This window comes from Beta vulgaris, chromosome 2, assembly GCF_026745355.1.
Source record: "Beta vulgaris subsp. vulgaris cultivar EL10 chromosome 2, EL10.2, whole genome shotgun sequence".
Lineage (NCBI taxonomy): Eukaryota > Viridiplantae > Streptophyta > Magnoliopsida > Caryophyllales > Amaranthaceae > Beta > Beta vulgaris.
The window spans coordinates 53,788,369-53,919,288 of NC_079203.1; the positions used below are offsets into that span (position 1 = coordinate 53,788,369).

At 34.4% G+C, this 130,920-nt stretch overlaps 10 protein-coding genes across 28 annotated transcripts; 6 read left to right on the forward strand and 4 right to left on the reverse strand.

Annotated features, from left to right (window-relative positions):
* Positions 1-19,701: 19,701 nt before the first annotated feature.
* Positions 19,702-25,873, reverse strand: LOC104905043 (uncharacterized). Of its 2 annotated transcripts, XM_010693495.4 has the most exons (8): positions 25,584-25,873; positions 24,273-25,477; positions 24,113-24,178; positions 22,149-22,293; positions 21,849-22,067; positions 21,037-21,253; positions 20,275-20,470; positions 19,702-20,085 (listed from the first exon to the last, which is right to left on the reverse strand). In XM_010693495.4, exons 2-8 carry the CDS (start codon positions 25,427-25,429, stop codon positions 19,971-19,973), a joined length of 2,115 nt encoding a protein of 704 aa, XP_010691797.1. In that variant the 5' UTR covers positions 25,430-25,477; positions 25,584-25,873; the 3' UTR covers positions 19,702-19,970. The 2 variants fall into 2 exon arrangements, with proteins under 2 accessions (XP_010691797.1, XP_010691793.1); XM_010693491.4 differs by having other exon boundaries at positions 24,273-25,873.
* A 1,530-nt stretch (positions 25,874-27,403) lies between these two features.
* On the reverse strand, positions 27,404-36,277 carry LOC104905018 (guanylyl cyclase 1). 3 transcript variants are annotated; one of them, XM_048639562.2, is made up of 11 exons: positions 35,976-36,276; positions 35,097-35,273; positions 34,593-34,875; positions 34,325-34,449; positions 32,934-33,045; positions 31,522-31,596; positions 31,072-31,160; positions 30,265-30,326; positions 28,507-28,579; positions 27,937-28,012; positions 27,404-27,720 (listed from the first exon to the last, which is right to left on the reverse strand). In XM_048639562.2, exons 3-11 carry the CDS (start codon positions 34,749-34,751, stop codon positions 27,649-27,651), a joined length of 843 nt encoding a protein of 280 aa, XP_048495519.1. In that variant the 5' UTR covers positions 34,752-34,875; positions 35,097-35,273; positions 35,976-36,276; the 3' UTR covers positions 27,404-27,648. The 3 variants fall into 3 exon arrangements, with proteins under 3 accessions (XP_048495519.1, XP_048495520.1, XP_010691765.1); XM_048639563.2 differs by lacking the exon at positions 35,097-35,273 and having other exon boundaries at positions 31,522-31,590; positions 35,976-36,277; XM_010693463.4 differs by lacking the exon at positions 35,097-35,273.
* Positions 36,278-37,561: 1,284 nt separating this feature from the next.
* On the forward strand, positions 37,562-45,303 carry LOC104905005 (DEAD-box ATP-dependent RNA helicase 18). Its single transcript, XM_057392808.1, has 11 exons — positions 37,562-37,959; positions 39,545-39,781; positions 39,977-40,231; positions 41,702-41,781; positions 42,223-42,328; positions 42,454-42,567; positions 43,136-43,234; positions 43,332-43,421; positions 43,533-43,639; positions 43,750-43,893; positions 44,287-45,303. Exons 1-11 carry the CDS (start codon positions 37,684-37,686, stop codon positions 44,558-44,560), a joined length of 1,782 nt encoding a protein of 593 aa, XP_057248791.1. The 5' UTR covers positions 37,562-37,683; the 3' UTR covers positions 44,561-45,303.
* A 9,960-nt stretch (positions 45,304-55,263) lies between these two features.
* Positions 55,264-59,023, forward strand: LOC104904998 (rop guanine nucleotide exchange factor 7). Its single transcript, XM_010693441.4, has 7 exons — positions 55,264-55,948; positions 56,036-56,152; positions 56,252-56,406; positions 57,233-57,307; positions 57,408-57,698; positions 57,793-58,149; positions 58,243-59,023. The coding sequence occupies exons 1-7, from the start codon at positions 55,681-55,683 to the stop codon at positions 58,756-58,758; spliced, it is 1,779 nt and encodes a 592-aa protein (XP_010691743.1). The 5' UTR covers positions 55,264-55,680; the 3' UTR covers positions 58,759-59,023.
* Positions 59,024-60,624: 1,601 nt separating this feature from the next.
* LOC104904969 (hypothetical protein) lies at positions 60,625-72,937 on the reverse strand. Of its 2 annotated transcripts, none has more exons than XM_048639567.2 (6): positions 72,419-72,937; positions 67,258-67,312; positions 66,656-66,798; positions 66,362-66,422; positions 66,209-66,274; positions 60,625-64,743 (listed from the first exon to the last, which is right to left on the reverse strand). In XM_048639567.2, exons 1-5 carry the CDS (start codon positions 72,611-72,613, stop codon positions 66,258-66,260), a joined length of 471 nt encoding a protein of 156 aa, XP_048495524.1. In that variant the 5' UTR covers positions 72,614-72,937; the 3' UTR covers positions 60,625-64,743; positions 66,209-66,257. The 2 variants fall into 2 exon arrangements, with proteins under 2 accessions (XP_048495524.1, XP_010691710.2); XM_010693408.4 differs by lacking the exon at positions 60,625-64,743 and adding an exon at positions 65,141-65,480 and having other exon boundaries at positions 72,419-72,933.
* Positions 60,962-61,559, forward strand: LOC104904987 (hypothetical protein). The gene has a single exon (XM_010693431.4). It carries the CDS (start codon positions 60,962-60,964, stop codon positions 61,487-61,489), a length of 528 nt encoding a protein of 175 aa, XP_010691733.1. The 3' UTR covers positions 61,490-61,559.
* Positions 63,375-64,006, forward strand: LOC104904979 (hypothetical protein). Its single transcript, XM_010693420.3, has 2 exons — positions 63,375-63,714; positions 63,830-64,006. The coding sequence occupies exons 1-2, from the start codon at positions 63,375-63,377 to the stop codon at positions 63,844-63,846; spliced, it is 357 nt and encodes a 118-aa protein (XP_010691722.1). The 3' UTR covers positions 63,847-64,006.
* A 16,064-nt stretch (positions 72,938-89,001) lies between the features above and the next one.
* On the reverse strand, positions 89,002-97,148 carry LOC104904953 (uncharacterized). Of its 2 annotated transcripts, none has more exons than XM_010693397.4 (5): positions 96,800-97,148; positions 96,618-96,684; positions 91,228-91,276; positions 89,501-89,595; positions 89,002-89,306 (listed from the first exon to the last, which is right to left on the reverse strand). In XM_010693397.4, the coding sequence occupies exons 1-4, from the start codon at positions 96,992-96,994 to the stop codon at positions 89,538-89,540; spliced, it is 369 nt and encodes a 122-aa protein (XP_010691699.1). In that variant the 5' UTR covers positions 96,995-97,148; the 3' UTR covers positions 89,002-89,306; positions 89,501-89,537. The 2 variants fall into 2 exon arrangements, with proteins under 2 accessions (XP_010691699.1, XP_010691692.1); XM_010693390.4 differs by having other exon boundaries at positions 89,002-89,407; positions 89,551-89,595; positions 96,800-97,146.
* A 9,079-nt stretch (positions 97,149-106,227) lies between these two features.
* Positions 106,228-115,830, forward strand: LOC104904931 (protein N-terminal asparagine amidohydrolase). 13 transcript variants are annotated; one of them, XR_791687.4, is made up of 12 exons: positions 106,228-106,373; positions 107,369-107,439; positions 108,057-108,227; positions 109,475-109,657; positions 110,754-110,818; positions 110,909-111,008; positions 111,087-111,125; positions 111,231-111,419; positions 112,398-112,576; positions 112,759-112,878; positions 112,973-113,083; positions 113,480-113,589. XR_791687.4 is itself a non-coding variant. In XM_048639569.2 (12 exons), the coding sequence occupies exons 3-12, from the start codon at positions 108,180-108,182 to the stop codon at positions 115,550-115,552; spliced, it is 1,119 nt and encodes a 372-aa protein (XP_048495526.1). In that variant the 5' UTR covers positions 106,228-106,373; positions 107,369-107,452; positions 108,057-108,179; the 3' UTR covers positions 115,553-115,830. The 13 variants fall into 13 exon arrangements, 11 of the variants coding, with proteins under 11 accessions (XP_048495526.1, XP_048495525.1, XP_010691656.1 ...); XR_007271664.2 differs by having other exon boundaries at positions 112,973-113,034; XM_048639569.2 differs by lacking the exon at positions 112,973-113,083 and adding an exon at positions 115,506-115,830 and having other exon boundaries at positions 107,369-107,452; positions 113,480-113,628.
* Positions 115,831-117,866: 2,036 nt separating this feature from the next.
* On the forward strand, positions 117,867-127,875 carry LOC104904921 (ras-related protein Rab2BV). Of its 2 annotated transcripts, none has more exons than XM_010693343.4 (2): positions 117,867-118,499; positions 127,100-127,875. In XM_010693343.4, the coding sequence occupies exons 1-2, from the start codon at positions 118,335-118,337 to the stop codon at positions 127,580-127,582; spliced, it is 648 nt and encodes a 215-aa protein (XP_010691645.1). In that variant the 5' UTR covers positions 117,867-118,334; the 3' UTR covers positions 127,583-127,875. The 2 variants fall into 2 exon arrangements, with proteins under 2 accessions (XP_010691645.1, XP_019103775.1); XM_019248230.3 differs by lacking the exon at positions 117,867-118,499 and adding an exon at positions 126,083-126,832.
* The last annotated feature ends 3,045 nt before the right edge of the window (positions 127,876-130,920 follow it).

Sequence of the window (130,920 nt, forward strand, 5' to 3'; positions counted from 1 at the left end):
GGCCGAGAAATGTGAGGCATGGCACGAGGGAACAAGCTAGAGGCTGAGAGTTAGCCTAGGTGCATCTGGTGCGCCCGCACACACTATTTGTGCGCCCGCACCATCAACAAACATTGCAGCCCAAAACAGACGAATTGGTGCGCCCGCACCTGAGTCTGGTGCGCCCGCACCAACTATATGTGCGCCCGCACATTTTGACGTATGAATTCAAGCTGAGGCAGAAGCATTCGTGCGCCCGCACCTTCACATTCGTGCGCCCGCACCTGGGCATGGTGCGCCCGCACTCCTTATGGTGCGCCCGCACCATGCGTTCCGAAACAAAGATTTCAATCATTAAAGCCCTTTTTTCGAGAGGAGGGGGACTTACGCTTTATTCTACTTTCACACAATATTTAGGGTTTTGTATTAGAGAGAAAACACTTGAGTTTTCATTGGTAATTGAGATTAGAGATCATATGTTGTGATTCGATTTACATTCAAGGTACTTTTATTCAATTCAATTCAAAGTTTTAGTTTTTATTTCATTCTCTTGGTGTTTGTTTATGTTCTATATTATTTAAGATCTTCATTCTCTTAGTTTATAATTGTATTTCTATTAGTTTAATAATTTCTTAATCATGTTTAACCTTAGATTAGTCATAGATTTTATGTTTAATTGCTTAAACTCCATGATTAGTGAGTAGTTTCATATCTAGGGTTAGGGTGAAAGTATGAATTAGGGTTTAAATATGATGTTGATGTGATTGTGATTATTTAGAGAAATTATGCATTGATCTTGGTGTTTTGAGACCTTAGGATAGATATTGATCAACTCTATACTTGGTATTTTGATTTCAAACGTTCTAAAACCGATTTGACTCTTTTATCATCCCCAAGAATCAACTTAATTTCTATACCAAGATATTGGATGGAAATTAAGGGGATCCTTCATTAGGGGTTTTCCAAACTTCTCGAATCGCTTAATCAATTAACTAAAGACCATTCGAGAGAGGATTTAGTTGATTGATTGAATGATTACTCTTGAGGACCATTCGAGAGAGGACTCAAGTAATTTAGAGGGAAACTAAACCTTGCATAATCGTCTTTGTTGCTTCGCAATCGCATTAACAATCATCATCCGTTCTTATTCATACTAGTAACCTTAACTCTAGTGTCTTTTATTTGATATTTAAACTCTTGAGATTTGCTTGTTCTAGTTGATAGTTAGTCTTAATTGTTACAAACATCTTTCAAACCCCAAAATACCTTTCAATTAGGTAGTCTGGACTTGATAGACTTTAATCAATCCCATTTTCCCTGTGGATCGACCCTTGACTTGCCCTTACTATTCTCTTAGTAATTGCTTGTTAGGACTTATAAATATTGTTTGGAAAGCGGTTTTTAGTGCCTTAACGACACACTAAAAACCTCTTATCAAAATGGCGCCGTTGCCGGGGAAATTGTGCTATTGATTGAAGTTTTTTAGTTTAGTTTGCTTAATTGATTTTTTTTTTTTTTTTTTTTTTTTTTGCTTTTCTTATGGTTTTTTTTATCTTGTCTTTATTTTATGTGGTAAGTGTTGTTTATATGAGTCTAGGGTTTTGTACATAATTTTTTTTATAATTTTTTTAAAGAGAATTCCAAAAAATGACGAACTTCTTTTTTCCTCAATATGAGGATGAACCATTTTGGAATTATTATCAGAGATTTGAGAACACTCTTCTAACTAAGTATAGACTTGAGATTTGGGAGATGTGTGAGGTGATATATGATGGTTTGAATATGCATACAAGAGAAATTGTGGAGTCTATGTTTAATGGTGAATTTCGATTCCAACACTTTGATGAAGCATGGAGTTTCTTTGGGTGGTTGTCTAGAGATACTTATGAGTGGGACCATGGAAATACCACTTTCTCAAATTTAGAAGATGTCTCTAGCTGTGAACGCCATGTTTATTCTGAAATTCTTAATTCACTTGAAGAAAATATGGCATTATTAAAGAGATGTGATTCTATGATGGACAACATTGTCGAATCTAGCAAAATATCAATTGAAACATTGGGTCAAATTATCAATAATCAAAATCACTCTTGTATGACCATAACTAATGAAGATGATGATGATTGGGATATGGATGAGAATCCCATAGTAGAGGAATCATTTGTTGAGAAAGCTTGCACTATAAAGTCTAATGATGTTGAAAAAGTAGTTGATGAGACTTTTGTTTCTACTCGTTCTCTTCATATTCCTTTTTCAAGGAAAATCGACTTAGTTCCTTCCTTTCCCATCTTATTCCCTCGCCTCAAAGTTTCACCATTGGAAGAGCCTTTGACCTCTTTAAACCTTCACAATGCCCAAATGAAAGTCATCGAGGACATGACCAAGCTTAAAATTTGCAAGAAGGATCATCAAAGGGAGAACTCATTGTTTTCTTTCTTTTTATTGAATTTTAATGTTTGGTTCTTCATACTTTCAGGATTCTCTTGGAAATTTCATTATTTCCGGCACTCATTACTTGGAAGCATATAGACGCATTGAAATTTGTCATGCTCTTTATCTATATCATACCTATTTGATCCATTGTGAAATGTTTGCTAATGCTTATGACAAACTATTGAGAGCTTTGTCAAATTATTTAGTGGTGAGGTCTAGCTAATTATCCTAAAAGAGTTTTTTTGGCAGGTTGTTGAGACCTTTCTCCTTATTTTACTTGGTTAGGATTTTTGCTTGATTTTTGCCTTACCTCATCCTTACTTTCTCTTTGCTTGTACACTCCGAGGACGGAGTTTGTATTAAGCTTGGGGGAGTTAGCATGTGTTCTCTCCATCTCAACATTTTTTTTTTTCTCCTTTTTCATTTAGGTTCTTTTAGTGCTTTTGCATGTTAGGTTTGCATAAAAAAAAAATTTCTGCATTTAGGATAGCTTGGTTGCATGCATGATTTGTGGCTAAAGAGTTCATGACTTGATTGGAAGACCTTCCTTATATTAGACTTGATGATTTTGGAAGCCCTGTTGTGACTTTAGCGTCTTTGAAACCAATAACTTTTGGTAGAGTCTCTTTGAAATTAGGCGAGTTGGATGAATGGATTGCCTTGCCCCTTGTGCGATGAATCCCGAAGGAGGGCCAAGAACCTCGTAAGACTCACTCACAACCCTCACCATTGATCGCCTAACTTGTGACTTGCATTTTAGCTCCCCAAGATTACATAAGACGAGCCTCTAGGAGAATGATTTAGGGCGTTTCTTTTGCTAGTAATAGGAGCTACAGAGCCAAAAGCTTGAATACCGCATAATATTCGCTTCTCAACCCATCTGAGCCTTTGTATCCTATTTTTGCTTAACCCTCATAATGAGTCATGGCCAAACTTTCCCCAAAGTGGAGTACATGTGTAGTTTTTGTTGAGTTAAGTGGTTTTGATATTAAGTCTTGGTTGAAAGAGAGTTAATGTGCTTGTATGATGGTAAAAGTTGAAAAATTTTGTGAAAATGAAAGACAAAAGAAATAAAAGAAAGAAAGTTCTTACCATTTGATTTGGTTTATTATTGAAAATGAAAAGAAAGAAAGACCGAATTGATGAGAAAAAGGAAAAAGTTCACAAAGTGAAAAAGAAACAAGTGAAATTCAAGGATATGTGTGAGAGATCTTTAATTGAGAATAGTGTTAGGACTGGCTTGGGGGAGTATTTACCCCTAGTTTGTACTCCACTTACCCTTTTGCACCACATTCCTAGAATATGATCCACACCCCTAAAGCCCCGTTACAACCTTAACAAAGCCCCTTTTGACTTCTAGATTGGACTTGATCTATTTAGTAGTGGCGGGTGAGATTTTGTGCAAGTCATGATGAGGGTCATCAAAACATGGTAGAGGCGAGCAATTATGGTTGAGCATCCCTAGGGAGGAGTCAAACTTGGGTCTTGGAAGTGGAGAAGAGTGAGAAATCATTCTTGGAAAGCTTTCTTTCAAAAAGACTCGGTTGATCGGTGGATTGAGACCTTAGAGTCACTCTTGTGCTTCCTAATCATCTTCCCTCTTGTGTTTGGTTGATCTCCTAAATCTTGATATGAACTCATTTAGCTTGCATGTCATGTTTGTAACCTTGCATTTAGAGCATATAGGTTAGGTTGTTGCATGTTTCCCTTTTCTTTCTCTTTTTCTTTTTCTCTCCTTCACTCTCATTCTTGGTTTACTTGAGGACAAGCAAAACGCTAAGCTTGGGGGAGTTTGATAAGTGCGTTTCTAACGCACTTTATGACCTTCTTTTGGCTTGTTTTAGCTCCCTTTTCCTCCCTTTCTTCCTTCTTTCTCCTCACTTTTCCCTTTTACTTCATTCACTTGATCATACTTGATCATAGTGACATTTTGCTAGATTTTCGATCTATTTTGATCGATTTCTAGCACATTTGCTTTCACCATGTTTGCTCGTGTTTCTATTGCAGGTATGACCCTTTTTGGGGCCGAGAAATGTGAGGCATGGCACGAGGGAACAAGCTAGAGGCTGAGAGTTAGCCTAGGTGCATCTGGTGCGCCCGCACACACTATTTGTGCGCCCGCACCATCAACAAACATTGCAGCCCAAAACAGACGAATTGGTGCGCCCGCACCTGAGTCTGGTGCGCCCGCACATTTTGACGTATGAATTCAAGCTGAGGCAGAAGCATTCGTGCGCCCGCACCTTCACATTCGTGCGCCCGCACCTGGGCATGGTGCGCCCGCACTTCCTTATGGTGCGCCCGCACCATGCGTTCCGTAACAAAGATTTCAATCATTAAAGCCCTCTTTTCGAGAGGAGGGGGGACTTACGCTTTATTCTACCTTACACACAATATTTTAGGGTTTTGTATTAGAGAGAAAACACTTGAGTTTTCATTGGTAATTGAGATTAGAGATCATAGTTTGTGATTCGATTTACATTCAAGGTACTTTTCATTCAATTCAATTCAAAGTTTCAGTTTTTATTTCATTCTCTTGGTGTTTGTTTATGTTCTTATATTATTTAGGATCTTCATTCTCTTAGCTTGATAATTGTGATTTCTATTAGTTTAATAATTTCTTAATCATGTTTAACCTTAGATTAGTCATAGATTTTATGTTTAATTGCTTAAACTCCATGATTAGTGAGTAGTTTCATATCTAGGGTTAGGGTGAAAGTATGAATTAGGGTTTAAATATGATGTTGATGTGATTGTGATTATTTAGAGAAAATTATGCATTGATCTTGGTGTTTTGAGACCTTAGGATAGATATTGATCACATCTATACTGTGGTATTTTGATTTCAAACGTTCTTAAACCGGATTTTGAACTCTTTTATCATCCCCAAGAATCAACTTAATTTCTATACCAAGATATTGGATGGAAATTAAGGGGATCCTTCATTAGGGGTTTTCCAAACTTCTCGAATCGCTTAATCAATTAACTAAAGACCATTCGAGAGAGGATTTAGTTGATTGATTGAATGATTACTCTTGAGGACCATTCGAGAGAGGACTCAAGTAATTTAGAGGGAAACTAAACCTTGCATAATCGTCTTTGTTGCTTCGCAATCGCATTAACAATCATCATCCGTTCTTATTCATACTAGTAACCTTAACTCTAGTGTCTTTTATTTGATATTTAAACTCTTGAGATTTGCTTGTTCTAGTTGATAGTTAGTCTTAATTGTTAACAAACATCTTTCAAACCCCAAAATACCTTTCAATTAGGTAGTCTGGACTTGATAGACTTTAATCAATCCCATTTTCCCTGTGGATCGACCCTTGACTTGCCCTTACTATTCTCTTAGTAATTGCTTGTTAGGACTTATAAATATTGTTTGGAAAGCGGTTTTTAGTGCCTTAACGACACACTAAAAACCTCTTATCAGACACACAAATACTAGATCAAGACACCGTGCGAGTTGACGTTCACACATGATCCTTCTCCAGTTCTCCTCACCTATGGGGGAAAAAATAGTTGAATTGGGGTGAAATTGTCACATCTAGATATACCAATCAAGAGGTGGAGTATACTAGTCGCATCTTGTATAAGAGTAATTCACAAACACTTAACATAATGATCAAATTGTAGCATTGTGATTGGGTGGGCCTTATGCTCATTTGCTAAAAAAACAAGATTGTCGTGAGTAATGAAAGAACCCGTGAATTAGCCGGGTCAACCAACATAAAAATGGTAGGGTCCACTAAGAATCTTGAATCTTCTTTAAACACTACTAATTCCAACCCATCTTCATCCGTTAATTCCATTTGCACGTCGCCATCCAACGGTAGTCAAATTTTCGGTTACCTTGTCCCACATTCCACTGCTATAAAATTCTATCAGATTTTATTTTTTTCATATACCCTACATGTCTTTTAATTTTATTTTTCTGGAATAAAAATATATTTCCTCTGTTTTGTTTTTAATGAAATGTTTGTTTTTTATGCAATCCAACGCACTTCTTTAATCATTAATATATTTAATTATGCACAAAATATAAAAAAAGTTATAATTTGATAGTATGCATCAAGGCAAATCTAACAAGATCCCACCTGATTATGTTTTTCGTTATATAATGACGATAAATTGGAGTCAAGATTGATCAATGAATAGTGTTATTTACCCAATCATTGTTACATGGAACGCAGAACGTTCCAGAACGTGGTACGTAAACGGTAACGCAAAACGCAACCTGCCAGCCTGTAGAGTAAACATGAGGACTCCTAGACCACGTACCACGTTCCGGGACGCGTACCCACGACGTGGAACATGGTCACGTACCACGTTTCCGATATTAATGCGTCCAATATTTTGGGGTTGTTTGGCAATCGGTTGTTGGTTGGTTTAGTTGGCTTGTTTGACTGGCTGGAAGCATTGGTTGTATGTATTGGCTTTTTAAGTTGGTTGTTTAAGCCAGCTGTTTGCAAAAGTGTTTGGCAAAATTAAGTGTGGCTGTTGGCGGTTTATTAGAGAGTTTGTGGGCCAATAAGCCAAAAGCTAATCCAAAAAGCTGTTGCAAACAGCTTTTTCATTTTGGCTTAAAAGTCAGCTTTTTCAGTCAACCAAAAAGCCAATAACCAAACACTTTCTTTGGCTATTTGACCAAATTAAAAAGGCAAAAGCCAATGAAAAAGTCATTTACCAAACATGGCCTTTATTTAAAACAGAACAGAAGAAGGATTTCCCCGCGAGACAAGAAAATATATTAACCCGATAAAACAGAAATTTCATAAATTAGGATAAAAAGGAAACTGCATATGGACCCAGATCAATCAGTACATCCAACTTTATCTGCTGAAAATGACTAAACATTATAAGTCAATTTGGCGGGAAGAGCTTCTTTTTTCTGAGAATTTCTGTTGTTCTTGTTATTTGCAGAAACATGAAAAAAAAATTATTAATTTGAGTGTTCTATTATCTTGCGAAAATAAAAAATGATAGATGGATATTTTGTCTCATGGTTGGTGTAAGCCGTGTAACGTGTAAGTTGTGATTAGTTAGAAAGTTTGATGTGATATTCTCTAATATAAGTTGGAAATTGTTTGAGTTTTGAATTGTATAATCCAGTAATAGTTAAAGAACTTGATGGGTGTTTTCAAATTTTGTAAATGCATTGATGTAGATTTGAAGATTAAGCTATCAATGTTTGATTAGCCAGTTTACATCATTACATATTGATGTTGCAATATAATATAGCACAAAATTGGCTCATGTGATTTGACTTATGGATTTGTCACATATAGAGAAACATATGCCTGTTTTTGTTAATGGAGTTGTTTTCATCTTTTACTAAGTGGATTATGAACTAAGAGCATGTAAGGAATGGGGAATGGGGAATGGGGATTCTCCAATGGTTATTTAAAAGGATTTGCTAGTAATTATCTAAAATTTTAAGCAATTAGCTAAACTATTCAAGTATTTGTGTGAGTTTGGTTTTGCCAAATCAATTTGCTCTATATACTATATAGTTAATTCGCGAAGCAATTTAGTGTGGGGTCACATCAATAAATGTGTAAAGAAATAGAGGCGTTGGATGAACTACCCAAGGAAGAAGTAACATTAGCTTACTGGTGTAGGATTTGCAACTCAAAATATAGTTAGATAGAAAAATATAAGTGACACCCTTAGCCAATTTCTATTTTACTGAATCATTAAAATTACCAAGGCAAGATAAAAACTAAGAGCAAGACTAGTCTTACTATTGGGGGAAGTTGGGCTAGTAAAGAGAAGTGGCATGGCTAATAAGTTATAACTAGTGTCCCAACTCCAACCTTGGACCATGTGCAACAAGCAATAGAAGAGCAATGCATCACATTGTTGGAATATAAATTATAAAAAACATTATATAAATCAATTGTTTTAAAGAGAGAATATATGATAAGATATGATCAAAATTAAAGAGGACGTCATAAGTAAACCAACCATAATCATATCTTATGAAATTATATTGACGCTCATTAGAGATTTTTTGGTGGAAAATCCCCTATAATTATTGGATGCTCGAATATGTCATTGTTTCACTTTGAGTAATAATGACTATGTTATATTTCATAAGTACTACTTGATACTTATATAGAAACTTAGACGTGTTTGTATTTCCAAAGGCCTCGCAACACTATTCTATGAGCCTATGACCATTAGATGCTTTCAAATGATTTACTATGTTTGTATGATGTATATCATCAAGTTTTTTGGCTCGGTCCCTGAGCATGTCCAAAAACATGTATTTATTACAACCTTCGACATTTAGTTATTTTGGAACTAGTTATGGGGTTTTTGGAGAAAACAATATTTTATCTATGGTTTCTTCATGAGGATTTTAACAAGATCAACTTCGAAGGCAACCATATTTCTATTCTAAAGTATGATAAAAATTTCAAATGGTCATTGGGCCCAAGAATGCATCAATACGCAAGGTCTATTGTAGGGACCGTAAATGTCCAAAAGCATAAATTATAGCCTTCAAAATTGTGGCTATTGAGATGTTTCCAAATTATTTTGGGTCAAAAGATGTTTTTATTTCTCTAGGACTATCTTGAGGGCCTCGAGATGCTTAAGCATTATTCACGGGTGGTCGGGATCCTCTTGATTGTATCAAAAAGCCTTCCACGACTTCATTTGCACCTTTATAACTCAACCTCAAAATAGCTACAATGGTAATCATATGTCCGTTCTTCGGCATGAATATGTTTTTTTAAATGGGTTAGGATGAATTAAGGTTCCTCGAACCTTGTAGTGTTTGACAGTGTATGTTATAACCTTCAAAAATTTGTTAATTTTCGGTTGACTTATTTAAGCCTGAAAATGCTTATTGTCTAGGAATATCACATGGACATAGGAAGGCTTATTATAGACAACTTTTGTATGGGTAAGAAATTAAAGGACATCTACATTGCCTTAAAATGGTTTTTGTCTCATTTGCATAATTATAGATCAAACCCCCAAAATACCTCAAAAGACAACCATAGGGCTTTTCTTAATCATGGAAATGGTTCCAATTGTTTTCAATGACTTCAAAGATACATCCAATGGCTTTCAATGTCTAAAGCGGACTCATGAAATGTCCAAAAGTCTGTATTATGTCCTTTAGAGTTGACATCTTTTATTATATTTTTGGATTTTTTTTTCGACCTTGAAATGTTTTTTGTTAAGAACCTTCATGAGGGTCTTGATTCGTTGGTCATAATAAAAATGATCATGAAAACCTAAGATTAAAATGATTCTGCGCATATATCTAAAAAATTCCAAATTATTACAGACCACTAAATTTTCATGGTCATTTTTATCTATCGCTAACTAGCTACACATAACACCTACACCTGGACAAGTTATCTATATATAAATATATTAAAATGCGTGCATAAACAAGATATTGTGCCACGTGCCACTCTTCCTAAGGAGTTTTAGTTCATGTAATCCATACACAATTAAAAAAATGTAAAAATTGCATAATATAGGGTTTAATCTTGAGACCTCAAGTACATATACTAAAGTCTTAAGCACTAGACTAAGTTATATTTAGTGTTACTATCATAAATTATTATATTAATAAATGAAATTTGTTCTTACCCGAGACATAATTCGGACCTAATAACTAGTTTCTATATCTTAAAATGAATTATACGAGAGTACGAGACATACCTAGGATGGGAGACATATCTTGTCCATAAAAAAAATCCTCTAGTTTCGGTTTACACAATTGAACAATACCGAGTATTGTCACATTGATATTTCTTTCCTACTAAAGTTTAATTACCATCTATAGACATGACAAAATGCACTGTAGTAAAAAGCAAAATGACTTTGGAAGCTTAATTTGAAGGTATCATCATATATGAGTGATGATATGCTGAGTAGTATGGAAAGAAAAAAAGTTTGCTTGATGTTCCCGCAATAATAATTTTACAATTTTGTTTGAATTTCCCGCCGAAAGCAAATTACTGTCTATCACAATTCACATATGTCGCTGTCTTTATTCTGCTAACTTCCCCACTCAGCCACTCCATGTCATTTCGATACATTTGAATTGTCAAAATTGCAAAAATCAGCGGCCCAATTTTTACATCACAAAACGCTATACTTTACTTTTGTTTTCTTCGTGTTTAATACTATCATCTTCATCATTATCCAATCCACCAATTTATTTTTATTTATTGTGTTCTTTTAGTTAACATTCCTATTGCAGCATGTAAAATTTATACTAGTAAATTCCAAGATCGAAAAAGTATAGATCTGATCTTTCAAAAGAATTTCTTTTCACAATCTTTTTTATTATTTAGAAGTATTTGTCTTATTTTGTCATTGAAGACATTCTTCATCTTATGTTGGAGTTGTGTAATTGTGCTATAGCATGGATTTAAAAAAAAAGTAAAATTAATTACTTCCCCCGTTTCTATTTAATTATAACCCTTTTAATTTTGTCAATATTATAATCACTAGTTAATTAGCTTTTATGTTTCATATTATTAATTTTGTTGCGGATTCATTAGCCAAGCAAGGTATAGATAGAAATGATGAGTTTTTAGCTTGGGTGTAAACATGGGAAATTTTCCTATTCAGTTGTTTGAGTTTGTCTAACCAATCCCCTAATGATTGGTATTATTATGTAAGGTTGAATCACTTGAATGTTTTGATGTACATGTATTGGATTATTGCTTATTAATAAAAGGCGGATAAAGTATATATAAAAAAAATGTATGGAAAAATATAGTCAGGTGTAGACCTGTGCATGGACTCGGCCGTATCAGACTTGAAATTTCCAGATTTTGTTTGCGACCTGGCCCAGGACCACGAGCCTGCGGGCTGCGGGTCGGATCGTGCCTCATGCGGGCTGACTCGTGTTTTTTTGTTGTTTTTGAAATTTTGGCAGTTTTAGACTAAAAGACAAAGAGAATGGGCATTCGGCCCATGGACCATATAGGCGGGATCTTGTCGGGCCGAGCCTAAAAAAAATTTCTTCACTGTGGTAGGCCCACGACCCACATAGTGGATAACAGGCGAGAGAGACGCAAGGGCCAGACTAGCCCGCCCCTTTGATCATGTGTAATATTATTGGATTCGTCTTTTTATATTATTTTTTACCAAAACACAACTAAAGATATTAATTATGTAAATTGTTCATATTGTTTTCGCTCATCAAGACTAGTTTAAAGTCCCAGGCATAACTTATTATCAATTTTTGCAATCAGAACGTATCTTCATCAAAACAATCACTCTATTCCAAGGCCTATAAGGTATGATACTGTAGTATTTACTTGTCAAATTCCTGAAAACCCTAACTTTACATTGTTGATTTGTTGTTGTAAAAAAATTTCAGGTGGTAATATGTGGAATTTGCAATGCTGATAACGACTGTAATGCTGTACGCCAACTATTTTCCTAGGTTTACCATTTGATTTTGTGGACCCAAAAACAATTTTGTAATTTGATAGCATAATATAATCATGCTCATACCCCACGCAGTGGTTAAGTTATGTTTGGGATACAGCTGAAGAATGAACCAATGAAGCTACAACTTACCAACCTTTAACAATTTAATTTACACACATCAGAAGATTTCATTATTCTGTCTTTTGAATTTTGGTTCCCTCTTCCCCTCCTTTTTCCTTTCAAATTTTGAAAATGCGTCGTAGGTCCCGTTATCACATGCATCATTGATCATACTGGGTTTTAAAGGCTTGTATAGTTATACAGTTACTACTACTTATAAATTTGACGTTGCAATATCAAAACACTAACATATTGGAGGTACAAATTTCATTTCATTTCATTTACCCTTTTGTCATTTTTAGATAGGATTTCAATTATGCACCAAATCAGATCAGTGCATAGTAGCGCGCAAAGAGCACAATATTTACTAGTGGGTTTCTGAATTCTTAAGAGTGTTACAAATTAGTCGAAGGATAAATTACTTTTATGCATTTTCTCGACTGGTTTGATGGGTTGGTTTAAGGTTGAATATAGTTCACAGGCCGGTTCAAGGCTAAGATTGAGCCGATTTACTCACTTATCAATTTGGCCCACGAGAACCCGTTTGGTTCTCTAGTTCCATCTGGCGGTCCGAGCCGGTATTCTTTTGGGTCGGTTCAGGACTAGGACTGATTAGGCCCATCCAATGGCCACTTGATGTATTGTGTTGTGCAATAATATAAGCTAAGGTCCGGTTTAGGGTTAAGGCTGAGCTGATTTACTCACTCGTCAATTTGGCTCACGAGAACCCGTTTGGTTCTCTAGTTCCATCTGATGGTCCGAGGCGGTCTTCTTTTGGGTCGGTTCAGGACTAGGACCAGGCCCATTCAATGGCCACTAGATCTACTGTGTAGAGCAAAAATACAAGGTCCAATTCAGGGTTGAGTACAGTTCACAACCCGATTCAGGACTAAGGTTGAGCCGATTTACTCACCATCAATTTGGCCCACGAGAACCCGTTTGGTTCTCTAGTTCCATCTGGTGGTCCAAGCCGGTCTTTTTTTAGGTCGGTTCAAGATTAGGATCGATTAGTCCCATCCAATGGCCACTAGATGTACTGTGTAGTGCAAAAATACAAGTTCCGTATATATTTAAAAAATGAAAGGAATTGTAGCAATTTTGCTGCTGTTAGTGTACTTGTGATTTGTAAAGTTCAGATTCTCGCCTGGTCATAATAATCAAGATTGAATGAATCTTCATGAATCAAATTGCTTTATAATTTATATTCTTTTTTCTTCTACTATGATATCGAAAGACAACCTTGAGTAGCAAGTGATTCCGATCCTACCAAGTCTTGGTATGGGTCCTGGAAAATCATGGAAAAGGATTGAGATCCTTGTTTTTCAAGGGATTTGAATTGCTTTTTTTTATTATTTATGATTATGCGTTTTATGTATGTAGTAATACTATTGTGATCTTGATTATCCTAATCTAGTGTTTGGCATATAAAGTTAGTGCATTTTCATAAAGGATACTAAGAGATCTTAGGATTATTATTGTTATCTCCTTTCTCTTCCTTTTTCTCATATGGAAATAGTACAAAGATTAGTTGGAGAGAGATTTAAAACCCAACTTTTAACTAGACATGTAAATCAAAAAAAATGTCGAGATACGATTACAATGGATCTAAAGTATATCTATTTCTACTTTTTTTTTCTTCTTCAATTTGTTACATTTGAATTTTCATGCTTTAATAATTAACAAAAAGTATGTAAAGTAAATATATTGAAAATGTTCAGTGTTAATTACTATCAATGTGTGAAGTGTCAACTTTTGGTTTAAAGGTTTTAACTAATATTTGGGCATGGGCGTTGTCTAGAGGTGGGCATGGGCCGGGCCTGTTCACGGGCTTGAGTAAATGGCGGGCCGAGCTTGAAATTTTAAAAAACTGTCCATGGCCCGGCCCAGGCCCACGAGCCGGCCCATATTTTATGTTGTATTTTCGTATATTTGACAGTTTTAGGGTAAAAAAACAAAGGAAAGGAGCGTTCATCCCTTGTGCCGGTGCGAGCCGGAAATAAAATTTCTTGACCATGACAGGCCCGCGGCCCACGTAGCGGACAACGGGCCGGGCCGGACCCAAATCGTGCCGGCCCGGCCCATGCCCACCTCTAGCGTTTCCCCGGGTTGGTCTTGTGTTTTGGAAATTGATATTTTTTTCCATTCCCACTTAAATATAGTATTAAGGAAAACTCAACATTTAAAAGGCACAAATATAATAACGTGGATACTTAAAACATGATTAAAAGTTGGTTGCGATGGTAATTTGTCATGTATAATAGCAAGAGGTCACGGGTTCAAGTTTTGTTGCAAGCTAATTTTACTTTTGTCAATTGACATGAGTTATGTGCACATTGGACAATTCTAGTGGTGTAACAAAGGTGCCACGTGGCGTGTATACATTGTCACGCACGCATTCTAATATATTTGTATAGATTAGAAAGTCGTTTGATACGAGCTCTATTACAAACTTAAAATGTGGAGAGCATAAAAAGTACTACCCTAAACCCTAAAACTGACAACTGAAAATTGGTTGATATTAAAAATAGTACTTTTTATGTTCTCCACATTTTTATATTTTATTAAAAAAACTATGAATTGAAATAAAACAATGAATAGGCTAATAGATGATAATGTGTTGTTTGATTAAGAAAGAAAAGATGTATTGTATTTGAGATTTTCGAGGTGGTGTTGTTTGGTTGATACAAACTTAAAAACTATAGAAGTAATGGAGGAATTTGCTTACCTATGTTCCTTTTAGTAAGTGGAAATTCTTATAGAAATGAAGTGAAAATTCCTATGATCAATCAAACAAGATAATACATTTTTTAGGATTAGGATATATAATATCATGAAAACCAACCATCCAGCAAACGAACTACTTTCAATATTGTACCAAACAACCAGTCAAATATGTTTTTTTTCTATAAAATTCATAATTTTCCGGTCAAACCTAATATACTGGGGGAGGTATATACTTTATATCCAAGTCCTCTAGAACGATTAAACATGGCGATACTATTAAGTATATACTTTTATGGTATGGCGTAATCTTTGATTCGTATATCTTTGCCATGTTTGTGTAATAGGTTACCACTTTAAGAAGAAGTCTTTATGAACTTGCATAAACTTAGCAACGAAATGTAGAAGGGAATCCTCCTCCATAACATAAATGCACTCACCCAATTTATATCATCAATCGTTATCTTATTTTGCGATTTTGTAATAAAAGTGTTCGCTCATTTTCTTAAATGAGTAGAAATGCTTGCTCAGTATTTTGCTCATTTGCTCATTTGGAGAAAATAGTCTTGGGTGTACCATCAGCATGGTACATCCAGGTGTACTATAAATATTCTCGCATATGTGACTGCCTATAAATTGTCGCCCCAAAGATTCAACATAGGAAGATATCAGATATGTATCAAGGTCTTTCTAGTGCTCCAAAGAGCGTCTAGAGGCTTGAACTAGGTACTCCCTCTTACATTTTCCGTCCACTTTATATTTGCACATTTTATATTTTGCTTATATGTGAGAAATATGTTGTATTATTTCATATATACTTTGATGATTTTTTTAAAGATCGAATTGAACTAAATCGATCTTTGCTAAATTGAACTGATTTTTGCATTTATGATAACGTTAAATTTTAAAATTTTGACTCCAAAACACGATTTCAAGAGAATAACCTGAACATGTTGAATTAGTATAAATAAATTTTTATGAAAAGTGTGTAAACGACTTCTATTGTTGAGAGCTCATTTTCAAGTCTAATCTAATTGATGTTCCATCGAATAAATATATAGAGTACATGCTAGCATGAGTGATTCACAACTTGATTGTGCAATTACTAGAAGCAAAAGTAGGAGAACTTGTATTCCCGATATCCTACTTCATGAAAGATGATCTTTTCATATTGGTTATTAGGCCTTAGGGTAGTCGATATAAATGACTGGTACATATGTGATTAAAATGGATATTTGACATATATATAGTTAATATCAATAAGTGTTTTTGACTTTATATTAGCTAGTAAAGAGGCCATCCAAGCTTAATTAGAGGTCACAAGTTCGAGCCTTAATGCAAACTTATTGGGAGATCTTTTCACTCAATTGAAGCTAAGCCTGATCAGATTGAATTTGGATTTTCTAAAACCTAGTAGATTTTGAATTATCATATGGACAGTTATGCAGGAAAAAGTTGGAAGTATTTAAAATTGTCCCTTTGTACTTTTTCCTTTGGGGTGCTTGGTGTTCGGCTTTGGAAGGTTAGAAGAGGTTTCTCACGGCAAAGAAAAGGCTAATAACGAAGCAATAGTTTGGCCTAATGATGGTTAGCATGACCGTGCAAGAGCATGGCAAGATCATGCCATTTAGCTCGACATATCTCCACCTATCGGTGCATGTCTATAGTAGATGACGTGTTGTACAAAAAAAATTCGGTACTCTCTACTCATGAAAACTATTGGCTCTTTTTATTTATTAGATGCAACAACATTTGATGATCATTTTAATCCACTCACCAGAAAGATGCATATTGCATCTAAAATATAAAGGTATGTATTTTCTTACACAAATCTACACTAGATAATTAATTAACTGAAATATTAATAATTTTATGATGAAGCTAATAATGCTTTACAATGCAACTATGCAAGCATCCAATTATAGGTTAGTTTGTATCGTTTTTGACACACATTTTGCTTCTAATATACATCTTATATAATCTTAATTAATATTTTATTTTCGCCTCAAAATTTATTAGGGGACTATAAGTTTATTTGGAGCTAAGAGAAGACCCCATATTATCTAGTGTATACAAAACCACAAAAGACACTAATAATGTAAACGAAATTTGATCTCAGGTTTCATGAGCACCCTATAAAAATTTAACTAAATAGTTGATATTCATATGAATAAATATGATGAAAGACATCGTATAAATTAAATCAACAATATTTTTTTTAAAAAAATTGGTAAGAAGAATTCCTCTGGGCTGCGCTCGCACAGGATCCCTACCCAGAGGCGGCCCAGTTAAACCAACAAGATAACTTCCTTATACATAAGTGTCAGTGCAAGTGCCACTAAATATCATGTATGCCAATCAAGTACAGATCAATTAGATGAAAATTCTGTCTCTATAGTCTATAGACAAGATGAAGTTAAGTAACATATAGTAACCCAACATAACACACACAAGCAAGTGACAAGAACAAGCACATGAGGTATATTTTGAGAAAACTAGTTCAAAAAACTAGCTAGTTACAACTTATAACTGTATACTCTGCATGTAGAAGTGTTTACATTGTATATGGACCTACATTCCAAAATTAACACTATTTTTTTTTTTAATGTGGCAAATCCGATCAATATGAAGATGGGCATGCATGCATGGATCATGGATGTTAGTTTATGATATATGCATATTCGAGGATAAAATATCATGAGAGGAACTGTGATGCCATGCAAGCATGTCTCAACCTTTTACAGCAGGATGTTGTGTACTTCCACATCATAAAATCATGGGTTCTACCTTTTTCTTTTCTTGTTTATTTTATTTTTTTGGCACTTCTTTTGTGAATTACATTATGTTTTATTTTTAATCACTCATGGCAGACATAACACATATATAAGCATTCAATATTTTGCGCGAGGTGTGTGAATCGCCCATTTTTATAAATGTCTTACATATATCTTTGTCCCCAATTATAGCATGAAAAGTAGAATATAAATGTTATGTTCATAAGAGCCTAATAATACTATTAAGCAACTTCATATAATTTGTTGTGCTGTTATATTAACAAGACTCGTTGGAGTAATATTCACATATTTGATACTATTACTTCTGGTCTTTATTAATTTACCCCGGTTTTTTTTAAGGATGTTCCTTATTAGTTTATCCAATTTTTTTTTTTTTATTTTTGGAATGTGATCACTAACTTTTCATCACACATACATTCAACTTTAACCTAAAATAATAGTCTATCGTCTTTCCTTTTATGCTCCACAATATTGTTTTTTCTAAAATTTTGTGAAAAAAAAACGGACAAAGTAATAAAGACCGGAGGGAGTATTATGTTGACGTTATAGGTTTTTATTATTTTCAGCAACATTATGATTAGAATTATCAAAAATGTGTAATTTATGCTGTTTATTTTGATTAATTAGAGATAAGTTATTCTCAAATCTACATTGAAGGTTGAAATTTCTTGCATTTTGTTTTAATAAGGTATTGGCCATGTTTGCTAAATGACTTTCTCATTTGCTTTCGGCTTTTTAATTTGGTCAAACAACCAAAAAATGTGTATGGTTATTGACTTTTTGGTTGGCTGAAAAGCTGACTTTAAAGCCAAAATGATAAAGATGCCTAGAACAGCTTTTTGGATTGACTTTTGACTTATTGGCCTACAAACTCTCTAATAAACAACCAACAACCATAATTAATTTTGCCAAACACTTTTGCAAAAAACTGGCTTAAAAAACTAACTTAAAAAACCAATACATACATCCAATTCTTCCAACCAATCAAACAAACCAACCAAACCAGCCAAAAGCCAACAACCAACAATCGATTGCCAAACAATCCCATTGTTAATATTCAAATTTATAGTTTATTTTGTGAGATTATTGAATCTACAAGCGCACATCATGGGGCACTAGGCTAACATCCAGGTTCTCGTGTGCTCAACCAAGAAATAAGCTGTCAAAGTGTCAATTCTTCAAGAAATTCTGGATTTAAGGAAATATGTCATCCACCATTGCAACCCATATCCAATTTTTTATACACCTTACCTGCCAACCTTTTATTCCTTCATATGTCTGTCTAATTGCTCTAAGATTAATTGTCTCATTTGTAACATCATTTTGAGCAATGATGATCCCACCGAAATTAACGATTTGTCGTATATTATTATTATAGTAGTACTACATAAGACAAAAATCGAATGAACAAAATTATGTAATTATAAAAACAAAAGTGTGCAAAGTGCACGGTTCTTTGCATATCAAGCTAATTTGGTGTGCAAAAACGTTTTAATTTTAGTTATATTGATTGAAAATAATGTAATTATACGTCTTCTTATTTTGTTGAAGCTCAAAGTCATCGAAGAATTCATTCAAACTTACTTTAACTAATAACTATCCACCATTCACATATGGTTTTCAATGTTTTGTTTGGCGGAAATTCTAACTTTAAAGCATGCTGCCGTTTTTTGCTGCGCGTGGATCTAGGAAATTTTGTACATGTATAGTAACACTATCTTTGACATGAAGGCAGAGGTGTGAACTGGAATTAGGACTTGTTCTCTTCGATATAAAACAACTTATTGAACTGAGTTAAACTAAACTGAACTAAAATGAATAGTGAATATGTAAGAGTAAAAGTATCATCTACAGCTGAACTGAACTGAAAATAAACTGGAAAGAACAAATCCTTAGTTGGTATGATACTCATTCGAGAATTCGAATCTTCATTCATTTTCCTCTCTGGCCTCACCTGTTATCCTAGTTTCTGGTACTCCAACTAGATACTTCATATTTTTTTCATTTTTTTTTTCTGTTCATTATAGCAAAAAATCATCATCTTTACAATTTTTTTTAATAAAAAATAAAATACAAACATAATCGGGCTTTAAGCCCTAAGCCGAAATATCAAATCGGGTCTCAAATACTTCCTGCTGCTTGATGAAACTGTGAAAAATATGAACATCAACATTTCAATATTCCCTGACTCATTACCTGATGATTGAACTCAACTTCAGTAGTACGAGTACAACATATATCAAAGAAACAAGAAAGTACTAGTAGGTCAATATATTGCAGGAATTTCTTTTTACAAACTACAAAAATGAAGAAATAGTTTTTTGGCAATCACTCTCAATTCTCAAAAGGGTAATTTGATACAACCATTTCTTACAATTTATACATGAAGCAATGATTTGTCATTGAGTGAGATTCTTTACCCCTGGAAATTTTCAGTTACATTTGTCTACAACTTACATGACTGCAAAATCTAATTAAACTACAAAAAGGGTAAAAAACCAGAAACCACTAATCGTCGTCAGCTGCGGCCTTTTGCTTCTTCCATTTGTATGCAGCCTCCAAGATCTTCAAATTAGTAGTTTGTGTCTCTTCAGGAAACATATAATCGAAGTATTCTTCAAAGCTGTCAAATTTAGAGTTTGAGATTAGCCCATGCATTTGATATGAAGTTATGCACTCAACAGCAAGGACTTAGACGATCTGATTCATACTCAATATCAGATGAACAAAAAATGTGGACAGAATAAACAGAGTGAAATCGTCCAACATGCATGCGTGAACATAAGGGATGGCAAGAAAATGTTTCACATACCCGCCTGGACCATCATCTGTCATTATAGGCCGCTGCCTCTTGAGTTTCTTCGGCATCTTAGCTTGAACTAAACCAACATCACCAAGCTCACCAAAATCTTTCTCCATCTTCAGCCACTCATCCAAGAGCATAGCTCTTTCTTCTTTCAGTTCCGGAGCAGAAACCCTAAAATGACTGAGGGCTTTTTCGAAAATCCCTGATACATGGGATAGATAATAATACGAAATCAGCTCTGTTGATCAGTGGAAGATTACAAGTGTGGAATTTTCTAGTAAGATAAAAAAGGACTTTAACATTAAAATCCAGTTAAAAGTTTATAATGCAGGATGCTGTACAAAATGGAATTTCTTTACCATTACCACAAAAGTACCCCAATGGCCCAATGGCCCAATGCCTCTACTCATGCTCCAGTGTAACAGGTAATAATGCAATTTATTTAGTGGACCAGTACCATGTATCATTTCATTAGGAAAAGATTGTTCACTAGATTGTTCAATACTTCAATTGGCAGGAAAAATCAAATAGCTTTCAAACTATAAAGTCTAAACTAGTGACTCTCTAGCTCAAGTTCAATAGAAGCATCATTTCATTGTAACATCTAACTCAAGGTCCTTGACTCTTGTTTCTGGAGTACTTGGATACTTGTTAGGCAAAACAAATTAGCACACTGATTTCCGGGTTAGTTTCTAATGTGTCAGATATAGTGTCTACATCATATAGTATTAGTGGAAAAGACTTATTTAAATAAAATCAGATACTTACGTCTAGCAAGTTGAACACACGATCTCTTCTTTTCACGCAACAGTTCTTGAAGCTCATCCTCCGGCATGTCTGAGACCTCATTGTCCTCGACAGCAGAAGCTTCGAACTTCGCATAGCTGATCCACACCTTCAAATGCTTTGTTCTGTCAAGCAGTCTCTCATATAACGCTCTTGTATTTTCGAATTCTCCCTCTGCTATCTCAAAATCAATATATGCCTGTCATAAAACCGTGGATTAGTAAAGAATTCAGGTATGCGCGTCTCTGAACATTCAACATGATCCATCTAACACAGCAAGACACACTGAAAGACATAGACAACCTCTCAAGTCTGAACAATTCAGAGAAGTATGGTCTCCAAATGCAAGTTTATGCAGGCTTCAGGTCAACAATTCTGAGGAGACACATATGACTAAAAAGAAACAACTACGGAAACAGATAAAAGACATACATTAGACAGAGAATCGTGAACAAGACGACTCGCATAATCACTGGAAAAGGCCAGGTGCATAACCAAAAAAATGGAATTAGAAACTAACAGAAAGGCAGCATTAAATTCTATCGATATATTTTTTATACAAGAGCAGATTCTGTTATACAGAGGGAAAAAATAAAAAGGACAGAGGACATCATAGTCATGAAAAGGGGAAACAAAATCTCAGAATCTCAAATACGAACATGCAGCCTTTTAACTATCCCAAAGCTAATTTCAGACATATAAAGCCATACTATATAACCTTTTAGCAATTGGCTTTTAAGTACAAAGTTTTTTCGACTGAAAAGGGAAGAAACCCAAAGACCAAGATTACATACCTTCCACAATAGTTCTGGCATATCCAATGCAGGTTGGGCTATGGCAAGCTCATAGATACCCCTAGCTCTTTCTGTTTCACACAAAGAGCGTTCCAACTCAGCATACTTGGTCCACGCATAACAATTCTCCGGTGACCACTCCAAGTATTTCTCATATAGCTTCCTGCACCTATCTATGTTTCCCAATTGCAACTCTATCTCAATGTATTTTTTGAAAATCTGTATGGGCAAGCACAATTGTTAGAACATGAGCACACATATTTAATAGCTGTGCTGAAGTTGTTTTAAACAGAATGCTACCTTATCTTTTGGAGCCTTCCCAATGGCATTGCCCAATATCTGCCGTGCACCATTGAGATTCAACTGACGCAACTCAAATTGAGCTGCCAACAGCCAGATCTTTGCAAAGGAGAATTTGGCATGAGGAATCAGCTTGAGGCATTCCCTGAATAAAACAAGGACAACAATTAGTACTAAGTACCAAAAAAAAACCAATAGATATCCAACCAAATATGCTTAAGGCAACAACTGTGGAATGTAAGGAGCTGATCATCATCCTCTACATTCCATGAACACAAACATGACTCTGAGACCAGGTAGTGAGGATTAAGGGAGGTACATTTGTGTTATAGTACGAAAAGACTGTCAACATAAGAATACAAGCTTTTATGCAGAATTGCACATGGAACTGGTAGTTAAGATATAATAAGCACTATGATGCCATTATCTATTCCTGTAGCCTACAAAGATTAAATTTATATGAAAAAAAACCCATAGCTTCTATTACAATACTAAATTTCTTGGTTTCTCTTATATAAAAGGACATACTTCTGAAATTCCGTCTTCAACAAATTGGGTTTATCAATAATATCTTAATACAGCTATAATGAGCAAGGACTGGAATATCAGAGGCAAAGGAGGGACCTTCAGTACATAAACATTATTTTGAAAAGGGGATGATAGAAGAAAGCAACGGTGGTTGGTGGCAGACCATATAGAGTGTGGTCAACAGGTCACACCATTCTTTTATTGCTTAGCTCAGAGGCAAGCTTTTTACAAGAGGTGCTTCGCTGAAAGACAAGAACATGCATCATTAGGATAGTCCTCGCCTCTTTGGATGTTGCACATTTGTTTTTCAGATGTGTTTTCCTCAACCCCGTCTTACCCACATGATAGATGCTGGAGGCTGAAAAGGGAACTCAAGATAATTCCAACTTGAACTGACTGCTATTACTTATGTAAATATAAACTGAATGCCAATCTATGAACCCTGGCAGAGAAATGGAAGAAAATTTAATGATTGCCAGAGTGTCATAAGGATTGCATAATAAAGCAAGTGGGTGTCTGATTTGGTGATGACTTTCTCCTAAGCTTGTCCTTAATCAGGTTTGTTTCCACTTTCCAGTTCCTGTCCCATTCTTTTGGACCGTTTCCCCTGAGCTGCAGGAATTGTTCTCGTATTGTGTGGGATCTGCAGAGTAGTCTCTGTAATATGGCTGCTTTGATCCTTAGTTTTGGAGCTAGTCTGTTGTCATTCATTGGATAATGGGTTTTATAAACTCTACCACTTTTGAACCCCGTAAATATCCTATGACCAAGTCTATGTCAAACAGTGACAAAAAGATTCAGAACATATGACATTTAAGAAAAGATCAAGAAACAAAGGGCACTTGATATGCAAGTAATGCAACATCACAGCAGTTGTACATAATACGTATAGAACCCAATACATTCTTCACTAAAGGTATACATTAAGTAGAATTCACGATTAGAGCTCTATTCCTCTATTTTGCCTATTTAGTGGTACTCATGCCACATCTTAGCACAAGGTAAGCACTCAGGATTATTTTTTTCACAATATCACCAGACGAAAAAATTTGAAGTTCGCGCAGAACATTTTAATTTTCCAATCAAAATTAAACACCTTTCCCCTCATCAATGCTCATTCATGGATTCTAAAATCAATTGATTGCTCGAGAAGAAAACAAAATCATATCAAAAGCAGTCTATATGGCATTACTACAGCAATTACATATCCAGTAGCTACTAGGATGAAGTGCTTAAATTCATAACCTTCTTCCACAGACAAAACTGAAAGGAACATGCACTCCACAAGTACATTTACCCATCACTGTGCAAGGCTACTAGGATGAAGTGCTTAAATTCATATCCTTCCACAGACAAAGCTGAAAGGAACATGCACTCCACAAGTACATTTACCCATCACTGTGCAAGATACTAGTTCCAATGTAGTAGCTAATTACCTGTATACATCTCTTGCTCGATCCATATCTTGTGCATCAAGTTCTTCATATAAAGCATAATTGATCCTACGAGTTATACAGGAATTGGTCAGAATTCACTAATCTATAATATGGGAACATAAAAAAGCAATTAAGAAACCATCTAAGAATCAATGCCTACCACAGGTAGATGTAACGCTGCCAGTAGCGTTTCTCCTCAGCTGGAGGAACATTTGCTATTGCCCTCTCATATACCTCTCTCACTCTGTCTTTGACACCTACACTCTCCTCTAAACGGATGTAATCAAACCAAGTGTCATAGTTAAGTGGGTTCTTCCTAACTTCATCCTCATACTGAAACCTCCTTTTCCCCACAATTGCATCGTCAATACCCTCCTTGTCTCCATACTGCTTCTCAAAAGCAACAAACTTCTTATAAACCTCCTCTGCTCGTCCTTTAGGTATATGGTCCAATGCAAATTTATATATACATCTGGCCCGCTCTGTCTCCTTACACTTCTCCTCAAACTGTGCAAAAGCCACAAAAAGCTGCTCTGCTTCTTCATCATCTGCCAACTTATCAACAGCTCTCTCATAGCAATTCCTAGCTCGACCAATTTCCCCGTTTTTCATCTCAAACTTTGCATAACGAATCCACGCATCAACCTTTGGATGACACTGCAAATATTTCTCATGTATCCCCCTAGCTCGTTCAATCTCATTGTACCTTAATTCAAACTTAATGTACGACCTCCATCCTTGCTGATCAGGCTGCCATTGCATCCATCTCTCAAAAACCTGTCTAGCACCAGCTACATTCCCAAGCATCTCCTCCATATGTATATATTTATACCACAATTGATCAACTCTCGGAAGCAACGACACAGCACGATCCCACACATTCCGAGCATGGTTAATAAACTTATTCTTCATCTCCATGTCCGCATATTTCAACCATAAGGTATGATTCCTATAATCAACCTCCAACGCCCGCTCCCAAACCGATCGTGCACGTTTAAAGTCCTTCTGTGACTCCTCCCATTTGGCATACTTAACCCACACACTAACATTCCACCGCACTCTACGAATCAAATCCTCGAATTCCTTTCGCTTTCGAAGACGATAGTCTGCAAGCTCGCTCGAATCAGTTATCTTCTGTTTCGGCGGACGGATTTCCGATTCTTGCCGTTCACGAGCTTCCCGCAGAATCTGCTCAGCAGTTATCTGAACAGGAGCAGGAGTTTTGTTCTTCACTCTCGTTGCTCGAGGAAGCTTTACTTCTGTTTCTTTCTTCGTCAGAAACCCTAATGTAGGGTCTGACTCCTTGTATGAACCCATACTTGCTGCTTCACTTCACTCAATCCCCAAAATTTTAATTTATTCAAGCTTAATTTAACAATGGAGAAAAATAAATTTCTGGATTTCACTCAAATGTGTGTAAGATATAAATTAAGAATCTCAGAACTTAAATTGAAATTACTAATGAACAAACCTTCAAATTTTATGGAAGATCCAATATTCTGGTCTCGTCGAAAAAGTTCGATTTGCACGCAATCGATTTCTCTCAGTCTCCTTATCTGATTCTCGAATTCGGAGAAGTTAATTTGATGCTGGAAATCAGAAATTGTGTGTGATAATTTCGTCAATTTTTTGACGATAAAAAGATGGAGTGGATGATTCTAGAGAGAGATAGTTGTAAATTGTAATCGAGGGTTAGGGTTTAGGGACTACTTTTGGAGCCATATTTTTTGACGGCATTTTCTTTGGGTTTTATCCTTCTCCCTTGCCTAAAATTGTTTATGTAAAAAACAATTTTGGGCCTGGTAATCTATATAAATATAATAAAAAAATTAGAAATTACATCGTATATGATATAATCCCGTGATCTTAAGGTCATGTATATTAAAGTTTTAATCACTAGACCAAGTTGCATTTAATGTTAACATTTTAAAGTATATAATGTTAATAAAATAAATTTTTTCCTTACCCGAGACATAGTCCGAACCTGATAACTAGTTTGGTAATTGAAACAAGTTTAATAGTTACTTCACCATCTACAATTCTACATAATACAGATGAGCAATATTATTTATGTATTTTTAGATCATTAATATGTATTATAGCCTCATAGGATTGTGACCTTAAAAACATACCCTTTTATTCATGTTTTCTGGTTGATCTAATTTAAGTCATTTTATGACATATTGCGATTCAGATCATCCCCTGATCTAAGTCATGAGGTGCGACCCGCATGCAAATGTATAATCGAATTTTGCAATCAAATCTTAAAGTTACAAAGTAAAATAAAATAAAATAATTTACCAACAGTCATAATTTTCTAGGTCGATAAATAATTAAAAAAAATTTATTTTACAATATTTCAGCACACTTCTTAAATCATTTATTCTCTCTTAAATTTCATATACTTGAGTTTTTATATTATGATGATGCTATTTTTCCTCAAGCCATAAATGGAGTGTATTTGTCAAAATAAGTCAAGAAGCATGATCAACTTCTACAAAATACGAGAGAAGAATATATCTTTTTATGTTGATGGTGGCCATGCTAGAAGGGACAAATTCTTAATTTTAATCCTAAAGTTTTATTTGAATTGATAGAAAATATTCACAAGGAAAAATACAAGTGAATATTAGTTTTCTTTTATTTGATTTGATGGATAACTATAAAGAAAATAGTGATGTTAGGAAAGAGAGAATGTGGTGAAAATACTAAATGTACAATTTTGAAATCTTTTTTTACTTATTATGATAGATTACCTCCTTTTACAAAATATTATGTTTTGTAAAAAATACCATAACAAACTGCAATCATACACGCAAGTAGGCCGTGAAAGTGGGGTCCGGAGTTGAAAGAATCCCACCACCAAAAACTAGTTAGGTAATAGGTACGATCCAACAACGTCATGAGTAATTGGCTATGAGCCTATGACTATGACCATGACAGCATGTAAACTTCAAACTTTCTCCACTAGATCAAGCAGCAATTGTTAGCACTAATTTGCTTATATTAAATTTTTCTTAGGCTTGTTCTCTTCGGCATAATCAGTTGAACTGAACTGAATAGAATTGGACTGAAATTAATAGTGATATGTGAGAGTAAAAGTATTGTCCAGAGCGGAACTGAACTGAAAATAAGTTGGGGAGAACAGACCCTTGATCGTTTGCTGATGAGAGCTATCAGATATTACAAAGACATGAGACCATATACATAATTTAAGATTACTCGATTTATTATTTAGAGATTCTAACTAGAAGCTTCAGCAGCATTTTATCGTCCCTTTTTTTTTCAGTCTTAACAATTCAATCGCTTTATCCTGGATTCATTTATCAAAGATAAAATGAAGGTACTTAAAGAGATCAACAAAAGAATAATTATAACCACTCTACAGGTGATTATTTACATATGGCGATCTAAGCTAAGTATTCAAACCTCGTTTATGGGTTTTGATAATTGAGTTGGGGATCATACTACAATTCACAGATCTTATACACAATTCGCTGTACGTTATACACAAGTCTACAAATAGTCATGGATCTTCAATCTTCATTAACATGATCTGCTGGGATTAGCGGAAATTCATCGTTTTTATATCTCTGATCAAGTGAAATCTGCAGCATGAAACGTTGTCAAACAGAAATCCCTTCAAAGACCCAAGTATGAGGAATAAACTTTTAGACCGACTAAAATGTACTAGCAAGATAACCGAAGCTAACTGCATTAACGAACCCTTCAGATTAAATGAAATTGCCTACCAAAAGAGTAGCTAACGCCCCGACACCTCTAGACTCTAGTTAGATCAGGTGATTAAGGAGTTGGGAAATTACCAATAGAAGATCCTCATCTGTACCAAAAGATTTGCGAGCCTCATCTAGATGCTTGGAAGAGATTTTCTGGTATTTCCTGCACATCTCCAGGTCAGATTCATTGCAATAAGGAAAAAAAAGGGCCACACAGAGAATACTTCGAGCAAAGATTTCAAAGCTAATGAGAAGACTAGACTTAGGCTAACAAAAATCTAGTGTTACAGGCTTTCAGCCATGTATGTTCTTGAGGTAAAGGAAACGAAAAAACTACAAATATCTAAATGTTAAATAAGAAAGGTGAGTCTCATTTCAAACGAGATTACATAAATGCCCCCAGAGACTCTATGTTTCCAACATTTATACATCTAGAATTCAGTCTATACAGATATCTAGCCATTCTGAAAGGAAAACTTGGTTCTCAGAGAAAGCTGTTGCGAATAACATTGCAGTACTCTGATATTACCAAACCATCCACATAAGTTAATTCCACAATGCAATTCATTTCATTCACCATCCGATCAACACACAGGTATTCAAAATATTAGACTGTAAAATGAGATGCTCAGATTAATAGACAAGAAAATGTAAAACCTTGCACTGGCAGGATCCCTGATTTCGAACTCATCTTTGTCAGTATCATATCCACAAATTACAACATAATGACCTGCAGAAAGCATCAGATTAGTTATGGTCATTTCAGCATCTAGATCATTCCAACTACTTCAAACTCTTGGAAATCTATTAGCTCAAGCTGCTTGTCTATAGTTCTAGGCACTTCTAGCCCAAAATCTCACAAACATTTGGGGCCGGTTTGGCATCACTGCTAGTTTCCAAATTTGATTTTAAGATTTTAAAAGTCACATAATATAAGTTAAATAATAAACTCAAAGTAGTCTTTTTCGTGCTAATTATGTTTATCTTGAAAATTGACAACAAAAAACTGGAAACAAAGTTTGTCAGTTATCCAGTTCTTGTTTTCAATTTTCAAAAAAACTGAAAAGTAAAAAATAAAAAAAAAATGATAACAAACAGGCCAAAATTTTAAAAATTGGACCTACATGCTAATGACCTAAACTTGGATGAGTGAATGCAATGGTTTCGAAAACTTGAGCATGTAACCGGTCCAAAAATGAATAAGAATTGCTCTGCTAAAACACATTTGATCAAAAGCCAAAAACTATAGTTACAATTTCTTTGAGCAACATAGGTTGTTCAACTCGAGTTTATTGACATGTATGAAAAAAGTATCAAACTACTTATCAAACTCCAGATTAGAGTATCTTCCATTTTCATCGGGGAGAGGGAAGGGGGAAGAATAATTATAGTTCTTTTTCCCTTATATGCTGCCATTGTTATCCTTGTCCAAGATTCTTTCTTTTTCTTTTCTTCAAAACTTTGTTCTGTCCCTGAGACTTATTTTGCCAAGGAAGAATATAATTTGGACTGCAATAGTAAAGATCTCAACCACAAAATTAAGAGCTAACTAATAGCTGCATAAGCATTTGTCACAATCAATTTATGAGCACTTCCATCAAAACTCCTCAAATCTTCAAGGTTGTAATTTTCTTCTTCAAACCCAACTTCATGATCAACTAAATTATCAATAGTTTCATCATTTTTGCATTTCTTTGGATTATGGTATGACTATTTACCCTGGTGACAACAAATTTGGGGACCTGGTTAATGTTATTTTTGATGAATGAGGGTAGGAGAAGAGAAGGAAGAAAAGGGTTTCTGAATGGAGATAGAGGAGAGAGAAAGTGGGGGTCGATGATGGTGAGAATGGAAGTGAAAGAGTGAAGAACAGGGACTACGGCTTGCTCGACGGAGATGATGGCCCCATTTGATCTCCAACTCGGGCATTGATGATGATAGTGGAAGAGAAAAGAGTGAAAAAAAAGGAGGAAGAATCAATGGAAGAAGGGGGGAAGGGGAACAGGTGGAAGGGGATTTTAAGGAAAATGGGGTTAAAAGAAGAAAAAAACCAAGAATATTAGTAATAATTGGTTACCTGCCATTTGCAGGCTATTCATAGATACAAGTATACAACCCAATATAAGTGAATATAATTTAAAAAGGTGGAACCATTTCTAGATTATCGAAAAGTGGGACTATCTCGAGAAGACCGATGAAAGGGTCCATCAATTTTTCCTTTATAAAATTAAGGAACAATAGTAAATTGCTAATCTAGTGACCAAATCCACAAAAGAACTAATGATGACTACTTTGGGAAAGGATTTTCATATGGATACAGATTTCCCAATGGTCTGCATTGCAATTAAAGGACTACCAATAGCACGATTATGCGTTTGTTACAACATAAATGTTATGTATAGCACCAGTCCTTACCTGTATAACCCAGATTGCTTCCACAAAAATCAGAGACATGGATGTCCTCCAGCCATAACTGACTGCAAACAAATGACGACATTTAGGAAATTATTGGACTTAAAAATCACTACAGGACTCAGGAGGAACAACTGAAAATTCTATGAATCAGAACCAATTGGAGAGTTCCACTCCAGCAGAAAAAAAGAGGTCAGATGACAAGGAATCTTCACAATCTTGCAAAATTTACCCCAAACAACATCTATCACATTGCAATTACAAAACATAGTCACCTCCTCCATTCTTCATTTAGTTCGTTGTATGTGTATCTTCCTTTTTCATCGGAAAGAGGGAAGGGGGAAGAAGAACTTGTTATGCTGGTTATTCTGGGGTGTAAGATAAGTTGATTTTTACACTTACAAATTAATACCACAACTTTCCCTGTTTCAAGAGATGCTTCTGTATCAAAGATGTTTTAGATAGGGAAAAGGGCACAATTGCAAACTTACGATATTCTTCAAGGAGTTATCATTAGGGTGTAAAGGTACATGCTAACACTGTGCGTATTAGGTGAAATACATGAAAGTATACCAGGGAAGTTACATTTAAGAATACCAAAATATTGAGGAATTGGTGAAGATAACAAAAGGCCAATAAAGCACATCAGAAAAGTTCCCCAGAAGATAGGGTTCAAGATTATGTGGAGCACAGAATAACTGAAAACTAAAGAATAAACAAAATTATGGAAATCAATATGACTACAATGTGAACCTTAAGAGAATCGACAACGAAAGATTTAATGAGGAAGTCCGATAACCAAGTACTTACCTTAATTTGCATTGATCAACCAACACAATTGCTATATATCTTCCTGACAAGATTGAAAGAGAAACTTCTTCTTGACTAAATGATCTGCACTGCAGGAGAGAATCAGGTTGATTACAAGTCATCAACATGATATCGAGCTCATTTTGGCATACGTCCTTCATTACCTTAAAACTGAAACAGTTTGACTTTTGTACTGCTCATATACTTTGACCATATCTTTTAACTAATATACAAAAACAATTGTTATTATGTAAAATGTTAAGGCGTGCTTCAGAGCATATATATAAAATATTAACTTTTTATAATTTTTACTAATAATTAATTACAGATATTAATGGTCAAAGTTGTACATTGGCAAGCGTGCAAATCAAACTGTTGCAATTTTCAGAAAATAAAGGAAGTATAAATAGTCAAGAATAAAAGTATTCAAGACGTCAAACTTTCTTTTACCTCTATCCTGATACCAGCTTCAATTGATTTTTGAAACAACATATCTACTCGGTCCAGATCATGTGGTAACTGATCCTGCAAAAATAAATTATTATCACATCCAATAATAAAAATTATCCTTTAATCATGTGAGGGTGTAGCAAGAACATTTTTCAAACAGAAAACTAACATGAGATTAAAAAAGCATCAAAGCATGCTTGATTTTACGCAGTGTAAGTATGCTTGAAAACATGCCGCCATTTCTCCCCTTCCTTCCTTTAAGGAACAGGTAAAGAGGATGAAGCCATGATACATTACAAGTATCGATAAACAGACGAAAACCTCAATAATTCTTAAAAGGGTTAAGGAAAGACAATATACAGAGGAAAGTAAAATTGGTTTAAGCTTACACTTAAAAGAAGCAAAAACAGCGACTTTAGAAGAGAGCATTTCAGAAATTAGCCAAATGATATTTCTTATAAACAATATCAGACCATCACTAGTGGATCAGTCAATAACTTGAATTGATGAGCAAAAATTTCAAGTAAATTAAATCTAACAGAATTTCCAGTTAGGTAATCCAAAGAGACATGCATAGAAAACCCCATAGGCCTGTGTTAAGAAAAATGAAGTACAACAAAGGTTTTTGCAACTGAAACTCTTGTATTAGGAGCTTAACCCTCTCTCCACGAAATAAAAAATTATACAAGCTCTCGCATCCCAAAAGACAAAACCAAAGATATGAACTCTGTAGCCACTGGCCCACTTTGCATCTCATACAACTTCTCATGCAATGAGTCACAACAGTGTCTTCTAGAATCTAAGAAATTTCTTATTGTACCAGAGTGAATAGCCAATTCTTTTTCCTCTGGATATCACAAAACGATGGGAAGTAAGGAAATGCTCATTGATCAGCTCATGCTCCATCTCAGTTAAGACTTGTTTATGTTAGTATGAGCATCATTTTTATTTATCTTCATGGGCACATATGTTACAAACTCATTAGCTGTCCTTCCAAACCCAATCAATTAGCATACTTCATTAGAGCTTCGTCCACATCTTGGCTACATATGAGTGAAAACACAGCCATAGCTTTGTATACTGCATAATTAATAGCATATAACTAGATATCAATGTCCTTATATACATGTTATATATCATTCGACACCATAATTTCACATAGAACATATCAATCAGCTGAAACAAGTCATTTACATGCCAAATTTTAAAAGCTTTTTCTCTAAGTTAAACTACAAGTTTTTTCTCTAACATGACACATAGACATACAGCATGATCTTCTCAGTTGTTCATCTATAACAAACATAACACTGATGTCAAATACAATAGCACCTGGTTCAAAGAGATAATAGCTTGTAGAGAAAATGATAGTGAAAAAAAATAAAAATAGAAGGCATATATAGGCTGGAAGCTACCTTATAAAATGACTCCACAGAGAAGTTTGGGTTTGCTCCTAAAGTCACAGTGAAGTAGGAAAAGACGACAGAAAAACTTTGCAACAAATATGCCAGATCAACAGTCCAGATGCTGTCAAGTCAAAAAGAAAAATTGAAAAGAAAAAATCATATTCAACGAAAATTTAGTAACAATTGCAACTTGCAAGCAACGTTAACATGCAACAAGTGAGTTTAAGTTTCTAAAATCCAGATAGATTCACTTGACGCTTTCAAAGTTTCGTCAGCTGCTAGGAATGCTAATGAGCCATCCTGGTTGACATAGGTCTTGAGATTTGAGAAATACAGTATCTTAATGTTGACATGAGAAATTTTTTAAGACCCAGACCGGAAATCAGAGGCCATCCACAATTTTTAGTTGTCAAAATGCTGAGGGGCTCATCTTTCGCGTAGAACAAAATTCCAACATTTCTTTAGCAATATATATTCAACCATATATTGTATCTACTAGAGTAAAGAATCCATATATGGATGTAAAGAAGTGAGACAAGGACAATGACCACAGTCAAACTACAAGACTGAAAGGTAAGAATACTGCCAAGGAAAATATCACAAAAAGAGAAGATGTCAAACGGATCAGGATATATCAACAATCTAAAAAAGCAAAAAGTCGGAGTAAGGGGGGAGAGGAAGATGCATGTAGAAGAAAAGCCAGTAAAGGATGGAAAAAAGTAAGATGATGGATATCAAAACGAACAAGAATAATAACCACCAGAGAAGAATCTAGTTATTGATGGGGGTCCAAAGAGGCTCTGATGTATACAACTTTATCCCAAATCAACCCACGTTTAGAAGAGAACAAGAAAGCCCAAAGCTTACAGTCCATCTCATGGAGTTCAAGTAACAAAGATTGGAGTTCCTGTCCATTTTTCAAAGCCAATAAAGGTGTGTTAAAGAATAGACTCTGTAGGTACTACCTTCAAATTCGGATCCCAAGGTATAAGGCTGCTAATAATGCCAAAAATAACGCACTGCTTTATGTTAACCTGATTGCCTGCTTCGATGATGCATCACATGCACCTGGATACTTCATCCCCTACAGAATTCTCTGAAAAAAGTAGATGGTAAAGATGTCTGTACGGTGAAACAAGAAACAGCTTCTGAATGTAGAGCCTTATTACATGGAGGATAACGTGTCGTAAATCTAATTTGCATGTTATGTAACTGTACGGGAACAAAGATCTTGTATATGTTCTGTTTCTAACTTTAACAGTCTGGAACCCTTATCAACTACCATCAAAGATGGAATGGAGTACTGTGAAAGTTAATCAGGCATGAAACAAACTTTTTTCCGAGTAAGCTTTCATATACAAGGAAGATTCAAGAGATTCTATAGAGCAAGTGAGGCTCACCTCCTTGTGTCGCAGAGATCTTCCAGTGCATGCAAGCTGCAGTTGTTGATGCCAATTGTTTGTAAAACCATCAAAACACAGGCAAGACCACAATCCCAATTGGATAATTGTTTAACATGAGGAACCTAAAAGCACCAGAAACAAAGGACAGTTTGACACATTTGCACATTGGACCTGGAGAGATTCATTTTCATGTATATGCACGATGCACCAGATAGAGTAACATACAATACAAGAATGAAAAGTCAACGAGAATATTATGTTCTACCTCAATGAAACGTAAACGAGGCAAGACCACATCATGGTCAATTATATCTGTTGATGAAAACTTGAGCAAGCAGGAATCAGATAAGTCACAATCTGAAGTCTTTTGTCTAGCCTCTTCCAGGTTTAAAATTTTGTTTACAAAAACACAGAAAGACCTCATTGAATATGAACAGGTAAATTGCTTTAAAAGTTCATGGATTTACAAACAAGTTGACTAGAAAGGCTTCAGATGACTCCTTATGTTTGAACTTTGCGCATTTCAATCTGCAGTCGGCCAGCTGTAACTGCATTACAACAGAACAAAACAATGATCTCCATTGAGTATAAATATCTCAAAATCTACAACAAGAACCAGAGCACGATATAATTAATCGAAGAAAGTGTTGTCCAATGTATTGACTCAATCTCGGAAAATATGCATTTAAATTCATCAGTTGAGCTCTTTTTTGTGTCAAATGAGTAGCTTAGAGAGAGACACGCCATCTAAAAGGAGTATTATACTTACAACTGCAATGACAGACCTAAACAAAATCCTGCTTTTTGTATGAATAGAGGCATCCCTTCAAAGTATATTGTCTATCCTTGTATAGGAATTCAGTACAGCATGCCTCCACAGTCCACACCAATCCTCAAATCATCCAAGCATAGCATATTATTCATCAACCTAATGCCTCTCTAGTGCCTACGGAGGGCTAAAGAGTCAAATGAGTGCTACAACCTACATGTCCTTGTGAATTGTGATGCGACATGCGAGCAGGTACTTTACAATAGATCTTTGCGAGGTGGGGGACATTGGTTTGCCATTTCACCAACAACTAAGTATACAAAGGCATTACCCTTACCCCATGTAATCCATATTAAACATCTTTTCTCCAGAACTACATAGTATGGAGTACTTATTTTGCAATTCCAATAAGAAATCTCAAAACAACACACACATGTGAACTGCAGGCGTATTGAATTCGTTGATACTCTAGTCAAATAAACCACAACATGCACCGAAAATTCTGGACAATCATGCCAATTAACAAAAGTATTTCTCGTTCAGAATCAATCAACCATATACGATATCTGATAATACCAATGACTCATCACTCATGCCTGTAACTGTCCAATCAACAACCACATATAATTCATAGCTAGAAATTTACAAAAATTAGCTACATCAAGCACCAAACATAATAATCAAATTCCAGATAAATCGAACTCAATAGCTAAAAATCCTCGTTAATTCGACTGTAAAATTCACAAAAAAAAAAAAATTAAGCCAAAACAGCAAATAAATCATCTAATTGAAACATAAATGAACTTATTTGGACTTTAAAACAGCAAAATCTTGTGGAAATGGCGAAAAAAAAGAGAGAGAAGACAAAAACTTCGATACCTAAATTGCGCGGAATGAAGTTGAAATGAGAATTATGAACAATAGAGATGATAATAGATAGTGATGAATTTGCTAGTCAACTCCTGAATTTGTCGTCGGCCATGATTGAACATTCCTCCTGCTATTTAATAATGCTTCTTCTTCCTTTTTTTTGGGTTTCACCTGCTTTTATTCTGTGATTTTGGCATTTTCCAGAACTTATACACAGTTATTTACAGAAGAAGATTTCTCTTTCATTATTGTCAGTAAATTCGCACGAGAAAATTATCTCCCAAGTTTTTGTCTTATATCGCGTGGATTTGTTGCCCAAGTGGGAGATAAGATAGGAAAGGTAGGTAAACGAGAAGCTTCAAACTTATAGCTATTTTTTCGATTTTTTCACCAAATAATCCGAATTTTCACAAAATTTACCGGATATCCTTACACTTTTGAAAATACACCTCGTATCCCTCAGTTTTAACATAATACACTCAAGTGCCCTTAATGACTAACGACATTAACCGTCGTTAGTCATTAACCCCAAATATCTGACTTAAACCCTAATTACCTAACCACTAACCCTACTCCCTAACCCTAATCCCTAAACCTAAACCCTAACCCTCCCCCATCGGCCCACCATCCCCACCCCCACCCCTACCATCACGCAGCTCCCCCCACTCCGTCGAACCCCCCCCTCCACACACACACACTCTCCCCACCCCTGTCGACTTCAACATCCCTCCCCTCTCCCCGCCAATTATTTCCGCAGCCTACAACAGGTGGTTGTGTTTTAAAACATAACTGATTTCCACAGCGTGAGTGGAGGAAAGAGAGAATAAAGCAGCACCAGTTAACCGTTGAGGGTCGGGGGAGGGAACGAAATTCGAACGAGGGTGGGGGAGGGGAGCGAAATTCGACGGGGGTGGGAGAAATCGAGAGGGCAATGTGAGGGGGTGTGGTGAGGGGTTGCGGGGGGTGATTGTTGGGGTTGGGGCAGGGGTGGGGGAGGAGGCAAAAGTGGTGGGAGGGTGGGAGGGTGGGAGTGGGTGGTGGGAAATTGGGTTAGGCTTAGGGTTAGGTTTGGTGTTAGAGGTAGGAGTTAGTATTAGTACTAGGATTAAGAATTAATTAGGGTTAAAAGCAGAAAATTAGGGTTAATGACTAACGACGGTTAACGCGGTTAGTCATTATGGGTATTTAGGAGTATTATTGTGAAATTGAGGGGTACCCCATGTATTTTCAAAAGTGCGAGGGTACCTCATGAATAAACCGAAAACTCGGGGGTATTTGGTGAAAAACCGCTATTTTTCTTAAGCAACCCCGACGGGCAAGGGCAAAGTTAGGCTTGGTTACGGAAAGGGATGAGTTTAACAAATAAATTTAAACATAATTGTGGAGAAAGACAATTTACCAATAAAATTTTTATTTATAGCTATAAATTTATAGCTATAAATTTGAAATTCATCCGCAAATTCCGCGATATTTTCACTGATTTCTGTAATTTTTTTTTTAATTTATTTAAATTCTGTTTTGTCAATTTTTTTTTAATTTTAAAAAAATTATGTTTTGTCAATTTTTTTAAATTTACTTAAATTCCCTGAGTTTAGTTTGTTGCTAGGTGCGTTTCAATCCAAGATCACAGTGTGGATGGTGGTCTCGAGTCTACATACAAATTTGCGAGAGAAAAGGGTTTATTTGCTGGGTTTTAGAAAATAGAAACCTCCCTGCAATGGCGAAAGAAGAAGCTACGAGCAACCCAAACAAGGCACTAACAAATACCCGATTCTCCAACCTTAAACCGGAGCTATCAGAACCAGTTCTTGAAGCTTTAAACCATGGCGGTTTTGAGCACTGTACGCCGGTTCAAGCCGCCACCATCCCTTTGTTATGCAGCTATAAAGATGTCGCAGTTGATGCGGCCACTGGTTCAGGAAAAACCCTAGCTTTCATCGTCCCTCTTGTCGAAATTCTCCGACGCTCCACCTCCTCTCCTAAACCACACCAAGTTTGTTCTCTCTGTCAATCTATTCTGGAATGTGAATTTCTTTTTACATATCATTCTTTTATTGTATCTTTTTACTAATAGATAGTTGAAAAGATATTAATGGTTGGAGTTGTGCAATGTTGATAGCAAAAATATTGTAACTAACAATTATGAGAAATTACTTTTTATTGATTTATGTTGTCTGATTCTAGTTATTGATTTAGTTTATCTGTTTATGAATGTTTGTTAGAAATTTAATTGAAAGTGGTGCTAATATTGGTGGCAACTTAGCTTATTTAATTTGCTCCTGTGTTCAAATGTGTGGAAAAATTAGGAACCGAAAGAAAGGAGGAGAAAGGTTATATGTTTCCTTTGTGAGAACTGAGAAGATATGGTTGGAGGAAGTTTACTTAGTGAAGATAGGCTCTGAATGATATGATCATTTAGTGCAATATATGACCGGAGGTTTCCTGTGGTGATTCCAAAGGAGCTTGGTGTTTGGTGCTTGGTGTAGAACTTTGCTAGATGATAGTGCATGATTTTTTTTTTGAGTGAATCCGTGTGTGTGATGTGTTTTTGTCTTTTCCTGGAAGTTTGGTGGATTGTTGTCGATTCCAAGCTAATTTCTTGCATGCCTAGGGGTAAAAGGGTACTCTTGCTGGTTGCTGCTATGATTCATTGATTTGTTTGTTCAAATCTCCTCAGATTTTTTTGAATGAAGATAACACTGGTGGGTAATTTGGTACAAAGTCATGAGTTTGTGCCTAAATTTTTATATGGAATAGCCCATGTGGATGTTTATGGTAATGCACCTCCAACCCCAAGTATCTCCCTTGCCCCCCTCCCCAAGTCTCTTTATCCCTTCTGGAGGGTAATATCACAAACTTTAGGCTGGAATTGCATCGTCGTGCAAATTTACACTCAAGATGTATGTCTTTGTTTTCCTATCTGAATCTTCATTAGCGATCATCACCCACTGTAGAGATTAAATGACATACTTTTAAGGCAATGTACTGGCATGCAAAATTCACCCAGGTCATTTCTTCCAATATCACATCCAAACTCATCACATCACATGCACTGAAACATTTGATGGTACTGTTGGAGATTCCTGCAATGATTTTTAATGAACGGGGATGAACGTATGATGCATGCCAAATGACTCCATGTGCCTGAATTTGATTCATTGTTTGGGGCTGATTATTATCATTGTTGTCGAATCACTTGCGAGTTGTGACTTTGTTCTGTATTAATATTATGGATCGAGCTAATGTTGCCTATTTTTTGGCTCCAAGCTTACTGATTTTCTGTTACCGGGAGTATTCATGCTAGGAGAGGTTGCTATTTGAGATTTTTGTTCTGTTTGTTACATCCTTTTCTTGTTGCCTGTGTCAGATATTTGTCTCAATTGGAAACAAAAGCTAATGGGAAAATTGGAGCTTTTTAAGAATGGGCAGTTATTAAACTTTGGATTTAGTCATTGGCCTATACAAAAGTTGTCATACCCTCTTGCCCCTCTTTTACGTGTTCTCGTATGTTTGTGTAAACTTCTATCAGCCAACAGAATGTAGGCTTTTTATTGTGCATAACATTTATGGTCTTGCAGGTGCTGGGGATAATTATTTCACCAACTAGAGAGTTGTCATCACAAATATATAATGTTGCACTGCCTTTTATCTCAACGCTTTCAAATGTCAAGCCAATGCTATTAGTCGGAGGAGTGGAAGTAAGAGCAGATGTGAAGAAGATGGAGGAAGATGGGGCAAATGTTTTGATTGGGACACCAGGAAGGCTGTTTGACATCATGGAACGTGTAGATGTCATGGAATTTCGTGACCTCGAGGTATATATATACATGGTTACATACACAGATATCAGTGTGTTTAGGTGTCTCTCACATTGGAAAGTTGATCATCTTGATATTCTTTATAATTTTTTTTGTTGGATTGCTGGCCTTAACTGGATGGTTTCACTTGTTTTTTTAGTTTAACTTATGTCTTTTCTGAGTCTTTCTATATTTTATTGATTTCTTGCACAGGTTTTGATTCTGGATGAGGCTGACAGGCTTTTGGATATGGGATTTCAGAAGCAGATTAATTCCATAATATCGCGCTTACCAAAGATTCGTAGAACTGGTCTGTTTTCAGCTACTCAGACTGAAGCAGTTGAGGAGCTGGCTAAAGCTGGATTAAGGAATCCTGTGAGGGTTGCAGTCCGAGCAGAAACAAAATCATCAGATAATGACCCCGGAATGGCCAGCAATTCAATAACACCTTCCGGCCTGCATATTGAGGTATTCAGATTCATAAAATTTAGCATGTCTTTGTTATCTTTTTGAAGCTTTGGCGTGAATTCTACTTTCACCCATATATACCCCCCAATGTTCTTTGGTGTGTGTGTGCGCACGCGCGCTTGTTTAGCTGGTGCTCTTGAGGGCTCAGCATTCATGAAGAGTTAGTTTCTGGTGGAGTTTTTCTCTTGTTGATCATTGTCTATGTAATAAGGGTCCTTATAAACTTGCCTGATCTTTTTAGGCCTGAATTTCCTTCTTTATGCCGTCTCTTGTTTATTGTCTACTCGTTGGTAGAAATTCGTCATTAAAAGTTGCAAATGCCTTTCCTGTTCAGTTAAGAAGAATTGAGAGGGGTTTGCATAGTAAGATACTATTGTTTGAACAAGGACCTGTAATAGATATGAAATTTAGGAATATATAAATGAAGGTGAAGAAGATAATTTGGGGGAATATTGATAGTTGATCACTTGTTCGAAATCTGATGCGTTTAATCATCAAGTGGTTGTCTGCAATCCCAGGCCTTCTGGTCGCTGGACAGTCCCAACTACAAACTAACAAAAGAAAGCAAAGTAAAACTAATTCTCAAATGTCTGATTTTTCTTTCCTCTGTGATATCCTCTATATATAATACACTGACTTCCTTTTCTTCTCTCACCTCTACTAATCTCTCTCTCTCCCTCCCCCCTCCAAAGCTAACTCTAATAGACTAAATTTGCAGCCAAAAGTGCCTAGGCCAGTGTATAACAGGACTTTGTTGTACTTTAAGCAGTGTCGGACTTGGTCGGAAATCATGGAGATTAGTGAATCATTGAATTTGCAAATAAATCATTATGTGTGCATATTCAACTACTGGAATTTTTTTCATTATTATCCTTCTGAAGCAAGAAAATGGTCTTTCCTTCAGAAGCACTGTAGCTGTTCAATGTATATGTGAAAATTAGTTATGTAATTCAAACTCCGGAATGGTAGAAAATTCAATTATTTTTCATGGACACGTAAGGAATTGTTGTCAATGGCCCCTTAAAATGTAAGTGTAGTTTGCCTACTATGAGATCCGTTGTTTTTCCATGATTAATTAAATTATCATTTTTTATATATATTTTTACTAGGAAATTAAGTCAGCCCAAGGGCTAATTGTAGGAAACACCAACACATTGGCTGATAAGGCATGTATAGCATGCTAAGGAAATACCCCAGCATAATGTTGGGGGGTAAGGATCGAACCCTGACCTCAGGGGCAAGAGAGAGCGCTCTACCCACTTGAGCTAACTCCTATCCTTATTAATTAAATTATCATAATAATATGTGTTAATCTATGTTATTTTCACAAATAAAAAGCAAGTTTATTCATGTAATGTGCTAATGCCAACCAGAATATACCCACTAGCTAAGTAAAAATGTTGTTGAGCTTACTTAAATTCTTCTGATATTTTACTTCCCAGCTTGTAATCTCTCTTTCATGATTTGCAGTATCTGGAGTGCGAGGCAGACAAGAAATCATCAGAGCTTGTTGACCTTCTTGTCAAATACAAATCCAAAAAGATTATTATGTGAGTTGCACGTGCTTCAGTGTATATACTTCTTACCATGAATTTCCGTAGAGGTGGAAAACTGTTAGTTGGATACGTTTTTTTAGTTATTTGATCGTAAATATGTGCTTTGGCTAAGACAATGACATAAATGATTTAATTTGGGACAATAGAAGAAGATCAAACACAAAAGGTTTAATGTGATTGGAAAGGAGGGAGATTACAAGAAGAAATTACAAGCTACTGGAAGTGCAATATATCACAGAATTTTCTCATACTAATATTTCTTTTTTCTTGTTTTTAAAAGAAGATCTAAAACGTAAGTTACATAATCCAAAGGCCTCTTATCAATAAGGCATACTGCTCGTAAGACCCGATGAATTGCTGATAAGAAAGGCTTAATAACTCAGGATTATCAGCAAGAGAAGTTCTTTCATGTTTCTCTGTCTCTACTTTGTGCAGCTACTTTATGACTTGTGCTTGTGTTGATTACTGGGGAGTTGTTCTTCCACAGCTCGCTGTTTTGAAGGGCCATTCACTAATTTCTCTGCATGGGAAAATGAAACAAGTATGTTTTTAAGTGTCTCACTCTTAAACTACTTCTAGAGACATTCGGGTTTAGAAATTATTCTTGTAGTTTGATCAGTATGCTTACTTAGTTTCTTACTTATTGATATTTGTATATATTCTTAGAATGCTAGAGAGAAAGCTTTAGCTTCATTTACAGGTCTTTCAAGTGGGGTTCTTCTTTGTACTGATGTCGCTGCTCGTGGATTGGACATACCAGGCGTTGACTGCATTTTGCAGGTAAGAGTGATTATTGCTGTGTTAATGTTGTTTGAAATTTGATCTCTTCCTTGAAGTTGATGTCATGTTCTTTTTTTTACTGGGGATTAAGGGATCAATTGCATACCTGTTATTGCCCAATGACATAGAAAGAGTAGCTGCTGTTATAATGTTGTGTTTCTGAGGTTGAAGTTGAACGTAGAATCTGTCATATCTTATATATTCAGGCTGTCTATAGGTAGGTTTTATCTTACAGAATTTCATTTGGGGGACAGATAGACTCATAGTATGTTGAGTCAAGAAGCGAAGTTATACTTAAGTGTTGCTTCTTGTATCCACCCGTCTGTTATTTTATTCATGTGCTGAACCTTCTTTCCTCTGTTCTGAAATTCTGATATTACGATTTTGTGACGAGCTTTGTTCCTCTGTGATGAAAGTAAATATGCTATTGGATAAAATATTGAGTTGTGAATGCTGCTGTTGGAAGTAGTGGTAGGTTGGCAAGTATGGCTGAAATTTTATTTCAGGACAGATTCTATCTTTTGATTTGATCACTTAAATGACAATAATTATGTTCTTTTTTTTACAGTATGACCCACCACAAGATCCAAATGTATTCATTCATAGAGTTGGTCGGACTGCTCGGATGGGAAAACAGGGAAGTGCAGTTGTCTTTTTGTTGCCCAAGGTAATTTCGAGACTCATCTTTCATAAATTTCTAGTGTAGACTTTGGTTCCCAATGTTTTAGTATTGCTACCTTATGTAATGTACTGAAAAATTACAGGAGGAATCATATGTTGAATTTCTGCGGATAAGGAGGGTTCCTCTACAGGAGATGATGTGCTCTGATAATGCTCCTGATGTCATTCCCGAGGTGGGTATTTTTGCAGTTTGAAGTATCGTTTGATGATTTTTTTTCTCAAGTTTACAATATTGTGGAATCATATATCTTTTCCCCATTTTCTTTTATCAATCTATATCTCAGATAAGGTCTGCTGCAAAAAAGGACCGTGATGTTATGGAGAAAGGACTTAAAGCATTTGTCTCATTCATCCGTGCATATAAGGAGCATCATTGCTCTTACATCTTCAGGTCATATGTTACCCCATTTCTTTAACTTTCGCTAATATGGTTTGTGCAATTACATTTTATGACAATATGGAAAAGCTGACAAATGATTGGGAAATTCGCCTTAATTATAGGTGGAAAGGACTAGAAGTCGGGAAGTTGGCAATGGGGTTTGGGTTATTGCAGCTACCTTCAATGTCAGATGTGAAGCTCCACACCCTATCAACTGAAGGTTTTATTCCAGCTGAGGATGTGAAGTTTCAGGAGATCAAATTCAAGTAAGTTTTTTGCTCCCTCCCCTTCCCTTTTTTCAATAAGATTGAAGTGCTGAGTAACGAGTGCCCTTAGAATTAACACGATTGCTTCTGGTTCCAAAGAATGTGGATATGTGAATAGCGAAAACTGTGTGTCAGAAAGTCATGATGATATCTTTTACGCTGCAACAAAACATAGGCTAACTAAGATTAATTCTCTTCACTGATGTCTTTGCTGAACGGATCTGAATTGGACTTGTTGGAACTTGTTTTAACTTATCAAAGCTTGTTTTATATTAGAACTTGTTGTAACGCATCTGAACTTATCAGAGCTTATTGGAACTTATCTGAATTTATTAGACATGAAACTTATTTATTAAGGTGAAAAGAATGCACCCTTATTAAGCTTTGGTTTAGGGACAAATCTCGTGAGAAACAAAGGAAAAGGAAGTTACTGGAGAAACGATCAGAAGAAAAGCAAAATCCAAAACCACAAAAACACAAACCCGCTCCAGATCATAAGACTGCTGCAATGAAGAAGAAAACAGCAAAACAAAGACGTGCTGTTCAGGATAAGGAAGATGATGATGAGTTAACTCGAGAATACCGCCTTTTGAAAAAGTTGAAAAAGGGAGCTATTGGTGAGGATGAGTATGCGAGGTTGATGGGAGCTGAAGATTTGCTTGAATGAAGAAGATCTAAATTCAGCAGAAGTTGAGCATGTTCCAACTTCTAAATCCAAGGACCAGCTGCCAGGAAGCTAATTAGCTTAGAGAGAGGTCAAGTGTCAACCCCTCCCTGAGATCTCGAGACTGAGAAAGAAATATTGGCTGCTCCCGCTTTATATTGATGTTTACACCATGAGTCGCCAATGCGATTGAGAAACATCGACATGGCGGAGCAACAAAGCTTCAAGAATATTTGAAGAAAAATATCACAAAGGTAAACTAGATATATCAATCGAAATCTTGAGTTTCAAATTTTTTATTTGTATTATCCCTATTGGTTGTGTATACAAAAGAGCCCGTCGACTGGCTGGTAATTGATTCTACAGTTGAGATGCTATAAGTTAGAGATTAATTTCTTTTGTTACTGAACTGGAATAGAATGAGGGAGTCCCCATGGGGATGTTCGATAAATCGGAATGATTGGTGCAACTTATCATGCCAAAGCTTTCACTTTCAGGTATAGACATATTGCAACTTTTCCCTTGTAATGACTGGCTTGTAGTTCATGGTTGAGATGTCTAAATCTCTCTAGGGATGAATGATGATACATCTGTTAACAGCTAATAACCATTAGGATTATTCATCTAAGTTGCTTGCTTCTGAATAATGTAGTTTTCCATTTTTTGATGGGGTTTATGCTGCTGCTGCCTTCTGAGCAAGCTTCCTTATTGGATTTTGGCAAGATTAATGTACTGTTTTCTGCTTATACTTTTTGCAGTTTACTGTAGAGAATGGCTGTCTCTGATTTTGTTATTATGTTTGCTCTTGGACACCCTGGCTCTGGTCTCCTTCGCCGCTTTTAACTGGCAGATAAAACGTGACGGCAAAAGCTTATACTCCCTCCGGTTTTTAAAGATCATCCCTCTTTTCATTTAAGTGTGATTCTAAAAAATCCTCTCTTTTTTACTTCATTCCTTATTTGGCAAATTTTTCCCTTTTTTATCCTCTCATGTCCCTATCATATGGTCCATCATTACACTATTAATTCAATTCTACTCCTTTTCTCTCTCCTACTCTATCCCTTTTTATTTGTTTATTTTCCTTAATTCCTTTCTCCCTTCTACTTTACCTACCTCATACCCCACACAAATTGATCATCCTTAGTATCCGTAGTAATAGTAACAAAGAGGATTTCTCAGAACCGGAGGGAGTAACTAATTGTAATTTGTAAGTACATGTTTGATATAATTAATATTACACTAATTTTTTTTTTCTAATTGCAACATCAAAATATTTACATCTTTCTAAAGTACTTATTTTGAGCATTATTTTGGGAGTAATTTGAACATTTGATACTTCTAAATTAATTAAATCGTTATTTGATCTTAAGTCGGTGTTACAAACTTACAACTCTTAAATAACTAGATTATTAACATCAAATAAAGTGTTCACATTGAAAAGTAAAATTACATTATAAATACCAATCTATTGAATAATTATACTGAAAGCTAGATCATAATTTATAATTGTCTAAACAATTTTAAATATACGCCAACCAAAAAAACCAAGCATTGCTCGAGTATTACCTAATTCTTCATGTGTGTTTTTATTATGCCATCATTTGAATTTATGTTTGTACTATTCAGTATTCACATAATATAATCATATGAGATTCTGTTAGATTTGTTTCTATATATACTTTTGAAATATTAACTTTAATAGAGAATTTAATAATAGAATTTTGTGTTGACAAACCTGAAAGCAGAACTGTAGTAGTAAAGTTGGTGGAAAACAGGTAAATAATCTTCTCTTTGTCTACTTTGATTGGGCAACTTGCCTTCCATCCATAATGTATTGGATAGAGAACCAAGGATGTACTAATCTAGTGGTTAAAATTGAGATGCTGTGAACAATAGGTCACATGTTCGAATTTCCATTTCCTTTTTTTATACTTTATACTACCTTCGTGTTTCATATGGATAAAAAAAATAATGTACCGGATAGACACCTTACATTCCATCCAAAAAGGAATGGGCCCTCTTCAAACCTCAATAGACAACAGAGTATTATCTTTGTTCTCATGGGATATCATGTGGTCCAAAAAGGTTTGGAATAGTGATGGGCTTTTCTATTGAAACTCCCTAGTCCCAAGTTTATACTGTTTCAAAATTCGAAAAAAGGACCGTGTTTCAAAATACAACGTCAATAGTCCGTTGAGGAAAGCTAAATTGTGGATTGATATGACCCCTACAATAAACTTTTTTCTTTTTGATAATAATACTACAATAAACTTTTGTCTAGTTAGAAATTTGGGTATGAACCCTTTACTTAGGTTAAAAAAAAAAAGAAAAGGTGTTTGAATTCTTAGAAGTAGTGGTATCTCATACTTTTGTAAGAAAATTGGTGCAATTTTAAGTAATGGAATGAAATCATCAAGTCAAGTTAAGATGTAGGAACAAGCGGCAAGGATTTGCTTATAAAGGATCGTTTTAATGAATATATTAGTTTTTTTTTATCCATATGAGTCACGAAGGCAGTATAAAGTATAAAGAAGGGGAGGGGGATTCGAATCTGTAACCTATCGTTTACAACACCTCAATTTTAACCAATAGGCCAAAACATACAATAACATGATAAATATATTGACTCAGACGTGGCTCTAAGGATATGGTTACATTGGTTTAAATGGAGAGGAACAATCGGGATATAGTGCGACCGCAGTAGCATATCATTTAGGATAGTAAGAGGGAGCTGCAAATATTGAGGATAAGATGAAAGTGACCCTATACGTCGGTTTGGGTATGTGAGATGTCAACTAGATGAGCCGGTACAGGACCAGACCAAAACCGGTTGGATCAGTGGATTTTTCCGGTCCAGTTTTGGACCTATTATTGGACGGGAATCTGCATTATTTTTCTATAAAAAAATTATATAAATTTATACATATTTATAAATTAGATACATTACAATTTAATAATCGAACAATAATAACATTAAAGTTAGTAAAGAGTAGGTTTTAAACTTTCTAACTTTATAACTTTGATTTTTTTTTTAACCTTTAAACAATTTTTATTCGGAAAAACAGAAATTCCAGTCCAACCGCTCCGGACATAAATTTTCCGAGTTTGGATCGGAATGGAAACCCGAAATCCTGATTTTTGACGGACCGAGAACCGGACCGAAATCCTCGGTCTGGTCCAAATTCCAGTCCGACCTTACCTTTTGCACACCCCTAATTCTAGCAAGCAGATACTATAATCTACAAGACTACAGCCACACAAGGTTGTGTTAGTCTATGATTTTGCAACACTCTCTCTTTCTTAGCTTCACCATACAAGGGTAATTAAACTTCATATGTGTCCTCTTCTCCCATTCTATATAACAACTTTGTTTACATTTTGTAATTGTCTGAAACCATATACTTTAACCTTGTTGCCAAATCCATTTCCATATGTACCCAAAAGAAGTCCTACTCAATTCTTTATGTTCTAATTCCAAAACAAAACTTGAGTCTGGACTTCAATTTGAAACAATAAGCTAAGATATCTGATAAAGTATAAATCTATTCCTGGGACCTCAACCAAAAGCTTAAGCTGGTGGTTGAGGCCCCAAGAATAGATTTATACTCTATCAGTATCACTTCAGATTTCACTTTCTCACTTCTGCAGCTTTGGAAGCATGCAACAAGTTGTCTCTTGCATCGAGTAGTGCTTTTGGTCTTTGGGTTTAAAGTTTGTGCAAATTACTATCAGCGGTTACGTCACTTTAATTACTTTGGTTTCAAAATTATCATATGGAAAAAACCGAAAAAGGTGAATAGAAAACTTTGAGGAAAAGCGAACTTTAATTTGATTCCTACTTCATGGAAGTATGTTAGACAGTAGACACAAACCAAAACGGCTATATCGATGTTTTGCCTTAAATATGTTTGGCTCTACGTCTTTTGCTAATTGCTAGTTAACATACAAGTTTTTCAACAACAAAACATTATATCCAAAAAATAGGGAAATAATATAAGAAATATGGAATATTTTCCCTAAATATAGCTAGAAACCAAAACATCTCATTTTACCTGCTTTTGAAACATAACTTTTTGCTAATTGTTCATGTAGGCTTTGCCGCATGAATATATTTTCATTAGGAAAGGAAAATTTAGGCAAATCCTTTCAATTCAAAGGCCAGCCTAAAACATTCTTGCAGATGAGTGAATTTTTTTTTATTGATCTCCAACAATACCGTTATTTTATTATTGCTTTTTTCATAAAAAATAAGAAAATTTAGAAAAAATAAGAAAAATTCATAAAACTAGTGAAGGAAATTTAAGAAAAAGTTTAGAAAAAAAAAAGAAAATTCAAAAAAGTTTAGAGAAATAGAGAACAAACATGCTAAGGCTATGTTCTTTTGAAGTGAATTAATTAATAATCAGTTCAATTTAGTTAGCTTCCTCTTATAGTTTTAGTTCAGTTCAGTTTTGACAAATTAAGTTTAGTTCAGACTAATTAAATTCAGTTCAGACAAATTAAGTTTAGTTCAGATCAATTAAATTTAGTTTAAACAAATTAAGTTTAGTTCAATTCACTTCACTTCATAAGAATAAAGCCTAAATCAAAGATTTATTACGTGGAAAACCAATGAATCGATGATGATTCGTTTTTAACTTAATACTGCTTGTCCTTTATAAAACGGTATAATATTATATAGAGTTGACTTGTTGAACAAAACCTAAACGACAAGCTATTACCTAAACTACAGCATTTTATAGTATTGTAGCGTAGGATTTAAGAGTATAAAGCCGCTAATCTTCACCATAATCAAGGAAAGTGCTTTTACTTGATTTCAAAAACTAGTGCTTTGAAGGATAGGAGTTAGCTCAAGTGGGTAGAGCACTTCCCCTTGGCCCTCGTGGTCAGGGGTTCGATCCTTACTCCCAGCATTATGCTGGGGTATTTCTTTAGTATGCTATGCATGCGTTACCAACTAATGTGTTGGTGTTTCCTACAATCTAGTAGCTGTGTAGGGGTTAGCTATTGGGCTAACTTAATTTCCTAGTCAACAAAAAAAAAATAGTGCTTTGTCTTTTCCGGAAACTCCTTAATGGGCTGCCTTCAAAGTCCATGACTAAACATCATTGGGCTTGTTATTTTGGTTAAAGAAGAGCGCAGACTATAAATGCGGCTCACGGGCAATTCTCTCTGTGGAGCTTCGTACCACATAAATCCCATGCGTGCCAAATTATTGAACTATAGCTCCTTCCACACTTCCACATTTTCGCATGAATCACTTGTTTCATTTTTACCTTTTGCCTTGTTTGACAAATATAGTTTAGAATTTAGCGGTTAGAGCTTACAGTTTGCTATTAGAGTTTTAACTTTTTGTTCAGCAGATTTGACTGCTGATTTGACAACTTTTTTTATAAATGTCTTTGGTAAAAATTAACTGATTACTAAAAATTTATTGTCATTTGTTTGTGTAAAATGACATTTATAGACATTTTAATACATATGTGTAGTATTATTATTAGGGGTAAAAAAATCATTAAATATATTTCTACCTAATCTTCTAAAGAAAAAACTCCTAATAGGAGCTTTTTCATTTTGAGAGTTTTTATTCCAAAACTCTCTTTTACGAAATACCCCTTTTAGAGTTCTTGACTAGTCAAAACTCTAAAAGTGGTCCAAACCTCTCTTTTTGCTCCAAAACACTAATTTCCAAACACCCCCAAAGTGAATCAGTGAGTGAGGGATAGCTCGATTGATTAGAGCTTTCCTTCCGATTTCAGGTGATCCTGAAATCGATTTTCATCCCCGTTTTTGTGGCTCATTCGCACCAAAAAAAAAAAACAAAGTGAATCAGATTTGAGTCGATGTTGATGCATGTTTTATTTCAAGTTAATGATTTTAATTCTGTCATACTACTAATCGATGCTACTAATAAGAAATATGGATATGAAACTAGATTGATCTCAGATAGGGTCGGTTCTGAGGGGGTGTTGAGAGGGACAATAACCTAACGCCTAAGCTTGAAAGGACGCCAATCTTCTAGGTTCTGAAATAATAGTAGGGAAAATAATGATTTAGGGAAAAAGAGAAAAGAAAATAATGTTTTCTTCAATCTTCACGCTTAGAATTACGCTTCACTAGCGAAACTCTTTAGCTCATGATTTAGCTCATATAACTTCTATGCAGTCTAGTGAGACTATTTGGGAGGACGATTTCCTTAGTTTTGTTGTTTCGGGTGCTCGTTCCGATTTAATGAAGTAAGCTTCCTTTTGTGGGTTCCCCCAAGAAAGAATTACTCTTCACTAGCGAGAAACTCTTTAGCTCTACGCCCTCTACCCCTTCTCTCTCTCGGATCCAGAACTCTTCTTCTAATTCCCAAATTTATCACTAACCACCTTTAAAATCATAGATAATTTCAATTTTTTCCAAAAATCGAGCCCTTATTAATATTAAACCTCCTTGACTTCCTCTTAATTATGGCAAAGGAATTTTTTGCTCTACAATTTATGTTATGCGGAAGCGTTAAATAAACCAACAAGAATTCACAACAACCAAGCACACACACAAGAAAACAAGAAAGCGAATAAATGAACACACAAGATTTAACGAGGTTCACTATCAATGTGATAGCTACTCCTCAAGGCAGGGAAAAAGATTGTTTCACTATGAACGAGACGATTACAAATACAATAGGCAAGATTCAATTGAATGGATTTCCAATTGAATCTCAAAGACTCTCTCTAATCTTCTCTATTTGTTTTCTCTAATCTCTCTCTCTAGTATTTTGTGGTTAAAAGCCCTAAATATGACAAAACATATTTATATGAAGTCTAAGATACAAGCCCTAAGTCGTAAAATAAAACCGAGTGAAGAAATCGCCCTCGCGCGTCGCGGAAAAAACAGCCCAGATCGGCCCGCGACAAGCGTCGCGACTCGCGAACCCCTCGCGATGGCCTCGCGATACTCGTCGCGACTCGCGACGAGCCTCCTGCCTTGCTGCTGCTCGCTGCTCCAAAAACAGTCTCGTCGCACCTCGCGACACAGATCGCGACTCGCGACCGAGCTATTCCTTTTTTGGTTCAGCTCCTTCGCAAGTCACATCTCACAAATCTCCACCTTGACTTGCATCTACTACACAACTCCACCTCGAAACCATCAACACAGCATGTATCTCTGCAGCAGTACGCGAGATACTCCTTCCCCTTCTGCTCATGCATCTTTCACCCGATGCCAGGCTTGCCCTCATATGAGTCTCACCCAATCTCGCCAAGATCGCTGACCACTCATCATGAACGACCCGGACTCACAGCCTATGAGACCCATGTTGCGCATTCACCTGAAACCCAATTTATTACCCGTCGGAAATCAAATCGCCTTCACTGAACCGCAAACACACTAGCTCCACCTTAATCAAGACGAGCCAGTACCCTGCCAGTTGCTCCAACTAGAGCCATTTGCACTTACGTCTAAGTACCCAAAACAAATCACCCTTGGCGCAGGGGAACTTCCGTCGAAGTTCTTCTATGCTCGCGCCGGAGCACTCCACCCCGTTCTCACTGGAACGCAGGCAACTCCTCCTGGAGTTCCAATCTAGCTACCTCTTTGGACTTCTCTCAGAATCACCTCTCACCCAACACTCCCTGGCAAAGACATGTCGCTCGAGATCCCATAGCTATAAGTTGGCACACAAGTATCGATGGAACCGAACCTTATCATACCAATCTGCTGTTGAGAGACCCTTGGTTGTTCTTCTTGATGACCCTTAGTTTCAACCAGTTGTGTAGAAGTTCCCACAAACTCTACCTCACTGTTGACACTCTCATCCTCAGCCCAACTAGTACTCTCAAACCCAGTTGTTAAACTCATTCCCGTTGACTCTGACCTCTCAATCTGTGAAGAAGCCCCTATAAGCTCCACCTCACACTCAAGACCATCATTTTTCAACCCAGAATGCAGTTTCAACTCAGAATCATCTCTAGCCAGTGCCGTACCCTGTAAATCATACAAGTTACCCACACCTGACTTCACGCCACGAAGTAACTCACAAGAACCCTTCACCACACGCAAAACTCCATCCCCTCCTTGGAATCGAAAACCCTTACGGTCTAACATCCCAAGAGATATAAGATTTCTCTTAAGTTGTGGAACATGCCTCACGCCTCTAAGATCCTTAACTCTCCCATCATGCATTCTAAACCTCACAGAACCTACTCCAACCACCTCACACACCGTATTGTCACCCAAAGTAACACTACTCTTGCATAAGCTATAGGTCGAAAACATCTCCTTGTCAGAACACATATGTGAAGAACATCCACTTCAAGAACCACTTATCTTCTAAGCGTTTCTCCTCATGGACAATTAGAGCTAAATCCTCCTCAAGTCATAGTCAACCTTATTTTGTTTTGCAAAAGAAGCCGAACCATCCTTCTTAGGACATTCACTCTTCCAATGACCCGGTTCTTTACAATAATGGCAAAGATCACTACTTTTAGGGCCCTTCGACCTAGGTTTTCTCCTATCCCTACTCGAATCTCCCTTATTTTTCTCATTTGCTACCAAACCTGCAGAATAATCACGATCCTCTACCATATCACCAGTTGCTTTATGACGCAATTCCCTAGTGTAAAGTGCCGACTTTACCTCCTCTAGGGACACAGTGTCTTTTCCAACCACAAAAGACTCTACAAAATGTTCATAGCTACTTGACAATGAAACCAACAATATCAACGCAGCATCCTCATCCTCAATCTTAACATCTAAATTACGCAAGTCCAGTAAAATAGAATTCAAACGATCGAGATGATCTTTTAGGGACATACCTTCTCTCATGCGTAGGCCAAACAACCTTTGCTTCAATAGCAATTTGTTTGTGAGCGACTTTGTCATGTACAAGCTCTCCAGTTTCAACCACAAACCTGCAGCCGTGATTTCATCTGCAACCTCTGTGATGACATCGTCCGCCAAGCATAGCAAGATAGTGGAGTGTGCTCTTTCCTCCATAGATTCCAACTCAGCCTCAGTTAGACCAGTCAGATTTCCCTCTTTCGATGTCGTTGTGAAACCCTTAATCAATGGTTTCCAGATACCTTGTTGTTTCAATAAAGCTCTCATCTTTATCTGCCATAGCCCAAAACTATTCCTTCCCGTAAACTTGTCGATCTTTAAGGTTGTTGTTGCCATGTCCCAAAAGCGATTAACCCCGGTGTTAACCTGTAGCTCTTGATACCACTTGTTATGCGGAAGCGTTAAATAAACCAACAAGAATTCACAACAACCAAGCACACACACAGAAAACAAGAAAGCGAATAAATGAACACACAAGATTTAACGAGGTTCACTATCAATGTGATAGCTACGTCCTCAAGGCAGGGAAAAAGATTGTTTCACTATGAACGAGACGATTACAAATACAATAGGCAAGATTCAATTGAATGGATTTCCAATTGAATCTCAAAGACTCTCTCTAATCTTCTCTATTGTGTTTTCTCTAATCTCTCTCTCTAGTATTTTGTGGTTAAAAGCCCTAAATATGACAAAACATATTTATATGAAGTCTAAGATACAAGCCCTAAGTCGTAAAATAAAACCGAGTGAAGAAATCGCCTCGCGCGTCGCGGAAAAAACAGCCCAGATCGCGACCCGCGACAAGCGTCGCGACTCGCGAACCCCTCGCGATGGCCTCGCGATACTCGTCGCGACTCGCGACGAGCCTCCTGCCTTGCTGCTGCTCGCTGCTCCAAAAACAGTCTCGTCGCACCTCGCGACACAGATCGCGACTCGCGACCGAGCTATTCTTTTTTTGGTTCAGCTCCTTCGCAAGTCACATCTCACAATTTAAATAGGGATAAATCACATTTGAGTAATGCATTAGAAACTTTAGGAAAACATTAGAGTTAATGTTATTAGTAATGATTTTGCATCTTGGAAAACTCGTATAACTCATTTTTTATGTTTCTTTTAATATCATGTATTAGATGATGACATATGAGTTGTTTTAACAAAATATATATTTGGTAATTTTATTAATATAAATGTATTCTCGTAAACAATACATTATTTTAATAGAATTACTATCATATGTTTTTAATTTTTTTTATAATATACTTTTTTTTTTTTTTTGAAAAGCCCCAAAATTGTGAAAATTGCACAGTATAGGGGGTTTGATGTCGAGACCTCAAGTACATAAACTAAAGTCTTAACCACTAGACTAAATTGTATTTAGTATTATTATCATAAAGTATTATATTAATAAATGAACTTTTCTTACCCGGGGAATAGCCCGGGCCTAATAACTAGTTAGTTTATTATAAGAAGTCTTATTAATAATATCCTTTCAAAAAAAATATTATTAATTATATTCATCAATTAATATAAGCTTACATAATTTTTCAATGTATAGAGAGCCACAAAGACAATTGATTTGGACAAAATTTGATCCTATTTATTGGACGCTACCTCTCAAGACTTTAACCAACTAAACTAGTTGACATCAGCTAACAACATCAATATGTGCTGCATAAAAGTATTCAATATAAGCACACATAGTTAGAATCACGTCTAACTAGATTCAAAGAAACGAAATAAGCTCATATAAGTTCAAATGAGTGATATTCAGGTAAAGACATCATACCAATATAAACATACGGTGTAGATGAATCCGAATCAGTGAATCACACAATCCTATATAGCCGTTCAACATAGGGCCATATTACCATTTCACCCACTCCATATTTTATCATATTTTTGAATTTGAGAAAAAGGTGGGAAGAGAGAGAATATAGTGAGATAGACGTTGGAAGTTCTTATATCTTAACACTTAACAGCAAACCAGCATTTTTGACTGTTTCCCCTGTATCTTCAAATCAAATTTCACAACTGCAAACAGAATATTAAGGGATCATTCTTTTAATACACACTTTCTTTTTCACTGAGTATCATTCCTTTCTTTCTTTCTTTAAAACTTAGAAAAAAAATTCAGCTTAAAAAAGCTTCCAACAACTGTACACTCTTCTCATTCAAAAGCTCAAATGCTTCTTCTTCTACATTCAAATTTTGATACCCAGAATTCAAAATCTTCTTAAAATCAAAACCCTAATTTTTCTTGGTTGATTTGAGGGAGAAAGATTGAATCTTTTTGAATTATGGGTACATCTTTTAGGAAAGAAGATGGTTTAAACTTAACTGAGCCAACTGGGTTGGTGACTGAGTCACTCACCGAGTTAGGTACTGAACGTAGAAGAAGTATGGAGAGTGGTTCTGATATTCTTTCAGGGAAGAAATCTTCATCTTCTCCACCACTTTTGGGTTGGCCAATTAAAGCTGCAATTCCCAAATCTGTTGTTTCTGGGTCACAAAAACCAGTTTTAAATGATGATTCTGAGCTCAAAAAGCATAATTTGAACATTTCTGGTAATTTTGGAAACTTTAAGTTTCTGGGTTTTTGAAAATTTTGTGGTTTAATTGGATGAATGTTAAGTGTTTGTTATAATGTCACAGAGATGGAGATGATGAAAGAGAGGTTTGCAAAGTTACTACTTGGAGAGGACATGTCAGGAAGTGGGAAAGGGGTTTCTACTGCTCTAGCTATTTCTAATGCTATCACTAATTTATGTGGTAAATCACTAAATTGTCTCTCTTTATGTTTTTTTCTAGTGTTTGGGTTGTAATAAGTGTGGTTTTATGCTTAATTTAGTTTGATTTTTGATGGTTTAGCTACGATTTTCGGGCAATTATGGAGGTTAGAGCCATTGGCTAGAGAGAAGAAATCGATGTGGCGAAGAGAGATGGAGTGGTTGCTTTGTGTTGGTGATCACATTGTTGAGTTAATACCAACTTGGCAGACATTCCCTGATGGAAAGAAACTAGAGGTAGTGCATTCTTCCTGAGTTTCCAACAATTTTCTGTTGGTTAAAAAACATGTATTGAGCATGAGAGTTTTGGGGAAAGGGTATGGAATTACGATTTTCTTATACACTATAATCATTTTTGAAATGACATTGACACATTGTCCTAGAGCTTGTTAATTGTCATACATAATTGACATTGTCTACTAGAAATTTCATTTTGCATAATTTTCTGTTCTTACATGGGTACTCTGCACCTATGTTCAGACTCGGGTAGTCAGTCGCACGTAGGTATGTGTCCAAGTGTCTGATTCGACATATTGGAGTGTCCATGATTTTGGCCTCGAATGAAGTGTCCATACCTATGTCGGAGTGTAGAGGATCCAATGGAAAGATATGTGTACTTCAAATCTTTCTTAAGTGGCCTTGTTGGAGGCCTTGATTGAGGCATTATAATTGAATGATAATGGCGATGGTGATGGCAATAGTATCAACTATGGGGGGAATGTGGAAGCTAATTTTCAGAAAATCAAAGACTTCATTTAAAAATACAGAGAAATCATCCTAAGATAAGATCCATGTACATAATATTAGTTCAGAGACTTGGTATTCTTGATCAACTGTGTGTGGGAATGTGGAAGCTAATTGGCACAAAATCAAAGCTTTTTTGCAAGTTTATAGAAGAGGGATGTATCTAAGATCTAGCTGAAAAATGTCATAAATTTGAGGAACATACAACTCCTTGTTCCTAAAGCCTAAAGTTGTAACATTCCATGAAATTCTGAAGTATCATTTATTCATTAAAATCTAGCTTTAACAGACCTTTCAATATTGTGCTGCACATTTTCAGGTTATGACTTGCAGACCTCGGACAGATATTTTCATTAATCTTCCAGCTCTTCGCAAGCTAGACAACATGCTCATTGTAAGATTTCAGTTCTCTGCTTTCTCAGTTGTATCCTAGTTAGTGGCTTGGTTCTGTGACTTCGTCTAACACAACTACTACATCTTTTTCGTGTCATCAGGATATACTCGATAGTTTCATCAAAACCGAGTTTTGGTATGTTGATCAAGGAATAGTAGCCTCAGATTGTGATGGTTCATCCTCGTTCAGGAAAACTTTACACAGGCAAGAGGAGAAGTGGTGGCTACCAGTACCTCGAGTTCCTGCAGGTGGCCTCCAAGAGAGTTCTAGGAAGCAGCTGGATCACAAGCGTGAATGCACCCACCAAATACTCAAAGCAGCCATGTCTATTAACAGCATGGTTTTAGCTGAAATGGATGTTCCTGACTCCTATTTGGAAACGCTTCCAAAGGTCTAAAATCTTACAAGTATAAATGTTTATTACTCCTATGATTTATTATTGCTTAAAGCTGATGTTGGTAAACAAAAAACGTTAATATTTTCAGAATGGAAGAGCATGCCTTGGGGACATGATGTACCGGTACATCACATCAGACCACTTCTCTCCGGAATGCTTGCTTGATTGCCTAGACCTATCATCTGAGCACGTTGCTCTCGAGATAGCAAATCGAGTAGAAGCATCAATATATGTCTGGAGGAGGAGACTCCATCCAAAACCTGCAACAAATCCCCCGAGATCCACTACAAAATCATCATGGGGAATGGTCAAAGATCTAATGGTTGATGGAGATAAAAGAGAGCTCCTTGCTGAAAGAGCTGATAGATTGCTCCTATGCTTAAAGCAGCGCTTCCCTGGCCTCACTCAAACTACATTAGACACCACTAAAATTCAATGCAACAAGGTTAAAATTTAATGATTTTGTGTTCTTTCACATACATACTGCAGTTTTTTATCCTTCTGTTGCTACCAAACTAAATTTTCTTCTATATTACAGGATATAGGAAGATCCATCCTAGAAAGCTACTCAAGAGTTTTAGAGAGCTTGGCATTCAACATTGTTGCTCGCATAGATGATCTACTATATGTTGATGATATAACCAAACACACTGATAAGTTAACCTCTGCGCCTAATGTCAGTGTTATGGCTCATAAGAAGGTCTCAAAACTAACCTCAGTGCCACCCTCGTGCACACCTTATGGATCAGCTTTCAGCACTCCAAGCTTCTCACCTGCTCCACTAGTTAGTCCAGCTAGGGGATTAGACCGAACTCCTTTTGTCAATCGCGAGATTGGTAAGCCTCCTAAGCGCGGTCTTGGTGTTAAGAGAGTGCTTACTAACTACCTAGGTGGTGGTGAATTAAAGGCCAAAAATTGTTCAAATCTCATTGAAGGTCCTCCTGTAACAACAAAGTCAAGTGTTGGCTCGCCTGCATCATCAAGGGATGATGCAGAGAACATGGATCCTCAAAGAAACTCGATTTCCCACCAAAGGACTAGTAGATTTAGATGAAAGTCTTGCTAGTGTATATTTAGCATTCAGCTAATAAGGTGGTGAAACAAGAGAAAAGGTTCATCTCTAACTGATATAGTGATGATTTGATGAGAATGTACAATGTTCCAGGATTTTTTTATTTATTTGGATTGGTAGGATCTAGGACACTGTTATGCTGTGTTGTTCTTGGTTTGTTTATTTGAACTATTATATTTGTCCAGAATATATGTATTTTATGTAGAGTTTATATTGATGAGAATCTAAAGATCATTTGCATGTTTAATGTTTAAATTTGTGCTTTGTTATTGGAAGGTTTTATAGAAAGAATAAAAAGCTAAAGTGGGCATCTCGAGAGTTGAACTTGGGACCTTAAGGCCTAAGTGAGAGACTCAATGCAACCGTTTCACCGACCTCCACCCAAAGTAATTTATTATTATTATTATTATATATTATTATTATAATTTATTTTTATAATTATTGTATTATTATTATAATTATTGTATTATTATTATAATTATTTATTATTATTAGATATTATTATTATTATTTATTTATTATTATTATGTTAATTATTAATATTTTTATTAATATTTATTATTCCCCTCAAAAAAATATATTAATATTTATTATTATTATTATTATTATTATTTATTATTATTATTATTAAATAATAATAATAATTTTCCATTTTCTTTGATGTTTCTAACCAAATAACATTTTTCATCAAAAGAAAACCCTTTCCATTTCTCTTATAACCCGTTCTTATACCCTTTCCTTTTCCTTTCAACGAACCAAACGCCCTTAAACTACTAGTTCCTCGTAAAAAATAAATTACTAGCCACCACTATAAGTTCAAATGCTTCTAATCAATCCATTCAAAGGCAATTAGGAATATTTAAATTTAATTCATAATAACAATTAAGCTTTAATAGTATTATAGGTAGAGTGTTTTACATATAAGTATTATATACACTTCATTAAGCCGTTCTTACTCATGATAAGTGAAAATATTTCTTAAAAAAGATAGTATTCTTAATTTTTTATATCTTTTAATATCGGTGATCTATTATCTTGAAAGCAAACATCAAACCAAACCTCTACAAAGACAAATTATAAAATCTGATAAAAAAAGGAAGAATAAGCTTGACTATGTATATCTTTTTTTATCACAATAAAAAATGCAAGACATAAAACTTTAAGTACCTATCTATGAAGATAAGAGGAACAAACAACAATTATAAGCTACACCCTTGTCTTGTACTCCCTCCGTTTCCTAAAGATCTTCCCTCTTTCCGTTTAAGGGTGTTTCCAAAAGATCTTCCCACTTTTGCTTTATTCCTTATTTGGCAAAACAAATTTCCATATTTACCCTCTCATGTCACTATCATATGGTCCACCATTACATTATTAATTCAATTTTACTCCATTTCTCTCTCCTACTTTAACCCCTTTTTATTTGTTTATTTATCTTAACCCCTTTCTCTCTCCTACTTTACTCACAACATGCCCCACACAACTTGATTTTCCTTGGTATCTGTAGGAACAGTAAGTGGGAAGATCTTTAGGAAACGGAGGGAGTAACATTAAATAATGATGATATTGTACTATATATATCGAATTAATATGTTATAATATCATAATCACGTACCATATATCATCCACAAAAGTGCCTAAAGTGGTGGTGGCAAAAATGTTGCTCAGATCTAGTTCAATCAGGTCATATTCAAGTAATGAGTTATTCAAATTGGTCTGAGATTTATTAAGATCCATCATTTTTTTTTAATTAGGAAAGATAATTGGTTCATAGATCAACCTCAGCTAAACTAAACTACTAGCCTGCAGGGTATATCAGCTCAGAGGTTGGGTACAAGATTAAACAATCCAGAATTAAACATCCAACATATTATTGAGATGAAAATTCGAACCCTGGGCAATTGCTCTGGAATTTTCGAGATGGTACTCGACTAAACTACCACCTCTCCCTCAGTTCCATCATCAATTAACTTATTACATTTTTTAATAGAAAGATCAATCAACTTATTGTAATATTTCAATCAAAATTAAGCTACTAGCTTAACAACACGTGTAACTGCACAAGTTAGATCAAGTCAGTTCAGATCAGATTATGTAATACCTAGTTCCTTATTGAGTGTTCATTTGATTCACTTTCCTTTCGTGATTTCTCTTAGTGAGACTTTCCCCTCCACCACCTCCACCAACCATGTCTCACCTCCACGAGAAACCCTTAGGAACCACCATCCACATCAGCGCACTCGACGGCATAATCCACGTAAACTCCATCTTCACCTTAGCAGTTTTCTTAGGCCTTTCATGGAACCCAAATGATCCATCAAACACACTCATCACTGACCCATCTTGTTCTTCACTCAACACCTCCATTGCTGAAAACATAGTAGCTTTCCACGTCTACTCTTTCTCCTCTTTCCTCTTCTCTAGCCTCGTTGCTTTGGGCCTTAAACAGGCCTTCCGTATTCCGGCCCATTACGACTCTTATCGGGCTTTGATCCATACATCGGGCCTTCGTTTTGGCATGCTTGTCTCTGCTATTGGATCTGTTTCTGGGTGTGCTTTTCTGATGTTGGCTTTGGTTAATGTAGTTCAGATTAAGTTGGGTAGTTTGTCTTGTGGGAGTTCTCATGCTATTGCTGCTATTGTTCCTCTTGTTATTTTGGTTCCTTCTGCTCTTTTGATTTATATTGTTTTTGTTCTTTATGCTTTTACTCGTTAATTGTAATAATGATACTCTCATTTGTTTGAGTAACGCAGAACTTATTAGACCTTATTAGACCTTATGAGTATACGGGATTGGAACTGATCGATGTCGAGTTAAGACACCTTTCAGGTGAAGAGAACGCAACCTAATTGGATTTGATTGATTGTAACTTGAATTGTGTATTGTGTGTGAATATAATGCTTACTAAGTATGAAGCATATATTAGTGTTGTAAGAATTCTGTATATTTGGTATCTCAATTGCAACTTTTGAGACATCAAAAAACTGTTCAGGATTTTGGAATCCATTAGATTGATAATCATCTTTAACATGGCCTCTTTATGGTTAAGAATTTCGCATTTCGAAATAGATATTGGTTTGATTCTGTTTATTGAATTACTAAGCTGAAAGGATTTATGGATTCTATTGTAGTGTGTAAGTTTAAAGTTTGCATTCTAGCAATGTGCTCTTTTAGCATGAAATTGTTGTGTGTTGTTTACACTTTGGAAGTTGTATATAGCTCAGAATATGCAAATCATGGATTTCACCATAGCAAGTTGTAAATTCCCTCCATTTTGATAACTGGGCATTTATTAGGCTAGCTGCATTATCTTCACGTGAACTTGCTCAACTCAACATTTTGCAAAACCTACACCATAAACCCGGGTGTATCGTGTACCGAATATTATGTTTTTTTGCTCATTGCTCTTTTGAAGCTCTCCAAAATTGAGCAATGAGCAAATAAATTACCTTAGGATGTACTCCCTCTGTTTTTTTTATCATTCTCACTTTCCTGTGCGCGTCTTCTAATGCACGTTTTAAAACTTAAATATCTTTCATTATATATTAGTAAAAATTATAACGATTGAATATTAACAAAGTACTAATTGAGACGAATCAAACAAGACCCCACATGACTATGTTTTTTCTTATAAATTGAGAACATTTGGGAAGATTCTCTCTATGTATGAATAGTGTCAAGATTCCAAGTGAGAAAGATAAAAAAAAACAGAGGGAGTATGATACACCCAAGTGTATGGTATAAAATGCAAAGATTTTGGACCTGTTTAACTTCTAGCTTAATTAAGAGTGTATTTAGGGTATGTTTAATAGACGATAATAAGGGGAGGTAATGTTTAATAAGTGTCGGGCAACTACTTTACCCTTCCCATAAAATTACTGTTTTACAAAAAGCCAACAAGTTTGCTGCATACGCCTTTGCATTAGATTCCAACACCTCTTACAAAGACTCAGGCCTGTTCTTCCCAGTTTATTTTCAGTTCAATTCAGTTCAATTCAGTTCAGATCAATTCAGTTCAGTTCAGCTCCGGACAATACTTTTATTCTCACATATCACTATTCATTTCAGTTCAATTTAGTTCAGTTCAGTTCACTTCAATTCAGTTCAATTCAATTCAGTTCAGCTGTTTTATGCCGAAGAGAACAAACCCTCAGTAACTATTCTTATCAATTAGAACAAGTTTTCGCGAAAGTAAGTCAAGTTCAACACAAATAAGTTAAGCTCAATAATCCGCATCTGTTAGTGTCTTTGTTTTCTTTTGTTCTTTCTTGTGGGGACTGGGAGTCGGTAAGATCATCTACAATGTGGTGAATGCAGTAGTGAAAACCACTATGGTAGCATTAGCATTTGATTTACCTAATTAATCCTGTTAGTATGAGCCAGATCACCAATGAAATGATTTTTGGAGCCGAAAGTGCTTTCTTTCTATCCTAGATTACTTCCTGTACTCTTCTAATGCTTCCTCCACTAAATAATGGAGCACATTATTATAGTTCTCTTCGCATCAATCAATAGCTCCTCCTTCCTCTATATATAATTGCCCAAGTCCTAACAATGATCAACTAACACAAATACCTTCATCACAGTAAAAACTAAAGCAATGAAATCTTCAGTGAATCAAATTGTTCTGTTTCTGTTTGTTCTTGCTCTCTGCATTGCAGGATTTCATGGGGTAAATGCTCACGGTGAGTGTGGGAGAGCATCGCCAGAACGAGAGGCATACAAACTTGTTCCTTGTGCTGTGGCAGGACAGGATGTGAATGCCCCAGTTTCAGATGCTTGCTGTGCTAAGATTAAACAGTTAGGCCAGAACCCGAGCTGCCTCTGCGCAGTGATGCTCTCTAACACCGCCAAAAGTTCCGGAGTTAAGCCTGAGGTTGCTGTTACTATTCCTAAGCGATGCAACTTAGCTGATCGCCCTGTTGGGTACAAGTGTGGTGGTGAGTTTCAGCATTACATACATACATACATACATATATATATAATTGTTTTGCCATCTTTAATTGTTCATACTGATTTACTGATGTCTGACCTTTCTTTTATTTGGTATTGCAGCTTACACATTGCCTTGAAGAGTGAAGAACCCATCTCATCACATCACATGTAGTACTGAACTTCCTAAGAATAGTTGGATATGGCGATAGAAGCTTGCATTTGTGCTTAGCTTTTCTAATACAGACAGATGTATTAGAACTTGGATGATATGAATAAAGTATTGTTTTCAATTTTCAATTGGTGTTTCCTAACTGGGAAGTTGACTTAAAAAACTACCCAACATTAACATTGACTTTCGTGATTTGTGAACGTTAGTTTAGTTGGTAAAGTCTTGCGTGAACCACCCAAGACCTAAATTGAATCATCTACGACAGTATACACAGATAAACAAAAGATCCTGAAAATGATAAGTCAATTCTTACAAAACCATAAACATTGAGAGTAGAGTTGATGAAGTTAGCCCAACTCGATTGGGCTGCCCGAATTCACTTTTTACACCATTTTGGTACTTGCTCCACATGTTCTTTCAGCCTGATGTGTTGGGCCCCAATGGGCTGGATTCTTTGTGGCCGGCCCATGATCATCTAATATTACTTCTAACAAGCCTAGTTATTCCCCTTGAATCCTAATAAAGTGATACGAATAAACGTGGAACAACTAAAAATTGCATAGAAATGCACAAGGATATCTCTACCATGTGAACCAACATGAACATGGCCTTGTTCAACCAGCTAGCTGCTGGAGTAATTTTCTCTTCCCACAACAATATTCAAGTTCTCTTTTCCATCTTCAAGTAACATCCTTTCTTTTCTAATTCTGAAAGTAAAGGCGAAAATGACGCGACTTTTATATAATAAAGAAACGACAACCATTAATTAGACTAACAATATGGAGCTAGTTCACCCCTGCATTATATTGTCATACGGCCGTCTTGAAGATTTTGGGGTCCTGGTTCTAACATGAAAATTTGGCCCCTAAATTTATAAAAAATAAAGGTGGAAGGTTAGAGTTTTAAAGATAGAAAGTTGAATATCTAAAGATAAATAATTGACAAATTTATTAAGGGTGGGAAACAATGGTGATTTCTTCAAATATGAAGCAAAATTTTCAAATTAATATATTTTGAGGCCTTTATAATTTTAGGGGCCCTGTGCTGTTGGGCTCCTTGCACACCCTCATCTACCCCTGTGTTAATTGTCAGTCTGTCACTTCTCTATGAGGACATCATGGGAGTTACTACTCCTCGTTTTATTTCTTAGTTACTTTGGGGTTTATTTTCCCTTCTTTTGCATTAGCTTTACCTATATATGAAAAAACACAATCACGATATTTTAAACACCAGTTATTCATACAAAAGAAACACGCGCGAAGTAAACAAAATTAACATTATAGTAGTTTATTAATAACAACAACTATGTGTACAAAGAGAAGTTGATAGTCATATACTATAAGCATAAAAACTAAGCTATATAGTATTATGTCAGACAAAGCTTGATCCTAAGAAAATAAGTAAAGCTAAGTTATTATGCCTTCCAAGAAAACTGGGACCAAAAACTAACCCCAGTAACTTAATTCAGGCCTTAGCTATTCTAAGACTAGCTAGTTATTAAAAAGCTGTTTTTGGTATAGTTCAACTTATATGGTATATTCTCTTCTGCAACATTTCATAACTTGTGAAGATAGCTATCAAGCAGCAGTCCCCCCCATATCCCTGCAACAAAAATGGTATAAAGGGGACATTATTTTCGCATTAGTAAAAGTCAAAATGCTTGGTACTAATTGATATTAACTAGAAGAATAATAAATAATGCAACAGAATATTAAAAAAGTTGAGAAAATTTGAAAATATGCAGATTCGTAATATACTACTATCATCAGTCATCACATACAAGTCTACTGAACATCTGGTATATGAATGCTATAAAGATTCTAGACAAGTTGTTATATGCTTTCCTTCTTTTGCTAACGCATTGGATTGCATCACGAAAATAATGTACTTTCTCCGTTTAGAGTAAATGAAACATTTACCATTTTAGGCGGTTTAAAATTAATAAAATGTTACTATACTTAGTACTCACTTCTTTATCTCTCTCTTTATCACGAGTTTCACTTTTTCTTTCTCTCTATTTCTCTCTTCTCCTAAATCCTCGTGTTAAGGTTTTACGTTTAATTTAAAATAAAACGGAGGAAGTATGAAAAATAGGGGTTTTCGTTGTTTTTCTACAAAATAAAGTTTCTGAAAAGAATGGTAATTATGCTATTTGAAATATAGAAGTACAATTTTTTTTTGAAATACGATTAGTTTCATATTGATAAATTAATTATTACAATAATAAAAAGAAAAAATTGCATTTCGCGATCTCAAACGCAATATCCATTAGTAGCTCAGTAAGACAAGACGGTATTAGTTGTCGCGGTATAAAATAAATACAAAAGTACCTTGGTTTCCATAGGGGGTAGGCTACACCCGTTTAAGTCGCATCTTGGACTAATAATAAAGTGACCCTGAAAAATATTTTTTAACAGTTAAGTACATCAATGAACAAAACTCACAAAACCAAAGGCAGTAGTATGTGAAAAGACAATTCAAACCTTGCCACCAATTTCCTCTTGAAGCACTATTAGGGTCATCCTCCTGCTCATCTTTCTTGAACTGAAACAATATAAATTAAGATCTTTATAGTAAATATATATAGAGTATGGTGTAATATTATCCATTATGTAGCCTTAGAAAAGAGACATGTAGATCATATGAAATACTTCGTCATTTTCTATAAGTGACATATTTGTCACGTAAAACTGTCTTATATAAAAGAGAGAAGTGTTTCACTTAAAGAAAGAAACGCAGGAAGTATAACAAAGTAGAAGATGTAGTACTACACTCACATGAGATTCAGTGGAACGCGTAGTTGGAGAATAAACTTCTTGGCCACCATAGTAGATGGAAGAGGTAAAATAGCAAGGTTGATCGACTGTTTGTTGCTGATAATAAGAATTATTGCTATTTTCTCCTTTGCTTACAGGTGCGCCTGCAAGGTTGTAAGAGTTAAAACATGCAAATATTATTCAACCAATTATCTATAGTTTATTTGAATAATAACTTCATACTTGGAGAAAACGAATGTGTAATAAAAGTTTTAATCTTTTTATTAATTTTGCATGATGATAATAGTTTAATTTAGTATAAAGAGTAGTATTTCATCCTTTTCTTTTTAATCTACACAATTTTCTTTTTAGTTCGCTTCTTTTAATCGTATACATATTGCTTTTTCTATTTTTGGTAACATATCACATCAACTTTCTCCTTCTTTTCCCATGTCATTCACTTTTTAATAATTTAAACCACTCTTTTGTTTCTGTCTTTCACTTTTCAGTTTCCCTCTCCACCTTTTCAGTTTTTCTCTCATACTTTTATACTTTCTCCTTGGTTCTCCCCCAAAATGAAGTGAGTAAATTAAAATGAAACGGATGGAGTATATATTACGTACCAGGAACACCATGTCTGTAATTTCCCACTTGGTTTGTAGAGTCTCTTCCTCTCCCCTATATTAAAATTGATTGATATTTGATCATAATCAAATAAAATATCTTAAAAAAGGAAAGATATAAAATAAACTCGGGGAAAAACATAAATATGGAGGGAATAGAGCGAGCATACTTAATGGTGAGTAGTTAATAATTACTCTCTAAGGTTTTGATTAAATTAAAGAATCTAAAATTTAAAAAATATAAGTGAAAAGGTGGAATAAAACTTGGTTTATCTAGTGGATACTCCCTCTGTTTCAAAATATAAGTCGTTTAAGGTTTTTGCACACAGATTAAGAATTTAATTAATTTTAGTTAGATTTGCATGGGTAACAAAAATTGACATTAAATATTGTATTGATAATACAAAATAACCTATAAGATCATCTTGATAATATAAAGTTGCATTTAATCTTACATTGGTATTGTAGAATGCCTTATATTTTGAAACAAATTCTTTTAGCTAAAATGCCTTATAATTTGAAACAGAGGGAGTAGTACTTTACCACTACTAATCGAATTTAATGTATTGTGAAATTCAACTAACCGTAATAAAATATCTTTAATGATCTATTAAAAGCGGGAAACTTACATTTTTAATATTTCCTCTGTTACGTTTTAAATGCAACAAAGAGTAATATTTGTGAGATATAAAATATTCTTTTGTTGCATTTAAAACGAAATGAAGGAAGTATAAGTTTTCCAAAAGGTCCACGCGTTGTCTAAAGAAATTTAGTCAACTATATTATACTTAGCTGGACATCTTCAACTATAACTATTTATCTTAAGAGTCTTAATTTGCTGGATAAAAAGAAGCTTTAGGAATATGCGTGTATTATTCTAGGGATAGGGTTGTTAAGTAAATAATTAACTAGATAATGTATGAAAAAGTACCTAATAAGAGTTAGTCTCACATAAATTAAGAATATATTTTTAGAAAAGAAGCAAACATTTTATAGAATCGAATACGCCAAAATTGATAGATAAGCTGTTATACATCTATCCTTTTCTTGAATCTCCTAAAACATGTTATGAAGTGACTAATCTTTTGACAACATGAAATATCGACCATTAAAAAGATTATCGTTGCGGGGTCATTGTCAATTCATGTGGTCTAGGAGAACAGGCATCTAAGTAAGAATCCATCTTTTGTACTTGGTTTCGGATGTCAATGAGAACTTCTTAAGAGAGACATTTTAAGAGTACTTTTTCCATCCTAAAGATGATATTCTGTTGAAGCTATGATGTATAGCGCATACTATATATAAGAGTCCATATTAATTAAATAAGAGATAGTTTCACTTTATAACGCAAAGAGACTATTTCCCTTATTATCAAATGGTTTTAAAGTGGAACCTCATTTGTCTTGTGAAGTTGGCTCCTCACATGTAAGGAGGAGTGTGGAAGTTGTAAAGTTCACTCTCTTTTCGTGTAATGGGTGCGGCCCAGGTCCATATTTAACATACTCCTTTCGTTTTTTTAGTTGATATATTGTAAAATGACAAATTTATTAGAAAATACATATAAGGGAGGTTGAAAAAACTATTATTTGACAGGTAGATGACAAACAAAAGAGTAAAATAAATCAGAATGATATAGGTAAAAAAAGAAGGTAAAATAATGGAAGGACTATAGTAAAAGAACAAAAATCATAGCAACTAAATTGAGACACTTATATAGCATATCTTTAGTAACTAAAAAGAGACAAATGTAGAAAGAAATGTTTTTATGAGAGTAATTTTTCAATGTTTCAGTGTAAATTACATAAAACTTGCTTAAAATGACAAATAAGATATTTAGGACGCAAAATCAAAACAATAACCTAGCCGTCCCTGCTCTCTCTTTTCTCTCTAAAAACCTAGCCTCCTTTACCCTTCTTCAACAGTTTAGGGGATGCTATGGATGTTTTCATCCATGGTAAGCCCCTTTTCCCTTTTTATTTTCAGTTTTTAGTTCCTTTTCTTGTTTTGTTGAATAAATTAATATCTATTTATGAGATCTCTTCAAACCTTGTTATAGGTTTTAAGTCTATGTTATGAAGATCTCCTTCTCTCCTGTTTATTTTTAAGTATGAGAAATTGTTCTCATTGGCTGAAGTTCGAGACTCAACATAAAGGTATTGGAATCTCGGATGCGGTTAACATGGCTCGATCAAGAATGTTTTTCCAAAACTATATCAGAATGATAGACTTTCTCATCGATAACTGCTTGATTCAGCTTAATACAAGGAGATTGCACTGTATTGTTCGATATAATTTATTATAGTTTTTTCGAAGACAAGTTTGATTTAACCCTGTTTAATTATATTTTGTTTTTCTTTAAAATCTATTATAGATGCTGTTTAACCTTCGATCAATGAAATTTCTATTTAAAAAAAAAAACAAAAAAAGATATCTAAAACGCTATATCATTAATTGATGGTGCAACGTGGGCTATTTAATCATAAATAGGGTTACCAATAATACATACACGAGGTTACTGATAAAAATTAACAAGGTTGTAATAAGATTACAAATATAACGTTAATTATGAAAATTCACCACTATTAGACGCATGACATCAACATGAAAGACATACTGATTATTTTAAGTAGTTCCTTAATCTTTACCACCGAAACTAGAAAGGAGAAAAAGATTAGGTTAAAGGGGAAAGAAAAAAAAAAACTCAATTTTCATATGGAAGATAACAGTTTGAAGATAAACTTTCAAAAAAGGTCGGCAACTTTTTGATGTAGCGCAATAAAAGTAACAAAACTTAAAGCTCTAAATCAAGCAAATTTTGGACACTATACATTAGTTACTAGTTCACGTCTCTTAGCACCTTAGGCAAAGGTGCCAAAAAGAGGCATCATTGAAGATATGAACAAGCCCCTTTGAAATTGCACCAAAAGACAAAATTTACAAGAAATACCAACAAAATATTGTGAGATCATAAAGACATGCAAATAAGTCAAAAGAATAGTTAAAACAAGATAGTAGAAAATTGTAAAAGAATAAGGCAAATAAAAATAACAGAAGCCAATATTAAGCAGAATTGTTGCATTGAGAAACAGAAATTCGCAAATTATGGAAGCCAACTGAATGTGAATGAAATTATTGCTGGTGTAATTCACTATATGCATGCTTTCATTGTTTGAAACTGTTAATAACTTTGCATAAGAGCATGAATTAATAACCCTTTTCTAACGAACATATATACCTGAAATTTATGTGTTACTAATAATATACAATTCCTATTACAAGGCTGCATTAAACAACGATGTGAAAGACGAGGTTTTATTAAATGTTTGATCTACTTAAAGATCGTGGTTATACTAACATTATATTTTTTTCAATTTGATATATAATTGTTAGTTTTTAATCTTTATTATAGATGTTGTATGACTTTAAATAAACTAATGATCTTTCACGTTAAAAAAATGCAATCCCTGTGTCAAGACAAATAAATGACATGTTGTCATATATACTCTCTCTTTTCCCCACACAATCAAATAAGACATTAAGCAAGAAAAATGTGTGTTTCAAGACTCAAACCCATGATCTCTTATTTGATATGCTGAAACACTAACCAACTACGCTACAATACTCATGTTGGTATTTGCGAGGGAAAAAAATCTTTTAAAGACAAGATACTATGTTCATTTTTGAAGACTTCAAATGCACATTGATAAATAATCCGGGGAGTATCGTCCGGGACAAGAACTAATTTTAATCCCAAATCCCTAGCTCCTTGTGTCAGCATATCTAGCATTGTCTCTCATGCGCAATTTCTTCCTTTGCACCACTCTCGCATACGATTGTCACTTCACAGGACCACAACACACACAAAAATTACCTTGCTGGTATAGACTAAAGAGGGAGTGACGGAATCAACTAGCACAATACATAGTCCTAGGAGCTGACCCCTCGGGTGCGGATCACGAGTATAGCCGTCGATCCCCTGTGGTGGATGGGCGGGGCGGCGGGGGAGGGGGGCTTGGTGCTGACCGGTAATGAGAATCGATCCCTTTTATACTAAGCTATCAAATATAGCATGCTCGTGAATATCACGCCTAAGCTTACAAAAGATATCTAACAAACAACTTTTTTAACTGTAACATTATTGTTGTTTGTGATACATCATCTGTAGTTGAAATCTAAATAGAAGGAGATAAAATGAACAAATTAAAGTTCTAATGTTTGATTCATAATATCCACATGAAATTTAAAGTTCTTAGTAGTGATTCTAAAAATATTTGACATTTTTGGTAAGATTCCTAGGCAGTGTTTAACTTTAAAAAAAGAATAGAATAAGGTCTTTGAGAAACACAAATCATCATTTTGCTTAACTCAACTCTTTTTCGATGCATACACGAAATATGTTAAGTAAAATTCTTTTAAAACCCTAAAACGACGATTAGTCGTGTTAGAAAATAGAGGAAGCAGAACCAACTCAAGACGATATAAATCAACCAGGGTAATTTTTTTAACCTTTCTAATACCAACTTCTTAATTCCATTGTTTATTTCATTAGGAGTGATTAGTGAAGACTAGGTTAAACTCAAATAATAGGTCAACCTATGACATCCATAGGAAATTCACATATAAATAGTGTGAAAACCAATAAATGGAAGACTTCAGTAGGAATGAGTCTTAGTGGGTATGATTACACATTTGCACAAAAACCTTTAAGCGAGATTCTCTCCATTTCTTATATCAAAAGTCACGATTGCATAAAGAGGGGAAAAAAAAAGAGTTTTTTACGGAATTTATTGTTTCCTAATTCAGGTGTCACACTCTAGAAATGGAAGAAAATAAATGAAAATGATCTTAATTTCCTAAATTTTCAGGCATTTATATAACTTAAAAAAAAAAAAAAGCATGCACAAAAAGGTAAAATCAAACAAAATTGTAACTTGGGTTCAAGAACATCAATATGTTTTTCTTCATGCCGGAGAGCCACAAAGACAATTGATATAGACCGAATTTGATCCCAGTTATTTGACGCTACTTCTGAAGACTTTAACCAACTAAACTAGTTGACATCAGCTAACGACATCCTAACAACATCAATATGTACTTTATAAATGCTTCAATATAAAAAGATACAATAAAAACAAAGATGAAGATAAAGAGAAGTGGGTACCATTGATGTAGGACCAAACACAGAGCCAAATATGCTGGAGGAAGAAGATGAAGGCTTAGGACCAAAAAGGTCAGCAATGGTGGAACTAGAAGTAGCACCAGCAGAATTATTATTATTATAATTATCATTAATAAAAGAAGAAGAAGATGATGAAGAAGAAGAGGAGGTGACTTTTTTGGATGAATTCTTCGACATAATTTATGTGATGTTTAATTAAAGATTTGATGAAGAAATCTTAACTATAAAAACTACTATCACCGACAAGAATTTGCTATAATAAGTAGATGAAACAGGGGGAAGAAGAATGTAGACAGAAGATAGAAGAAGAAGAAGTTGAAATGGGTGAGAATTAAGGGAAGTTTAATGGAAGAGAAAGATCGAACACGTGAAGCTTGCAGATGAGAGGGGAAGAAAACTGTAACGGCCTCCTTCCTATTTATAAGCCAACCGAAATTGATTTATTTCCCTATTTGCCCCATTTATCATATATCTCCCATGTGCCCTCATTTAATATTTTGTAGACTCATATGCAATCCCCAAAAAGAATTTGTATAGAAGGTTGTTTTTTAAGGATGGGAATCGGGCGGGGCGTATGCGGATATACCTTCCCTCGTATATAGTTTAGGGATGAATAATATAATCGGGTGTATGAGGTTGAAAAAAATAAGGATGTTAGTTTCTGGCTGGTGTAAAGAAAGGAAAGTAGTTCTCTAGTTTCTGTAATCGTAAAAATGGTTGGATGTCGGATAATGCGATGCTATTATTTGCTGTGTCATAAGATTCTCTTTCTGTTTTTGGCTTTTCTACGAGTTAAGTTAAATAATACTAGGAAAAATGGTTGGCTAATAGTATGATTTACGGATTTTCAGAATGATTAGTCACCTAAAACATGTTATTTTCCTATAAATATAAAACAAGGGTTGTATTTTCTTATGAGATTATATTGGTATATATTAAGGTTTTATGATTGAACCTTTGAGAGAATTATGGTTAATTCCCCTCAATACAATTATGCTAATGTATGTAGTGAAATATGAGTGCACATTTTTTTGAGAAGGAAGCAAAATAAAAAGAGAAAAAGGATATATTAATAAGAAAACTAAATATTTAACATTATTGTAGGAAGAATATTTATTTTAATTAATTGTTATGTTTAAAAGTTAGGTCTTAATTTTTACAGTAGGTGTATAGGTTAGAAAAGTCGATTTAGGTTAAAAATAGCTAAAATGAACACAGCCTTAGTGTATTTAGACCATTTAATTGAAACAATTTCTCAAGTAGATATGCTGACTAATAAACATTTGATTTTTTTTTATGCAGACTATAACAAACATTTGGTAAGACCAAATTTTAATTAATTTAACTTTTGATGTTCTTTATGTGACTGAGTTCTCAAGTAGATATGCTAACTATAAACATTTGTTAGGAAATCGGTGTTGTAGTTTGATTAATGCGGAACAGAAAATCAATGAAATAATGAAGGTGAGAAAACTATAAAGATGAACAAACAAATAACACAAGGATTTAAGTGGTTCAGTCAAATTTGACCTACATCCACAGGTGGGGGATTAGAGCTTCTTCACTATAATGGAGAAAATCAGACAGAATAATACAATATCGAAAAAACGCGTTCAGCGAACTAAACCGCACACCGCCTGATTGGGTCGGGCGAAATCCGCCCGATCGGGCCCGGGACGAAACAACTTCGTCAGTTTTCCGTAAAACAGTCATAACTTTCTCATCGAAATTGGGCATATGACCTATCGTTGGAAAGCTCTTTGAACAAGCTATCACCTCCAATTTGAATCACATCAAAATAATTTATAGATTGAGAGATATGTGCATTCAAAGTTAGCCTTATGCCATTTACAAGATTTCAAGTCATTAACAACATTTAATTTTTTTGATGCGGACTAAACATTTGGTAAGACCAAATACTAATTAATTTAAATTTTGATGTTATTTATGTGACTGATTTGATTAGATATATTTGGTCAAATCATCTTACATACAAGTTTAAGACATACAAATTTCGCAAAAGACATTATTTGAGGGAGGATCAATAGAGCGGCGTGTTTGATTGATGTCCATTAACATACATGGACAACAAAATAGAGAAGAAGGTACGAGTAAAGAAGATGTATAAGACATCTAAAATCTAAATTGCTTGGTTTAGTCAACATAAGCCTATTGTACCCCACCGGTAAGAAGTAACATAATTTTCTTATTAGCTTTGATGAAGGGACAAAGAAGAGAATCACAATAATGGAGTACACGTTGAGTTTGTCTTATAAAGGTGCATTCTGTTCAACTTAAAAAATTAAGTTTCAGGTCCAATAAGTTCAGATAAGTTCAGATAAGTTCAGATAAGTTGCAATAAGGTCTAATAAGTGCAATAAGTTCCAATAAGGTCTAATAAGGTCCAATAAGTTCCAATCAGGTGCAATAAGTTCCAATCAGGTCTAATAAGGTCCAATAAGTTCCAATCAGGTCCAAATAGTCAATGTTTAATAAACATTTGTATTATTGTCCACTATTTTGTTACTCATAATTTCATATCACTATTAGCGGATTATATTATTATTAAAATTTTAATTAAAGTACCACAATGATTATATAGTATTATACTTGTATTAGTGTCTATTATTTTATTATTTATTTGTATATATCTATTATTTTATTTTTTATTTGTATTATGTCTATTATTTTATTATTCATATTACTATTAGCTGATTATGTTATTATTAGAATTTTTTATTAAAGTACCACAATGTATAGTATTATACTTGTATTATTGTCTATTATTTGATTATTCATATTGCTATTGAATAATATTATAATCATGGTCAAATAATTAAGGTTAACAATAATAATAATAATAATAATAATAATAATAATAATAATTAAGGTTAACAATAATAATAATGGTTATTAATTTTTTGATTTTCTACTAGTGTTTTATAAAATTAAAACAACACTATTAGATATATTAGTGATGAAAGTTATGTATAGGCAAATATATAAATAGTAATTTTTTTGTTAAATTAATTATCATAAGAGATAATTAATAATCATTATTTTTTAAAGGACGAATTATAATAATTATTATTCCATAAAAAATTTTGAGGGGTAGTATTTACGTTAGTGGTAATATTTATGTTATTCATGGTCAATGTTTTTGTCTAATAAGGTCAAATAAGTTTCAATCAGGTTCAATAAGGTCTAATAAGTTTCAATCAGGTCCAATAAGGTCTAATAAGTTTCAATCAGGGTCAATAAGTTCCAATAAGGTCAAATAAGGTCAATCAGGTTCAATCAGGTCCAATAAGTTCCAATCAGGTTCAATCAGGTTCAATAAGTTGAATCAGGTCCAATCAGGTCTAATCAGGTTTAATAAGTTCCAATAAGTTCAGTTCAGGTTCAATAAGTTCAGTTCAGATAAGTTCCAATAAGTTCAGGTCCAATAAGTTGAATAGAACGCACCCTAAGAGACCGCCAATTTTTAAATTAAAATTAAGTAATAATAAGCTTAATATTTAAAACAAAATTAGCCCAATAGTAACTAAGTTAATTTCTTTCGGTAACTAATTTAATCCATTTAATAACTAGGTCTATTTATACATTAAAATTAAACCGTTTCTTTTAATAATTTTTGCAAAGAGTTTTAGTGAATGCTACATGAAAGTTTATAGAGGAGAGAATAATAAATAGCCTAAAATGCTTTCTATTTATATAAGATATCAGAATCCTAAACATTCTTAAAAAGAACTCCAAATTTAATCCACAAGAATATCCGTTATGAAAGTTAACAAACTAATAATTTCTTATCAGAGTTTCATGAGCGTAAAATTTTAGTATTCAGTTAAACAAATTATTAAAAGAGATGGTCTAATTTTAATATAAAAGTAGACTTATTTACTAAATGGATTAAAATAGTCATTGAAAGAAATTAAACTAGTCACTTTTGAGCTAATTTTCTTTTTAATATTGGGCTTATCATTGCCTAATTTTAATTTAAAAGTAGGCGGTCTCTTACAAGACAAACTCAGTTAAATTCTCAACTCTCGCGATCTCGATTTTTGGTTGATTTGAACTTTGAAGACGCATATAACAACTTATTACTTATATCAATAATTATATAATTGTAATCCAAACCATTATACTTGAATGGTGGTGATTCAAAGTGATAATTGTAGCAAAAATAATAGAATTTTTTCCATGAATAATGTCAAAGGGAGTATTAATTCCTCCTATGTGCTGAACTTAAAATCATTTCCATGAATACCGTCCACGTAGGACAGCATGCGCGAAATTTTATTTACGGCAAAGCAAACCGCTACTTAGAATAGCAGTTAACTTTAAGTTAAGCCGCTACTCAAGGTAGCGGTTTACGAGGTAAATCCCTTACTCAGAGTAGCTATTAATTACAAAAACGAACCAACATAAGAGAAAGAATACAAAGCGTGCCACACAAGTTTAGTACGTCTCGCGCACAAGCCTTGCGTGGAGCGCAACAAGCTTGCGCCCAGCACAAGCCTACTGCCCGCCGCGCAAGGCTTTTGCGCGGGACGCACCAAGCTTGTGTGGCACGCTTTGTATTCTTTCTCTTGTGTTGATTCATTCTTGTAATAAACCGCTAGTACTCCGTAGCGGTTTACATGCGTGTCTTATAACTTGTGTTAAGGACACAATATAACCACTATTTGAAGTAGCGGTCAACTTCGAGGTAACGTTATTGGTATTAACCGCTACTTCGAGTAGCAGTTTTATCAAAAAAATCAAAATTCTGACGTGTTATCCTACGTGGACGGTATCCATGGAATTAATTTAAAGTTCATTGCATAGGAGAAATTAATTTGAAGTTCAGCGCATAGAAGAAATTAATACTCCTTTTAACATTATTTATAGAAAAAATTCAAAATAATATGAAGGAGTTAAAGGAGCTATTTCTCTTGATATTTCTAATATTATTATTGAAAGAGACAACTTAGCTGTCATTAATTCTATGAAGAATTGTTGGCGTATTTCATGGGAAATTTCTAACATTGTGAAAGATGCTGGTGTGGCTACAAGGTGGTTTCAGGATTGTCGTTTCCGTCATTGCTTTCGTGAAGCAAACAAGGTTGTTGACTTCATGGCTAGGAAGACGCATGCCCACCCCTCCGTACTATACTGGTCCCCCCGTACTATTTGGATTTTCCCCTTATCATCCGAAAGGATGTTTTAAGCTGGTCTCAAATTAGGGGATTAGCCTAAATTTGTTCTCCTTATTGAAAAAAATAAATACTTAGCGGTGAACTAGGTCACACTTCATTAGTACATGTGGGTTGATGGTGTTTAGCCAAGTGGACATATTACCCAAGTCCAAAATCTGGTTTGTCCATGTGTCTAGTGAAGAACAATGAACATGTTCTAAGATATATATCTCTGACTGTGTTATGGTCCCTCCTCAATATAATGTCCTCATTTAGTGATGTTCGAGACAAGGAAAGAGAAAAAGAAAAGAGAGGCGAAGCAGCAGGATTGTATACATTGATGAAGACGCAGACCCATAAATGTTTTGGATAAGGTTAGTTACCCCCACTTGTCAATTTTGTTTATTCGGACATCTTAATTCTTAGGCATATATACACCCAAAATATAAAACATTAAACAGTTGACTAGAAAATATATTCCTATGTTTCTCTTGGCTCAACTTAATGCCCTTAGGAATTGAAGCTTATGTCCTTCACATACAATGCAAGATATTTATGGTCTTCTCATTATTGCCCTTTTGTACTTTTAACCATTTTTAATGGAGAATACAGGATTATGGAACGAGAATAAAGAGAACATATACTATTTTTTAGTATGAATTTTCGAATTTCAGTTTCTCCGATTTTTATTAATTTACTCATAAGTGTTTTTTTATTTACAATCTTTACAACTTTTTTCTTTTATTCTTTTTGTTTTTTTCATTTTACTTTATGCGATTTCTTTTGCTTTTGCTTTTGCTTTCCTTTTTGTTTGCACTTTGATATTTTCTTTTCTTTTACTTTTGTCGTCAGTTGGGTTCAGAATGTTGTGAGACAATTTAATACATATCTGGTGTAGGCGTGTTATAGAACATTGAGAGGACCTTTCCTTAGTAATACGAAATGACTAAGAAGGACGCACCTTTGGTGTACCAACTATAGTTCCCATGGTAAACGCTAGCTAGCCAAGTGCGGAGCGGATTTGACTATTTTTATATAGTGAGGTTTGCACATAAGTTTTGGTGGTTTAGAGTATTGGAAGGTTTGAAGGATATTTATTGGACGTTAATTTTGAAAGATTATTTAGCTAAGGATCATAGAGGATGATAGCTGAGTTCAATGGATTTTTTTATTTTGGGTTGCATGGAGATAATTTATGGATGATGGTTTTTTGGAATGATGAAGGAAAGAGAAAAGTAACTCTTAATCTAAAGTATGTCCTTCTTCATTTTTTGTTAATCAAGGTCACTTGATTGATTTAAATTTCATCATTGAATTCGGAGCATGAATGATGGAAGACCAATAAAAATAAAATGATATTTATGAAAATAAAAAAGCTATAATAAATAAAGTCCTAAAGTGACATAGACTTGATGTGAAAGGACAAAATTGGCTTAAGGTAAGGACTCTCTGACTCAACCTAGAAATATTTGCAATTATTCTTTAATAAGTTAAAGTTAATTAGTTATAAAAAGTTAACAAGTTCTCCCTGGTATTATTAGTGTTATATGTCAGTGTTAAAATACGATCAAAGTTAATGAACTTTGATCTTGAAAAAATAAAGGCGTAAATTAATAAAAAAAAAACCAAAAGAATTGAAATTCAAATAATTAAGTTAGAGGGTTTTGTTTCATTATTGTGTCCAATTGCATGGGCTTCAGAACTTTTCATGCATTTCTATCCTATACTTGGTTGTATGCACATTGAGGTGACCACACAAAAACACCCTATGAGCGAGGGCTCATGATGCATATTAGATTATTTAATTTAGGTCTTGTGACTTGTCTTACACAAAACAATCAAACCACAATTAGTTTGGATTTACAATTAAACCCTAAAATGAACCTCGTTAAGTCCAAAAATAATCTATAATACATTTTTCTTTTTGTAAAAAGAAACATATTACAATTTATTTCCACTTATTATATCACATAAACCTTAATATCCTTACAACCAACCACCGCCACAAGGATATAGAAGGTTCCTTCGTATTCTAGGAAACCGAACGAGTTATTTATTGAATTAATTGCTTAATAAATTTTTAACATTATAGCATAATGTTATACGATTTATTATTTGATGAAATAATTAATTAAACATGTTAGATTGAGTCACTCATACAATTATAGTGTTTGCTCCAATTGATGCTAAGTAGGGTTATATGTCTATTGATGAATAGGTCATGTTCTTTTTTTTGTTTGTTTGTAATTTACTAACTCAAGCAAGCTCATCCCTCGTGAGGTTAGGGGTACGAAGGGGATTCCAACCCATAAGAAAATTTCCAGAGACTAAAAACCGAGGATTTATACCCAAAAGTATAAATCCACACAAACACCCCAAATATGGGATTAATGAGACTCGAACTCTAGACGATAAGGATAGGAGGTGGCCGGGAGCTCGAACCATTGAACTCCCACATGATTCTCATAGGTCATGTTCCATTGTAGCCTTTGTAGGCGAACGCTTACATATTCGATTCCGTCACGACTCGGGCCATTTATAAGTTCCATTCGAATGAGCGAGTGCATTGGTGACATTGCACATATAAATCTATTTAATACATTATCCTCTTCAAAATTTAATGGTTGGCAAATGATACAAGAGCTATTTAATTATGTCTATATGCATGATCAAATTAACTCATGATTATAATCGTTTAATGATGGTACTTGGTGGATGGACCAGCAACCTCAATCCAACATATCCAACTCAGATGATTGAGACTTGAAAGAGATAAGTGAAGAAGCCATAGACGAAAAGGAACAAGCTCAAAATTAATTAATGGAACTAAAAATATTGACGAAGTATATTTAATGTGATATGTTCTCTTATCCTATAATGATGTTGCCTCATTTGATTACGCAATTAACATGTAAAGCTAAGCTAAGCAAAGAGAGACTAGTCTTAAAGAGGATAAGCTGAGTAGTGGACACAATTCTTTTTCTTTGTTTTATGTTATTTTGGAGCTTCTTTGCCTTCGTTTGTTATATTGTGATTTATGATTCATTTAGGAAATACATAATATTTTGAGGTAAAATTTTGGTTCACGTGCCAACAATAGAGTGGCAGCATATATATACAGGTGGCAACAAGCGATTGGATTGAATTAAGATGGAATTAATTGTTAAACCCCTCTCAAATTTAACCTCCCGTCAAGTATTGTGCGCAACTTAATTGTTAATCCCCTCTCCGAGCAAATTGATCCTTATGTGAAATTTTCCCTAAATACATATATAGGGTAATTTTCATGTACGCAGTGACAGATGTATGTGTAAGTGACTGGGGGTAAGTGACCCCACTTGGCAAAATAAAAAAGCATGAAGAGGTTTTGTAGTCTACCGTTTACAAAACAGCAACATGGTATCAAGTATATACGTTTGTGGGATTTCGTTAATCTTTTTTGTATTTTATTATTTATTTATTTAAGGATGACCCCACTACATATGATTTTGGATCCGCCACTGCATGTATGCCCCCCTCGGTATAATGCATCCTATTTTTATGATGCGACTCATATACAAGCTTAGCTTGGCTCACTTGGTAGAAATCCGACCTCATGACCTTAAGGTCAAGTGTTTGAATCTCATATGCCATAAGTGAGGGACATGCACTTGGAGGAGCATTTCCCTTACAACTCCCCCTCCTTCCAATTACCTGGACCTCTGAGTTGGACTCTGTGCGAGGGCGGCCCATAAGTTATTCATCTTACCTAAACAAAATTATATAGCAAAATTATTTTCTAGAGTAACTGTAATTGCACCAAAAGATGTTTTTTCTTGTCATTTACTACAAAAGTATATTTGAATAAATGAGAAAATATTCGAGTACATAAAAAGAAAAAGGGAAACCAATTATAGAGTGTCAAAATAAAAGTTAACTCTTTTATTGACTTTTTTTCCTATCAACAAAGGAATTGGTAATTGAAAAATATTCGATGACAAAAAATGGGATTTATATAAAATATATAATGGTAAAGCACATTGACTATTGTTGATGTCCTTTTCATCTGCTACCCAAAATAAAAAGAAAGTTGACCAAGTGTATAATTTATCATATTCATTTTCTATTTAGGTGGCCAAAGTTAAAAACTTTAACGGAATAATTTGGTAGAAAAAATAAATGGGAGAGCTTAAATGAGCTTTGGGGCTCGTTCGAGTTCAAGTATATGGACATGCATGCAAAGCATCTCGAATAGAATTTGAGCAAAATAGAGCACAATCGGTATATTTTAATCTTATACTCCTTTCGTTTCTAATTAATCAATAATTTTATTTGTTTACATGAATTTTGATGTATACTTTTGATCATTAATTTCCATAGTCTTGTATGAATTTTTTTTAATAAGACAAATCTAACAAGATTCGCACATTTTATGATGCATCTAAGAAGATCCACGGTCATTTTACGCATTTTGTTTTTCTACTTCCATAGATCATGCAAGGACATGGTTATAGAGATACGATTCTATAATCTAGATACAACCGAGAGAAGTTGGAATTGCGGCTGATTTACACTTCTATCTTTTATTCTAATTCTTATCAAATCCAATAGTTTAGCTTAGCTTGATATTTGGGAATCTTCAGTTTTTGCTTTTACAATATATGACAAGACCATAATTTTAATCTTTATAAGAAGGATTAGATAAACATTAACTTTTACAAGATAAGGTTCTAAATTGTCATGAAATAAAAGCAATAACAGGCATAAGCTTTATGTTTTATGTTCATTGTTTTGCCTAATTGGGCAATGCCACCTTTAACTGTTACAAAGAGATAAAGTTGAAAGTTGATACGATCTATACAGTTAAGACTTAAGAAGAAGCTAAAGGGTAATAAGTTGGTTGCCGAATCACATCAAATGTACGTGTAGATTGCTTAATGGATTTAAATCACAAATATTATTGGTGGTATATGCATATACTCTAATTAGTACCATAATTCAAGAATTTTCTTGATTGATACGTTAATGTTCCAAAGTTCCCTTTTGATAAGGTAAGATAAGAAGATTGATGCTAACAATAATTCTCCTTTCTACTGAGATTAATTTGTCAATAATCTAAGAATCATAGAGGTGATGTGGGATTAATAAGTACTGTATTAAACCATTCCAAAGTGCAATACTCATACGTGTGGTATTACACATGTAATTGCTGGCATGTACACGACTTGTCGATCAAGGATCCTTGGGTCCAATGGTACGACTTCCTATTTCCTACATGGGAGACCAAGGTTTGAATCTTGGTGGAAGCAAATTTCAATATTGTTGGGTGGGAGGTTGGGGCTTGTTGGACCTCTGGGTGAGTGGTCGTGTGTGAGGGCAACCCAGAGGTAATTCATCTTACCATGGGTCCCCGAAAGCAGGTCCAAAAAAAATGTACACGACTCGTCGGTATATAATAAGTACGTGTAATCGACATGTACATACTCCATCCGCTCTTTACTGATGTTTCTAGTTTGACTTTTCACATTTGTCGATTCACATCTTTAACTCTAAGTATCTTGTGGCTACAAATTTGTAAAAATTATATAAAAAAAAATCATATTATCAAAATACTAATTGAGATGAATTAAAGAAGATCTAGCATGATTATATTTTTTTTCTTATATATCGAAAAAAGATTAGAGATTCTTGGTTATTTCAAAACTAGAAACATCAATGAGGAACGGAAGGAGTATTATATTTGACATGTGTGATGTACATGCAAACCAAATAAACGTGATAGCCATAATAACACGATAAATTTTGCTTTAGGCTATATCATTACAAAACCTTTCTTGTTTAATTTCATTGCTTGTTCAAATTTCCATGAAGTTTATTGTTTGATTGTCATTTCTTGGCTCTCATCGTCCAACCTTAATTTGCTCTTTCTTTTTGCCTTTTGTTCAGGTTTGATGTAATTCTATCTTAGTTATAAACTAGTTGGTCTTAGCTATAATTGGTGCATGTATGTCTTGATTTTAGTTTGGTTCTAGGCTCCGTTTGGTAGGGCGTAAAACGTTTTCCCGGAAAACTGTTTTCCTCTATTTTTAGTTTTACATTGTTTGGTTGGCAAAAGAGTGTAAAACCATTTTCCCTTGGGGTAAAATTACTCTCCCAAGGATGGAAAACCATTTTCCTTTCAAAATGAAGGGAAAACTATTTTCCTTCTTTCTCTTGTACACTCCTCTCACTACCTCCTTACTTTCCCTTTCATTTTCCTTTCATTTCATCATTTTTTTACATCGAACCAAACAACGGAAAACTAAATTTGGAATTGTGTTTTCCATTGTAAATTGTTTTCCATGAAAATCATTTTACACTGAAAATATTTTACACCCTACCAAACGGAGCCCTAATGTAGAAGAGTTGGAAGACATCAAATAATCAAGTGAACAAATACAAGTTGACAAAGACGAAGGTTACCAATTACATTCATAGGATATATATTATGGGACATACATAATACTTTTTTATTATATTTCAATAAAGGATTTAGGAAAAGAGAGAAACATACTAAAGGAAAAAGAGGCTCATAATCTGTTTTCTTTAATGCAATTAGCTTTTCTTTAATTTTTGATGCAACAATTAGCTACTTTGTTGGATTATTCATTCTATCTTATGTGCCATAGGACTGAAATTTAATTGATTGTGTGAAAGGAAGGTAATAACATAATGGAAATGGAGAGTGATACTTGTTGGATATATACATTTCAAGTCCCACATCGTAAAGATGGATCCAGATTCGATCCATGCTCTTAGGGACTTAAACCCGACTCGAAACCATTGGATTTAAAATTTTTGGACCCAGACTTTTTTTAATGGGTCAAGTCCTAGCGAGTCTGGGTCGGGTTCGGAAGTCGCCTAATTTATAAGAGTTCACCTAATATGAGGTTTTTGCTAAATTGCAAGGGACCTAAATTGTCATTTCCATTCCAAGAAGAATGTGTAAATCTAGAACAACACAAATTAAACTAAATACTTCCTTTGTTCATAATACTCGCTACACTTTTCATTGTGGGATGTTTCACATTATTTGCTACACTTTTTTTTGGGCAATAAACTTTCTCTATCCCTCCCCTCTCATATATGGGTCCTTATCTTTTTATTCTCTACCCCTTTCTTCTTCAAAAATTATCTAGAAGTCCGTGAATTGAGAAGTGTGGCGATCGAGTAATATGAAACAGAGGAAATAGAACAAATATCAGAGAACCACTCATATGCGAAACCAAATTCCTGGTATATACTAGCTAGTGCATGCAATTATATGCAAAAGGAGAGGATCATATGTAAAGCAAAACGATGGAGTTGGCAACAAAGAACGTGTAAATTAAAGATGAGGGAGCATAAAGTGATTTGAGTAATGGAAGTACTTACTAGACAAGACAGTATTGGTTGTTCTTTACCGAGGTCACTCACTGAGTCAACTCATCAGTCAACACACATTTGATAACTAACGACCAAATGGTCTGCCCAGAAACGGTTATAACGGTTAATCTGACATAATTAATTAAAGATGTGAAACCAAGAAACATGTTTCAGTGTATACCAAATTAGATTCTGGGTGTTACATACGCTGTCAGACAATAAAAGACTGTAACTGTTGACTGTTGTTTGGTTTATGACAAGCATGTTCATTCATGACATGGGCACGCAAATAACGGAACAATGAATTATTAAGAACAATAATTATTACATTATGGATGTGTTCTTCATACTATACATCTTAGTATTTTTGAAGGGTCCACATCATCTGATCTTCTTGTAAATCGTTAAACTTTTGATGCTACATGGGAATGAGAGAAAAACCTGCGCAATGTAGAGCCATTGATTTGTTTTTGTTGTAAAAAGTTTGATGATAATGTGAGACATTTAATGAGTTAGGTTTTGAAAGGGAAGTATTATGTGAGTGATGTTGATTTTATTTAGCTAGCTAGCATCGTTGTAAATCATGAAGTTGATACTTCATGTAATGGTGTTTATGAAATATGGAGTATAATTTTTTGGTGAAGATAAACTTATATGTATGGTAACACAATTTGACAACGTACTCATACTTAGGGGTGATAACGAGCCTCGACAAGCTCGCGAGCAGTTCGGGCTCGGCTCAAAGCTCGGCTTGAATTTGGGCTCGACTCGAGATTTAAATGAGCCGAACTAACTCGGCTCGTAAAGCTCATGAACTGCTCGATTATTATCTTATACTAAAAAATATATTTTATATTAAAAAATATTTTATATTGAAAAAATATTTATGTATTAAAAAATTATTTATATATATTAAAAATTATATTAAGTATTTTCTTTTAAGATATTAACTAAGGTATATAATAGAAGAAAGATAAAAAGAAAATGTAAAAACAATTAAAAAGAAAACAATTTATAAACGAGCTCACGAGCCGAGCCCATGAAAAGTTAAATGAGCTCGACCCGAGCCCAGTGCTATTTGGGCTCGGCTCGCTCGATAAGCACCCCTACTCATACTCTTGTCGGCAAGCAAAGTCTTTTTTTAAAAAAAAAATAGGCGCGTAACTGAAAGACTATAAAGGTACATAAGTAATGTTGTTTTTACATTTGAAAATTCAAGTATATAACTTAAAATTAGTGCATGTAGATTAGGTTAATTAAGTCAATGATGGTAACCTTAACTTAAGTGACAGGATATGGTCATATGGATAACATTAGATTAGCTAACTTATGATATGTTTGGATTAAACCTTAGGATTAAGTAGATTAATAAAGTTTATGTTTTAGCATTTTAAACCTAGTTTATTCATTTAGAAGTTACTATGATTAAGGGTCGATTATTGATCAAATTGCACTCGTAGAAAAACTGTTATCAATATTCATTCACTCCAAATCTATTATTTTATGAAGTATATAAAAACATCATATTACATGCTTTTATAGGATAGAAAAATCAAAATAGTAATACTAATAAACTAAATAATTTTGAATATAGATTCGTTGTCTAATACACTAATCTAACCAAGAACGAATCTCACATGAACGAGAATAAACTTACTATTCAACAATGAAATTATTGACGCAATAAAGATAAAGAATCTAAGAATTTTAGTCTAACCGTTCTCGTACCACTTATTTGTCACTCTTTTTTATTGCTATCATCACACCTATAATCCAACATTAATTAATAATCCAAAATTTAAAACACATGATAATCAACCAATACGAAAAAATAGTATAATTTGGATTACATTCGAATATAACACCTTAATTTCTTTTTAAAAGCATTACTTCAACAACTAAACTTGAACTTTATTAATAGTAATTTGTACGAAAACTTTCCAAATCATACTAATTTAATTAATTAGGGTCTGTTCTCTCCAGCTTATTTTCAGTTCAGTTCAATTCAATTCAGTTCAGTTCAGTTCAATTCAGTTCAATTCAGTTCAGATCAGTTCAGATCAGACCAGTTCAGTTCAGTTCAGCTCTTGACAATAGTTTTACACTCATATATCACTATTCATTTCAGTTCAGTTCAGTTCAATTCAGTTCAGTTCAGTTCAGATCAGTTCAGTTCATATCAGTTCAGTTCAGTTCAATTCAGTTCAGCTGTTTTATACCGAAGAGAACAGACCCTTAATCATGGTTGTAAAAATCAAGTATGATTAAAGAGTTGCTCCATAATTTAGATACTATCTCCATTTAATATTATTTTGCAACGATCAGACATTTTCTATTCACACATTATATCAAATCGTTGCAAATAATATTAGACAGAAGTAGTATTAAAGTCAGCAGCTCTAGTTGTATAGGAATAAATTCAAATGCTGGGAATCAGTGGAAGCCCCACATTTAAGAGTGTAAAGAAGCCCAAAAATAAAGGCCATGAGATCGCATGTAACTCCTACAAGATTGGTAGTCAACACTGTCATTGTCAGGACTTTAACCTTGAAATTAGTCCCAACTCCCAACTGCTATGCTATCATGAACGACCCATGCAGTTGCAGTCTTTCAACTGTCAACTGTCAACTGTAACTATATAACTATTTTTTATAAGGTAGCTCAACATTAGAATAACTAAACCTTCTCATGTATATGGTAAATAATCCAACTAAAAATCAAAGTTATTGCTAATTTGCTATGGTAGTGAAGCAAGAAAATTTCACCAAAATGTGGATACTATGTCATCTTTAGATTTTTTTTTCTTTGATTTGCAAAGAGTTCTACATTCTAACTGCCAAAAATATTTAAGATCATCCAGTCTTTTAACTAAAATCAGATATATTGTTGCCATGAATCTAACTCTTATGTGTTATACTCTTGAATATGTTCCAATTTCTAGAAAATTCGACACAAAAGGCTATAAATCAATAAAATGCAAGACCACAATTGCTAGCATCTTTAAAAAGTAGTAATGTCAAAGGACTCCTTTCATGAGGCAAGGGACAATAATGTGAGGCGATAGCTTCGAGTTTTAAAAACAATAATATTCAATTTGCCGATAACTATTATTATTATTATTATTGAATGAAGGGTCGTTAAAAATGACTTATTCTCATTATAATAAAGATGTACATGTCCAATTCCTTTTATCTCGAGAATATAGAAGCCTTTTTAGGAGCTTGGCTAGGCGTCCAACCGTTTGAGTCTCTTGTTGGACTCAAACGGGGGCAATTTAGTCATTTCATGTGTTGGAAGATTACACGCGCGCGTGGCAAGAGTTTGCTTGGTACCAATACTAGGTTATAATGGTACCATTGTCCGAAAATGTTGATACCAAAGTAAGGTTTACTTGGTACCAGTCCTGATATAATTTGATACCAATGTTAGGTTATAATGGTACCATTGTGTTTTTTTTGGGTGTTTGAATCTCTTTTGGACTCCACCAGTTGGTTACCAAGTGTTTCTCCCATTTTAGAGCCATTCAATACTAATGAGTAGATATAATCTTGTTTGTGATTACCAATGACCGATGTGATTCATGTGTTTCTTTTAAAATATACAAAGATCATACACTATTCCTTCCATCTTAGAGTTAAGCTAACATATACTCCCTCTAGTTTATGTTTGGCAATTAATATTATTTAAAAGTGAATAATAATTGATATTTTAGAAATATCATGATAGATCTACAATTATCTCACATGCATGGTAAAAATTTTACTTTAACTAAAAAGGAAATGGAACAAGTAATCTTATGAAATTGTGACACACACCCATGACCCATCTGCCAATCCATCCAACTTTCTCTCTTTATTTTATGTTTCTTTAACCTGTGTGTCCTGGAACAATGTTAATCTGACTCTAGAAAGGAGAACTTGAATAATAAAAAACCACATATTGATGTACTTCCTCCGTTTCAATTTAGTATTTCAATGTGCCAATTTAATTTAGTCGATGCACAGGTTACCAAAGTGATATTATTGATCACAGAGAAACAGAAAGAATGTCCAGTTTATCACCAACAGAGTGATCTTATTACAGATCTCAGTAGGTAGATTATGTTACAAGGTACTCGTGATCAGTTAAACTCATTAAGCCAAGCAGAAGGCAAACCAAGAGCAGAGACATCAGAACAGCTGAAAATTAATCAATCGCTCGCCTCCAAAGGGAAAATGTGAAGGTCTCTCAGCATAGCGCGAAAACACCTAATCGTATTATAATGACATGCAGTTTCAGCAGAGTCGAGCAAGATGGTCCAGTTTAGGAACCTGTATGAGTTATCAAAATAATTAGATGGGCCGATTATGTGATTCAGAGGAGTCTGCTGACTGCTGAGTCCAAAGCATCAACATTCCTCTTGAGGATCTTTCTGTGGTTTGATTAAGGGAGCCAAAAGAAGCAAAGTGAAAAAAAGGGAATCCAACTAAAAGTAGCTTTCATGGAATTAGATACTTCAACATACTCAAAGTGCGAACTAAAATAGGACTTATTAGTGAATGTCAGCAAGGATACAAATGTGCTGCTAAACCATCAATGCCTTTCATCTCCTCATTCAACCTACAAGACACAAGATATGTGAGAACGACATCATAAATCAACGATCAAACTAAGTAATTAAGTTTGCACAAGGCCAGATCAGGAAACAGGACTTTTGCCAAAACCTAATCAGGAAAGTGAAGGCATAGTTGAGCAAAATCTCTGCTCACTGTTGCTAGTGAGACATAGATGAGAATAATGGGATAAAAGATTCACTGCGTATAATGCCATGAACTTGTCATAAGAACCACGGCATCTGAAAAACAAACTAGTGTGCTGCAAGGTCAAAATAAAGATAATCAGGTACGAATCTACAGGGTGGGTGAGGGGGGATGATGTGTGCCGCAAGGTTTTTTTTTTTTGAGGGGGTGCCGCAAGGTCAACGGGCACATAAGGAATCGAATGAGGCAGCATAAAAGGACAAAAGAAAAAGGTGTGGGCAACAAGGACGGAGGACACATCATGTTTATTGTGTTCATGGACATGGTCACATGGAAAATAAATAGATATATCAGTTGAGGTAATAAATAATAAGTTGAGATGTAAGTAAATGAAAAATCAGAGCCCAATGACACAATTTGTCCCGTAATCATATCCTAGGGCTAGGATAGAACAGATCTTCTCTGATAAACTGGCATCAGAGACAGCAAACACAACTGCGTTTTGAGTAATCGCACTGTGAATGCACAGCTTTAATTTTTATGGAAGGTTAAAAAATTAGAAGAGTAAACTGAAATATATTTTTTCATACATGAAGCCTAAACTACTGACCAACTAATTAAAGATGCTTAAGGGTGTAAATCAATAATCATGTTTCATCCCCCCCCCCCCCCCCCCACAAACAAAAAAAAAAAAAAATCATCAAAAGTTTAGATACTAGAATATAGAGGTATTATTGTAACTTTCTCACTAACACCACCTACTTCAAATAAAGCATCATTTGCAAGATGGCTTTGAAACTAGAGATTCAATAAAAGCAGAAGTCTTCGTCAGATTACTTCTACCATTTTTGTTTAGAGGACTACTCTGCCTTGTCCGAAATTCAGAAAGAGAAACGGGAAAGAGAGAATTGCAAGCATCAATCTATCGCGTTCTTTTCTGGTTTCCTATAAAATCATATATTACCGGTCAGCAGGTTTAGCCAAAGCTCTTATAGAGCAATAGTAGCAGGACCCATATAACAAGCATTTAATCAATCATTTGCAACTTCTTTTTCCCCTGATGGTAATTAATGCAACTTCCAGTTCTCAAAATAATTCCTCCATAAATTTCTGTTTATATATATCTGATTTTTGTGCTGAATCATACAACATTATCTTCAAACAAAATATGTTTTTCTCATCCCTATCACTAAATATGTGACTCCAGTCATTTGTAGTTTTGAGAGAAGGTGGACAGCTAGGACGGGGCTAATAACAATTAAGTGATGTAGTCAGTACCCTTGATTGAACTAGTCTTATGCCAATATCCAAAGCTTGAGTATTAAGATCTAAATCATGGAACCTTGATATGAGACCATATTAAAAAATGAAGACTCAGCTGCAGCAAAAAGGAAATCACTAATAATTTGCAGTATATAAACAAACAAGGAGTTCAAAATTAAATATTGTCCCAGATATTCTATTATATGTTAGCCTAGGCATAAGATCATACCTAATACATGAATGTATAAAACGATTCCCTCTGGTTGCTGCATCAATAGCTGCAAAGTACAAATAATGATAGTTTAGTTGGCTGATATGCACTCACAACAGGAAATCTAAAAAAATATTTTTATGGTTTTCCTTTCATGTTTTTTGGACAAATAAGTTACCACATGTATCATAGTGCATCATCTGATCAATATTCATAAAGGATCAATTCAGAAATTTACCACATACTACAATCTCACAGTTTATCTCAAACTTCTCAACCATACCCATTCTAAGATTTTTACCACATACACCCATAACGTTCAACATCAAGTCACAAACTCAATTCATAAGCCCTCATATATTCTAAGAACAGCAAGTCAACCCATAATTAGCCACTGTACCAAAGTATACCCTCTGCATGCAAAGGTGTACATGCAGAATTTGACTGATTCATTTAGCATCATGAAAACAGTGCTTGTAATATGTGAGAACTTGCAGAATCTAGATAGATGAAGAAGAGCAGAAAGCAAAAGAAAGACAACACGTAACAGCAATCCTAACTCCTGTACAGGTTCCAACCCACCCACCCCCACCCAAAAAGAAAAGGTTGAAGCGTAGATGAGCACAACCAACTAACCCCAGAATTAGCTTTGCATTAATAGAAGCTTATCATCTACAGATAAGCAATCAGTGTGGCTGATTCATTTGATCATATCATAACATATGAATTATAAGCAGTAAGGACTAGCAATCTTATAAAGACTCAACACCTCTAGGGAAGATAGTAGATTTATAAGTGTAATCAAATAAACAATTGTACAGACAGCAGTATTCAAATTTTACATATAAAAGCACTTGGTTATAAGAAAATTTTGATATACTTCAAATGTCGAACCAAGATTATTCATGACAGAACAAATGAGACAGAATGACATATATCACTCCTGGAAGCTTTTCTCCAATAAAATGATGTTCCACATAGATGTGCTTTGTGTTAGGACTGCAAGCACACATTCTGACAAGCAGTATGATAGTGTGCACTTTTGGGCCAAAGCCCGCACAGACTTGTTTTTCAGCACCTCCAAAGGGCCTCATACTAATTGAGTTAGTTGGACACTTATATTAAGCCAACTCTTCCTGTATCTTCCGATCTGGGATTTGGGTTGACACCCCAACACTTTGTCCTTCCATGAAAGACAGGTATTTTGCTATGTCACTATGTCAGTTTATTTATCTCATTGGAGAACGATTGCAGGAATGTCAAGAGCATCATTCATGAACTAATTTGAACAGGTGGTCCAACTTTGAGGTACCCCCCCCCCAATAGACCTATACACAACTTCTGCACAAGATGCTTGGAATTATAGTCTATCGAATGCTTGGATTTGCAAGAAAAGAGACTTCCTTCCATCTACAAAATACCAAGATTCCACTAACAAATTTTCTGGAAGTTGAGGACAGGAAGCCCAGCCTATATCACGGGCGGATTTACTATGGGTTCACTGGGTTCAGGTGAACCCAGTGATTTTTGGAAAAAAAATTGCCTGGTTTTTTTTTAAAAAAAATTAAAAAATATTTTAGATATTAGATATATACTATATGCGTGCGAAATAAATCATGAAAGAAGCATGTGTCCCAGTGGTTTTGTGTCTCATGGGCCGCGGGATTTGAAGTTTGAGGTTCGAAACCTCAGACAACCTTTTTTTTTTTGAACCCTTCTCATTTCTTTTCCCCCACACCCCAGCCAACATTTTCCATTCTCCTCCCAAACCAAAACCCTAACTACTAACTCCCTAGCAGCGACCCAAAGTCACATCTGCCGACTGACCAGCCGCCAGCGACGCTGCGACGACGGCCCACGGCCAGTCCCCACCGCGACGCCGACCAGCAGCCAGCAGGTAGTTCGCACTTCGCAGGAACTTTTCCGGCCGTTTGAAAGGTAAACCCGAACCCAGTTTTTCTGTTTTTCAATTTTAATTATGAATGTGGACTTTGGAGTTTGGATTGTGAAATTGTTACTTGTTAGTATTACTTATTTACTTAGCACTTAGCCACTTACTCAATATTCAATTACTCATAGAATGAATTTGTTGCTTTATATTCATTTGAGGCATTTGATACACAAAAGTTGCTTAGGCTTGCCGAGTTTTATCCAAAAGAGTTCCCATGTAATAATCTGACAACACTTCGACATGAACTTGAATATTTTTATGATGACATGAAGAAAGATGCAAGGTTTGGAGGAGTGAAGGATATTAATGAACTTTCTATGATGCTTGTTGAAACAAAAAAACATCATTCTTATAAACTAGTTTACTTGCTCATAAAACTAGTATTAATTCTTCAGGTGGCAACGGCAAGTGTGGAACGAGTCTTCTCTTCAATGACTTATGTGAAGAACAAATTGCGGAATAGTATGGGTGATCAACTATTGAATGATAGCTTAGTCACATTTATTGAGAGAGATCTTTTTGTTCAAGTTAGTGATGATGATGTATTAAAATGTTTCCAAAGTATGAAAACTCGTAGGATGCTTTTGTAATTTTTTTTATAGATGTAATGTAATGAATTAACGTTCTATTTAGCTATTGTAGTTTGATATTTGAATTAATGTATTGAACTTTGATTGAATGAATGTATTTTTTTTACCGGCTCCGAACCCATAGGGTTGGAATCCTGGATACGCCACTGGCCTATATCACAAAGGACCTAAAAACGATAGAGAGAGGATGACTTCATAAAGAGTCAGACATGAACATGTGTTGCAAAATGAGAAGCTTGTGTGAATTGACTAAGATGTTCCACTGCAAAAGCCAAATCCAGTCTAGCAAGGTTAAGGAAACTTGGTTTGCCATTCTTGCTGTGGACACTGGGATTAGGAAGTGAGTCTTGAGCATCTAGCAGACCAATAGCAAGACTCTCATCAGAGCACTCAAACTTATAGAAATCCAACACAAACTTCCTCTTGACCACAATTATTTCCAGAAGCACAGGGCGTAAATTCTAACCTCAGCAGTTATGCAAAAGAATATCATTGTATAAAGAGTTTCCAGTTCTGAATTTTTGAGGACTCTAACCAGTACCATCAACATATATAGCAACAAAGACAGCTGAAAATTGTTCATTTTTGTATAACAGTGTATAAATAGTTAAGGCTGAGAGCACATGGCATACCACTGTGACAGGCCTGTTTTAGACCATGCAAAGACACTTTCAGCTTGCCAATAGCGAATGAACTAGGGCTAGGCAAACAAGGAGGCCTTCTTAAGTCCTCTTAATAAATATTCCGTGCAGAAAGACTTATGAACATCAAGTTGGAAATGATAACAGCCATTTGCAAATGCTACAGCAACAAAACTCTTAATAGTTGTCATTTTAAGCTTTTAGAGATTAGAGAGAAGATTATGCTAAAGCCTAGTGCCTTTCGAGTACACTGACCACTACACTCCCCTTATTTGATCAAACAACGCATCAGCCTGTCTAAAAGGGCCTTTGCAACTTATACACAGCTACTAGAAGATCACTGACTCCATGTCCTCTAAAGCACTAGGACCTAATCAAGTCGTGACTTGAATAAGCCATATTGCAAATCACAGCACTGAGATAAGCTGGGGCCTAGGAACCACAGAAGCTCCTAAGAGGAGTTGAGAAACAGGTTGATGGTCCAATTATAGGTTCAAATTGTTGAAAGAAATCGTTAAGATGAAATTGAAACACATTTGTAGATTCTGATATCAGAGAAGAAGAGAGGTAGAATGTCTAGGATGAGAGATGTAACAGGACGGAAAGATATACTCAAGGAATACTTAATCTAAAACAGTGTTTCATCCGGAGAAAAACATTTTCTAGAAAAAGTGGTTTTATCAATTGTCCGGCTTGTAATGGATAAAAATTAATTTTCCCAAGGAAGGAAAGCAGTACTCTCCACAGAGAAAAACATTTCTCTTTCAAAAGAAAGTGATGGCACATTTTAATACCAATCCTTTGCCTTCCTCGTTTATCCCTCTCATCCATGTTCATCGTTTCATTCCGTATCTCTAATTCTCTCTAATTCGTCTTGTATGTTTTAAGGAACTAAACAATGGAATTCAATTCTATGATTGTGCATTTCTGGGAAAATGTTTTTTTCATCGAAAGTCATATTGCAATGAAAATGATTTCCATCCTGCCCAACAACCTAAATTTAAATGCTATAATTCTCAAACTTCCGCACCTTTTATGCTTTCTCAGACCAAAATAAAACAAGAAACACACTAGGGAGGCATTTAGGGCATGTTATCTTCGACATAAAACAACTGAACTGAACTAAATTGAACTAAATTGAATTGAATTGAACTGAAATATATAGTGATATGTGAGAGTAAAAGTATTGTCCAAAGCTGAATTGAACTGAACTGAAATGAATAGCGATATGTGAGTGTAAAAGTATTATCCAGAGGTGAACTTAACTGAATTGAACTGAACTTGAACTAAAAATAAGCTGGGGAGAACAAACCCTTATTCAAGATCTATGGATTGAGATGTAAGAAAAACTTTCAAAAGATCTTTGCTAATTGTCGTTACAAACTCTTATCAATTCTTAAGAGGCAACTTGGACTCATACAGCAGTAGCATTTCTCTAAGCGCCAATACATAAAAGTTGGCGGATCACCCCATTGGAAGATAAATGCTCCTTGACTAAAATGCTCAAGGCTTAAGCCAATCCCAGGAGCATTATGAGAAATAACAATCTCGACGTGGTGATTCAATTAAGCTCCAATCATTGCTACTAAAAACAAGATGAAAAAAAAAGTATTTCCCTCTAAGCTAAGCAAATATGTCCAGATTAATAAACTACTCCCTCCGTCTTTTTTTATTTGCTACAAGCACTTTTTCACAAAGACCAAGGAGGGAGTGGGGACCATTGACATAAATGGAATTAACAAAAAAGCAAATAGGTAAATTGTGGGACCTATGTATTATATATGGAAACATTTACAAAATCAAGAAGGGAGTGATGGCAAATTTGTAAATAAAGTGTGGGACCTATGTACTATATATGGAAATATTTGCAAATGTAGCAAATAAATTGAAACACCCCTAAATGGCAAAATGTAGCAAATAAAAAAAGACGGAGGGAGTAATAGCATCAACTAGAAGAACAAACATATCAATAGTAGGTTTTTAAGTCCTAGATCTGCATGTTTATAAGCTAAGCAAATACTATGTTGTTCACTATTCAGCCTTGCACAAATGTTGACAACAATAAGTATCATGAAATTCATCAAAAAGAAAGCGTTAAGAAAATTATTCACATAATTGACAACATTAACAAACGAAAAAATTTGATCACGGAAATCAAAAAAAAAGTTTTCAGGGTCAAAATCATAAATTAAAAATCACAAGATCAAAACAAAAAAAAAAGTTTACCTGATTCTTGAAGTTTGCCGGAAGCATTACTGAAGCATTCGATATGATCTATTGAAGTGCCGGTAACCTACTAATTGAATTCCAAAAAACCCATATGAACAAATTAGTTAATTACACAAAAACCCTATGATAATCAAACGAAAACCCAGAAAAAGGGAAGAATTTTATTTTACGGGTGTTACCTCAGATAGCGCTAATCGAAGAGAAGCAAAGAGAGATGTGTAGCTCTCAGCAATGGCGAGAGAATCTCTCTCTACAACTTCAAGAGCTTTAAGAAGGTCTTCTTGGTTGAAAGAATTTAAAGCTTCAATGACTTCTTTTTCCTCCATTGATGGATTTTTAATAGAGATTGTTTCCTCTTTCACTCCATCTTCCATATCTTTTCCTTGGTTTTTATGTGCAGTTGTTAAAAGAGGTTTGCTAATTTTGGTAGTTTGATCGGAGAAAACTTCGAGTCTTCGATAACTAAAGTAATTATAGCATTTTCAGACCTTCACTATCCGACTAATATCATTGTAATTTTGTAACTGATATGTGAATGTTACATGACCCTTAATAAAAAATAAAAAAAAAATTCAAGTACTTGATTTTTTTAAAAAAAAAAACTCTTTCATAATGTTTTTTTTATAGGTAAGAGAAATAAAATTAGGAGACCCGTCACACGAGAGGAATTCCTAATTCATCATTTACAAGGATATTTTGAAGAGTAGAGTTATTACAATCATTAATGTAGAAAACAGAATCTATGAGATGACCAACTTTAGCAATCCAATCGACAATTTGATTTGCTTCACTGAAAATGTGTCGGATGCTCCAATGATTGAATTGCATGTTGGAGGAGGGGTGTAATATCGCGGATGAGGTGAGCTATTTGGCCGGGGGGAATACCTTTGTCAACGTTAATAATGAGGAGGTTGTCACGTTCAATTTGGAGATTGGTGATGTTCTCTTGAGGTGAGAGGAGAATTCCTTGGTGAAGGGTCGTGGCTTCTGTGATGTTCAACAGCTTTGTGAATCTTGCTATGTTGGTCTCTGATTATAACCCCTGCAGGAGCGAAATGTAGTCGAACCGAGCCGTCTAAGTTGAGTTGAAATGAGAAAGATGGAGGAGGCTCCCAGGCAACAAGTTGAAAGGAATTGTTGCGACGATGAGTGGAGGAGGGATGGTGAGATTGAAGGGGGAGGCCATGAAAATGGCAGTCATCAATTTTTGTTCTAAGCGTCCACTCGAAATGCATGAACTTTGCTTTGTGAAGATTTCTGTGAATATTTAGCCTATTATTGTTAAAGATGATTAAATTTATTTCCTTCCATATATATCATATTAGAAAAATGTATTTGGTCAATAAGGACTTCTTGTTCTTAGGAGAGTCGAGCACTGTCAGTGTGTTGTGATGTACTTGTTTAAAAGGAAACCAATGTGTTAAATCATTGAGGTGCCAGAAAGAGCTGAGTTAAAGATCATGGGATGATTGAGAATTTTTTTTTTTGTATGAGACGATTGAAATTTGAAAGGATGATTTGGTGTGGGAGTGAGACCCACTACATGATCTGACTTTTTAAAATTTTTTTTGGTTTTCCTCCCAGCAAAATAATGTGTTTTGGCTGGAGTTGCAAGAGAAGCTCCAACCGAAGCTCCAACCAAAACGCATAATTTTGCTGGGCGGAAAACCAAAAAAAATTGACCGCTGACATGCGCTACTTGCAGCGTGACATTTGTCACGTCTTTCCACGTGTTGTGTTGCTATTGCTATTGGTCATTTTAAATATAGCCATTGTAAATTTTGCAACGATTATATTTTAAAAAATATAAATAAAAAAAGTAACCAACGACTCTATTTTTTCAACCTCTATAAATAGAGACCCATTTTGCTATATTTTGGGCACATTTATTTTCTCCATCTTCACTAATTCTTTCTACTTGTTCTAATTTATTTCATTAAATTTTCTTCCATTGCTTTTTTATTTTCAAATTCTTATAATTATGGATCCTAACCATCCTAATTATATAAGAAACAACCCCCAAAACCGCTCAAAAAACAAATGCCTACGCAATAAAATCATTTAAATAGCTCTAGAATCAGTCAAATTATCGTCAACACTCTCAAAATCAGTCAAATTATCGTCAATCTTCTCAGATAAATACCAATCAAAGGGGTGAAAATTCGCAATATTATTATTCTTAGTATGATGTCCTCTACTATGAATCTCCATCTAAAAATGTCAACCCGATCTTAATTATGGATTTTCTCAATACTAAGAAAATTCATCACAATAATGTTAACGATGATGGTCAATACCAAGAAGGTGATGATAGTGATGTTATTGGTCAATACCAAGAAGTTAATAGTTCTGATGGTTATGATGACTTTGTTCAGCCAAGTCAATCATTTTCACAATTAAAGTTCTGGTACGGTGATAAGAGGGGTTGGGATCATGTTGAAGATGAAAGTCTTATCTCCGTATTTATGAACACTTCTCCGGATAAGGTGATTTTGGACGAGCCAATAGAAAGGCTCTTCTGAGAAAAAGTTTGGGAAGCTTTCGAGGCGTCTTCTAAAGGTCCAAGTACAATGTCATTAACAGTTGGGATCAATTGCGGCGAAAAAATAAGAAGAAAAAAACGGATTTTACCTGCTGTAGCAGGTCATTAACCTGCTGGAATCAATTTTGGCAAAAATGATATATAGTTAGGACTGCTCATAAATAATCCTTAATCGGGACTGAAAATGGCGGAAAGCCTATAATTGAAACTGTTCCTATCAATTTTTCCAACTTTTAAACATAGTAGCTTGTAGTTTGTACCAAATCATATTAAACCAGGAATATTAACTATTTCAAATAATCAAATCACATTACGAACAATAATCAGATAAATTCTGTTAAACTAAACAAAGACATAATCCCATATCACTAAAAACCATTTCTTTGTTGGTAAGACTAGCTTTCATGATTATTTGTATGTCCTCAAAGAGGCTAGTTAGCTGCAACTTTCCTTGTTTGATCAAAATTCGATTGTTCTTCGTATGCGTAGTTGATTTTTACATCAAGTTTTCTGAAAATTTGTTGCAGTATTGAAGAATTCTTCTAATTTAGCATCAAGTTCAGTTACAGTTGAACTCTCATCAGATTCGAAATTTTGAATTGTCACTTTGTTTAAGCAATGCCGCCAACATCTAACTGGAAGAAGTTCACAATAATCACACTTCTCCAATGATTCATCATCTTTCTTGTACTTGAACTAATAATCACAAATGAAACATAATAGTATTAAATTAAAGAACAATTATTTACAGAAAGTAAAACAAACAAACGCAACAACAAATGTAAGTGGCGAAGCCAGGATTTTGTAGTTTTAGATGTTAGCTATATATAAGTTTTAGGACCAGTAATTTCGGATTCTGAATTAACAATTATTAAAGATATAAGAGATATCTGGAAAGATGGAATACTAAAGACTAGGAAAGATGGCTAAACAAACACGAGTTGTAATATATTCATCTTACCTCCTCAAATTGGAGCACGTAGATCTTAAACACCTAACTTTCAAAAAAGAAAGTCAAAATGAGTCTTGCCTAAAACATTTGTAAGAATATCTACCAACTAAATAGATGTTGGTACATACGAGGAAGCAATAAGACCTCCATGAATATCATCACAAACAAATGAGTATTAACTACAATGTTCTTATTAAGATATAGAAAAACTATTTCCTTTAAATCTCTTATATTAATTTCAACTGTCCAAAGGAGAGGTAGATTATGATTATGATTTGAGATGTCAATAAGGACATGTTCTCTCCAGCTTATTTTAAGTCCAGATCAATTCAGTTCAGCTTTGGACAATACTTCTACTCTCACATATCACTATTCAGTTCAGTTCAATTCAGTTGTTTTATGCCGAAGAGAACAGACCTAAGTCCCTTGCATAAAGGTAGGGGTCTCTTGAACAACAAGCAAAGCAGAGGAAAATAAAGAAATAAAATAATATTTTCCAACTTGTTCGGTAGAGGGAATTTGGAAAGAACCGAAACAAATTGGGAGAAATAGTTCATAATTCAATACTTGGTTCAAAAATAACATTACAAGTGATAGGAAATGAAAAAAAAATAAAACATCTTTACAGAATTTTAATTCTCCTTTTCTCCTAAAATTGGAGGAACTTGAGAGTAAAGAGAAAACTTAAACAAAATATGAAAAATTAAGGGTCTGTTTTTTGGTTTTTTGATTTTCAAAGTCATATGGTATATGTCCTATAATGAATAAAAAATTAGTCAAATTTATTAGGAACATGATAATTATGAAAATTGACAACTAAAAAGTGAAAACCATTCTTGATTATTAATTTTAAAAAAAACTGAAAACTGAAGAAAAAAACGATAACGAACGGGCCCTAAAGTTATTATTTCCTTTCTTTTCTCATCCCTTTCTTTCCTTAACAAAAAAAAAAATAAAAATCAAACAAGCTGTTAGGGAATTACTATGACAAGAACGAGCCTGGATAATGGATGCAATTATATTGCCTTAGCATCTTTAGTGTCTCACTAAAATGAAACTCCTTAAACTTGATATTGACTGTTTGCGGTCGTGGAGTAAGCCAAACTAAGCCATCAACATATTCAACAATGTCATCAAGTTCTTCCTTGTATTGAGTTTCAACTTCTTGACAACAAGGGGAGGACTTAGTCTTTTTCTTATATCCGGAGGCACTATTATGTCCTACATACACAAGCAAAATAAATGATTAAGGAGTGCATAAACGATCAATAACCAAAAAACATCTAGAAAATTCTCAACGGTAACCTTAAGTTTTTGATTTTTCACTTTGGTAACAAACTTAATGTTAACCCTGTGATTTGGTTATACTAAAGAATGTGCCAATAAAAATCATTCTTCGTTATAAACAATTGGTAAACGGATTGTTTATAGACTAATTGAGGTTTTTAAAACTAATTAAAATGACATAAATTCCCTTAAAAAAACAATTTTTCCTTTCATTGAAATCCTAGTTCATTCCTCCTCTTAGGGCATCTTCGACATAAAACAGCTGAACATAACTGAATAGTGATATGTGAGAGTAAAAATATTGTCCAAAGCTAAACTGAACTGAAAATAAGCTGTAGAGAATATGCCCTTAGTAAGAAATGAATGAAAATTAGTTTGTAAAGAGAATATATGTCTATCTAGACACTAGAAAACCTTACTTAGTTTGATAACAACTATTTTCACAATAGTAAACAACGAAAAATGTTTATTCTTTATCAGGTACAACCATAAACACAGGGTTACCATTGAGATATTAAAAAAAAAAAATCAAAACTTAACAACCATTGTGAAATAGATGCTCATCCTACACCTCGGTGTAGGATCTAATTTGCGAGTAATTAGACAAACATTTGTCAATTCTACTTCCAAACTTCTTGTAACAATGCTATTAAAAATCCCCAAAAAAGTAACTAGCTTCTGATGCTGAATACCAGCATCTCCAATGATGTTGTAGCTCTTTTGGTTCTTCAAGCACAAGTGAACTTCTGTGTTTGCTAAAACATTAGCATTGTTTAGTATGAACGATGGGATAGGAGTACCAAAGTATTCTAACCTACACAATCTAGGAGCATCAATAATCTTGAATTCCTCCAACTTACGACTTCTCATAAAAATTGTCGTCAGAGAACTGCTCGAGATCTTAACATGCGTTAAATAAGGACAATTAACCAAGCAACCAAAGTCGTTTAAGCTTGGTGAGATGCACAACATTGATGTTGTTCAACCATTCATCAGTTATCGCGGCATTATAAGATATAGCTAAAGATTCCAACCCCTTGCTCGATGCTAGACCATGGATATGTACATAGAAATTGCCTACATTATCGCCCGAAAACTTAAAAGTGTTTAAGATTTGGTGCATCTACCACAATCTTCTTTAAGGATGGTGTTGCATACTTGATGCTCAGAGTGACAAGTTTTTTAAGACATGTGGTGTTTACTGTCACAAAGTTACCCTCACAATCGACTAAACTTAAGGACTCCATGAGATCGATCGATTGCAATTAGTTGTGAAATTATCAAGCACTTCTTGTCTTAACAAGACATTTTGTAAAAACAAACACTTTAAGTTAGAAAATTTTGTTTAATTTAGCTTGTTCCCAACACCTCAAAGAATGGGAAAATATTGCCTAGTATCAGAACTCAGAAGAAACATTAAGCTTCTTTACTTTAAATCATTGACTGCACGAACAATAAAATCAGTTATGGGTGATTTAAAGAGGTTATCCATGGATATAGGATCTGGTGGGATATTGAGTTTGAGCTCTTCCAACATCTTAGTCTTATGATGATCACAATTGTACCGCATTCTATAGATTTGATCAAAAAATTGTTCAGGGAAAACATGCATTAAGTTGGTTTTGCTTAATCTTTGAGAAGAAATCCTCATCTAGATGTAAATATGGGAGGGTTAGCCATACCTCCTTCCATGAACTCGACAACACTCTTCCGTCTTTTTGTGATCTCCATATTCTATAATATCAGTAGTATTATTAGGTTTAGGGAAAGAAGCACAAGCAAGTAAACAAACATGTACTTCCTCCGTTTTTTATTAGATGTTACACTTTTCAAATCACGGACTCCTAGGTGATTTTTGGAGTGGAGAGAGATAGAAAGAATGAAAAACAAAAGGGCCCCATGTGAACATGTGATAGGAGAGAGATAGAGAGAAGTTATTACCCAAAATAAAAGTGTAACATCTAATTTAAAATTTCCTAAAATAGAAAGTGTAACATCTAAAAAAAACGGAGGAAGTATAAGGTTTTATATAGGCTTGTGGAGTTTAGGTTTAGTAGGAAGTTGTGAAGTGTAGCGTAATTAGTAATAGAAGACCTAATTAATCTATCTAGTTTCCATATTCTCTTATGTGTTATGTGTGTACTTGTTGTTGTGTTGTGGTGTTGCGGCGTTACCATTCTTCCTCCCTTCGTGAAGTAGATGTGCCACATCTTATTAAATCCCTTAATGAGATATGTTGAATATCAATGGATGATATGTAATTATAGATTTTCACATCCTCTTTTCTATTTTTTTTTATTATACCCTTCATTATATTCTCTCTCAATCTCCTTTCCATCCCATATCTTTTTATTTATTATGTATTATTTAAGAATCAATCAATGATTATTGAGTGTAAATAATTTATATGTTTGTAATTAAAAAATATTAAAAAAAATAATTTCGTTAATGTTGTACATAATTAGATATGATAATCGAGTTAATACCATCTATTCAAATATGGAATCAGAAAATATAATAATAAAAAAAATATTGCATTAAAAAATAGAAATCACACATAGATATAGAATTACATTACATATAATAATAATAAAAAAACATAGCAGCTTAATTAAACCTATGTTGCTCAAATAATGAATTGATATATAAAGTGAATTGTTCAAATCAATGCTTTTATTATTACAATAATAATGGACTAATATATATGGAGTGAGGGTAAACTATCCATTAGAAATAGATAATTTTAAAAAAATATTAATTTTGCTAAGTTTGACTTTACTGATTATTAAAACGTATCTCTAGTAAGTAGATTACCCTATGGGTAGACAAAATTTCCCCCCTTCAAAACCTATACTAAATATGTGGGTGTATGGGTACACCTCGTTTCTTTCTTCCATCCTAGTGTGAAAATAAATTTTGATGCACATGTGATTGTTGGAAGCAAGGGCGTCTTGAAAAATTTAGAGGCTCTGTTCTAAAAATAATAAAATTAATAGGTTGGACATACATATTAGGCAATAATATACAAATCTCTATTCTATATGAGAAGAGGGGTAGGACACCAAAATATTAAAAATTCTATTTTACCCTCACTACATATTTATTCTAACTACTTACTTTAATTAAAAATAAAAAATGTAAAAATAAAAAAGGAAAACACCTAATTAATTTTAAAAATAAAAAAAGGCATTACAAAAAGAAAACCATCAACAATTCAAAATCCTTAATTTATTAGATGTAATTAATAATTAATTTAATTTTCTATATCTCCTAAAAAATTAATTTTCTACGTATTTTCGCATGCATTGCATGTATATAAAACTAGTTATATAAATTGAAGGAGGTAACTATGTCTTATATAGTTAGTTTGTTTTCTATTCGCGTAACCACATGAAGTAGTTGTTAACTGTGCGGCCGCATAGAAGACTGGAAGGAGATGCTATGAATGTAATATATCGGTTCGATGTTTTCCCTTCCAAAAAAAATATGTGGGAGTATGGTGTATCGTGTACCGAATGCCATATAACCAATACTATTTACTTCCGCCGTAATAAAATAGATGTTACACTTTTCAAATCACACTTTTGAAGACAAATTTTTAAAGAGGAGAGAGATAGAGAGAAAGAAAAAAGAAGACCCATAACTTCCTTTCTTGACTTTTCATGATTTTGTTCATATCTACTTGATTAATAGAAAACGATCAAATTGGCAGAAGTAGTTCGAAATTTCTAATGGTGTTAATTGGTGGCAACTTCAGATAAGAAAATTAGAAAATTATAAGGTACCGCTTCGTGCAACTTATATGAAACACATGCATCAATATCGTCAATTCTTCACGAAACATAATAAAGGGCTTCGTGCAAGCTGCACGAAGCAGAGTCAATTACTTCGTGCAAGCTGCACGAAGCAGAGGCAATTGCTTTATGCAATCTGTACGAAGCAGCATCGATGATTTCGTGCAATCTGCACGAAACGCAATCGATGGTTTCGTGTAATCCACACGAAACGGATTAATTTGTGAAGATTGCACACCTCTAATACGAATCACTCATTACAAATTGTCCGACATATTATAATTACGAAAAAAATTCACAACTTACATCAGATTGAAATTCGATTGGGTTAAAATTGTCGTCCATTGAGTATCAAATTAAAATTTATAGATCTTCTATGAAGTTTTTTTTATCTAACAGTTAGAGAGGAGGAGAGAATATTGTTAGAGAGAGAAAGGATTTTTTAAAAAGAACATTAATTGATTCTAGCCCTTAAATTAAACTTGTTATGTTTCAAAAAGGTTATAATTGACAAAATCATATATTAAAATGTTATAAGTGACAAATTATTCTATAACATTTTATGAAAACTATTACCTCCGGTCTTTATTAGTTTATCCGTATTATTTTTGAATGTTTCTTATTAAGGGTCCGTTCGGTATTACTGTGGTTTTCTGATTTTTGGTTTTTTGATTTTCAAAGTCATATGATATATGTTCTATAATGAATAAAAAATTAGTCAAATTTATTGGGAACATGATGATTTTGAAAAATGACAACTGAAACTTTTTCTGGTTTCCAATTTTTGGTTTTTAGTTTTCAGAAAAAACTGAAAACAAAAAACGATAACGAACAAGGTCTTACCAATTTGTTTTGTTTTTATATTTTTGGGATGAGATCACTAACTTTCCATCACAGATACATTCAATTTTAACATAAAATAATAATTTATCTTTTCTTCTCTGTTCTATAATATTTTATTTCTATACATAAAAAACAGGTAAACTAATAAAGACGGAAGGGAGTCATAGACAGCTACCCTCCATTGTTCTTGTTTTAAACAGCTACCCACCGACCACCTCTTATAGTTGTTTTTGTTTCTATATTCTAAATGTATTTTAACTTAGCGCCTTGAAGATTTGCGACTGATAAATTCCACGAAGATTGGAGAAACCCTAGTTTCGGCGAATTCGATATTTGTAAGAATTCGATTGACTTTAAAATACTCTTTAATTTCTTTCTTTGTTTGTTTAATTTCTGTAAGTGCAATTTGTTCTTTCTATTTCTGTAGCTCATAGCTTTAATTGCTGGCCCTAATCTGTGTTGTTAAACGAATTTTGATCAAAGTAAATTTCGCTTTTGCGTTGTTTAAGCTTTTATAATCCAGGTTATTGGTAGTTAGCATAATTTTCTGTGTCATTATGTTGGTTTATGCTCAATGGATGAGATTGAGCTGGTTATGTTATGGCGGATGTTTGCCTTAGTTCTAAGCAATCATGTTAGTATGAACTATAATGGGGGTCCTCAGCGTTTTTGTGTGCAGGGATAAGACTGTGTTTGTATATATGATCTCGCTTATTAGACGAGAGCATTGTTCCAAAAAACGATAACGAACAAGGCCTTACCAATTTGTTTGTATATATTCTAAAAGTCATTATGTTGGTTTATGCAATTAGACGAGAGCATTGTTCAAGGCATTGGATTGGGGTAAGGAGATGGTATCATATCCTTTGCAATTTGAAGTTCCAAATTGAGGCATTACTTGTTTATTAGTCTTTTGTCATTTACAGTTCCAAATCAACTCATTAGTTAGCTAGTCCTTTTTAGTTTGAAGTTCCGGATCTAATTACTTATTCGGCTCTGCAATTAATCAATGGCAGAGGGGTTTCCTGTTTTTGTTGGTCTATGTAGTTTGAAATTCCACTATTCCAGAATATCAGATCACTCAACAAACTTTGCTCATTAGTCATTATTTATTATTAGTCGTCTTAAATATAGTGAATTACTACTTGTTAACTTGAAGTTTCAATTCATTGTGTGCCAATTATAAATTCCAAAGCGATAATTGATGTCTCCTTAAACTTGTGGATTACCTTTAACAACAATTTAATTAGGATGTAGGTATTATTTTATGATTAGGAGTAAGATGGCGTACATTTGGATTTTCAATCCCTTCTTGCTGCTTCTGTTGTAGAGGGGGTTCCAGACTCATGACATAGAAAGCAGGAGGAGAGAGAGGCAGGCACGAGAAAAGGTGGAGAGAAGGTGAGGGACTTGGGTATCTCCGAAACTTTACTGTTTATTTAAATTATCGTTTTTAGAAGTATGATATCTTGTTAAGTTAAACTAAACACCAAAGAAAAGGACTAATTAATGTCAATGTACTTGTACTAAATAACAATTGCATAACCTGAAACCATGAGGGACAAGGGAGGTACCGAGGTAGGTGAAGGAGAGATAACTAGTGTATTAATTTTGGGAGTGTTTCAATGTGAGTAGGGTGTATCTGTATGTCCATTTTCTCAGTGCAAACGGTACCCTAGAGTCTAAACTCTGATCCAAACTAATGGTATCGTAGTTGTTACTACCCCCGTTCCTATCTAATTTTCATACTTTGTTTTCATCATAACCAATGAAAATGTAAGAAGTCTGAGATATGGAGAGGAAAGGTATCATAAAGGGATGAAAAGTAACAAAGAATACATTATATGGGGGTTTCATTGGACAATAGTGAGGAGGCCCACATCCAAGAATGATTTCTAAAATAGTGTGTAGATTAAGAAAAAAAGAAATCATAATGGAAGCATCCAGATGAATACCTTTAACTTTGTCGGGTTTGTGTTCAATGTCAACTCTACAATGTTATTTGTAATTCTTTGCAGGGCCTAGGCAGTGCTTTACTGCCTCTTGCAGTGTATTGGGAGGCGTGCTCCCTAAACTATCTGCTCTCTTCTAAGCTTTCCATCTCTTGAGTTCTGCGCCAATTGATAAGCTTGTCAGCAATTATGATATTTGTTGGCGGGGTTCCATTTGAGAGAAATTCCATCTGTCAGGTATGTTCCATGTTATAATGCATGTGTAACGATCGTATACTATCGTACTTCATTCTTTTCATGATCAGAATTTAGAGCTTAGAGTTGCTAAACAGAAAGCAATATGTTTTCAGCATGTGTAACGATCGTATACTATCGTATACACATCTCTGTATATTATAGTCTACTAACTACTAAGCCCATTGCTTTTGGACTGATCTGCTTTATTCTTATCAACTGCTGCAGTTTTACCTTCTTCGTTTCCCTTTTGCCCTTTAATGGATGCTAACTGCTCCTCATTTATGAAATAAAAGGCTTGACTTGCTGAATTCTATTTGCAATGTCCTTAGTAACTTGAAATGGTCGATTGGATTATCTATTTCAGTTTGGCGGGCTTTCCACATTAGCTTTGCCGAAAATCATAATTGTAATTTTAATTTGTAATTTTTATTGCTGATGGAAGCAAATTTATTTGTATCGGCTCTTGTCTCCACCAAATCATGTAATCAATATGATAGTTAGCAAGGAAGCTCCTTTGTCATTGATTATAAAAGGAACTTATATGTATGGAAAATGAGAAGAACATCTGAAAGCTGTGCTCAGAGGAGTATAAAATTACACTAAAACCTTTTTTTTTTCTAGATATCTGAGATCGAGTAACTATAAAACTTATAAAGAAGCTTGATTGCTTTAACCTTCAAGGAAGCTAAATAACTTATCTGAAAGAGTGACCCACTAGAAGATATGTGGATTATAAGTAGGGTGTGTGGACTTCCTGAATGGCGAACTGCAGATGCAGACTTCATTTGACTGTCATGGCATAGAGGAGCGAAGAAAAGTGAAAAGAAAATCATTTTAATGGAACTTGTGCCTAAATTACACGCTAAAAGCAATTGCAGGATTTCTAGCACCTGGCCTTCCAGTTGATTTGTGTTGGGGCGGTATTGATAACTTTGTGCTCCTATAATTGGTCAGCAATGTCTCTCCCATGGGGTTCATCTTCTATTTTTCATTGTTCAAAATCATTGTAACTTGGAGGTTGAGGTCATATTTACTGTGGTTTTGCTATATAATTTTATTGAAAAATTATCTCATTCGCTTGTGTATTTACCTTTTCCCAAAAATAATGTTATCCTGTCTAGTTTCAAGAATAGAAGTATCTCATATTTGAATGCGCAGTAATTTTTGGACTTATCTTATTTGTTAGATTGCATGGCCTTTAGTATTGTTTTCTTGAAAATTGAAATTTCATCTTATCTTTTTGATAGGGGAGTTGTGACCTTGTTGCTTTGATGGAGCACCCAGCACTTGTCTCTGCTTCACTCTCTTTCAAAGCAATCCCCGAGAAGAAATTTTCTACTTCGGATGCATCTTCTGATGAATTCACAAATGGCAAGCATGTTTATTTGTTCCAACGAGAATACGCTACGGTTGACCCTGGGCTTGTGGATGTAGGTCAAGATAATCATTTATTTAAGCCATAAGTATGCATTTTCTTTAGTATGGTGACTTCACGTTTATTTGGTTTTGGTTCTTTACATGACTTGTGAGTAGATGCTGTCAGCGTCAGCTGTCATGTCAACTACATTTACATCTGTATTCTTATGGAGTATATAATTTAATGGATTCTGGAGAACCTGATATCAGTGAAGTGTTAGTGTCATAATTTTCTTAAGAGGCTTAAAACTCTAAGCAGGCTAAGTATGAGGGTAAGTCTTCACAAGGGAAATGGAACTGAAAGGTTGTAATGGCCATTTCAGATGTACAGTGTGTTTGGATAGAAGGACTTGAAACAAAGGGGAGCGAGAGAGAGGAAGAGGACCACTTTCCATTGTTTGGAGAGCAATAGGGGTGGGCTAAGGAAAGGGAGGGAAAGAGTTATCTGCGTACTGGTAGCTTCAGAAGAGTAACTGCCGAGGGAAATCAACTGCTTGGGTATATAACTTAACACATCTTGAATAACAAGCAGACCCTATTATAGAAAAAGGAGTTAGTTTTTTTTTTTTTTTTTTTTTTAACTATGAGGTCCATGTGTCATGTGTGGCTTGAGGGCTCAGGCTAATTGAGGACATGTAATCACAAGCAAAGGGTGTTTCTTCATCTTCATTGACAAGCAGAGGCCATTTCCTTCTAAAATACTTTATAAGCAACAAATTTTGTTGATTGCTTGGTGAATTGAGAGTCAATAATATGAACTACAGATAGAAATCAACCTGTTGTCCAGTGACAAGAAAAACAATCTCTTATTTTCTTCCCAATCCTCTCTATTGAAGAAGGAAATTAAATTCTTTGATCCTTGTCCTCCCTTTCTCTAGTTCAACCCCATTGTTATATTAACAATGGGAAATGGACCTCGTTGCTCCAAATCCTCCAATCCCGACACCTTCCTCTAAAGTAATTTCTCCTTCCCTGCATTCTCTTCCAGTCCAGTTCCTTCTCAAATTTTTATCCAAACGTCATTGTGCTTTCTTAACATGAGTATATTTTGAATGAAATCATTGTTTGCTTGACTAAATGTATTTATATGTGGCTGTTATTCCTCAAAAGTTAATTGGCACGGATGAAGCAACTACTTGTGTGGGCGTTGTATTTAGGAACCGAGAAAATGGAATGTAAGTTCCATTGGATTAATGGTTCAGCTAACATGAAACTCTATATATTGCTAGATTCTCTTTTTTCTCATAACTTTTGCACTTTATCAGGATATCAGTCGCCCACCTGGATTCTCCAAAAATTGTAGACCTTGGCCTCTCTCAGATGCTGTCAAGATTAGTCGATTGTAAACATGATAGCGAGATTGATGTGAGTTTTGTTTTTAATTCTACTTTTTTGTATTCTAGCTTACACATGTTGTGACTGTTTCAAGGTTATGACTTGCAGGTGCATCTAATTGGAGGTTTTGAAGATACCCCATATAAAGTTTGAGGAACCTCTTATCTGTTGTTGATTTTGATTTATTCTCTCTAACCAGTGCAATGCAGAATTCAGAATGATAACTTTTTTTTTATATTTTTTTTTGTGTAGCATACTGCGCATACTGGATCCGGAAGCAATTTGGAGCATGATGGTCATTCTTTTCCCTTGTGTGCTAAAATAATTGAAGCCTTGGGAAAGAGTGTGGTGAAGTTTCATATCCAAACTTTATTTGTCCTCAGCCACAATACCAAAACAGATGCTGCAGGGAATGCACTCCCAATGTTCAGTGGTTTGCTGGTGAGCAACAGGCCTTACAGTTTTTCTTTTTCTTTCTTTTTTAAAATAGGAAAAAGTGAGGTGTTAAAATGTTCTAGTTTACCTGCTGAATGTTTTGTGATCTCATCTCAATTTTTCAAATTGCAAATATTAAGTTTGCTATCTGCAATCACCACTACTCGAATATTCTCTTATACATCCCACAACAATATACTGATATCATTGGTATCCATATGGTCTGCTTTTAATGTCACGAATGAGGTTATTCCGCATATGAGCTTCACTTTTAATCTCATTTTCTGTTACTTGCATATAGGTGCTAATAATATGAAATTTTCAAACAACGATCATTCTTCGTGATATTATGATTAATTTTTTTTGAGAAGGGGGGGGGGGGGGAAGGGTTAATTCTATTATGTACATTAGTTACCCAATATGTATTGCATGGTTTTTTGCCCAGTGTATTACCCAGTAGGTATTGCATGGCTTTTTGCTCAGTGTGTGCTCTGTAGATATAGGTGAGGCACAACTGCAGATCCAAGTGGCACTTAAATTTTTAGACCCGGACTTTAAGTTTAGGAGTGTTTGTTTCGTCATTGGTATATGAGAGGCTCATGCAATTGTTACTAAAATTTGCTCTGTATCAGAGGATTCATTGCCCATTTCTAATGGATCCTAGTTCCGTTTGTGTTGCATCTTTGCTCTATAACTCTCTCAGTTCTTAGTTCCAAACTCATTATAACTTATTTTCGAAGTAGTTTATCTTGAAATAAGTGGAGCCTGTGGAGGTAGGTAAAGAGTTTAGAACCTTAGTGAAGATCCTGATAATCTGTTTTTATTGGTGAATTTTGATGCAAATTCGCTGTCACCTTTGCAAATTTACTTTATTTTCCATGCCTGGTAAAGTTTCAAACAAAATAAGTTGCTTAAACATCAATATTAGTACTTTAAAGAACTTAACTTTATATTGTCGCTTCTAATTATCTATATTCATCACAGGTAGAAACTAAGACAGGAACTGTCATCCCAGCTACATTTGATGGGACCACAAGATGCCCAGATGAACTTGTAAGGAGAATCCGAATTTCTGCATCCTTTGAGGACTCTCGTTGGAGAAACAAGTTACTCGAGACATATGACAGTCGAACTGACCAGTTCATCATTGCCCCTTGTTCTTGGTAAGGTTTTGGTTTAGCTGTTGTGATTGAAGCCTCTTTCTGTTGGTTTGTTACATTTGTTTTGTTTTGTTTTACGACCCTCTTAGTTTATCCTTTAGATTACCATTCATGCATTGAAATGATCAAAGGTTATTTCTGTAGATTCATTATCGTTTTTTTTAATGTGATTACCACTGGTGCAGGAGCAAACGCTTGGTAGATATGGCTTCTCTTCTACAGCAGTTTCCTGATGCAGAAGTCCTTCGTATTTGTTCTACTTCACCTTCTGCTGAGGCACCAGACTTCGTAGAGACTCATAGAAGGTTTCATTTGTCTACATATGTCTTTACCAACACTTGCTTTTAGATTTCATGTTCGAGCGTGTTTTCATACTCCCCAAGTGCCACTGATCAGCAGGTGAATAGGGGATATGAAGGTTACATTATTCGAGCTACTCATGCAGATGCATTTTTGTAGAGGTGACAGTTGCAGCTCTCTAAAGATGGGTTGATCTGTTGAAGTAGAAAAGTAAACTGATTTATTTTTGTATATTCTACTTGTCTTCAACTCTTCATTCTCTTGCTGAAATACCAAAAGTTTGCTCTAACATAGTTTTATAGTCGTCTTCTCTTCTGGTTGACGTGTTTGTTGTAAGGCCATTTACATCTAGATTTCCTAGGGGGCAGACTTCCTGTATTATTCTATTGTAGATTCTTTATGAGTGTTTGTTTATCTTAGGTCTTTTACCATTTTGGGTATCTATAACTCCTAAGCGTGCATTAACTCCCTCCCTGCCTGAGAGCTGTTAACCTGGGCCGTATCTAATTGTATCACTCTAGTGTAGGATCTTCATCTTGTGTTTGTTTCTAATTCTTCTATATAACGTCCCTGTGGTTAATTCAAGTCTCTTTATGCTACCTTCAGGCTGTGGAACTATTTGATTCAACATCCAAATTGGACAGAAACTTTTCGAATGGGAGAGCCACGTGTTTTTACAAGAACTGGCTATGGAGGATGGATAATGGTTGAGCAAGGTAGTCTCTTTCAATTACCTCAGCAACTCAAGTCGTTTTGTGAGTTAAATATGTTTTCCTTTACCTCATGTGATAGGAAAGTTTATATGCTGGAAAGAGTTTGGCTGGATTCTTTTTCACATCTGTGGTTGCATTGGGAAGAAACTATTGATGCATATAATTAGCACTTAATTTAAAAAAAAAATATGAGGCAACTAAGATGTGATTATCTTGGTGTGCTTGTTTGCGTTTAAAGCAACAATCCGTTGTATTATTTGTCCATTGGTTTGTGGCGACTCCAATTGTTGGACCGGATACTCTGGACAAAGCCAGAGCTGCCTATACACAGAGGCGGATCTTAGGGCATAGGTGGTGCATGCCCCACCAATTTTTATTAAAACAGATTATGTTTTGGGCTTTTAGTCAAACTAGTTTTTCCAAAAAAAGAAGATGATGCTGCAGTAATAACTACTGAAATAGTTGGTCCAGTGGTTCCGTGCAAGTTTCTAAGGATCAAGGAGAGGAGATCCCAAGGTCAGGGGATCGAATCTTTGCTTCTTCTTTTTTAGTTCTTTAGTTTTTCTCAAGGGGAAAAGCAAGCTAGCATTAATCTGTAGACAAGTAGTCCAAGAGTATATAAGGAGCCGGATAGTAGTTCTCCCAATTCTTTGCTCTACACCAATAGGGAACTAGCTTAGCTAATGAGGCTACAAAGTTCTCTTTTCACATGAGACCAAGAAACAAAAGAACAAGAAGCATGAGAAGATAGTATATCATGATGGATAGTATCTAGATCTGAAAGAAAGCTAGTACTCCTTGAGAGACAGTTTATCACAGATTGACAAGCCGACTCCACATAACCTCATTGACTCCATATCTTATACCCAACTCACAGATGTAGCAATAGCTTTAGCCTCCACAGTTTCTAGTGACCAAAAGGCTTTAACACGTCTCGAAGCCACAAATATAACATCTCCTGTTGAGTCAACATTGATCTTAACTTCCTATTATTTTTCTCTCTTTCTTCCTTTAAAAGAGTGTTATATTTTTCTATTTCTTTTGCTTCCATCATTTCTTCATTTAGGATAGGTCTTTTTCTTACGTTGTTAATATTTATCTTTAAGCAGCCACCTTCTTCTTTTTTTTTTTTTTAAATAAGGTCCAATTCTAATCATCTTTTTTTATTTCAAATTATATATATTCCTAACAATTATATGGAAATAATATTTTTTAAAATATTCTTTGTTATATCAATTTTAGGTTGGTTAATTTCAAATCCAAATTTTGCATTCTCCATCTTTGCGATAAAATGATTGGCAAGTTTGTGCATTAGGTATGGTGGGTAACCCTATATGATATTGGTGAGTGCATCCCGGAGACTAAAATTTTGGATTCGCCTGTGTCCATACATGGCTTGAGTTTGCAAGTATTGTGGCTCTGTTGTGAATTGTGATGCTGTCCATGGCTTTCTTTAGAAAGTACAAATTTATGTCCGAGAAAGGGAGATAATCTATTTACTACAAAGCTGACCAGGCATGATACATTACATCCCCGCAAAAGATTTCCCCACCAAAATCATATGCTAAATATTCACTATATATCAGGGCAATAAAATCGTATATAAAAAAATCTTCCTTTGAAATTCTTAGATAATCTTTATGCTAATGATCTGTTTTGTTCAAATATTGAGTTAGTTAGTTATGCAAAATTAGTATTGTAAACAAGCGGACATTTTGGTGTGGGTCTATATGCAAAAAAAAAAAAGGGGAAGTATAAAAGAATAGAGGGTGAAGAAGCTGAGATCACCATAGTTTGGAAGCTTCAATCTATGTGACTACCGATTTCCTCCTTAGAATGTAGTATTGAACTTGATCTCACTGTCCAATCTCCAGTATTTGACTTCATTTTTTTCTTTCTGTATTGAATTGTGATAATAGGTTCTCAACGGACATCCATGGATGTTGGGGAAGAGGGGAGAGAATGATGGAGGAGTTTCGGAAAAGCATGAAAATGGAGTTAGGCTGACAGAAAGCCAATTACGACATTTGCGTATATGGTAAGAACCATGAATTGATACGAAGATGATTTAAGATTGTTTGACACATTCGATTGTATAATACATTGAGTTGTATGCATGTTGTAATGAGATTGTACAAATCAAACATGTAATCGTCAAAATAACTCATTTGATTGTATATGTTGACAAATGTTGTCGACGAATTCTCATAAATGTGCAAAAAAGTTTATATTTCCCCTGTGATATGCAAAAAGAGCAAATCTTAGACATAAATTGGAAGCCTCATGAATCTGTATCTGTTACACAAGCAGAAATTTAACTCATTTGATTGTATATGTTAAATTATTTTAAATTATTCTGATGAAAATACTTTTGTAGGCAAACGGGTCAATTTTTAGTATAAATTATTAATAATTTTTAATTAGTGTTACGGAAGTAGTACTTCTGTAGACAAATTGGTCAATAACTTTATGAACTTTTTGATAAAGAAAATAACTCGCATGTTACCGGATTATACTTCATAAATCATATCCATCATCATAAATACACTACATATATATCCCGGTACCAGGAATAAAATAGGCGGTCTAATGTTGATTTATTCGCCAGTTTCTTGGGTTATTAATTTCTGTTTAATTGAGTGATAATTTGCAAATGTTTTCTTCAACTCTCAAACTTATTAGAGTATACTCAATCAGGGATCGAGTCGGATCTGGACTAGACCAGGTGGATAAGGATCTAGACTCGTTTTCAGACGTTGGAATCGGATCCAACGTGTTTGAAAATGTAGGATCCGGGTCTATCGGGTTTGAAACAAATATGTCTATAATTTACCAATCGGATTCTAATTTAACAACCATTATTCAAAAAATATACAATGTATATAACAAAATAGTACATACATAAATCAATTTAACATGTAGACTTCAACAATATTAAAAATAAGCATTACTTAGTAGAAGAAAAAAAAAACTAATTGACAGATTTACAAAATTCAAGCAAATAAAACAACTGAAAAATTATAGAAATAGACGTGGTGATGTTGACACGATGGGCGTGTGTGGTTGGTGAAGAGAAGCAAGGGAGTGTGATTGGTGTTGCCTCACAAGAGCGTGGTGAGGTGTGAAAGCTGAAGAACGGCAACTCGACCCTTTCACCGCAGTGGCTGGGAGATTATCACAAGACCTTTCTTTCCTCCTCTTTCACCGCGGTGGCTGGGAGGATGTGGCTTTGGAGTCACTGATACCGACGTCTTTGCCTTGAGAGGTGTTAAAAGCACTTGGCTAGAAAAGGCTGGAGAGAGAAGGGCTGAAGTGCTGAAGGAGTGGGAACTAGAGAGAGAATGAGAGGCGTGAAGGTTTAGAAAGAGTTTAGGGTTTTGACTTTATAAACCATTGTTACAATGTGTACGTGGCTTCCAACTAGAAGCTCAACAACTAGTTTAAAAAAATGGATTTGCGGATTCGGGTCTTGGAACATACTCGAACCTGTTAACTAACATTGGGACCCAGATCAAATGAGGTCTGAAATGTTATGATAGATCCGCAAAAAAGGATGTGGGCTAGGTCCATGATCTATTTTGATCCAAAATCTTGGATCATCAAACATTATAATACTTCATCCTTCTTATACCTCTCACGGATTCTCGGTGACTTTAGATTTTCACTTTCTCTTTCATACTTCTTATCATACCCCACCATGTATTCTCTCTGCTCAATCTCATCTCGATCCTATTTGGGATATTTTAAGAATTAATTAATAATGATTGAGTGTAAATAATTTATATATGATCTCTAGGTAATATCTCTTATAGTATTCGAATTGTACTAATTTTGTATGAATGTGGAGCAAATTGAGAGTTAGAAGGTGTATTTGAAAAACTCATATTCTGTTAGGGGAATGTTGCTTAAGTTGAGTATGATAAATCATATTTTGTGAGTTATATCCCCATATGAAAATTGTGAGGTTGTTGAAGTCTTTTAGATTTCGGAAATTTCTTTTTCTGCCCGTTTCGGGATCCATAACTAATCTTTGTTATGAGAGAATTTACGTCTATGGGGATATTTTGTACGAAACATATATTATTTTCATTAACAAAATGAGTTTAAAAATAAGATGTGGAGAAGTAGCTCAATATTGGTCTCTATTTATAGACAAAAAAAATATCAGATGTTGGTGTTTTTTTTATAAAAAAATTACCGTAGATATGGAAGATGCAAAAATTTGTAACGTTATTAATTCAATGTAATTATAGCCATTAAATTAATGAAATATGGAGTCGTTAGATTTCTGCCATGCAGCATATGTGGACTCACTGAAGGATTCCTATCCTCCCACCATGTGCCACATGGACAATGATTTACCTTTTTTTTTTGTTTGTTCATTTTAGATTTTTTTTTTTTTTTGAAAGAGAATTTGTTCATTTTAGATTGTTGCAATGATCCTATCAATGTTTTCTTTTCCTCCTTTTTTCTCTCTTATTTCTTATTATTTTTAATACCTTCTCTCCTCATTATCTATTTTTTATATCAATTAATGGCCATACTCTTAAGAATACTAAATTAGACAAGTGCAAAAGTAAGTTATGAGTTGTACAAAGTTTTATTTGCCTTTCATTTTGTTCCCCTTTCTTCTAAGACAAAATTCTTAAACATGTCTATTTGATCAAATTGGTATTTAATTTTTACCGTGAGAGGAATTAGTCATAAATTTATAATTTTTTTTTTGAAAAAATCATAATTCATACTTAATGGCTTATAAAGTTGATCATGAATATGATTATCTATTCAAGATAGTCTTAATTGGAGATTCAGGTGTTGGCAAATCCAATATTCTATCAAGGTTTACCAGAAATGAGTTTTGCTTAGAATCCAAATCTACCATCGGTGTTGAATTTGCAACTAGAACGTTACAGGTGAGTTCATTAAAATATAAATATGATGACCATAAATTCGAATCATAAATCTCGTATAATAATAGTGATCATCAAAATTAATTCTTATAAATTATAGCTATTTTGTACAATGATAACTTATGTTCCATTTAACTTGAATTTGCTGACTTATTATAAATTTTCGAGACATTTCTCAATTTTTTTTTTATTCTTCATGCAGATAAATAAAAGCTAAAACTAAGTTTTGGCACAAAACTTAGTTTTAACTTTTATTTATCTTCATAAAGAATAAAAAAAGTTGAGAAATGTCTCAAAAATTTATAAGAACCAACCATAGATGTTGTTGGGAGCACTATGTCAACATCGATTACGGTGCTTCCGATGATTGCGTGGACAAACACGGTGGTGTAGAGGAAGCATTATTGTGTGTTACACTGCGAAGAACTATTTTTATTCTTTAGGAAAAAACTCAATTACTCCCTTTGTTCCAAAATATAGTTCCCATTTCCATTTTGGGTGTCTCAAAATATAGTTCCTATTTCCATATTTAGTTCCACTTTTTTCCGTAATTTGCCTAGAAAAATCGTGTCCCATCATTTATTTGCTTCTTGAATTTTGTTTTTTCCTTTGTTTATTCAACCAAAATGTTACAATTAATGCCCTTTCACCAATTATCTCCATTCTCTCTCCTAAAATCATCTTAACATTTATTTAAATAAACAAAAAATTTTTACTATCCCAACTTGCATAAATTACCGTGAAAAAAGGGAAATGGGAACTATATTTTGGGACGGAGGGAGTATTACTTTTTTTTATTTTTTATAAGTCTTAACTATGAATTACTCCCTCCGTTTCACAATATAAGGCACGCACGATGTTCGAGGTTGAACTTTGACCGTTAATTACTCTCAATTTATGTTGATATAAAATTTTAAAAAATATTATTATTATAGTATTTTTGAAGACGAATCCAACGATATAATTTTTATAATTTTTACTTATCGTATTTAAGAGATATTTGTGGTCAAAGCAAATTTTCGTAAAGCGTGAATGCCTTATATTTTGAAACAGAGGGAGTATTCATTATAGGTCCCACATTTACTATCTTGTGATTTTCATGTGTTATCAGTGGCGTATCCAGGAATTACAGGATGGGGGTACGGATAAGAAAAAATAAAATAAAATAAAATACAATACTTGAGTTGATTTACGACTAAAAATTCAAATAAAATCAAACTACAATGCCAATATCAATTAATGATTCAAATTGCAACTAATTTAAAACGACAAAAATACATAAATTTCAAAGAAATAAAAATTACAAGTTGTTGTAACCTAAGGGAACACTCAAGAAGGGGGGGTTGAATTGAGTGACGAAATCTAATCGATTTTCACAAAAATCCTTTCACAGCTCAGTGCCAGGCTCTGAGCTGAACACTCGAAAATTGCTATTTTGCGTTTTTGCGAATAATAAACTTAAAAGATATTAGATTTGACACAAGATATAACGTGGTTCAATCTCACCTCTGAGATCTACGTCCACAAGAAACAAAAACTCTTTTATTTCTTTGAATCCTATAATATCAAACTCTTGATACAATACGATTCCCCTCACTACTAACCCTAGTAATGACTCCCCCAACACTTAACTCTAAGTGTTGGCACTCTTAATAATGTAAAAGTTACAAGAAAGAACGATCCTCAATGATGTGCTTCTTAGTCAAGCAAATAGAGGACAATTACAATTATGAAATAGTAACTTAAACCTAACCGCTCAGTGCTATGCTCAGTGCCAAGGAAATAGTTTTCAGCTTTTTACTTAGACTCGATTTTCTCTCTGAAAATTGAGATCTAAAAGTGAATTATGAATCCCTTTTATAGAGTATGGACTGGACAATATCCTTCCAAGGATATCTTCAATTTCCTTAATTCAAGGGATTTAATTCTCTTTTAGAAAATCAATCTTTATCTTTTCTTTCTTTATCTTTATTCTTAAAAAGATATGTTTTCCATAACAGATTTTCTATTCAACTCAAAAATATTTTCCAAAACAAATCTGATTTTATGAAACCTTTACAAACACGTTTTGGAAAATCTGGTTTTATTAAAAAAATCTTTTTAAACAACGTTTTAAGAAACGTGATTTTTGTAAAATCTTTTTCCTTAAAACACGTTTTTATAAAATTCTGTTTTATAAAAAATCTTTCTTTTGAAAACACGTTTTTATAAAAACTTGTTTTCTAAAATCTTTCTTAAAAACACGTTTTTATCAAAAACTGATTTTTATAAAATCTTTTTAAAAACTTTTTTTATTAAAATCCGGTTTTTATCAAAAACTTATTTTCCTAATCCCTTTTGATTTCTGATTTAGAAAACTTATTTCCTTTTTATATAGAAATATAATTTTAAATAATTATTTATTTCTTAACTCAAGAAAATAATAATTATATAATATATATATCTATATTGAGCACATTGCATATTACAATAGCATATTACATTTGAATCTAAAGTTACTATTCTAAGAAATTATAAACTAAACTTCATTCTTGATTCTTCTTGATTCTTCTTTTCTCAAAGTCTTCGTTTATCAATTTCTTTCTTCATGCATCTGTTGCAACTGTTACATACTTTCATGCTAAACATATTATATTAATTTTCATCATCAAAACATAACATGTGCATAAAACATAACATGTACATGCACAACAAATTCCCCCTTTTTGATGATGACAAACCATAATATAATATTGTTAAATAAACATTTGTTCCCCCTTAAAGTATGCATATTGACTTTTGTTCCCCCTCAAACAATGCATGGATTGATTATTACCCTTTTAGAATCTATCCGTACATCAGATTAATAGCTTCAATTATTCACTTGTCCCACATGCTCATTTATATTCAATTCACATTAGCTCAACCTAGGATATCATCAAGACACAAAGTCAATATTATATACCTTCTTTTCCCCCTTTTGTCATTCTCAAAAAGTACATAAAGACAAAAAAATCATTCACACAATCAGAAGAGTTTAAAATAATCCAATAGCTCAACTAATTAAGCTAGTGATGCTGGTGCTACAACCAACACCAATTCACAATCTCCAAAATAATCCAAAAAACATCCAAAAAGCATCAAAACAGTTTAACAAAAACCGACATGTTTTCAAAAACTACAAGGCATAGACAAAATTACATAGTAGGACTAGGATAAAAGAAAGTTTTATGGTGTAGATGCTGCAGTTGTTTCTTCATGTCATGAACTTCTTCCACCACCATTAAGCACCCCACACTAATAGTGGCGTTGTCAACCCTAACAAAAAGGCCATGTTTGGTATGGTAATTCCAAAAATCCACTAGAAGGGACCTCCAAAACTTGAGCCAATTCAGTGACAGTTAAAGTAATCACAACATCATTAACAACAGTGGATAAAACCAAATCATCACTTACCACCAAATTCTCATAAAATTGTTTAACCTCAGATTCATAAATTCCATCGTTATAACCCAGCAATTTAATCCATCCTTGAGTTCTCAATTCATCCAACAAAAACTTAAAGGCCGGTCATTTTAACCGAGTAGTCGGAAGAACACGTCCAGTCAGAATCTTGACCGGAGAAGTTTTCGGTCTCTTAGAAGGAGATTGGGGCTTACCGGAATTCGCACCTTTTCGTATGCGAGAGGAGGAGGCATCAGAAGTCGTAGCAGCGGAAGTAGTCGGAGAAGGCGGTGGGCGACAAGAAGAAGTCGTTGGCGCTGTGTTCAGGGACAATCTTGTGGTGGGTTTGTACTGGGCCGGAATGTTTGTCGGAGGGGTTTTCTTGGACGGTTTTTTCGTGGCCGGTATCTTTTTGTGGGAGTGTTCTGGGCCTCTTTTTTTTTTTTTTTTTTTGGCTGAGAATTTCGAAGCAAAGGTTTTGATGCGTTTGACGGGTTTTGAGAGATTTAGGGGAAGGGCCGGTTAATGTGTTTAGGTTTAAGTCCATTATGCCCTTTTAATGCCTTGCATATAATTTTTAAAATGAATTTTGAAAACTATTTTTTGAAAAAGTTTTATAATTTTGACAAAGCAACATCAATGGATATTTTAGAAAACATGATACTTTTGGAATTTTTCATAGAATTTTTCTAGAGCAACTTAGGTGTCAGTTATCAGGACAGCATCAATAGCCTTTTCAGGAGTCTTGGATTAAATCAAAAATCTGACTTAGTGTAGATAGAATCTTTCGAACTCTTAAGCATGTAAAGGGGGCAAATAAGCACACAAATCAACTAAGTACTAGAAATCAATCCCAAAGCTAATCTAAGTTTTTCAAATCTTTCACGAGCAAGTGGTTTAGTGAAAATATCAGCTATTTGGTCTTCAGTACAAATAAATTCAAGGGCTTCCTTTTCCTACATGATTACTTGTTTGTTTTAGGAACCCATATTTGCTTGGGTCCCTTTTTCTTACGTTGAGCATCTAGTATGTCTTTTCTAACCCAGATTTGAGTAACGTGTTTGACATTCTTTGCAATTCGATTTTTCTTTTTGTTGCAGTCGTCAATTAGGTGTCCATTATTTCCACAGAAGTTGCAAATAAGATATTCAGGAAGTCCAACATATTTTCTTTTTCGAAAGTCTCTTTCGAAGGGTCTGGCACTGAGCCTGGCACTGAGTCGCTGGTCAGAATATCCTAATCCAGTTTTGTTCATGTTGTTTGTGGTGCAAGTTAAGTAATTTAGAGCATTCATCCCATTAGTCCATTTTTCGTGCATCTTTCGAGCAATAGAAAGTTGTGATTCCAAAAATCAACTGAGGTATTTAAATCACTACTTCTTTTTCGGGAAGTCTCTAAGTCTCTTTTAACTTTATCCAACTCTTCTCTTATATTTGCATCACTAGGCAGCATTAGTGGAACAATTCTAGATTGTTGTCTTGAGTTCTTAAGATCATTCAACTCGTGATTTAATTTTTCAATTTGTTCCTCAAGACTAGATTTTTCAGCTTGGAACTCAGTGACTGGCACTGAGTTATTTACGAGATTATCAACTAGAGTCTTTTCTTGTTTTAGTGTGTTTATCTCTAAGTCTTTCTCGTCAATCCTTTTCATCAGAGTTTTATTTTCTTTAAGTAATTCCTTATATTCTGTTTCTAATCCAATTTTTAGCCTAGTCAAATTTTTTATTTCCTTTTCATGTTATCAAAATTATCATTCATGTTTTGACAATCATCAATTACGTTTTCAAGCAATATGACAAGCTTACTTTTGGAAAGAAGATGAATTGAAGGTTTTATAAAGAAGTTAGACTTACCTCACTGTCTTCTTCCTCTTCAAGAGGGTTCGAACTTTTAGCCATCAAGCATAGATGTGAGTCGTCATGGCTCAGTGCCGTCTTCAGAGTTGTCTGTACAGCATTCAGCAATAATTTGCTTCGTGGCTCTGAGCGTGGCACTGATCTTCGTCAGAATCCGAGTCTCCCCAGACTGCTGCGATCATGGCTTTCTTGTACTCCTTCTTAGACTGCTCTCGTTTTTCTCTAGGCTTTTCTTCATCCCACAGAGGGCATTCTTTAATCCTGTGATCATACTCACCACACTTGAAACAACCAGAGTTAGTAGCACTTTTCTTAGGGTTAGAAGTAGTGCCTTTACCTTTGAAGTTTCCACTTCTCCTGAAGTTGTTGCTCCTGTTCTCTTTAAAAATTTTGAAACTTTGTAGTTAGAGACGCTACTTCTTCATCACTTTCACTATCATCCGTTTCTACTTCAGTTTTTAAGGCCAACCCTTTATTCTTTGGTTCATTTGATTTAGATCTAAAACAAGTTCATGGGTCATTAAAGAACCAATTAGTTGTTCTAGTGAGAGTTTTGTTAGATCTTAGCCTCTTGAATAGCAGGATTTTGGGAAGCCATTTATTAGTCAAACTTCTTAACACTTTTCTAACTAAATCTTCAGAAGAATAGATTTTTCCTAAGATCTTAGTTCATTAGTTATTAGTGTAATCTGGTAAACATATCTTTAATAGATTCTCCTTATTCATTGTGAACAATTCATATTCTGGACTAGTAAATCTATCCTAGACTGTTTTACCTCGTTTGTACCTTCATGGGCCAATTCCAATGTGTCCCAAATTTCCTTAGCAGTGGTGCACGCCGAGATTCTTGAATATTCATCAGGTCCAATTCCAGATTGGAGAATACTCATAGCTTTGAAATTCTTTTCGCCTTTCCATAGTCAACAGAATTGTACTCATCTTCCTCCTTGTCGATCAGGTTTCCTTCATCATCTTTGTTTTGAATAGGAAGAGGTCCAGTCTTTATGATTCTCCAGCATTGAAAGTCAGAACCTTGAATGTAGATCCTCATCCTAGTCTTCCACCATCCATAATCTTTCCCTTGAAAATTGGACACTTGGAATACTTGTCACGAAAGTCATCTTGTTGTTCATGATTTCTATTCTCTAGATGTGAGTCTTACGAGAATAGCCTGCTCTGATACCACTTGTTGTAACCTAAGGGAACATTCAAGAAGGGGGGGTTGAATTGAGTGACGAATCTAATCGTTTTCCGCAAAAATCCTTTCACAGCTCAGTGCCAGGCTCTGAGCTGAACACTCGAAAATTGCATTTTGCGTTTTTGCGAATAATAAACTTAAAAGATATTAGATTTGACACAAGATATAACGTGGTTCAATCTCACCTCTGAGATCTACGTCCACAAGAAACAAAAACTCTTTTATTTCTTTGAATCCTATAATATCAAACTCTTGATACAATACGATTCCCCTCACTACTAACCCTAGTAATGACTCCCCAACACTTAACTCTAAGTGTTGGCACTCTTAATAATGTAAAATTACAAAAGAAGAACGATCCTCAATGATGTGCTTCTTAGTCAAGCAAATAGAGGACAATTACAATTATGAAATAGTAACTTAAACCTAACGCTCAGTGCTATGCTCAGTGCCAAGGAAATAGTTTTCAGCTTTTTACTTAGACTCGATTTTCTCTCTGAAAACTTGAGATCTAAAAGTGAATTATGAATCCCTTTTATAGAGTATGGACTGGACGAATATCCTTCCAAGGATATCTTCCAATTTCCTTAATTCAAGGGATTTAATTCTCTTTTAGAAAATCAATCTTTATCTTTTTCTTCTTTATCTTTATTCTTAAAAAGATATGTTTTCCATAACAGATTTTCTATTCAACTCAAAAGATATTTTCCAAAACAAAATCTGATTTTATGAAACCCTTTACAAACACGTTTTGGAAAATCTGGTTTTATAAAAAAATCTTTTTAAACAACGTTTTAAGGAAACGTGATTTTTGTAAAATCTTTTTTCCTTAAAACACGTTTTTATAAAATTCTGTTTTTATAAAAAATCTTTTCTTTGAAAACACGTTTTTATAAAAACTTGTTTTCTGAAAATCTTTTCTTAGAAAACACGTTTTTATCAAAAACTGATTTTTATAAAAATCTTTTTCAAAAACTTGTTTTATTAAAATCCGGTTTTTATCAAAAACTTATTTTCCTAATCCCTTTTGATTTCTGATTTAGAGAACTTATTTCCTTTTTATATAGAAATATAATATTAACATAATTATTTATTTCCTTAACTCTAAGAAAATAATAATTATACTAATATCATATAATCTATATTTCGACACATAGCATATCACCAAGTTTGAGCATATTACATTTTAATCTAAAGTTACTATTCTAAGAAATTATAAACTAAAACTTCATTCTTGATTCTTCTTTGATTCTTCTTTTCTTCAAAGTCTTCGTTTATCAATTTCTTTCTTCATGCATCTGTTGCAACTGTTACATACTTTCATGCTACAACATATTATATTAATTTTCATCATCAAAACATAACATGTGCATAAAACATAACATGTACATGCACAACACAAGTGCATCCACTTCTCTTCCAAAAAGATTTTAAACTTTTGGTTGTCATCTTCCAAATCTAGAACAAGTAAAGATATTATTAGATATTAATGCAAAAATTCCAACCTCCATTCAACATCCAAATCTAGATATTAAGTAAACATATATATTCTCTTAAAATCTGGGTACTCAGTGTCCACTTTTTCATTAATTTGTCCAAGCTGTGACAATGTGACCTCTCCTAACCCACCGGGCAGGCGGCCACCACAACTCCAACCTCCATTCAACATCCACCCTTTAATTTCTTACTTTTCAGTTTTCACCACCAAAAAACACACAACCACCCAGAAAAAAAAACATGCGAGTTTCAGCGGTGAAAATCCGAGCTTCTCGGCTAAAACTGATCTTGATAACCATCTTCACCATCTCCAAAATGAAACGTTATACAGAGAAGCCCAGAGGAGAGAGAAAGGAACGCGTGAGTAGCGTCTGTTAGTATTGGCAGCGTTTTTTTTTTTTGTTTTTTTTTTGCTTTTATTTCCTTCAATATTTTTTTTTGAAAATGGGGGTACAGCTGTACCCACTGTACCCCCTGTAGATCCGCCACTGTGTGTTATACACAAACAACATTTGTTACACGAAAACTTATATCTAACACATCTAACTGTTAAATGTTTATCATCCCTCAAGTCTGGATACGTGAAAAGTATCGTTAAAATTAAAGGTCTAACTAGTTAAAGTGCAGGTAGAAGGGAAAGTGGTAAAAGCACAAATTTGGGACACAGCAGGACAAGAAAGGTACAGAGCCATAACAAGTGCATATTACAGGGGAGCTGTAGGAGCCCTGTTAGTGTACGACATAACCAAAAGGCAAAGCTTTGACAACGTCCTTCGATGGCTCCATGAGTTACGTGACCATGCGGATTCAAACATTGTGATCATGTTAGTCGGAAATAAGTCCGATCTTAAGCATCTGAGGTGCGTTCCTGAAATAGAAGGACAAGTCTTAGCGGAGAAAGAAGGACTTGTTTTTCTTGAAACTTCAGCCTTAGACTCTACAAATGTTGAGAAGGCTTTTCAAACCATTCTCTTAGACATTTACCAAATTGTTAGCAAGAAAGCATTAGCTGCTCAACAAGCTGCTGCTTCTTTGCCTCAAGGCACCACAATTAGTGTTGGGAATAATGTCAACAACAATTTTAACAAGAAGCCATGTTGCTCTAATTAATATGTAAATGTTGTATCAACTTTTTCTTGTTTATGTTTTTTGTTTTTCACCTCTTGTTAAAGAGTTTTTTCAAGAGGGTTTGTTGAGTGAACATTGTTGTAAGGTAAGCAATGGAGAGGAACTTTATTAGCACCACATTTTTTTCAAAAAAAAAAAATAGTAGTGTTGTTGATAGTGATCAAATGTAAAGGGTAAGAATTAATGTATTTATTGTGAAGCAATTTGTCAATTGACTTGTCGTTTTCTTTTGTATATAGGGGGGAGAAAATTGTGTTAAAATATAATTTTGAGAATATGATATCCATGATAATACTATGTATGTATTATTCTCTTATCTTATCTATCATTATTATATATTACTATTGTCGTTTTGCAATATATACATCATTCCTGTATAATACACAAATCAAGGATGATGAGAGAGAGTTATCATTGCATTTTAAACTCGTGTGATTATGTTTTAAAGTAGGGGATGTATTGTGAAACATTTACAACAGAAAACGATGCATGTATTGTGAAATATCTAAAAGAGGAAAATAAGGTATATATTGTAAAACAGAGATAGTATATGTGTATTTCAGCTAAGTTGTTTGGAAACATGATAAACATATGGAAAAATCCTTAAAGGATGATAGCCTCATAGGATTAGCAAGAATAAATTCTTGGGGGTTTAGGATTTAGGAGCTAGGTAGATTAACTAAATAAAGATATAAAGGGGTTTAGATTCCGTTTAATAAAAAACAACTATATATTACTAATATAGTGGTTTTATCATAATCACTTACCAAGTCCACTACAATCCCATTTATGGATCCATAATTGTATCTCCATAGTAGGAGTAATTAGTTGCCTAACAAAGTAGCTTAGTCATGTATAGGAGAAAAAAAAAACAATCAATTCTCTCTATATGGCGACAAATTAATAGTCAAACCACTATTTAATTGGTGCATGACAATATATCTAATTTCAAAAGCATAATTTGGATTAAGAATCTAGGCTTAGTTTCTTAATGCGTATACTAATTACTAATTAGAACTTAGGGTTCCTCATAAGTCATAAGCTGCAGGTCTAGAAGGGAAGGGAAATGGGTGGAGGCCCTTAATTAATAATTAAGTCAGATTAATTTAATCATTTAACACTAATTTATTTGATTAGGACCATCTAGTATAAATTTGCTGACGTTTTTTATAGTGTAAAAAATTTATATGGACTTGGTGTACACTAAATTAGTGTGGACCTCTTTCAAAAAAAAAAAAAAAATTAGTGTGGACCTAATGCTATTTAACGTGATTTATGAAAAAAAAAGTTACTATATAAAAAATCATATAAAAGATGACTAGATATAGATTGTGAAGTGTGACTATGTGAAAAAAAAAGGTTACTATGTCACAAAGTAAAAATTTCATCATGATAAAATAATGTGAGAAATAGTGACTATATAGAAAAACAACCGTCACTATAATAGATATTAACAGTATAGTATAACTTAGGATTTTAAAAGGTTATTGTATGGAAAAAATGGTCACTATATTAATAAGTGTTTTTGGTCCACAATAACCAGATGCATGCAAGACTAACTCTTTAATAGTTGGGTAACTTTTATGTATTTTCGGAATTGGTATATAATTGTTGGACCACCCATACATGAGAGATGATACACATACACTCGGTGTATGTGGACCACACATGCACTGAATGTATGTTTTACTACAAAAATATATAGTTTTTATATGTGTTACTACTAAAATATATATTGTTACTAAAAAAATTACAAACTTACAATCATTTGAACCTGTTTTGTTATTCAACGACACTTGAATTTACATAATACATAGACGATTGAAATACTATATTTCGAATTGAATTTTATCACATGGTAGGGATGAAAATATAACATTATTATTCTACAAACAAATTAAATAATTGAAAACGACAGGAAAATTTAGTAGAAATTAATAGTAGAAAAATGGTGAAGATGAATGAGATGAAGCTAATATATGAATTATCTGGAAAAAAATTACAATTTTTTCTAGTTTTAAACAAAGGATTCATACAAATCTAAACAAAGAAAATTTCATAAACATTTTTTAATTAAAGATAAGAGAAAATCATTAAAAACAAAATTATTTGTCAAAACATTATAAGTTTGTAATATTTTTAGTAATAATATACAATTTTAGTAATAACACATACACAAGATATAAATTTAAGTAGTAATACATACATACACCTAGTGTATACGCGGCCCACATACACTGATACACTCAATATATGTGTAGTCTTTGCGCCCATTTATTAGATAAACACACATGTAAGAATCCTTAATACTTCTACTTCGTAAAGCATCTAGAAAATTGAACAGAATATTGCTGGTTTTTCTATCTCCAAAGGAAAAGGTAGCAAAGGAATAAAGGATTAATTAATAGAAGTATATAATATATGCTGAATGTAACATGCAAAACAAAGCAAAGGAATATGTCCCTTCTCACAGTAGGATATAATAGAGAATTGAGATTGAAAGTATTCCTTTTAAAAAAAGAGTTCCCAAAGTTTGGACCATATATACTATCATTTTAGAGCATGTTGCGAAATAAAAAATTTCTATGTATATGACTTTTAAAATTCTTCTCATCCTTTTTTCAGATCAAGGATACTTTAGTAGAGGATATGCACGAGAACGAAGATTTAACAAGTATTTGAGGAGATTGGAGAAGTAGATATGATCATATGACGATGGTAATCGAAGGAGCCCTTTTAAGTGCAAAATCTAATATGATTTTAAGTGTGTTGTCAAAAAATGACCTAATATGAAAACCCGACCTTAACTTGTAAAGATCTCTAATTGATTACCTAAAATTTTGGTAAAACAAGTCACCTTTAACCTGACTTGCTAACAGATAATTGATCTTGATACATTACTCCATGACCTAAACTCAAATTGATATCAACCCAAAAAAGACCGATAGCTGAGCTGATATGACTCGATAATAATGATTTGAACCCGATTTTACATCTGACCTGACTAGGACATGAAACCGATTATTACTCGAACACCTACTATTGTCCCGACTTATTGTGACCCGTTAACTGATTTATCCAATCCTGTCTTAACCAAGTATTTGGTTTTACCTGACATATTGCTACCTGGTTATCTGATTTTACTCAATTTGTTGTTTGTTGATAACTCGACTTGTCATTGGTTTCACCACATAGTAAGATAAATCATTAACTAACACTACTACAAAAAGGCATATATAGAGCCTTCCTAAAAACTCCTTAGAGACCATCCAAGAAGCGGTTTCTAACAAAGTGGTTTATTAGTAAACTAGATGAACTAT

Coding starts and splice junctions, on each gene's coding strand:
- LOC104905043 (XM_010693495.4), bottom strand. CDS start 25,429: ATGGGTTCATACAAGGAGTCAGACCCTACATTAGGGTTTCTGACGAAG. Junction 22,068..22,148: donor GGAAGGCTCCAAAAGATAAG/GTAGCATTCTGT, acceptor TTGCCCATACAG/ATTTTCAAAAAATACATTGA. Junction 20,086..20,274: donor ACAGATGATGGTCCAGGCGG/GTATGTGAAACA, acceptor TAAATTTGACAG/CTTTGAAGAATACTTCGATT.
- LOC104905018 (XM_010693463.4), bottom strand. CDS start 34,751: ATGAGGTCTTTCTGTGTTTTTGTAAACAAAATTTTAAACCTGGAAGAG. Junction 31,597..32,933: donor CTGTGGAGTCATTTTATAAG/GTAGCTTCCAGC, acceptor TTATTTTTGCAG/GATCAGTTACCACATGATCT. Junction 30,327..31,071: donor GTTGATCAATGCAAATTAAG/GTAAGTACTTGG, acceptor ATTTGTTTGCAG/TCAGTTATGGCTGGAGGACA.
- LOC104905005 (XM_057392808.1), top strand. CDS start 37,684: ATGGCGAAAGAAGAAGCTACGAGCAACCCAAACAAGGCACTAACAAAT. Junction 39,782..39,976: donor TGGAATTTCGTGACCTCGAG/GTATATATATAC, acceptor TTTCTTGCACAG/GTTTTGATTCTGGATGAGGC. Junction 42,329..42,453: donor TGCATGGGAAAATGAAACAA/GTATGTTTTTAA, acceptor ATATATTCTTAG/AATGCTAGAGAGAAAGCTTT.
- LOC104904998 (XM_010693441.4), top strand. CDS start 55,681: ATGGGTACATCTTTTAGGAAAGAAGATGGTTTAAACTTAACTGAGCCA. Junction 57,308..57,407: donor AGCTAGACAACATGCTCATT/GTAAGATTTCAG, acceptor TCGTGTCATCAG/GATATACTCGATAGTTTCAT. Junction 58,150..58,242: donor CTAAAATTCAATGCAACAAG/GTTAAAATTTAA, acceptor TCTATATTACAG/GATATAGGAAGATCCATCCT.
- LOC104904987 (XM_010693431.4), top strand. CDS start 60,962: ATGTCTCACCTCCACGAGAAACCCTTAGGAACCACCATCCACATCAGC.
- LOC104904979 (XM_010693420.3), top strand. CDS start 63,375: ATGAAATCTTCAGTGAATCAAATTGTTCTGTTTCTGTTTGTTCTTGCT.
- LOC104904969 (XM_048639567.2), bottom strand. CDS start 72,613: ATGTCGAAGAATTCATCCAAAAAAGTCACCTCCTCTTCTTCTTCATCA. Junction 67,313..72,418: donor TGTTTGGTCCTACATCAATG/GTACCCACTTCT, acceptor ATTTTAATATAG/GGGAGAGGAAGAGACTCTAC. Junction 66,799..67,257: donor TTACAGACATGGTGTTCCTG/GTACGTAATATA, acceptor ACAACCTTGCAG/GCGCACCTGTAAGCAAAGGA.
- LOC104904953 (XM_010693390.4), bottom strand. CDS start 96,994: ATGGAAGATGGAGTGAAAGAGGAAACAATCTCTATTAAAAATCCATCA. Junction 89,596..91,227: donor TTTATACATTCATGTATTAG/GTATGATCTTAT, acceptor TGTGTCTTGTAG/GTTGAATGAGGAGATGAAAG. Junction 89,408..89,550: donor GATGGTTTAGCAGCACATTT/GTATCCTTGCTG, acceptor ATCAAACCACAG/AAAGATCCTCAAGAGGAATG.
- LOC104904931 (XM_048639569.2), top strand. CDS start 108,180: ATGATATTTGTTGGCGGGGTTCCATTTGAGAGAAATTCCATCTGTCAG. Junction 108,228..109,474: donor AGAGAAATTCCATCTGTCAG/GTATGTTCCATG, acceptor TCTTTTTGATAG/GGGAGTTGTGACCTTGTTGC. Junction 109,658..110,753: donor TTGACCCTGGGCTTGTGGAT/GTAGGTCAAGAT, acceptor ATTCCTCAAAAG/TTAATTGGCACGGATGAAGC.
- LOC104904921 (XM_010693343.4), top strand. CDS start 118,335: ATGGCTTATAAAGTTGATCATGAATATGATTATCTATTCAAGATAGTC. Junction 118,500..127,099: donor TTGCAACTAGAACGTTACAG/GTGAGTTCATTA, acceptor GTTAAAGTGCAG/GTAGAAGGGAAAGTGGTAAA.